This window comes from Hyla sarda, chromosome 4 (genome assembly GCF_029499605.1).
Source record: "Hyla sarda isolate aHylSar1 chromosome 4, aHylSar1.hap1, whole genome shotgun sequence".
NCBI lineage: Eukaryota > Metazoa > Chordata > Amphibia > Anura > Hylidae > Hyla > Hyla sarda.
The window spans coordinates 244891258-245035436 of NC_079192.1; the positions used below are offsets into that span (position 1 = coordinate 244891258).

The following is a 144179-nucleotide window of genomic DNA, read 5'->3' on the forward strand; positions in this document are numbered from 1 at the left end:
TAAGATGCCTGATCGCGGGAGTCCCGCTGCTGGGGACCCCCGGGATCATGCACGCGGCACCCCGTTTGTAATCAGTGCCTGAACTGTATAGCGATTGCCCTCTTGCATTCAGTCCCCGTGCCGTCGGGTAGAGGGGGCATCGCCTGTATCTCTGCACCTAAAAACGTTTATAGTGGGCCCCAATCTGGGAGGCTCCAGAGCTACCGAAAATTTGCCTTATTGGATTATCAACTTTTTTGCTATGTACTTTCATCTGGATTAATCCCGGCTCCTATAATATGACTTTACAGTATAACTAAACAGATACTGTTTGCACTGTCCCATTGCCCCACTTTCATTGTCTCATTGTCCAATTGTTGAAGTGCAATATCACTGTTTATATTTTATATTTTTAGTATTTTATACCATTGTAACCATTTATATCTAGTGACCAGTCTGAGGCAAGGGCCCTGCAGCAGACCTCACATCATTTTTCCAAATAAATGTCATTATTTTATGCTATTTTAGACACGTTTTCTTTTTTCTCTCTCTCTTTCTCCTAATTTTTGACCTTATATTTTTTACTCTGACCTAGCCTAGAAGGACTGCCTCCTCTTTTTACACTATTAGTACTCTAATCTGGTTTGGTTTACTTTGATTTAGGTATAGATTTTAAATAGAAGGGAAACACGACTTGGGTGTTTAGGGGTGTTGTCTTGCTGTATGACACCAATTCTCTTCAGATTCAGCTTACAGACAGATGTCCAGATATTTTGCTTTACGATTTCCTGGAATATTTCAGAATTCATTGTTTCATCAATGATAGCAAGCTGTCCTGGCCCGGAAACATCATAACATGCCCTTACCATGATACTACCACCCCCATGTTCCACAGAAGACATGAGGTTTTCCCTGAAATTCCCTGGGTGTGTCATTGTTTCTGACGTGTTTTCTATAAGCATCTCTTAAAAAACTCTAGGAAAAAATGTATGTGACAAATGCTATGAAAAACCCCTGAAATTCATGGCATCTTAAAAAAGTATTCAAAAACACAGAAAAAATTGTGAGTGAAAAGAAGCCTTCAAAGTTCTAAATTACATTTTTAAGTCCTTTAACAGAACCAGAATTTTCTTCATTTTCATTTTGACGTACGGCTTTTTTTAGTGTGTGTTTTAGAGACTTCTATTTTTGGACAACTTCTTCTCAAGTGGCTTTTATGACACTTGCCAAATGGGGAGGGGCAGCTCTATTGAACTGAGTAATAACTAAAGTTTAGAGCGGCCTCCAGATGTGGCTCATAGTAAGCATTAGCGTCCTTCAGATAAAGGACATTGCAGGAGAATAAACATTGCAACTCAACATCAGAAAGAATTAGAGGGTGAATCTCTCACATGGCCTGGCCTCACATGACAGGCATACTGAATTTTATTTATTCTCTTTTCAACCATCCGCCTAAAGTAAAGTTTTGTATCTTCATGCAGAACCCCTTCCTTACAGAAACAATGTAATAAAGGAAATCAGTAAAAAATAAATGGAATGGTGTTCTTTTGCCACATCAGCAGCATATAGAAATTGTGTGCAAGTCAGGGCCATAGCTTCCATTAGGCAAGTGAGACCACTGCCTCAGGCGTGCTGTTGCAAGGGGTGCAGTGGGCAGGGCTCAACTGGCCCTTGCTGCTGGACCCACTTGCACAGGAGCAGGGAGTCCTGCACACACTAAACATATAGCAAGCCCGAAGAAAACAATTGCCAGCAGGGGGAGCTCTGGTGTCCTCTCTATGATAATTTGTAGCTGCTGCAATGTTTCACTTTCTTCTCATATCAGTCACCTTACAGTACTACTATTACCCCCGAAAAGCACAAACACATGTGCACACTTACACATATTACCTATTACCAATTATTCACCAGTATAAGGTACACATAATACTGCCACACAAGGACCATTATACCACAAAGCAACTAAATATCCACTATATACAAACCAAAATTCCAAAACTATCTCCCCCCCCCCCCAAATAAAGTGACCATATAGAGGTAAATACCAGCTGTATACAATATCTGTATACCATGTAAGTGATTATATACAGGACCATATAGATGTATATACCAGCTGTATACAGATCTGTATACATGTAAGTGATTATATACAGGACCATATAGAGGTATATACCAGCTGTATACAGATATGCATACATGTAAGTGATTACAGTTACATTAAGGGACTCACAAGTAGATCTTTTCTGATGCATCGTCCTCTTTTCTTTTCTTCTCCATCCGGCTCAGACCGCCATGATGTCTTCTTTCAGCCAAAACTTCATCTCTTTAGCATCTATGGGACAAACATTATAGACTCTGCATTTTTCCAGTGCTCTCCATTGCCGATCCCCCCCCTTTGCCATTTCGATTCCCAACCCCCCCCTTTCTGTACCATTTCAATTCCCCCCTCTGATCCCTTCTGTGCCATTTCAATCCCCTCCCCCTTCTGATAGGGGAGGGGATGAAGTGGCACAGGAGATCAGAGAGGAGGGGGGGGGGTTGAGAATTGAGGTGGCCCTTCTGATCCCCCTGTGTCAATTTAATTACCCCCTCCTCCCCCCTGTGCCATTTCATTAACCTACCCCACCTTCCTCCCCCTGTGCAATTTTATAAACCCTCTACCCCCTTTGTCCCCCTGTGCCATTTCATCAACCTCCTGCCCCTCTCCTTCCCCTGTACCATTTTATTAACCCACCCGGACCATGATGTGGTAATATAAAAAAAAAATCTCGAGCAACAAAGTGCTGCTACTGAAAAATGCCGCCTGGGACCATGGCCCCACGGTTATGTTGGTGACCAGTGTACTACTACTTCTGCTCCTGTTAGTCACCAGTGTACTTCTACCACTCAGGGCTCAAGTCCTGCAGGAATGTGTGTGAACTAAGTTCGTGCCCTTTTTCTACAGCAGGATCACCATTCCCATTAGCATGAGTCCTGCAGGACCAGCTCTTGAGTGGAAATCTTGAGGTGAGTTCCCACACTTTTTTTCCCCCCAGGACTTGACTCCTGCTACTACTCCTATGAGTCTCTAGTATACTAATACTACTACTTCTCCTATCAGTCACCAGTATACTTCTCTTATGTCAGTCACCATTGTACCACTACTATTCCTATCAGTCATCAGCATACTTCTCTTATGTCAGTCACCAGTGTACCACTACTATTCCTATCAGTCATTAGTGTACTCTTACTACTACTCCTATCAGTGACTAGTATACTACTACTCCTATCAGTCACCAGTATACTACTTCTCTTATGTCAGTCACCAGTGTACTACTTTTATTCCTATCAATCACTAGTATACTACTACCCTTATACCATTCACAGTATACTACTAGGGTTGCCACCTTTCTTGCAAAAAAAATATCGGCCATTTTCCGCATAATTAATTATATATGCGGGAAATCACAGGAAGCTCCGCCCATGTCCCATCATGTACCAGCCCAGTAAGGGCAAATTAACCCCTCAATTGACCCCTGACCCCTGATCCCGCTGTGCCATTTTAATGCACCTCCCTGGTTCAGGGGGGGGGGAATCAATTAAAACGGCACAGGGGGATCAGGGGGGGGGAGTTAATTAAAATAGCACAGGAGATCAGACGGAGGCAATTGAAATGACTCAGGGGGAGCGGGGTGTCAATTAAAATAACAGAAGGGGGTGTCAATTAACATGGCACGGGTGGATCAGATGAGGAAATTGAAATAACACAGCGCCCCTGTGCCATTTCAACCCCCCACCCTGATCCTCCTGTACCATTTTAATTGACAGCCCCCATCCCCCTTCTGCCATATACTGTATCTGCTATATATCCCGGTTTGTCTCTCTTGTATACAGGCCCTGCAGTATATACCATATATCCCTGTATGTCTCTCGTGTATACAGGCCCTGCAGTTTATACCAAATATCCCTGTATTTCACTCCTGTATCCAGGCCCAGCAGTTGGGGGAGGCAGAGTCTCCAGCACAGAGGGGGGGTGAGCAGACACATCTCACCTCTTACATCTTCTCCTATCCTCCCCCTATGTAACCAGGACGCGGCTCTGTGCCAGCTCTCAGCTGGGGAGCCCGGGCTCTGTTGTAGCACCTAGTGTGAGCTGCAGGAACTGCGGTACCAGGCTCTGTAGACATATGCAGCGGACCACGGGTGCGGAGGAGGCTGAGGGGACAGGAGCTGTGCCACTTCAGGTCAGTACTTCATATTCCGCTCAATCTGCTGGGCTGGAGGCAGCAGGGCCGAGATGGTTGCACTAAGCTGTAGAAGCATCAAGAAGTGTTTGTTATCTGTGGGGTTTTACCTGGGTCTACCTGAGAACCTACTGCATATTCACTAATCAGCTAAGGCAGGTCATGCCTGGCCTGGACCCTCATCCTGGCATCGGGAAGCGTAATGTCTACTGTATCCTCCTTCTGTGCCTCTGCGTTGCACCGCGGGGCCGGCTGGCAGGGGGAAATTCGATCATTAACAGCTGGGGCTCCTTAATGTATATTTTTTACATGAATTTACTGATAGCAGGGTAGAAGCATTACTTGGGAAGCATTAGAGAAACTAATCCCACAATGGAGCTTCCTCAGGCATGAGGAAGGGGTGGTATTTGCGTAGATCCTTCCGAAACGTGTTGCTGTCCACATGCTATTATTTTATGTATATTTTATATGATTATTAAACTGGTCATTCCCAACCACAGACTTGTCCAGGACCAGTTTGTTATATGGAGGATCGAGGTAGATCATTGATCTGTGGGCCCTGAGAGAAACGGACGTGGAGGGGGTTCCAGTATATTATGCTTTGCCCCCCACAGTGTGGGGTAGCAACATATTTTAACCTATAGCAGAATAAGCAAGACAAAATCAGGGAGCACCTAACTAACACAATGTACAATGCAATGGAGGTCTATGGAATGAAACAGTACAAAAAATGGTGAAAAAATATGGTGGTGCCTGGACATCCAGAGTCACATAAAAGCAAATAAACAAAGAGAAAGAATCCGGCAACTCACCGCAACCAAAGGTGATTCAGCATGATGCTGCCGCCATGGATGTCCGGGATGGTGCGGGAAGCTCAGAGGCGACGAACCGGTAGGTTTCGTGCAATAGCACTTCTTCCAGCCTCAAGTGGCCTGAAGAAGTGCTATTGCACGAAACCTACTGGTTCGTTGCCTCTGAGCTTCCCGCACCATCCCAGACATCAATGGCGGCCGCATCACGCTGAATCACCTTTGGTGACGGTGAGTTGCCGGATTCTTTCTCTTTGTTTATATATTTTAACCTATGGTTCATGATTTTTTATTTCCTGTTCTGGTGCGCAAGTGTGCTATTTCCCAAGAAATCTTTGTGTTACATATTGTAGTACAGTCGTAGTAATAATAATAATAATCTAAAAAATAATCATGACCATTACTAATATGGTTATGATACAGTAGCCAATACATGTTAAGTTGCTGAATTAGAAATGTCTCATGGTTGTGTCTCACATAATAACACTGCTTCCAAATATAGGTCATTCTTTGTAAAGACGTTATATAGTAGAAAATAATAATGGCCAGTATTATCATTCTCTTTCATGTCAGGATCTTATTTTTTTTTTTACTTCAGAAGAACGCTGGTTATTCATGGCCAGGTTTCCTTTGAATCTGACCCATAAAAATATGAATTTCTGAAAGAGTTACTGAATATATCTGTATGATATTTCAATACTACAGTCCTAAAAGCCCAGATAAACATTGAGGTTTTATCCTGACATGAACACGTGTTTGGAGAACAGAAGGTTTCTTCCTTTGACGATTTCTTTTAAACCTGCACTTGCGGTGAAGACACGGCATGAACACGGCTGAGTACCATTGATTTAGGAGCTTTAACATATGATCGCTTCACTATTCCCACATTATTTTCTAGCCCCATATGATGTCTCATGCAGCGAAGATTTCCACGCTTAAAAAAGATTTAACATGAAATATGCTGTTCTAGTGTTGTGTGCTCAGCCAGCATCAAGGAAAATCAATGGGCAGCGCAGAGTCAATGCCGCGCTCGTTGTTTATGGAATATAAAAATACAATAGTATAAAAATAGAAACAGTCAAAAAAATTATATTGTAAAATATACAATGAATTGTAAATTGGATTTCTAAAAACATTTTTATATAAATATTTGGACATTTTCTATATTTATATACTGTATATGCATTTGTATATGGAATTAATATAAATAAACATAAATTTAAAAAAATCGCTATCAATTTTAGACCCTGGGTATCCTGTTGTCAAAAGCCTAGTGATAATAATAGTCATCTTATCAAATACACAGTGAGAATTTGTTTTACATAGTGTAGACAAAAAACGGATTTGTTGCGTGGGCAATGTCCTATTGGAAACAGCAGTGGGGTTTTAATCTCTTTGAATATGTACCAGCCATAGCATTAATACCACAGACAGATGAAGTAAATAACATTATCTAATGACAATGGCATCTGCCAAGGGGTGGGATATATAAGGCTGCAAGTGAACAGTAGGTTCTTTAAGTTGATGTTTTAGAAGCAGGAAAAAATTAGGATCTGAGTGAATTTATAAAGGGTTAAATTGTGATGGCTAAACAACTAGGTCAAAACAGTAGGTCTTGTGGGTAATTCCCGGTAGGCACTAGATGTACATTGTCTACCAAACAATTGGTGGACTGGCAATAGGCAACATTACAACCCCTTATGACAGCAGTATTCCCTAAAAGTAGAGCTTTCAGCAGGACAAGGCATATTGCCACACTATAAAACCATTCATAATTGGTTTAAAGAGAAAGACAATCAAAGCAAGAGAGGTCAATTTGTCAAAAAATATCAAAGTTTTAGATCTGAGGCGCTCTGGGCACCGAATGCTAAAAATAAGTGGGCAGAAGAGCGCACCTAAATCCCATGCCCATTTGTTTATACTCAGTAAAATTTGGCTATGATCGGAGGGCAGAGCAAGCAGTGTACATGCTATTATAAGTTTTCACAGTAATAGCTACCCTTTATTGGCTTTTAAAAATACATTGTCATATCATATAATGGCATGGAATGTTGCTATGATATGCTATCACTATTATTGGTGGGGCCGAGCTTTGGTTTAGTGCTGTATCTCCTTGAGTTTTCTCTGCAAAGTGGTGTTACTGACCACACTGCTGAGCAGGGAACTGCAGCACAGTCATCCACTTTACTCTCAAGATTGATGGGGGTACCACATGTTGGACCTATACCCATCCTTAAGTAATGACATATGTTAGTGGCAAAAATATATTCCGAAGAATACTACAGTATATTCACAGCAGGCCCATTAAGATTAAAGGGGTTATCAAGGAATAGAAAAACAGCTACTTTCTTTTAAACCTGCTCCCTGTTTGTCTCCAGGTTGGGTGTGGTTCTGCAGCTCAGTTTTATTGAAGTGAATGCAGCCAAGTTGTAATACCACACCCAATCTGGAGACAGACATGGAGCTGTTTCTGAAAGAAATTAGCTGTGTTTTTCTATTCCTGGATAACTCCTTTAATAGACTTATTCTTCTTGTACCTACATTCAGTCTGTTTTCCGAATCCCATTTTTTTTCTTCAGTATTTAATAACACAGTAGACTAAGCGTTTACAAAAAGAAACACAATGGTCCCTAAACATGCAATATTAATTGGTTCTGGGATGACTATTGCATGTTAAAACCAGTGTATAGTGAGTCTATAACTGGTAATTGGTTCTGAAGGGGAAATGATCATCTAAAGGGGCTGCTACAGTGACCTAAAGGGGACTGCTACAATTACCTAAATGGGGCTGCTACAGTGACCTAAAGTGGGCTGCGACTATTAACTAAAGGGGCAGCTTGGCTGACCTAAAGGATGCTGCTACTATTATTAAAGGTGGCTGCTACAGTGACCTAAAGGAGGCTGCTATCGTCTAAATGGGGCAGCATATATTATCTAAGGGGGTTGCTACAGTGAGCTAAAGGAGGCTGTTACTATTAGCTAAAGGGAGGCTGCTACTAATATCTTAAGGAGACTGCTACTATAACCTAAAGAGGGCTGCTACTATTACCCAAAGTATGCTGCTACTATTAACTAAAGGGGACTGCTAGTATAACATAAAGTAAGGCTGCTACTGCCTACAGGGGGCTAATATCTACACGGGGACCTATCTACTCAATACCCAAAAAGGAACAAGATATAACACCATAAAGGCACACACCTTTTTGAGTAGTAAAAATAACAATCTTTATTGGTAAGCAAAAATATTTACATGAATAGATATGACAAGCATGCATACTGTTAAAATCAATTAACAATTAAAGAAGAAGGGTTTAAAAGAACCCATCAAAAACCCTCCCCACAACCAGAGGGGTCAGAAAACCCCTCCACAAGAACACCTGTTCCCCCTATATAGCCAAAAGTTTCGGCCCCTCTACAGAACAAACATACATAATCATGCAACCTGGTATCGGCCTAAGCATACAAATATACAGGACTATAATAACAATATAAATGTCCCAATACTAATCCTACTGTAACCCCTGTGGAGTTGGCTGCATTATCTGAAATGTCCAGTAGATGGCAGATGGAGACCACAAATAAACTAGTATGCTCTTAATAAAGACTGGAGGTGTGATAACATGATTAGCAGCCTTTCATGAAAGATGATGCTGATTGGTGGAGACTTCAGTCACATGATTGTGACATCACACAGGTCCTGTGCCCTGAGGATTTGCTCAGACGACCACAAGCTTAGCCAGAGAAAAGACGTGCTTCTAGCTGTGAGAGACTGCACCACAGAGACAGCACCTAGCTGAGAGAACTTGCTTCACACAGGACCACACTAGCTGAGAGAGCCCTGCTGGCCGAGGCAAGCACTGAGTCCAGACATCTGGTGAATACAGTGAGAGGAGACTGCTGCTGGAATGACCTAGTTGATGGTGTTGTGAAGGTAAGCCTAAATCTTCTTCCCTGTTCCACTACAGGGCATCTGTCTCCTTACCTAAAGTAAAGACTCTGAGGTCCAGTGGTGAATATTACACAGTGCAGGCTGCTTCAGTGATGCTGCAGAGCAGGGCTTATAAGGGCCCCAACACTCCTATGTGCACCAACAGCCATTAGGGATGAAAATAAGGGGGTGGGCCGCAGATGTGCTAGTGGGTGGGTGAGCAAAATCCACATCTTATTCCTATCTGTGTTACATTATTTTATTATCCTATGTATGTTGTTCATTTGCTACTTATTACTGTATATAAAGTTAGTTCACATTAGGCTGTGTCAGTCTCATTGTACCAAGTATGTTCCCAGTGGGACCCCACATCCCTACCCCGGATTCTCCACTGGGTGGAGGCACTGCGGCAGACAGAGGCTCAGGATCCTCCTGCAGAGCATAGTAAGGTAGCTAGGGTAAGGGACCCCAGAGACACTAGGGGGCGCTCCCAAAAATCTGCTACATATGGAGGCACTGCTGAGATCGAATTGGGGTACAACCAGTGAGAATAAGTTAAGTCCCCATGCCACTTCCTCCTTTGCAACAGAGTGGGCCCAGCAATGGAATGTACCATTACAGCAAGCCATAGTATTATGCCAAGTACCACCCTGCTGTTAGATGAGCCATGTCATCTTGTGTATGGAAATCCGACTGGGAATAGAAATGGTGACTGTCAGGGATATCCTGCAAGATCCTGATGGCCAAACGTACATGTTAATATATTGTCATACAGATCTGAGAGACCATGAGAGGCCTATCAACATTCATTTGTATGGAGCCATAGATGAAGGATGTACCTTAGTGTATGCCCTCCCTGATAAGAAAGAGAGGGTCTCACCACAACAACCCTTTGGGTTAGGACCAAAAGACTATGATGCAGAAAAGCCCCTGACTCCCATCTCTGGAAAGGCCGGAGCCATTCCTAAACAAGGGGCCCGCCTCACTAGAGAACAGGGGATGATTACTCCTAAAACAGAGTCTTCCCCATCTCCAACATGACAAAAACAAGACAACCCTGTATTTAGTAGCACGTCTACAGGAAGTAGTGATGTATCTGACATACTACAAAAGCTCTCAGAGGCCATAGTGACAGCAAACCACACCCATAGTTACTGAAAACTAAAGGTGTTTTCCGGGAATCAGCCTGTCCCTCCAGGAGAAGAGCCTTTTGAGGTCTGGAAGGATAATGCTATGTAATTGTTGGAGGAATGGTCTTGTACTGATACCATAATGAAACAGCAGTTGGTGGAGAGTCTTCATTTTCCCGCTACAGACATTATAAGACTGTGCAAGGGAGTGAATGGACAAGCTACTGTGCAAGACTATCTGCAAGTTTTACAGGACGATTATGGAAAATCTGAAGATTTGGATGATTTGTTGGTTAAGTTCCTAACCACTAAGCAGAAGGAACATGAAAAAGCCACTGACTATATCAACTGTTTACAGCTGTCGCTGGGAAAGTTATTCCTTAAAGAAGTAGTCACCACCTCTGAGTTGGATGCTCGGCTATCTAAGCAAATTCAGAGAGGTGGTTTGACCAATAATCCAGTTATGATTCTGCTGAGAGCCAAGTTGGATGATACAGTTCTGCCCTATTCCACAGTAATAAAAACAGCTAGGAAATTGGAAGACCAGATGTGTCCACCTCCTCTACAGAAAGAGAAAGAGGATACAGAACTGTCAGCCCTTAGGAAGAAGGTGGCTGAATTGGAGCTTTTATGCAAGTCAGGGCATTTTCAGCAGGAGTGCCCTGTGAATTCCAAAGAGGTATATGTGGAAGTGCTGGCAACCGAGCTCGAGGAGACTCAAATGACCAGGTCTTACAAGCAAAGGAAGAACAGGCTTACACATAGTCTATCCATAGGGGCCAAGATTGGGCCTATATCCTTGATACATGTGCAAGTGGGAGGAAATCATGCTTCCACATTGCTAGATACAGGGTCTCAAGTCCCCATCATCTACAAAGACCTCTATGAACATTTGAAACACATTCCCATGGAACCTACAGGAGAGTTTCAGCTATGGGGCGTGGGGTCTCAAGCTCAACCCGTGGAGGGATGCATAAAAGTGACCATAACTATTCCCCAGTTAAACACCGGGAGGATTTTTCTTATGGAGCTGGAAGCTTTCATATGCCCTGAAGCCAAGAAAGTGTGCGCCCCAATAATCTGGGGTACTATTGCAAAGATGGTACAGGATGTATTCAGGGCCTACCTAACAGAAGTGGGAGATGTTTCCTTAGCCCGACTGATGGAGGTCAGCCCTGTCCTAGTTAAAGAGTGCCAACGACTAGTCCTTGAAATGAAACCAGGGTTGTGCCACTATTCAGGGACAGAACCTGTATTTGTGAAGCCCGGTGAGACCACAACCTTACGAGCCATAGCCTCAATGCACCGTGAAATGTTGGGGGGAACTGAACAATATCTTATCGAGTCTCTACCTGAAGAGGATCAGAAGAAGGGGTGGACTCTCATACCTGAGGTTAAAGATTGGTGCAAAAATTGGTGTCGGAGCTTTCGTGTGATGTACAGAACTTAACTCACACAGAAGTCCGGATTGATAGTCATCAGAAGATTGGTGTGATACATCTAGAAGATCAAGTTTCATCCATCATGTCTGTGCAGAACAGAAGGATCATGTGAAAGCACCGGAAGATTTTCATTTGGAAGATTCTCCTCTACCACAACAGTGGAAAGATAGCCTTCGTTCTAAACTAGCTAATCGAGAGGGAGTTTTCTCCAGATCAGAAAGTGTTCTAAGAGTGCCACCCATGCTATAAGACTTTCTGATCCTACTCTTTTCAGAGAAAGGTCAAGAAGAATGCCCCCTCGAGATTTGGAAGATGTCCAGGACATATTCCAACAGATGGAAGGAGCTGGCATCATCACAGAGTCCAGGAGTCCCTATGCTTCACCCATCATAGATGTGAGGAAAAAGAATGGTGCAGTTCGGCTATGAGTGGACTATCGTACTCTGAACAACAGGACTGTGCCTGATCAATACACCTTGCCCCGGATAGAGGATCTGCTGAACGCCCTATCTGGCAGCCAGTGATTCAGTGTGCTTGACCTGAGATCTGGGTATTATCAAGTACCCCTGAAGAAGGAGGATCAGGAGAAGACAGTTTTCATCTGTCCCTTGGGGTTCTTCCAGTTTACCAGAATGCCACAAGGAGTCATGAGATCTCCTGCTACCTTTCAGAGGCTGATGGAGAAAACTGTGGGGCATATGAATCCCAAAGAGTGTCTATTGTATCTGGACGACCTAATTGTGTTTCGGAAGACACCAGAGCAACACAAACAGAGGTTGTTGAAGGTGTTGGATCGACTTCAAGCAGAGGGCCTGAAGCTATCAGTGGACAAATGCTGGTTTGCCCAGAACTCTGTCACTTACGTAGGGCACATAGTCTCTGCTGAAGGATTAGCCACAGACCCAGCTAAGATTGAAGCAGTGTTGAATTGGGCAAGACCCAATAACATCAGCGAATTGCGGTCCTTCCTTGGTTTCTGTGGTTACTATGGAAGGTTTGTAAAAGACTACTTGAAGATTGCTCGAGAGTTACATGACCTGCTGAAGATTACCTCTGACGTAGGGGGTGCTAAGGCACCATGTCTTAAAGATCCCTTTGGAGAGAAATGAACTTCAGGATGTGAAGAGGCTTTTCTGACAATGAAGAAAAGACTTACAGAAGCTCCTGTCTTGGCATATGCAGACCCTGAGAAACCATATATCCTCCATGTGGATGTCAGTATGGAAGGCCTAGGGGGTGTATTGCACCAAATTTATCCAGAAGGATTAAGAGAAGAACTATCCAGTCCATAAGTTGGAATTTCTGACACTTAAGTGGGTCATCGTGGATAAGATGCATGACTATTTGTATGGAGCAACATTTGAAGTAAGGACTGATAACAATCCACTCACCTACATTCAGACCACAGCCAAGCTGGATGCCACAGGACATAAAGGGCTGGCTGCCTTGTCAAACTACAGTTTCAGCCCTAAATACAAGCCTGGCTCAAAGAATGTTAGTGCGGATGCCCTGTCCTGCAGGCCTGGACTCCCTCCTCACCAAAAAGAGGAATGGGAAGAGATCTCTGGACCGAGGGTGGGAACCTTTTGTCAAATGTATGTAGTGGCTGAGAGTCAAGAGGAATTTGCTGAACTAAGAGGGAAAGACTCTATAAGTCACTCCCCAGAAGCAGTGCCCGAGGTGTTCCATGCTTCAGTAATGCTTCAACTGTGGTCCAGCATAACCACAGAAGACAAGCACAGGACTGGTATATTGGGACAGTTCCCAGGGCAATGAAGAATAAGAATCCTAAATTGCTGACTTTTTTCCCTATGAGTGAGAGAGTTATACCAAAGAGAATGGATCCGACTACGCCTAAAAGATGGAGTCCTCTATAGGTTTGTGAAGTATCATGATCACCCTGGCAGAAAACAATTGGTACTACCACAGATAGCGTGATCTTTTCCCCACAAATGTCAAAACGCTGTGACTGTAGCCAAAGTCCTTTGGCAGAAGTATTTTATACACTATGGAATACCCAATCGGATGCACTCTGATCAAGGTAGAGACTTTGAGAGCAAGTTAATCAAGGAACTTGTCACGATTCGGCTTCCAGGTAGTGGATCCTCTGTGTCAGCGAGGGATTGGCGTGGACCGTGCTAGTGGACCGGTTCTAAGAGGCTACTGGTTTTCACCAGAGCCCGCCGCAAAGCGGGATGGTCTTGCTGCGGCAGTAGCAACCAGGTCGTATCCACTAGCAACGGCTCTACCTCGCTGACTGCTGAGAAGGCGTGGGACAGAAGGACTAGGCAGAGGCAAGGTCAGACGTAGCAGAAGGTCGGGGGCAGGCGGCAAGGTTCGTAGTCAGGATGGGTAGCAGAAGTTCAGGTACACAGGCTTTGGACACACTAAACGCTTTCACTGGCACAAGGCAACAAGATCCGGCAAGGGAGTGCATGGGAGGAGGTCAGATAAAGGCAGGGAGCAGGTGGAAGCCAATTAAGCTAATTGGGCCAGGCACCAATCATTGGTGCACTGGCCCTTTAAGTCTCAGAGAGCTGGCGCGCGCGCGCCCTAGAGAGCGGAGCCGCGCGCGCCAGCACATGACAGCAGGGGACCGGGACGGGTAAGTGACCTGGGATGCGATTCGCGAGCGGGCGCGTCCCGCTGTGCGAATCGCATCCCCAACGGCCATGACAGTGCAGCGCTCCCGGTCAGCGGGACTGACCGGAGCGCTGCAGGGAGAAAGACGCCGTGAGCGCTCCGGGGAGGAGCGGGGACCCGGAGCGCTAGGCGTAACAGTACCCCCCCCCTTAGGTCTCCCCTTCTCTTTGTCCGGTAACTGCCTCCCCTGGGATGAGGACACCGGGAAGGAATGGAGGGTTTCCTCAACGGCAGGCAGTACAGCAGGAGTGGGAATGGGGAGGGAGGGCAGAGGGCGAGGCCTGGCACGGGGCAGTGTGACACCAGGACGGGGGCCATGGGGAGGCACAGAGGCTTGCCTGACGGGACTGGGAGGGGGGGAGAGGCACTTCCTGTGGCAGGCAGAGTCCCAGTTCCTGATCTCCCCGGTGGTCCAATCAATGGTGGGGGAATGAAGCCGGAGCCAAGGCAGACCGAGGAGGACCTCAGAGGTACAGTTGGGGAGAATGAAGAACTCAATCCTCTCAAGGTGGGGTCCAATAGACATGAGGAGGGGCTCTGTGCGGTAACGCACGGTGCAGTCCAATCTGGCTCCGTTGACCGCGGAAATGTAGAGCGGCTTGACGAGACGGGTCACCGGGATGCTGAATTTATTAACAAACGACTCCAAAATAAAATTTCCAGAGGCACCGGAGTCCAAGCAGGCCACGGCTGAGAGGGAGGAGTTGGCTGAAGAAGAAATCCGCACGGGTACCGTGAGACGTGGAGGAGCAGACTTGGAACCAAGAGACGCCACACCCACGTGAGCTGGGTGCGTGCGTGCGTTTCCCAGGCGTGGAGGACGGATAGGGCAATCCACCAAGAAATGCTCGGTACTGGCACAGTAAAGACAGAGATTTTCTTCTCTACGGCGATTCCTCTCTTCCTGGGTCAGGCGAGACCGATCCACTTGCATGGCCTCCTCGGCGGGAGGCCCAGGCGAAGACTGCAAAGGATGCTGTGGGAGAGGTGCCCAGAGATCTAAGTCTTTTTCCTGGCGGAGCTCTTGGTGTCGCTCAGAAAAACGCATGTCAATGCGGGTAGCCAAATGGATGAGTTCTTGGAGGTTGGCAGGAATCTCTCGTGCGGCCAGCACATCCTTGATGCGACTGGATAGGCCTTTTTTAAAGGTCGCGCAGAGAGCCTCATTATTCCAGGATAGTTCAGAAGCAAAAGTACGGAATTGTATGGCGTACTCGCCAACGGAAGAATTACCCTGGACCAGGTTCAACAGGGCAGTCTCGGCAGAAGAAGCTCGGGCTGGCTCCTCGAAGACACTCCGGAGTTCAGCGAAGAAGGCCTGGACTGTGGCTGTGGCAGGATCATTGCGGTCCCAGAGCGGTGTGGCCCAAGACAAGGCCTTTCCTGAAAGAAGGCTTACTACGAACGCCACCTTAGACCGTTCTGAAGGAAACAAGTCCGACAACATCTCCATATGCAGGGAACACTGAGACAAAAATCCACAGCAGAGTTTAGAGTCCCCATCAAATTTGTCCGGCAGGGACAAGCGGAGGTTAGGAGCGGCCACTCGCTGCGGAGGAGGTGCAGGAGCTGGCGGAGGAGATGGTTGCTGCTGTAGCAGAGGCAGAAGTTGCTGTAACATGGCGGTCAACTGCGACAGTTGCTGTCCTTGTTGGGCAATCTGCTGCGATTGCTGAGCGACCACCGTGGGAAGATCAGCGAGACTTGGCAGCGGCACCTCAGCGGGATCCATGGCCGGATCTACTGTCACGATTCGGCTTCCAGGTAGTGGATCCTCTGTGTCAGCGAGGGATTGGCGTGGACCGTGCTAGTGGACCGGTTCTAAGAGGCTACTGGTTTTCACCAGAGCCCGCCGCAAAGCGGGATGGTCTTGCTGCGGCAGTAGCAACCAGGTCGTATCCACTAGCAACGGCTCTACCTCGCTGACTGCTGAGAAGGCGTGGGACAGAAGGACTAGGCAGAGGCAAGGTCAGACGTAGCAGAAGGTCGGGGGCAGGCGGCAAGGTTCGTAGTCAGGATGGGTAGCAGAAGTTCAGGTACACAGGCTTTGGACACACTAAACGCTTTCACTGGCACAAGGCAACAAGATCCGGCAAGGGAGTGCATGGGAGGAGGTCAGATAAAGGCAGGGAGCAGGTGGAAGCCAATTAAGCTAATTGGGCCAGGCACCAATCATTGGTGCACTGGCCCTTTAAGTCTCAGAGAGCTGGCGCGCGCGCGCCCTAGAGAGCGGAGCCGCGCGCGCCAGCACATGACAGCAGGGGACCGGGACGGGTAAGTGACCTGGGATGCGATTCGCGAGCGGGCGCGTCCCGCTGTGCGAATCGCATCCCCAACGGCCATGACAGTGCAGCGCTCCCGGTCAGCGGGACTGACCGGAGCGCTGCAGGGAGAAAGACGCCGTGAGCGCTCCGGGGAGGAGCGGGGACCCGGAGCGCTAGGCGTAACAGAACTGTTGGACATGTTACACATGCATAAGCCAGAACACCACCTTATCATCCGGAGGGTGATGCACAGCCAGAACAGTTCAATAGGACCCTTCTACACATGCTAGGGACTCTCAAGCAAGTTGAAAAGCGATCTTGGAGTAAGCATGAGGAAGTCATGGTCCACGTGTACAAGGCATGAATCTACAGGGTTTTCACCCTATTTCCTAATGTTCGGAAGAGAAGCCCGATTACCAATAGATGTTGGGTTGGGAGTGTCTGCTGATGGAACAGATTCAACCTCACACTTTCAATATGTGAGGAACCTGAACGGGGCTATGAGATGGCAACCCAAGCTGCAGCAAAAATGGAAGAACGGAACAAAAGAAGGTATGATGCTAAGGTGAGACATCGGGAGATTTGAGCAGAAGATAAAGTTTTTCTCTGGAATTTAGGAGTGCCTGGAAAACACAAACTGGCTGACAGATGGAAAGATACCCTGTTCGAAGTTGTGTCTAAACTGGAAGGACTGCCAGTGCACAACACCAAGGGCCCGGAGGTCCAAATAAAGGCTTGGTATAGAAATCCTCTGCTTCCAGTTGTGCATGCTAATGAAGAGGAAGAGAATAGTGAGGAACTGGAGGAAAACATAACAGAGAGTCCTGTAATTGGGGCAGAGGAGACCCTGGGAACCCCCAGTACAGAGGATCAGTGGGGGTCATCTCCTGCTGAGGAAACACAGCAATTGCCACCTTTAACTCCTGTGGTTTCACAAAGTCATGGAACCCCCTCCTGGGTCACGAAGTCCTCCAAGGTTGAACCCAGAAAGTCCCTGTTTTGTGCCTGGAACTTTACTTAGAGAACTCTCTAGTTCGAATGGCAGGAGCCGAAGTTCCACATTTGTGGTCCCGAGACCCTCTCCCATAGCGAGAACTGAGACACAGCACCAGAGTGTGGAAACCCCCTAGGGCCCTAGTTTATGATAATATAGGAGAGCCCAGTTATGCCCCACTGACCACTTTCCTACATGCACTAGCTGAAATGGTAAATGTTAGTCACTCTTTGCCCTAGATCAATAGCTAGCTAGGATGTTACTGTTCTAGTTGCACTGTATGTAGGATGTATATATGCTATACCTTGTTTATTTTAGTTAGCCTCCTGGCTAGGACTTGCCAGTGAAAGGCAAGTATTTTTCAAGGAGGAGCATGTAACCCCTGTGGAGTTGGCTGCATAATCTGAAATGTGGTGGATGGAGACCACAAATGAACTAGTATGCTGTTAATAAAGACTGGAGCTGTGATCACATGATTAGCAGCCTTTCATGAGAGATGATGCTGATTGGTGGAGACTTTGGTCACATGATTTTGACATCACACAGGTCCTGTACCCTCAGACGTCCACAAGCTTAGCCAGAGAAAAGATGTGCTTCTAGCTGTGAGAGACTGCACCACAGAGAAGCACCTAGCTGAGAGAACTTGCTTCACACAGGACCACACTAGCTGAGAGCCATGCTGGCAGAGACAAGAACTGAGTCCAGATGTCTTGTGAATACAGTGAGAGGAGACTGCTGCCGGACTGACCTAGTTAATGGTGTTGTGAGGGTAAGCCTAAAGCCTCTTCCCTGTTACACTACAGGGCATCTGTCTCCTTACTCAAAGTAAAGATTCTGAGGTCCAGTGGTGGATATTACACAGCGCAGGCTGCTTCAGTGACACTGCAGAGGAGTACTTATAAGGGCCCAACACTCCTATGTGCACCAACGGCCATTAGGGCGAAGATAAGGGGGTGGGCTGCAGGTGTGCTTGTGGGTGGGTGAGGAAAATCCACATTGCATTCCTATCTGTGTTACACTATTTTATTATCCTATGTATGTTGGTCATTTGCTACTTACTCTATAAAGTTATTTCACATTAGGCTGTGTCAGTCTCATTGTACCAAGTATGTTCCCAGTGGGACCCCACATCCCTACCCCGGATGATCCACTGGGTGGAGGCACTGCAGCAGACATGTACCCCGGCTCCCGGAGGTTCAGGAACCACCTGTCAGGTGTAGTGAGTGAGCTAGGGTAAGAGACCCCAGAGACACTAGGGGTGCTTCCAAAAACCCACTACACTACAATTGTAGTATTATGATATAATGGCCATGTGGCCTGAGCCCTTCTATTTTTCTAGAGTCCAAAAAAAAACTACCTCTCTTCCAGGTTTTTTTTTTTTTAGACATTAGACAGATAGAATGGCTTGGGCCTTATAGGGCTAGGGAACCACTGTATATGTTCGTGAAATAGACCAACAGGCTATGTTTGGTCAATTTAAAGGGGTATTCCAGGCCAAAACTTTTTTTCATATATCAACTGGCTCCGGAAAGTTAAACAGATTTGTAAATTACTTCTAGAAAAAAAATCTTAATCCTTCCAATAGTTATTAGCTTCTGAAGTTGAGTTGTTGTTTTCTGTCTACCTGCTCTCTGATGACTCACGTCCCGGGAGCTGTGCAGTTCCTATGGGGATATTCTCCCATCATGCACAGCTCCCGGGACGTGACATCATCATTGAATTGTTAGATAGAAAACTTCAGAAGCTGATAACTATTGGAAGGATTAGATTTTTTAATAGAAGTAATTTACAAATCTGTTTAACTTTCCGGAGCCAGTTGATATATATAAATAAAGGTTTTGCCTGGAATACCCCTTTAAGACAATGGGCTGACTGCCCATACATCGTTTTATACATGAAATACCTTAGTGCTGATATACCCATATACAAAGGTGCTGTATCCTGAAAATGAGATGTGAAAGGAGCCTAACATTGCCCTTAGCATATTTATTTTTATTTTATTTATTTTATTTATTTATATAGCGCCTACAGATTCTGCAGCACTTACAATTATGGGGTATAAACAAAGACAAGTATCAGACATAATAATACACAATAACTATTCAAACAAGAGGTGTGGGGATATGTTGGGGATATGTTGAGGCCAATTAGAGACTGTTATAGGCCTGTCTGAAGAGATGTGTTTGTAGGCCACATTTGAAACTATGGATGTTGTTGTTGAGTCTGAGGGATTGAGGGATAGCATTCCAGAGAATCGGTGCAGCACGAGTGAAGTCTTGGAGACAGGAGTGAGAAGTTCGGATTATAGAAGATGTTAGTGTGAGATCATTAGCAGATCGGAGAGAACGTGTAGGATGGTAGACAGAGATGAGAGAGGAGATGTAGGGAGTGCAGCATTGTGGAGGGCTTTGTGTGTGAGACTGAGTATTTTGTACTGTATTCTGGACTGAATTGGTAATCAGTGTAGTGACTGGCACAGGGAGGAGGCGTCGGTGTAGCGGCTGGAGAGGAAGATGAGTCTGACTGCTGCATTAAGGATGAACTGGAGAGGAGAGAGTTTGGAGAAAGGAAGGCCTATTAGTAAAGAGTTACAGTAGTCGAGGCGGGAGTGAATCAAAGCAATAATGAGAGTTTTAGCAGTTTCAGTAGTGAGAAACGGGCGGATTCTGGAAATGTTTTTGAGATGCAGGTGACAAGAACGTGAAAGAGACTGAATATGGGGAGTGAAAGACAGATCAGAGTCAAGTATAACTCCAAGACAGCGAGCCTGGTGCCCGGGAGTTATGGTAGTACCACATACCGAGATGGAAATGTCAGGGTTAGGTACAGTATCAGTTGATGGAGAAAAAACAAGAAGTTCTGTTTTAGAAAGATTTAGTTTCAGATATAAAGAGGACAGGATGTCTGAGACGGCAGAGAGACAGTCACTGGTATTTTGTAGGAGTGCAGGGGTGATGTAGGAGGAAGAGGTATAGAGTTGGGCGTCATTAGCATAGAGGTGGTACTGGAAACCAAATCTACTGATTGTTTTTCCAATGGGGGATGTGTAGAGTGCAAAGAGTAGAGGACCCAGGACCGATCCCTGGGGAACCCCGACAGCAAGGGGAAGAGGAGAAGAAGTAGAGCCAGAAAACGAGACGCTAAAGGAGCGGCCAGAGAGATAGGAGGAAAACAAGCATATTGGTGAAACACAATGCTGTTGTCTCCTAATGGCAGCAGAATACTAAGATCAGCTGAAAAGCCCCAGTATGACACTGCTAGAATAGCCTGATAATGACCTACTGTAGGTTTACTGTAACCAAAGTCACCATGTACCTCTATTTTGAAGATGTGGTGATATTGTAATTTAACAAATTGAATATTAAAATTCCTGTCTGCAGAATCTTTATTTCTGGGGATTAGTAAGATCTGTACTTTATTTATCTAGAAAGTACAAAATGTTTATACTAAAGAGAAAATATTTGAACTTTTGTAACATGTTTTGCCAAAATGTTTTCACGGTCCTCAGTTGTGCACCTGCTGCTTCTCAAATGAGAATGTCAGTCTGATGCTCCATGACTGACAGTGTTTAATGGAAGATAAGTCACTTCTAGGTCACAGCACTTTATTAACAAGACATGCCTGCTCTTTTTATACTTTAGTGAGCGATGTGATAGTGTTACTGGAAGTAGTATGGACAAGGGCCTACATACTCAAACATATAACTTGAAGCCTTTGGGCATAGGCCATTCCTGGTTGGATGAACAGGGTGGGAGGAATGCAAGGGATACAAGAAGAGAAAAAAAGGGGTGCTGAGTGGGTGCTTAGAAACTGCAGACAAGTGCTGTTATTCAGGCTCGGAATAACAGGATCTACCGGGCCAGGCAGATTCCTAGTGGGCCACCCAGATTGTAAGTTAGTGGGCCGCCCCAGCCTCCCCATTAATGACAGTGGCATTGAAGAAGAAGGTCAATATAGAAAGAAAACCAGCTCACCGCCTGTAGATGTTCTTAGTATAGAGAAACTTCAGATGGATATGGAAGCATGAAATGAAAGTCCAAGCCGCACACTTGGTGTGAATTGTCTCCAAAAAGTAAATGCAAAAAAAATGCAAAATATGCAAAAAGTGCCAAATTCCAGCTCCCAAAAAATTAAATTAAAATCCAAAATGTATTAAATCATATCAAAATGATATCCAAAATTAAGAGATGTTAAAAGTACCATATGGTTCTTAGTCATGGCACAATGAACTACCATGCGTGGGAAAAAGAGACACGCCTCACCAGTGACGGAGGTTCTGGGGTGTAACATTGCAATGATTGTTCCGGTGAACAGATAAAATAATCGTGAACATATAATGTAAATTATGTGTGTGTGTATATATATATTGTGACAGAGTGTCTGGAGAAGTAGTGGACGGGGTCTATGTGTGCCCGAGATTTCTCACTTATGTAATTTAAAGCAACCAGGGAAATGTTCAGCAGAGGTCTATGCAGACGTCTCTGCAATTTGGGTTTGTATAAAACCTGTGTGTTTTTAGGGCCTGTGTTGCTGGAGTGGGGAGAGAAGGGTGGGCCCCCACTCCATCCAGACAGTCCGGGTTTTGGGCTGTCAGGTAATCCCTCCTCAGGTGTGCTGGCCTGATATAAGGCTGAGAATGCAGACACATCTCTCTCTCAGCCTGGGAACAGGTTATCTGCATGGAGCCTGGAGAGCACTACAAGTGGGATGGACGTCGCTATATTGTTTGGTGCCCGGTATTAGGCCGGCACTTGGTTAGTGAGGTTTCCTGTTGTTAGTTAGAGCCGGACAGGCTTAGGATTTTGTTTTTATATTTTATGTTCTGCACCTCAACCTGTCAATAAAACTGGCTGAGGTCAGTTAAACGAATCCCCTGCTGTTTGGACTGCAATTTCTACAGTGTTCCTGCAAAACTGTGCCTGTCTACCCAGGAGACGTTACCTAATCCCTTACAAGTGGTGGAGGATGCGGGCACAGTAATTCTGGTGTAAGAAAGCCAAAAAACTGAACATTTAAAGGGCCAGAAACCTTTTTTTTTGTGCAGGGCACCAAAGACTATTTTTTTACCTCTGGGAAAATGGAGGATGTGGTTAAAGCTATGTTGCAAGCTGTTGCATCTCAACAGGAGGCTACCCGAGTGCAGCAGGAGGCTACCAGAGTACAGCAAAAGGCACTTGAGGAAACCAGCCACAGGCTGACGGCCCAAATTGAGGCTACTCAAGAGGCCCAAAGAAAAGACTGGGAGACCTTAACAGTTGTTGTGCAGCAACTAACCAGTGTCGCTGGACGAAATCCAGGTATGGCGGATGCCACTCATTCCTCCATAAGGGCTAGTCACTTTTTGCAAAAGATGACAACCACAGATGACGTGGAAGCCTACTTAACCACCTTCGAAAGGACTGCTGAGCGAGAGGGTTGGCCAAAGGTACAATGGGCAGGACTGTTGGCACCCTTCCTTTCAGGGGAACCCCAAAAGGCATATTTTGACCTGGAGAATCATGATGCTACGGACTATGATAAGCTAAAAAAGGAGATCCTTACACGTCTGGGAGTTACTCTTTCGGTCCGCGCACAGCGTGTGCACAACTGGGACTACAGCATGGATAAACCTCCACGTTCCCAAATGCACGACCTCATACACCTGATCAAGAAGTGGTTGCAGCCGGAGATCCTGACAGGTCCCCAGATGGTGGAGCGGGTTGTGATGGACCAGTACTTAAGGGCCCTCCCTGCTACGATGCGTAAGTGGGTGAGCCATGGTGACCCCAAGAATGCTGACCAGATGGTGGAGATGGTGGAGAGGTACACAGCCGCAGAGGAGCTACTGACCCTGCCACAGCGCCCCCTAGCCCCGCAGCGAAGATCTCCAGGACTACCTGGTAAGACTGTTCTAAGGGAAAAGGGGTCTGGCAGAGGTGAGATATCTGTGGGTGCAAGTGGAGAGACTGGAGGCCCAAGCTCTAGAAGCTGGCCAGCTGGGCCAGGGAGGTCTGTGGCCTATAAAAGACTTAATCGAGACTTAATAAAATGTTTCAGATGTCAAATGCCAGGTCATGTTGTTGCCAATTGCCAAATGTATGACGAACCAATGCAATGTGATGCCTCCTATATAAACAGCCGTTTATCACTGTATGCTCAGCTTGCGTATATGGCATATCCAAATACTGGGGGTGAGAAACAAATGTGTTTTATTACTGTGGAAGGTAAAGATGTGAGTGCATTGTTAGACTCAGGCAGTCTGGTTACCCTAGTAAAAAAGGACTTGATAAATCCCAGGAAATGGCAAGCGAAAACCATTGCAGTAACCTGCATACACGGAGACACCCATAATTATCACACTGCTGTGATAGATGTAAATACCCGGTTGGGGGCAGAAAAATTTATGGTTGGTTTAGTACCCAGATTAATGCATGATGTCATCATGGGGCAGGATTTCCCACATTTTAGCAGCTATGGGAATATAAACTTTCAAATGCCCGTCAGAAAGGGGATGACCTACCACCGGGTACCGAAGGGTGTGGGTATTTAAGAGGGACTTCTGTTGATGATGAATCATTTCCCTTCTCTGTCATGGTGGGGGAGTCTGAGGTCTCTGACCATAGTGATGGGTTAGAAGAGGGTCAGAGCAGTCCAGAGAGAGAAGACTCTGCTAATGACAATCTGCCAGACCTTGCAGTAAGGAAAGAGCATTTTGGTACTGAGCAGTTAAAAGATCCCACCCTTATTAGAGCCAGGGAAAATGTGAAGTCTATCGATGGTAAGCTGGTGGAACCTGACAGCAGACTTTGCTACCCCCATATGGCTGTGAAACACAACTTATTGTACCAGGTGGTAAAAAGGGGAGAGGATCTGGTGGAACAACTAGTGGTTCCTAAAGTGTACAGACGAACAGTACTAGATATGGCTCATGGTCACCTTATGGGGGGGCATTTGGGAGCTGAAAAGACTACAGACAGAGTCCTTCAAAGGTTCTTTTGGCCTGGGGTCCATAAAGATGTTAAAGATTATTGTGACACCTGTCCAGAGTGTCAAATTTCAGCTCCTAGGCCACACTATCGTAGTCCCCTGGTACCTCTACCAATCATTGAGATACCATTTGAGAGAATAGCCATGGATCTGGTGGGGCCTATTGTAAGATCTGCTCGAGGCCATCAACATATTCTCGTAATCATGGACTATGCTACTCGGTACCCTGAAGCTATACCCTTGCGTAATACGTCATCCAAGGCCATAGCTAAAGAGTTGGTACAGGTGTTCAGTCTTGTGGGTCTACCAAAAGAGATCCTAACAGATCAGGGTACCCCCTTTATGTCACGTATCATGAAGGAGTTATGTAAACTGGTCAAAGTGAAACAGTTGCGTACCTCTGTCTACCATCCACACACTGATGGACTGGTAGAGAGATTTAATAAAACTCTAAAAGCCATGCTTAAGAAAGTGGTGGACAAAGATGGGAAAAACTGGGATTTTCTTCTCCCCTACCTCATGTTTGCCATCCGTGAAGTACCTCAGTCATCCACGATCCACGAATCATTACAGAACCAGGGAAAAAGGTTAAGCTGCGACCCTACAGAATACCAGAGGCAAGAAGAGGGGTTATCTCTGAGGAGGTGAGGAAAATGTTGGAACTAGGGGTAATTGAATAGTCCCATAGCCAGTGGTCCAGTCCCATAGTTCTGATCCCCAAACCAGATGGCAGCTGGAGGTTTTGCAATGACTTCCGGAAGTTGAATTCCATATCTAAGTTTGATGCTTACCCAATGCCACGTGTTGATGAGCTCATTGACATGCTTGGAAATGCCAGGTATATAACCACTCTAGACTTAACCAAAGGATATTGGCAAATTCCCCTGACAAATGAGGCCAAAGAGAAAGCTGCCTTTGCCACTCCTGATGGGTTGTTCCATTATGTTGTCTTGCCATTTGGTTTGCATGGAGCATTGCATTAAGATATTAAGACCCCACAGACGGTACGCAGCAGCATATCTAGATGACATCGTCATCCAAAGTCCAGATTGGGAATCCCATCTACCTAGGGTGCAGGCGGTTATCAATTCACTGTGTGAGGCAGGCTTCACGGCCAATCCAAAAAAATGTGCCATTGGTCTTGAAGATGCTAAGTATCTAGGTTACACCATAGGCCGAGGCCTAGTAAAGCCCCAGTTAAATAAAATGGAAGCCATACAAAGATGGCCTCAACCGGTAAACAAGAAGCAAGTCCGTGCCTTCTTGGGTATTACAGGCTATTACCGGCGGTTTATACCAAATTTTGCTTTCCTTGCAGCCCCATTAACAGACCTGACAAAAGGAAAAGACTCTGTCATGATCAAGTGGTCACAAGAGGCTGAAAGATCATTTCAGACTCTAAAAACTCTCCTGTGCGGTCAGCCGGTGCTGATAACCCCAGACTTTAAGAAAGGGTTTGTCCTACTGACAGATGCATCTGAGGTTTTGTGGAGGTTCCACTTCATCATGCCTGATGAAGCGGAACCTACGCGAAACGCGTTGCATTATGGGAATAAAGTAGAAGTTTTACTCTCACCTTGGTTTCAAGCGCCTCTTTGACTCTGCCTATTTTGGAGGAAATTGGATTGGATCTCTAACTGTGCCCAGCCAGGCTTGAATGCCATCCTTGAGTATAGGGAGCATCATCACAACCTTTTTAAATGTCAATCAAAAATGGCTGAGCAGGAACAGGGAGCAAACATCCTGACTTCTATCTGCAACAATTCCTCCTACTTGACTTTATGCAGCTTAAATGTTATGGCTGATCAGTGTACAGTGGTCCCTCAAGTTACAATATTAATTGGTTCCAGGATGACCATTGTATGTTGAAACCATTGTATGTTGAGTCCATAACTCTATGGAAACCTGGTAATTGGTTCTGAAGCCACCAAAATGTCATAAAAAAATAGGAAAAAGTGAGGATTAAAGAAAAATAAGTAGATAACTAATACAGATAAAGCAAGTACTTACATAAAAAAGTAAGAAAGAGCTGCTGGAAGCTGTAATCACTGTCTATGTCAGTGTTTCTGTTACGCCGAGCGCTCCAGGTCCCCGCTCCTCCCCGGAGCGCTCGCAGTGTTCTCTTATTCACAGCGGCCCGGTCAGACCTGCTGACCGGGTGCGCTGCGATATTGCTCCCAGCCGGGATGCGATTTGCGATGCGGGACGCGCCCGCTCGCGATGCGCATCTCGGCTCCCGTACCTGACACGTTCCCCGTCTGTGTTGTCCCTTAGGGCGCGCGCGCGCCGGGTCTCTGCGATTTAAAGGGCCACTGCGCCACTGATTGGCGCAGCAGGCCTAATCAGTATCTTCACCCGTGCACTCCCTACTTATACCTCACTTCCCCTGCACTCCCTCGCCGGATCTTGTTGCCATTGTGCCAGTGAAAGCGTTTCCTTGTGTGTTCCTAGCCTGTGTTCCAGACCTCCTGCCATTGCCCCTGACTACGATCCTTGCTGCCTGCCCTGACCTTCTGCTACGTCCGACCTTGCTATTGTCTACTCCCTTGTACCGCGCTTATCTCAGCAGTCAGAGAGGTTGAGCCGTTGCCGGTGGATACGACCTGGTTGCTACCGCCGCTGCAAGACCATCCCGCTTTGCGGCGGGCTCTGGTGAATACCAGTAGCAACTTAGAACCGGTCCACCGACACGGTCCACGCCAATCCCTCTCTGGCACAGAGGATCCACCTCCAGCCAGCCGAATCGTGACAGTAGATCGGGCCATGGATCCCGCTGAGGTCCCGCTGCCAGTTGTCGCCGACCTCACCACGGTGGTCGCCCAACAGTCGCAACAGATAGCGCAACAAGGCCACCAGCTGTCTCAACTGACCGTGATGCTACAGCAGCTACTACCACAGCTTCAGCAATCATCTCCTGCACCTCCTCCGCAGCGAGTGGCCGCATCCAGCCTCCGATTATCTTTGCCGGATAAATTTGACGGGGACTCTAAGTTTTGCCGTAGTTTTCTTTCGCAAAGTTCCCTGCATTTGGAGATGATGTCGGACCAGTTTCCAACTGAAAGGTCAAAGGTGGCTTTCGTAGTCAGCCTTCTGTCTGGGAAAGCCCTGTCATGGGCCACACCGCTCTGGGACCGCAATGATCCTGTCACTGCCTCTGTACACTCCTTCTTCACGGAGATTCGAAGTGTCTTTGAGGAACCTGCCTGAGCCTCTTCTGCCGAGACTGCCCTGCTGAACCTGGTCCAGGGTAATTCTTCTGTTGGCGAGTACGCCATCCAATTCCGTACTCTCGCCTCCGAATTATTCTGGAATAACGAGGCCCTCTGCGCGACCTTTAAAAAAGGCATATCCAGTAACATTAAAGATGTGCTGACCGCACGAGAAATTCCTGATAACCTGCATGAACTTATTCATCTTGCTACCCGCATTGACATGCGTTTTTCCGAAAGGCGTCAGGAGCTCCGCCAGGATATGGACTTTGTTCGCACGAGGCGGTTTCTCTCCCCGGCTCCTCTCTCCTCCGGTCCTCTGCAATCCGTTCCTGTGCCTTCCGCCGTGGAGGCTATGCAAGTTGACCGGTCTGGCTTGACACCTCAAGAGAGGACACGACGCCGCATGGAGAACCTTTGCCTGTACTGTGCCGGTACCGAACATTTCTTGAAGGATTGTCCTATCCGTCCTCCTTGCCAGGAAAGACGCACGCTGACTCCGCACAAAGGTGAGACAGCTCTTGATGTGAACTCTGCTTCTCCACGTCTTACTGTGTCTGTGCGGATTTCTTCTTCTACCTTCTCCTTCTCAGCTATGGCCTTCTTGGATTCCGGATCTGCAGGAAATTTTATTTTGGCCTCTCTCATCAACAGGTTCAACATCACGGTGACCAGTCTCGCCAGACCCCTCTACATCAACTCTGTTAATAATGAAAGATTGGACTGTACCGTGCGTTACCGCACGGAACCTCTCTTAATGTGCATTGGACCCCATCACGAAAAAAATGAATTCTTGGTCCTCTCTAACTGCACTTCAGAAATTGTTCTTGGATTACCGTGGCTTCAACGCCATTCCTCAACCCTTGATTGGACCACAGGGGAAATCAAGAACTGGGGTACTTCTTGCCACAAGGACTGTCTTAAACCGGCTCCCTGTACTCACAGTCAAGACCCTGTGGTTCCCCCGGTATCTGGTCTTCCCAAGGCCTATCTGGATTATGCTGATGTTTTTTGCAAAAAACAAGCAGAGACTTTGCCTCCTCACAGGCCTTATGACTGTCCTATTGACCTCCTCCCGGGTACTACTCCACCCCGGGGCAGAATCTATCCTCTGTCTGCTCCGGAAACTCAAGCCATGTCGGAGTACATCCAAGAGAACTTAAAAAAGGGGTTTATCCGCAAGTCCTCCTCCCCTGCCGGAGCTGGATTTTTTTTTTGTTTCCAAAAAAGACGGCTCCCTACGCCCTTGCATTGATTACCGCGGACTTAATAAAATCACTGTAAAAAACCGCTACCCCTACCTCTTATCTCGGAACTCTTTGACCGCCTACGAGGCACTCACATCTTTACCAAGCTGGACTTAAGAGGTGCTTATAATCTCATCCGCATCAGGGAGGGGGACGAATGGAAGACTGCATTTAAAACAAGAGATGGACACTTTGAATATCTGGTTATGCCGTTTGGCCTTTGCAACGCCCCTGCCGTCTTCCAAGACTTTATAAATGAAATTTTTCGTGATCTTCTATATACCTGTGTTGTGGTTTACCTGGACGATATTCTGATTTTTTCTGCTAACCTAGAAGAACACCGCCAGCATGTCTGCATGGTTCTTCAGAGACTTCGGGACAATCAATTATATGCCAAAATGGAAAAATGTCTCTTTGAATGTCAGTCTCTTCCTTTCCTAGGATACATAGTCTCTGGCCAGGGACTACAAATGGACCCAGATAAACTATCTGCCGTATTGGATTGGCCACGCCCCTCCGGACTCCGTGCTATCCAACGTTTTTTGGGGTTCGCCAATTATTACAGACAATTTATTCCACACTTTTCCACTATTGTGGCTCCTATCGTGGCTCTAACCAAGAAAAACGCCAATCCTAAGTCCTAGTCTCCTCAAGCGGAAGACGCATTTAAACATCTCAAGTCTGCCTTTTCTTCTGCTCCCGTACTCTCCAAACCTGACCCATCTAAACCCTTCTTATTGGAGGTAGACGCCTCCTCGGTGGGAGCTGGAGCAGTTCTTCTACAAAAAAATTCTTCCGGGCATGCTGTTACTTGTGGGTTTTTTTCTAGGACCTTCTCCCCGGCGGAGAAAAACTACTCCATTGGTGATCGAGAATTACTGGCCATAAAATTGTCGCTTGAGGAATGGAGGCACCTGCTGGAGGGATCCAAATATCCAGTTATTATATACACTGATCACATGAATCTCTCTTATCTCCAGTCTGCCCAACGGCTGAACCCTCGCCAGGCTAGGTGGTCATTGTTCTTTGCCCATTTTAACTTTGAAATTCATTTTCGCCCTGCTGACAAGAACATTAGGGCCGATGCCCTCTCTCGTTCTTCAGATGCCTCTGAAGTGGAAGCCTCCCCGCAACACATCATTCCTCCGGACTGTCTGATCTCCACTTCTCCAGCTTCCATCAGGCAAACTCCTCCAGGGAAGACCTTCGTTTCTCCACGCCAGCGCCTCGGGATTCTCAAGTGGGGACACTCCTCCCACCTCGCAGGCCATGCTGGCATCAAAAAATCCATCCAACTCATCTCTCGATTTTATTGGTGGCCTACTCTGGAGACTGATGTTGTTGATTTTGTGCGGGCTTGTACTGTCTGTGCCCGGGATAAGACCCCTCGCCAGAAGCCTGCTGGTCTCCTTCATCCTCTGCCTGTTCCTGAACAACCTTGGTCACAGATTGGTATGGACTTTATAACTGACTTGCCTTTATCCCATGGCAACACAATTGTTTGGGTGGTCGTTGATTGATTCTCCAAGATGGCACATTTTATCCCTCTTCCAGGCCTTCCTTCGGCGCCTCAGTTGGCGAAGCAATTTTTTATACACATTTTTCACCTTCACGGGTTGCCCACGCATATCGTCTTGGATAGAGGCGTTCAATTTGTGTCTAAATTCTGGAGGGCCCTCTGTAAGCAGCTCAAGATCAAATTAAACTTCTCTTCTTCTTATCATCCCCAATCCCATGGGCAAGTAGAAAGAATTAATCAGGTCCTGGGTGACTATTTGCGACATTTTGTTTCCTCCCGCCAGGATGACTGGGCAGATCTTCTACCATGGGCCGAATTCTCGTAAAATTTCAGAGTCTCCGAATCCTCTGCTAAATCCCCATTCTTCGTGGTGTACGGCCGTCACCCTCTTCCTCCCCTTCCCACTCCCATGCCCTCTGGTTTGCCCGCTGTTGATGAAGTGACTCGAGACCTCTCCACCATATGGAAAGAAACCCCAAATTCTCTTTTACAGGCTTCATCCCGGATGAAAAAATATGCTGATAAGAAAAGAAGAATTCCCCCCATTTTTGCTCCCGGAGACAAGGTATGGCTCTCTCCGCTAAGTATGTCCGCTTTCGTGTCCCCAGTTATAAACTGAGACCACGTTATCTTGGTCCTTTCAAAGTCAAGTGCCAGATCAACCCTGTCTCTTACAAACTCCTTATTCCTCCTTCTCTCCGTATCCCCAATGCCTTCCATGTCTCTCTCCTTAAACCACTCACCCTTAACCGCTTCTCTCCCAAAGTTGTTTCTCCCACTCCAGTTTTCGGGTCATCTGACGTCTTTTCGGTGAAGGAGATTCTAGCATCCAAGACGGTCAGAGGTAAAAGATTCTTTTTGGTTGACTGGGAGAATTGCGGCCCAGAGGAGAGATCTTGGGAACCTGAGGACAACATCCTGGACAAAAGTCTTATCCTCAGGTTCTCAGGCTCCAAGAAGAGGGGGAGACCAAAGGGGGGGGGGGGGGGTACTGTTACGCCGAGCGCTCCGGGTCCCCGCTCCTCCCCGGAGCGCTTGCAGCGTTCTCTTATTCACAGCGCCCCGGTCACACCTGCTGACCGCGTGCGCTGCGATATTGCTCCCAGCCGGGATGCGATTCGCAATGCGGGACGCGCCCGCTCGCGATGCGCATCTCGGCTCCCGTACCTGACCCGTTCCCCGTCTGTGTTGTCCCGGCGCGCGCGGCCCTGCTCCTTAGGGCGCGCGCGCGCCGGGTCTCTGCGATTTAACGTACGTCAAGACACCCTGGTACTTAAGGACCCATGACGTATGCGTACGTCATGAAGAATTCCGCCCCCCGACACGCACCGGGCGGGGATCGGACCGGGATGCCTGCTGAAATCATTCAGCAGGCATCCCGTGCAAACGCCCAGGGGGGGAATTCACACTTGCGATTTGCACGATTCCGGGTCATTACGGGTCTATAGTGACCCGGTAACCCGGAATATAAGTGGGATCGCGGTTGTCTAAGACACCCACGATCCCCCTGATGGCATCGGAGTGAGGTGGCAGGGGTGCCAACCCTCCTATCCCTGCTATTGGTGGTCTAGACGCGACCACCAATAGCAGATCGGGGGCGGGGGGGTTAACTTTCGTTTTCCCCATCCTGCCCACCCACAATAGGCGGGGCAGGACGGTGAAATGACGGGGGCCGGCGCCGAACATCCACTTACCGATCCTGGCGGGCGACGGAGGCTGCGGGCGAAGGAGATCGGCGGGAAGCGATGACGTGCGGCTGGATCCGACAGAAGCCGGTGAGTTGCCTAGCAACATCTGGAGGGTACAGTTTGAGACCATTATACAGTAATCTCTAACTGTAGCTCTCCAGATGTTGCAAAAATACAACTCCCAGCATGCCCAGACAGCTGTTTGGGCATGCTGGGAGTTGTAGTTTTGCAACAGCTGGAGGGCTACAGTTTGAGACCACTATATAGTGGTCCCGAAACTGTAGCCCTTCAGATCTTGCAAAACTACAACTCCTAGCATGCCTAAACAACTGTTTGCTGTCAGGGCATGCTGGAATTTGTAGTTTTGCAACAGCTGGAGGACAACAGTTTGGAGATCAAAATTGTAGCCCTCCAGATGTTGCAAAACTGCAAATCCCAGCATGTCCAAACAGCTGTCTCGGCATGCTGGGATTTGTAGTTGCGTACCTACAACTATTGCATAACTACATCTCCCAGCATGCCCTTCGGCGATCAGTACATGCTGGGAGTTGTAGTTTTGCAACAGCTGGATGCAGACTGGTTGGAAAATACTGAGTTAGGTAACAGAAACTAACTGAAGGTTTTCCAACCAGTGTGTCTCCAGCTGTTGCAAAAGTACAACTCCCAGCATGCACAGTCTGTCAGTACATGCTGGGAGTACCTCTTGAAAAAGGGAAAACAAAAGGATCGTAGGGGTTGGTCGCAGAGTTTGTTATCCCACATAGGTAGGTTACACGTTGATTTTCATTGAGTATTTGGACATGCTGTCCCCACTATCACTGTATTTCAATATGCATTCCTAGACCTGGCTATATGTCAGCCCTAGGTTATATTAGATGCAAATTTCTATGTTTTATTATGCAGCACTTGTATGAATAGCCCACAGTGGGCAAATTATTTATTCCATATATTGTTATATATAGTGTGCGGACATTTTTATCCACTCATTTGCATGTACTTTCCTTACTCTGCGCCAGTTATTCTTGTGTTGGATTTCTATTGCAATACTTCATTTTTTTTCATTTATATGTTTTTTATGTAAAACATCTCAATAAAGATTTATATGTTTATACTTAAGGTGGTGTCATAACTCCAATATCTCTGTATACATATATTTATGAAGTTTCCCTGTCCTTGGCAGGATTAATACGCACTCCCCTATGGGTGTCACTGGGGCACATGGGAGTTTGTGGTGCATTTTTCTAGGACTTTGGTGTTCACATGCTGGGAGTTGTAGTTTTGAAACAGCTGGAGGTTTGCCCCCCTCCCCCCCACCCCCCATGTGAACGTACAGGGTACATTCACACGGGCATGCTTACAGTAAGTTTCCTGCTTCAAGTTTGAGCTGTGGCAAATTTGTGACCGCAGCGCAAACTCCTACCGGGAAACTCACCGTAACACGCCAGTGTGAATGTACCCTAAAAACACTACACTACACTAACACATAATAAAGGGTAAAACACTACATATACACCCCCGTACACTGTCTCCCCCCCCCAATAAAAATGAAAAACGTATTGTATGGCAGTGTCTCTAAAACGGAGCCTCCAGCTGTTGCAAAACAACAACTCCCAGCATTTCCGGACAGCCACTGACTGTCCAGGCATGCTGGGAGTTTTACAACAGCTGGAGGCACCCTGTTTGGGAATCACTGGCATAGAATACCCCTATGTCCACCCCTATGCAATCCCTAATTTAGTCCTCAAATGCGCATAGAGCTCTCTCACTTTGGAGCCCTGTCATATTTCAAGGAAACAGTTTAGGGCCACATATGGGGTATCTTCGTACTCGGGAGAAATTGCACTACAAATTTTGGGGGGCTTTTTCTCCTTTTACCCCTTATGAAAAGGAAAAGTTGGGGTCTACACCAGCTTGTTAGTGTAAAAAAAAAATAATTACACTAACATGCTGGTGTTGCCCCATACTTTTTATTTTCACAAGCGTTAAAAGGAAAAAAAGACCCCCAAAATTTGTAACGCAATTTCTCCTGAGTACAGAAATACCCCAAATGTGGGCGTAAAATGCTCTGTGGGCGCACAACAAGGCTCAGGAGTGAGAGCGCACCATGTACATAGGGATGGCCGATTTTACAGCGGTTCTGACATAAACGCAAAAAAAAAAATACCCACATGTGACCCCATTTTGGAAACTACACCCCTCACATAATGTAATAAGGGGTACAGTGAGCATTTATGCCCCACAGAGGTCTGGCAGATTTTTGGAACAGTGGTCCGTGAAAATGAAAAATGTAATTTTTCATTTGCACAGCCCACTGTTCCAAATATCTGTAAACGCCAATGGGGTGTAAATACTCACTGCACCCCTTATTAAATTATGTGAGGGGTGTAGTTTCCAAAATAGGGTCACATGTGGGGGGGTCCACTGTTCTGGCACCATGGGGGGCTTTGTAAACGCACATGGCCCCTGACTTCCATTCCAAACAATTTTTTTCCCAAAAGATCAATGGCGCTCCTTCTCTTCTGAGCATTGTAGTGCGCCTGCAGAGCACTTGATGTCCACACATGGGGTATTTCCATACTCATAAGAGATGGGGTTTAAAATTTTGGGGGGCATTTTGTCCTATTACCCCTTGTAAAAATTTAAAATTTGAGGGAAAACTAGCATTTTAGTGAAAAAAAAAATCATTTTCACATCCAACTTTAACGAAAAGTCGTCAAACACCTGTGGGGTGTTAAGGCTCACTGGTCCCCTTGTTATGTGCCTTGAGGAGTGTAGTTTCCAAAATAGTATGCCATGCGTTTTGTTTTTTTTTGCTGTTCTGGCACCATAGGGGCTTCCGAAATGTGACATGCTACCCAAAAACCGTTTCAGAAAAACTCACTCTTCAAAATCCCACTGTCGCTCCTTCCCTTTTGAGCCCTCTACTGCTCCTTCAATTTGCTGCTATTCCTGTGAAACACCTAAAGGGTTAACAAACCTTTTGAATGTCATTTTGAAGACTTTGAGGGGTGCAGTTTTTATAATGGGGTCATTTGTGTGGTATTTCTAATAAGAAGGCCCTTCAAATCCACTTCAAAACAGAACTGGTCCCTGAAAAATTTAGATTTAGAAAATTTTGTGAAAAATTGGAAAATTGCTGCTATACTTTGAAGCCCTCCGATGTCTTCCAAAAGTAAAAACATGTCAACTTTATGATGGGAACATAAAGTAGACATATTGTATATGTGAATCAATATATAATTTATTTGGAATATTCATTTTCCTTATAAGCAGAGAGCTTCAAAGTTAAAAAAAAATGCAACATTTTCAATTTTTTCATCAAATTTTTGAATTTTTCACCAAGAAATTATGCAAGTATCGACAAAATTTTACCACTAACATAAAGTAGAATATGTCACGAAAAAACAATCTCGGAATCACAATGAAAGGTAAAAGCATCCCAGAGTTATTAATGTTTAAAGTGACAGTGGTCAGATGTGCAAAAAATGGCCGTGTCCTACGGTGAAAATTGGCTGGGTCATTAAGGGGTTAAAGTGGTTGGATTTAGTTTGGTACTGAAAAGTCACATATACACATGTACACTAAACAGGTGTGGTGTATATGATGTATACAACCCCTTTAGTATCTAATCGGCTGTAGGGGTGCAGAGATAGCTTCATAAAAAGACATCATATGTTGGGTTTCCATAACAGATCTAAATACTGGGTCTTCAAGTGACACCTTTGTAGTCAGCCAATCATATGGCAACAATTCTGTGCTTAAAAGCAAGCAGACCGGGTCCAGAGGCTTAGTTGATGCCTAAATAAAAACTTGAATGGGAAACAGATGTGAATTCAGTGACTGTGGCCATGGAATAATTGTTGGTGCCAGACAGGGTTGTTTCAGTGTCTCAGAAACTGCTGATCACCCAGGATTTTCATGTACAACAGTCTGTGGAGTTTACAGGGAAACAAGAAAACAAGCAAAACATCCACTGACCTGAATTCTATCAGCAAGAATGCCTTGTTAATAGGAGCGGTCAGAGGAAAATGACTAGCCGGTATCAAGCTGACAGTAACGAAAACACCCAGCCAATATGTAGAGGAGCATTTCTGAAGGCAACGCTTCTCAAGTCTGGTCTGTGCTGGTCTGGGCTATATCACTGGAAAGTTTACACTTGGCTCTATTAATGTCAACTAAGACCAAGAAACTAAGGTTACAGTATAAAGAAGATAAAAAAGAAAACATGGAGAAAATCAATCCTTCTATGATAAATCGTTATTTCTGGTGTACCATATACGTCTGGCTAGCTCTCCCGTGTTCCCCTTATCCCAGCAATTGCTTTCCCATTTCTAAACTAGATCCCATCACTAGGCATTAAATATGTACAGTATCCTCGGTGCTCTGTTTCTACTTTGTCTTGTCTAAACATTGTCCCTTTCAGTTAAAGAGTTTTCCTATTACAATAAGTGATAGTATGTCACTAGCATATATATGTGGAACACATTCTTCTTATTCTGCATACCAGTTTATTAATACTTCATATGGTCTTGCTTCTTTCTAGAAACTCGAAGTCCCCCAGTTAAATATTAATATCATGTTGGGGGGAAAAAATTCACTACATCCAATGTAAACATTAATGACATGAACAAACTAGCGACTGCAATGTTTGACCCAGTTATCTTTAATAAGATTTTTAAAAGGGTACTCCATTGCCCCAGTGTTCGGAACTTTTTGTTCCAAACACTTGGAGCAGGCAGCGGGGGTCGTGATGTCACGGCCATGCCCCCTCAATGCAAGTCTATGGGAGTAACGTGGTAACGCCCCCTCCCATAGACTTGCATTGAGGGGGCGTGGTGTAACATCGCGAGGGGTGTGGCTGTGATGTCACAACCCCCGCCACTTGCTCCCAGCATTTTAAATGAATGCTGGGTGCCGCACAGGGATCGCGGGGGTCCCAGCTGCGGGACCCCAGTGATCAGACATATTATGTTATATCGAAGTACCCTTTTAAACTGGTTACTCCTTCTTTCACCTAGGGGCAAAAGATTCAGTTTGCTATTAAAGCCCTGTATCTAAATATCCAAGCTCAGGCAGAGTGACTTCAGGGCACTCTCTTGGCACCCAGGGCTAGAAGAACATACATTACCAGTTCCCATGGGTTATTTCCAGCCTAAACTACCCTAGCGTAAGATAGAAGAATTCACATTTCACTCTTCTTTTCATCAGTTGTTTAATTGACATTCATGTAGACCAGTATTCCCCAAGCAGTGCCTTGTGTGCCACTTGCGACTCTAAGGCTGCACAGGGCTCTAGCTGTTGGCAGGGGAAGTAATTTTTTTTTTTTTTGGGGGGGGGGGGGGGGGGGGGGGCTTATTAAATTACTTAAACTTTGTAGCAAGATACTCAAATGTGAATACAACCGTATGTTATATCACTACTGTGATCTTCACTACCGTATGTTATATCTGTCTACTGCATGGGTCAGGAATCTACATTCTAAGTTTATTCACAGCAACGTATTATAACAGTAATGTGATTTATAGTGTCAGGAGACCTTTCTGGTAGTAGAGATAGGATGCTTGGCTAAGAATGCATTAATCTCAGATTTTCATAACAGTTATTTGTAGTTTTAAAAGCCTCTTTTAAAGGAGCATTAAAAAGTTTCATCTCACAAAGTGAATAAAATGTCCTGTAGAACATTGCCATATATGTAGATGTTGCACTGAGTTTTCTCTTATCTTAAAAAAGCACTCCAGGATTTTTTTATTTTTTTTTTGCTTATATAGTGTAGCATAGGCTACTATTATTACAAGCTTTTTTTTTATATATGTATGGTGCTAACCTGTTTTAGCTGATGTGGCATGCGTGAGTTTTCATCCATACTGATATGTATTTCTCCACTGATTTTGTAATGCTGTCTACATTTCTCATAAATCCTCTGGCTTCGCAGAGGGAGGGGGTCAAGTCTCATCACTGTGTTTTCCCCACCTGTGAGCTATCTATCACCTGTCTAGACACCAGCAGCCTAAACTGTTTAGACTTATAAGTGGGTTAGTGTCAGTTGACACTTCATGCAATTTTTAAAAGTTTTCTTATTCAAAGGGTCATTTTTGGAGAAATATTACCATGTTGAGAAAGTGATTTGACAATTGAGGTGTTTTATGAAGATTTGAAGTCTTCAGGCTGAACATTTTTTGTGGTCTGAATTCTAGTTACAGGACTCTTACAGTAAAATCTATGGATGCAGCTGTGCTGGAAAAAACAGATGGCACTGTAGGACTATTGATGGTGAGTATGCATGATATGTGGTTTAAAAAAAACTGGAGTGCTTCTTTTACACTTGGAAGGTTATAAAACAAACCCTTTTGTTAACGTAACTCATCTACCTATCACAACATGACCATCAGGTAGCTGTCTGTGTACACTGTGAATTATTGAAGAGAAGCTCACATCCCATGGAACAAATAGTCCTGACATTTTTACATGACAGCATGTTTCCACACATTTATCAAATAACTTACTCTGAACATGTTAAACCTTTTATTGTGCACATCTATCCTTGTACATTGAATACATGCATTATCAGCAAGGGCCTTACAATGGAAGTAAAGAACTTACATGACATCAGAGCACATCACACACAATAGTCCGGGAGACACTTGTCATAGTGTATCTATGTAACAGAAGACATCCTTGTGTAACTTTGTACCCAATATGTTTATAAGGTAAAAATAATAATAATATCACTATTCATCTTCACTCACAGCTTGCTGTATGATATCATAGCACGTCCTAATGTGGTTCCCAAGGACTTCTGCAACTATTTTTATTTAGCCCTTGAGCCGAGGTTGGATAACCACAATTCTAGGATGTGTAAGGATGTATATATACACATCCATACTTTGTATTTATTCACACATTGCCTATATTGAAGTCTATATATACACTTTACTGTATGTATATTTATATTGCAAAACATACAGGATCTTGGTTTGAAGACTCAATAACTAGAGAAATTTTATCTGCACAATAAAATGTAGGAGACCTTCTCTTTGTTTTGCACTTGTCTTTCCATGTGAAACCCTTTGCGGACTGGAGTTTGTAAAATGTTGATGTATTTATGTGTAGACGCTGTGTATGCCTATAAAACAGCAGGCAACTGATACTGTGTAGTATACTTTCACCCTGTATAAGCACATAATGAAGTAATAGAGGACAATATAGCATAATCCAAGGCCTACATTGAAAAAGTAAATCCCTTTTGATGATACATACCAATCCAATCCAAATTAACACCTTACTTTTATTTATAAAATATCTTTAGTAAGCTCTTGCTAAGGAGCCAATGAGGAGTAGTGTTGCTCGCGAATATTCGCAATTCGAATATTATTCGCGAATATCGCATATTCGCGAATTCGCGAATTTCGCGAATATAGCGCTATATATTCGTAATTACGAATATTCGTTTTTTTTTTTTTTTTTTTTTTTCTTCACAGTACACATCACAGTGATCATCCCTCTCTGCTTCCAGCTTATGTGGTGTAAAGAAGGCTGTAATACTACTGTGTAAGACTGACGTGCGGAAATTCGCATATGCGAAAATTAGCACATGCTAATGTTCGCATATGCTAACTTTCGCATATGCGAATTTTCGTATGCGTTAATTTTGTATATGCAACTTTTCACATATGTTAATTTTCGCATACGCGAATATTCGCATATGCGAAAATAAAACGAGGGTATAACGAATATGCGAATATTCGCGAATATATGACGAATATTCGTCCATATATTCGCGAATATTCGCGAATTCGAATATGGCCTATGCCGCTCAACACTAATGAGGAGCAACTGATGGGATGTGCAAGTTATAAGCACAATGGAACCTACAATTCCATAGCATAAAAATTGAGAAACTGAAAAAGAAAGCTGCATTTATTAGATGGTGTATACTATTCTGTAAAGGTTTAATGGTTAAATAAAGTTTAGTTCTCCATAGCATGATAAAACCAACTACTGATGCATATAGAGAGAACAGGTCCTTGTTCATGAACTGGGGAGCAGCAGCCCTCAATGACCAATCAGATCTTAGATGCTATTGGCTCTGGTGATTAGGAATAATCTGTTGAATCGGATTAGTTGATGTGGGATACACCCATACTTTAGGTGTACATGACATTTGATAAATTGTGCCCATAACTTGCCTCAGCTAGCAACATAAAAGTATATACCATACTATCACTGACATGTACATTTTCAATGAATGGTATTTATATTGATAATCTTGTATAAGCAGGTAATGTTAAAGGATCTTCACATTTCTTAAAGCTACTCCTGCGTTTCACGGCTACCCTAATTTACTAACAATCATGCTGGTATTATAGGTGGCGATTTGTAGGCATATTATATCTAAAGACCCTTATACTATTAAAGTCATATATGTACATAAAGTTCACAAAACAGAAATATAATAAACAATTTATTGTAACCAGCAACTCAATTTTTCTATTTTCTATTTTAATTTATGTAAATTTTTGTATGTATTTGTTTAATTATTATGTATGTTATGTACTTGAAATGTCTGTCCTCAATTTCAATACTGTTCATACATTTGCTGAACTGTATAACCAATGAGATAAATGGATAGACAGCCATCTAAAATGGAAGCAGCATATATCATAGGCATTATAAAAAGGCACTTTATTTCCTGTATTTGTAGAATGTATAGTATAAGAGTAGTACAAAACTAATAGTGACTTTTCAGTAGACAGAGAAGGCACAAATATTTCTGTGCACGTGTATTAGTAAAGGCAACACTTAAACTTCATTGCAAATATAACATGACCAAGATTTGTTTTATGTACATTGTATTATATATTTATTTCACTTTATATTCCAAAATACTTGTTAAAATAGCAGAACATGTAACTGTGTTGAATGCAAGAGTGAATAAAAGCAAATATCTGCAATAACAAATCAGAAGGGTCCACTATAGTGTTCACATGTCAAGAAAAGTAGATGGTAAATGTTGGTTAGTGTTATCCTATGATACCAAAAGACAGGCTTTCAAATTTTCATAAATATTCTGCACCGTGAAATCATTTCTTAGGTTAGATTTTACAGTGTGTGATGGTCCTAGCAAAATATACAATTTTTATAAATGGCACAGAATCTCGCAATGCAAATTACAGAATATCTGCAGAAGACATCTCAGCGAAGGACTGTTCAGGCAGTAGTTGGATTGGCAGAAAAGAGTTAACATTTTGATACATTTCTTTCCTGTACATTAACAATTGACATAATAGATGACTGAAGCCAGTGTCATATTTATTGTAAAGGATACAGCCAATAACTAATAGTGACCTTATCATATAAAGTATGTTAAAGATAGAATGTGTATTTATCTGGATTATTTTCCCATAGCTGTTAAGTATTCACTTAAACACTTTAGCTTATGATTCTTTGGTTATGCTGAAAAAAAAGTTATCCGTAACCTTGTAAGACAATTCCATGTAATATTAGAGCCTTGACCAAGGTATAGCAGATCATGATAACTAGAAACAACTCAAAACGTGGGACAGAAATCATGAAAGAGCCCTCTCTAAAACAGTATACAGAATTGCGTAACAAAATATAGTTATTTACATTTGTTGCCTTTTCGGTATTTCTTCATTTGTCACTTATTTAGACTGCAGAATGTTTTCACCAAACATTACATTTACCATTAAACCAACTCTTTTGTAACATCATTCTGACTGTAACATGCAAGCATGTCATAATATATAAGTATAAAAGAAAAGAAAAAGTATATCACATTGAGCCGGCAAAATGACTCATATGGCTGATAACAGCTTCTTTAGACAAAAATCTTCTATGAGGATAACAACTTGCCCCAGGGCACACACTTTAGTGACTTTTTGATCTTATGTCAGTGCTCATAAAATGTTGCTGATTTTAAAACTCACACATAAATTCTGACTATAGGCACTTTATTGAGTGTCATTTATACTTCTTTGCGTAGAGAAATTTGAACAAAGCTGAATATCTTGCCCATGGCTTCAAACAATGGGTCACAGAACGTGTGGATGCAGATGGAGTAGATCCGGCTGATGCATTGAATCTCGATCAGGTAGCCCTTTATGCATGGCACAACAGCCCAGATATGCAGGAACGACAGAATGGCAAAGTAAATGCCCCAGATTAGTGACAATGGAATGCCAAAGATCGCAGACAGCAAGCGGTAGAACCAGTATTTTGTCACAGTGAAGGTGGTGAAGCTTGCTTTCCAGATGCCATCAAAACTGTGTGTTCCTTCGGGTTCAGCGATCACGTCTACAAAGTCAATCTAAATAATGAACAAAAACAAAGTATTACAAATAGAAACAAATGGAAAATCACAGAATACAGTATTAAAAGTAATAACGGATGCTTTACTCAAGTGCATGTGAATTAAAAAGGGAAACAACTTTGCAAAAAGTCTTAATCGTAAGTCTACTATTGTGTGTATTTCATCTACCTCCATTTGGCATATAATAGAAGAGGAGGTAACTCATAAATTCGGGATTGTACTATGCTAAGAATTAGCTTTTGCATCTATTATTTTGGTCAGTATTTTACATTAATACTTTTAAGCCAAAACCAGGAGCAGAACCTACACAAAGACAAGCCATAAATGGAACTCCAATGGTTGTAAACATACAATGAAAAGGTTTGGAGCTATATGGCAGAAATAATGTATCTTGTTCCAATAGGATCTTGTAGATAACTCCTTAATAAAACAAGTACATTTAGTCCTCTACATCAGCTTAAGACATCCTGTAACTATAACAATATTTGCTCTAGGAGACATGTTAATCGTAAAGTTTAGTCTTAGCGCCAGTAACACAACTCTGGCTTTCTTACAGGAAAGTAACATTTTATTTTATCTTAACAGATGAGTAAATACAATATCCGTTGATAATGTTAACACATCCAAACTATTCATATCAAGCTCACATTTTTTTCTCTAGTGAGAACTATTTCAAAGGTTACAGAAATGCCTATCAAAATTACACAGCAGAAAATCATTAAATTGCCATAATAATCTGCAAAGTTAGCTTCATCTGATATTAAATAAGTAAATCTATATTGCAAATAAAATTGCAAATAAGCCGCCGTTACACATGGGAACTACTTTCTCCAGCAAATGACTTTCCATCCAATTTTTCCGCTACATCTCTGATAGACCGCTCCAGAATTTACATATATATTTTTCTCCCATCAAATCCTTAGTTTGATAATATTTTTTATGATGAATTACAGAAATGAGTATCCTTCAGTTAGTTAACGAAGATGGTCTAAGGGCCTCACCTCAATCAGCATAGGTAGTAAGTCATATGTAATCAGAAGAAGGCGAAGCGTTTTGCCCATCAGCAATGCAAGGGATCTTACTAAAATTACTTAAGTTTGATGGAGAAACCGAACAGTATAAAACAAGCTGCTATATTGGTTAAGGGAGCTGTCATTTCCTCGGAATGACATCAAAGGGATTCTTAGATGAATTATTTCTCAGAATGGCTACTGATATTTTATTAGTAACAAAGTTTTACATTTTTCAATTTATTAAAAAAAAAATCCTAATAACATTCTGACATGCCAAGCCATCCGAAATGTCATCTGCATTTTAATATCCACTTATTGGAGTGGGGTAACTCAATTCCAAAAATAAATAAATAAAAACTTATATTTACTCTAGTAGTGATTTCCAAATTATCCACTCATCCCATCTGTTGTAAAAATTAGTTTAAATTTGGAGTAAGGCAATTTTCCCGGGATTATTCAAGGTTGACAAACACAATGACTCAAAAGACCACTCAAAACCATGCTTTATGTGTGGTGATATAGTACAGTCAACTGCTGCCAAATCAGAAATGTTCTCATCTGTCTACAGTAGATATTCGTGTAAGGCAATAAAAAATTGTAGATTATGCTAAAAAAAAAAAAAAAACTGCAATTGGCACCAAACTATATTTTATATATCTGCAGAACCTACATTTTGCTATTTAAGGTACAAAAGCTGAAAAGCCATCTTTTTCTTAACTTTTTTTTTTTAGACTAGAACTTTCCATAAAGGGGTTTTCTCTACATATACATTGATGTCACATCGCTGGAATGTGCCTTCACTTTCTGATCAGTGAGTGTTTGTCCTGGTGAGCCGAAGAATAAAGAGGAAGCAGGGTTGGTGAGGTGTGGCTTACCCTTCACAATTTTCCAATGACATGGTGGTGATCCAACCACCCACTCTGCAGCTCACATGAATGGGGATGGCTACAGTTCCCTGTATAGCAGATATAACTGTGAACACCATTGCGCTAAAAATTTTGCTGCATCTCCTGTATTCTCAGGATTGTTGGAGGTATCAAAGGTTCCCACCAATCCCAAACTGATGGCATTTTCTAGTGATATGTGACCTATATGATGGAAATAACCATATATGTGACAAATATTTTCTGGGAAAGTGATACAATATACATATGTATTCCTTATATAACTTTTTTTTCCATAAAAAAAAAAATATGTTTTATGCAGTTTGATATACCCAACAACACAAATATCTAAAATAGAATTAATAGGTATCAATTCACAGGCTATTGTTATTAACACTCATTAACACATTTTTTCTTTGTTTCCAGTGCAGTGCAGTGTGTGTATGTGTGTGTATGTATGTAAGTTCACACCACTATCACTGGTAACGGAGAACATAGAACTATCAGTAATACACAGTAATCACAATAATCTTTTATAAGTCCTACATACAAGAAGAGCAGATTTTTGAACTCTTTGGCCCAGATTTATCAATCTGCCTAAAACTAAAATTTTCTGGTTTTGCCCATAACACACCCCTACCCTTCAATTTCCTGGTTGAACTTGATGGACATATGTCTTTTTTCGACCGTACTAACTATGTAACTATGTAACTATGTAACCAATCACAGCTCAGCTTTCATATCTTAAAAGGTTCTGGTAAAATAAAAGCTTAGCCGTGATTGGTTGTTATGGGTAAAACTAGACAGTTCTGGATTCCGTCAGACATATACATCTGAGCCTATGATCTTGGACCACCACTATTGATAAAATAAAAAGCCTCTACAGAACACTAAAACTTCAAAAACTGCTTAGAGATTTTTATTACTGAAAACATGGTTTAACATTATAAACATACAGACGGGGAGATTTATCAAAACTTGCTTCTGATGAAGCAATCCGATTGGTTGTTATGGGCAAATGGGCAACTTTTTCTCTCCTCAGGATTTGTTAAATCTCCCCCAGTGGGATAGAACTTAAATAGGAGTTGGTTCAGAATGTTGTCACTTTATCATCAATAGAATCACAAAAAAAAAAAAAAAAAAGAAATACACAAAACTCCAAATGATATAAAACAATAAACATCTATATTATATAAAGCAAAAATCTATCAAAATAGCACAAAATCCACATATGAAAACTAGCTACTGTATACATGCATATACCTGTCTCAACTAGAGATGAGCGAATTTACAGTAAATTCGATTCGTCACAAACTTCTCGGCTCGGCAGTTGATGACTTTTCCTGCATAAATTAGTTCAGCTTTCAGGTGCTCCCATGGGCTGGAAAAGGTGGATACAGTCCTAGGAAACTCTTTCCTAGGACTGTTCACAGACACTTGTCCAGCTCACCAAAACCCCTCCAATGTGCACGGATCGGTGTCCAGCCAACACCCAATAGTGGAACAAAGAAGCAGTAGATCCAGCACTATTCTTTGCTGCTTTATTGTAACACAGCACTCGGATAAAATCAGCCAATACATCAAACGCGTTTCGAGCGCATGCGCTCTTTTTCGGTGATCACTGAAAAAGAGCGCATGCGCTCGAAACGCGTTTGATGTATTGGCTGATTTTATCCGAGTGCTGTGTTACAATAAAGCTGCAAAGAATAGTGCTGGATCTACTGCTTCTTCTTTCCTAGGACTGTATCCACTTTTTCCAGCCCACCGGAGTACCTGAAAGCTGAACTAATTCATGCAGGAAAGGTCATCAACTGCCGAGCCGAGAAGTTTGTGTAAATCGAATTTACTGTAAGTTCGCTCATCTCTAGTCTCAACCTACCAAGATATATACTTCTCAACCATGTCCTATTTGTTCATCACAAGACCAATGCTTACTCAATAATACGTACAAATCAAAAGCATAATACATTATAGCAATGCATATATCAAGCAGTGCAGCATAAAATCCCAATACATGTTTTGCCACCATTTTACTTTGGGGAGAATCATCAATACAATACAATTTGCCCTTTTCTGCTTTCTTTAGCTACCGTATATCTTTGCCTTGCACCGGGCAGTTGTACACTGATTAATACTGACTGATAAATTTAGGATGGGTATATCTGCATTAAGTAAGAAGAGGACAAAGGGGGAGATTTATCAAAATTAGTACAGAGGAAAAGTTGCTGAGTTGCCCATAGCAACCAATCAGATCGCTTCTTTGATTTTTCCAGAGGCATTTTCAGAAATGAAAGAAGCGATCTGATTGGTTGCTATGGGCAACTCAGCAACTTCTCCTCTGGACAGGTTTTGATAAATCTCTTCCAAAGTCCTGTATAAACTAAGTCTCTACTTTAATAAAACTTTACTATTGAAAAAAAAAAAACGGCAAAAATAAAGGAAATCTCTACAACTAAAGATATTACATTATGGCACAAACCCAGGAATTGTAATATGTGCAGCTAGTGATGAGGAAACAGAAGAAGACTTAGACATAGCCATACTGGGAGCCAACTGGGAGACAATAGCTGGCTGGTGATGAAACAAACCATAAAGCTATGGCTGTAGTAACCAATGATTTCCTCCCAGTCCTGTCTATATATGCACAAGTGAAAGCTTTGTTGTTCCTTGTCATATCTCATTCTAATCTCATTGTATGCAGACATAAAAGGAAGACCTGGCACAGCCTGTCCTGTCTTAGAATAAATCACTCAGCTGCAAGCATAGTTTATTAAAAATACCAAGGAACTTCACAAAGCTCTTTTCCTGTAAATCTGCCATTAACCGCCACAACTGGATGTAGATATGGGTATATTGGGTAGGAGTATCCTTGGTGATGGTTATGTCTTCTGATTGTCCGAAAGAATATCCCAAGAAAAGACACCGAACTACATATAAGTCTATATTTCTATTTGGCGGCTACACTGATCCAAAAATGTAACTTGTTGAGTGTGTGAACTGTGTTCACCCACATGACTATTCAAAAGTATAGTGAACCTTAATAATAATGACACTGGCTACTGTTCACCACAATATTCCAGAAGTGGCTGAGAACTTTTAAAGCATTACTGCAATTAGAAAAATCTTTTGACATGTTGCCCAAACATGACAAAAGTTTTGAATGCAGCGGATGTCACTCTTGAGATCCGCTGCAATGGCTAGTTATAAGCCAGGGAAGCGTGTGGCAGTGCGCACAATTCCCTGGCTGGCAGTTTTATGTATAAGTCTTGGTGTTACCCCACACTAACTGAGTGGTAGTGGGGAGAGCAGGGTGAGCTGGATTGCTTGTGTTTGAGAAATCAGCATGGTATTATACAGAGAAAAGGTCGGATTTGATTGACAGCCGATACATGCCTCTCGTTTTCCCTGGCTTATAACTAATGATCGCAGTGGGTCTCAGGACTGAGACCTGCTGCAAGCAATACTTTTGACATGTGTGGGCAATAGGTCAAAAGTTTTCTTTCTAATGACATTAATGACAATGACCCTTTAATAAATAAGTTGCAATTTGTGCCCATTGAAAGACAAAAAATAGTTCATCTAGAAAAGTTTCAGAAGACCTTCATACACAATGATTCTGCCAAATCACATTTCTCTAATACAATTACATAGACTTTGTATAAAATATTGTTATGTAGTCAATCAGAAATAAACCCTTTTTGTGTTTCTAAACATGCATAACAGTCAGTGTCACATAAATCTTTGCAAAAAGGAGCAAATGATGTGTGAAATATTTTCTCTTCATTATGATGTGAGTCCATCTGGTCAGTAACTAGGACAGAACATCAGTAAAATCCCTTCCCATAGTCCAGCAATGACTCTCCTATCCCATAATACTTCCCACTCACAGATCTGGCCTGAATCCCAAAAATAAATGCCAGGGCGTGGGAAAACTGTCAAGCCACCTTAACATCACCACGAGATGTATTCAGTTCAATAAATTCATAAATACTGTATGATAGCGGGGGTGATGGGGGCAGATTTTTTTACCCTAGGGGCAGATGGCATTAATCCCTTGGATTTATGGCACCAGGGCGTGATTTAGCCTATAACCACCAAAAGGTATACTGCTGGATCCTGGGCTAGGCACGGGGGGCAATAAAGACTCCGACCGCAAATTACGGACAACGGTAGCTTTACTGAGAGTAGACAGTTGGTAAAGTCTATATAGTTCAGCCAGGGCCCAAGTAGGTGACCAGTGACTCAGAGACCTTAGGGGCTTGCTGGGACTTGTAGTAGGACTGAACAATTGAATGCAGACCACGCTGACTTGACAGATGACAGCGACTGACTTGACTTGACTCATAAAGCTGTGACTTTAGCTTACTTGACTTGACGGTGGCTGCAGGACTGGACTTTGAGGTCTCCAACACTCTGGACACACACACTAGGCACGACTGCAATGGACCTCAGCTATAGCAGAAGAGCGGAGCTCAAAGAGAGCGAAGCTAGCTCCAACCAGGGCTTATATGGGGAGACTAGCAGGGAGCCCATAGGTCACCCCTGGGATCACCTGGTCACTGATACCTCTTGGGTAACAATCACATGACATAACTCTTAAAGATACAACACATTTTATAATACAATGCACTGCAGAACATATGTACAGGGGGGAAACAGGTGCAAGGGGGCCTGGGGACACTGAAGGAGGCTGTCTGACTGGGCAGCAAGGGTACGGGGTAACATCTCCCGTACTGGGCCACCACAACTGTTTAACAAGTGGAGATGAGATGATATATACGTGCTTACATTACTTCTCATTTGTTTCATCTTGTTTTAGTCTTGCAGCTCGCTGCTTGGTAAATGAAAAGACGTCCAGGGTCTAGTCAGTAATAGATTTAAAGGTCTGATGGTAAATGTCATATTAAGCAAACATTTAAATAAGAACTGGATCAGAATTAATATGGAAAAAAATCTTTCACTCCAAACTAGGATAAAGTTTATGCCAACTGTCCACAGCTTTGTCAGCCAGTGTACGCAAAGCAGAGCTCTTGCTTATAACAACTAAATGTTAGGACGTAAGATGGCCACTAGTGTGTTTGTTGAACTTGTAACTTGAATTTTCTCTACAACGTGTTTTTTGTTGGCCGCAGTTTATTATTGTCCTATTACTCCTAGGATAAGCTCTTTTCAGGTAGATCTTCCAAATTATGGAAATAAGAATAGCTGTTTTTATCTTTTTTCATTAAGGGCAGCATTATGTATAAATGGATTTAACTGTCTGGCTTGAGAAAAAAGATTCAACATAGTATGAAGTCCTTATTGTATACAGTGTATATTAAAGAAGAAGTCCAGTGGTAAGAAATGTATCCCTCATACGCAAGATTGGGGATAAATGTCTGATTGTAGGGGGTTCGACCGATGGGACCCTCTGTGATCTCCCGTACGGGGCCCCGGCTGAGCTGCTGTGTGTGGCGTTTCGCACACAGCAGGTCAGCTGATCCAAACACTCCCCCTCCATTCATCTCTATTGGAGAAAGAGAGAGACAGTGCATTCCTGTGTCTCCGCCTCTCCCATAGAGATGAATGGAGGGGGAATGTTTTGACCAGCTGACGTGTTGGGTACGAAACGCTCTCTAGCAGCTCAGAGCCGGGGCCTGCGGATAGGGGATACATTTCTTACCACTGGACTTCTTTAAATCTTCCGCTTTATATCTTGTTAAAATAATGTAGTTGGTTGGCCTTATTTTAGGCATGCCCGAATCATAGGCATATGTTTCTTACACTACAGTCAGTATTAAAGGACGGTTGGATTCATGTATGTGGCACCTGTGTTGAGACCCCCACTGAGCAAAACTTTTGACATGTCACAGACACATGTCAAAAGTTTTTTCTTAAATGGCTGGTACACTTTACGTTCTGTAAAGTAGATGCAATTTCTGGTGATTCGTATCTTGGCGGAATTAAATATCCATTTCCCCTTGGAGACAAGACATCTGAGAGAAAGCATCATCCACACACATGCAGTACAAGTTTATATGGGAATCTAGGCGAAAATTGGAGAATAAACTCAAAGTTTATTTAAAATGTTCATGTCTGGTCTTCACAGCAGGTGCATCCTTTAGAGGATGACAACACTTGATAACGGGTCCAAAAAGAAAGTGGGTTGTAGCACCTAATGGATGGTTACCAATGGATCCTGCACATAATATGTTATGGATTTCTCCATGATCATACAGAAAACATTGTTCTGTAAAGTTTTTATGACATGTTGAAAACATGTTGTAACATAATCCAGCTGACTTCATAGGTGCATTTTTCGATGCAGTCATAGGTATGTATCATTCTACCAGGACAGACAATGTGCTGTCAGTTCCCATTCGCTGCTGAAACCTTGTCTATTATCTGTGCCAAGTGTCAAATTCATTTCTTATCGTCTTCCATACAGAACAAAACTCTTTCACCTTAAGCTGTTATGGAATGTTCATCCTTTCTATTCTAGATGAGAAGTTTATCAGCAGAAAAATTCTTCCAATGCTTTCTTAAATAATATTTTCTTAGCAACAATATGAGGCAATATAAACAAATGAGCAATGAAAGGTTTACTGAAATGGATCCTTAAAACAGCTATGAGGTAAGCCCTCTGTAAATAACCAGAATAAGAGGTTTCTGAGACATGTTTCCAGAAGGGTCACAGCAACAAAAGGTAAGTCGTAAGGCAAGTGTATGAACCCTGTTCGAGGTAAGGCAAAAACTTAAATACTCACCAAACTTATGAAACTAAATATTTTCCCCATTAATGACAATGGAGACTTAAAGGGGTACTCCGCCCCTAGACATCTTATCCCCTATCCAAGAGAACTCCTTTAAAGGTGGATCAAAACTTTATCTTCCATTGTTTCTAAAATGTTAAATACTTTTCCTTCAAATAAATGATGTGCCAACTGGTGAATCATCTCAACCACAAATACTCATTTCTAGTCCCCTGTATTAGCATTTTGTTTTTTAATATCTTCATTAAAAGACAAGATCATTTTGGTAAAGAATCATGTAATACAGGTTATGAATAAGAATATGATCAGAATGATAAATAGTATGTTAGGACATAAAACTGCAAATAGTCATGTTTAGAAGCAACAACCGAGTCTCATTGTCAGCAAATAATAGAAGAGGGTAACTCATATACATAGCAGGCAGCACAGGGGGCTTGGGCTTATAACTGACTAGACCAAAATCTGCAAGAAGCACCATGAGGTAGGTCAAAAACTGACTGCTGCAATTCCTTCCTGAAGTGTCAACTTAAACAGATTTTGTGAAATTAATTAATAAGTATCTAATTGCAAACATATTTCCTCAAAGAGGGTCTGGTGCATGTTCAAAAATCTGCAGCTTTCTAGGTCCACATATATCCCCGATTGGTGTACTATATTGATCTTCTTGCTAGATCCATGTATAGCTCCTTTTCCTCTTAGCTTTCCATTAGTGCCATTATTTTTGAGCCTGAAATGCTAATTTAGGCATAGATAGTCAATAGGGTGGTCACCTCTGCTTGGATCTTAAAGGGGTATTCCAGGATTTTTTTATTTGACTATGCTACAGGGACTGTAAAGTTAGTGTAGTTCATAATATAGTGTCTTTACCTGTGTGTGACACTGATCTCACAATTCTTATGTGATTTTCACCCCAATATTTATTTTTAACAGCATACAAAATTACTGTTGTCTCAGATTTTTCCCAGGTTGCAGTGCGGCCGAGACCTGACTCACTAGTCAGCTGATGACAGGGAGCCTGTCTGCTTCAATGGGTGGAGTGATCGCTTGGTGGGAGATAGATAAATCTACAATTAATGCAACAGCTGTAGGCACCCTGATTGAAAACCACAGGTCTTTTGAATGGATGCAGCTCATTTATGTTTCAATGGGTGGGGTGGCTGATGTGTGGGAGGGAGGAAAAATTAATTATGGGATTTGTAGGCAAAAAAGGAAAACTCAAACAGGAAATACCAGTTCACAAAAAGCTAGCCACAGTGTTATGGTAATCTCACAACTGTCACGATGCCGGCTGGCAGGTAGTGGATCCTCTGTGCCAGAGAGGGATTGGCGTGGACCGTGCTAGTGGATCGGTTCTAAGTCACTACTGGTTTTCACCAGAGCCCGCCGCAAAGCGGGATGGTCTTGCTGCGGCGGTAGTGACCAGGTCGTATCCACTAGCAACGGCTCAACCTCTCTGACTGCTGAAGATAGGCGCGGTACAAGGGAGTAGACAGAAGCAAGGTCGGACGTAGCAGAAGGTCGGGGCAGGCAGCAAGGATCGTAGTCGGGGGCAACGGCAGGAACACAGGTCTGGAACACAGGCTAGGAACACACAAGGAAACGCTTTCACTGGCACAATGGCAACAAGATCCGGCGAGGGAGTGAAGGGGAAGTGAGGTATAAATAGGGAGTGCACAGGTGAACACACTAATTGGAACCACTGCGCCAATCAGCGGCGCAGTGGCCCTTTAAATCGCAGAGACCCGGCGCGCGCGCGCCCTAGGGAGCGGGGCCGCGCGCGCCGGGACAGGACAGACGGAGAGCGAGTCAGGTACGGGAGCCGGGATGCGCATCGCGAGCGGGCGCTACCCGCATCGCGAACCGCATCCCGGCTGGAGACGGTATCGCAGCGCACCGGGTCAGTGGAGCTGCCCGGAGCGCTGCGGTAGCGAGAGAGAAGCGAGCGCTCCGGGGAGGAGCGGGGACCCGGAGCGCTCGGCGTAACAGTACCCCCCCCCTTGGGTCTCCCCCTCTTCTTAGAGCCTGAGAACCTGAGGAGCAGACTTTTGTCTAGGATGTTGTCCTCAGGTTCCCAGGATCTCTCTTCAGGTCCACAGCCCTCCCAATCCACCAAAAAGAATTTTTTTCCTCTGACCGTCTTGGAGGCCAGTATCTCTTTCACTGAGAAGACGTCAGAAGAACCGGAGACAGGAGTGGGAGAAACTAATTTGGGAGAGAAACGGTTGATGATGAGTGGTTTAAGAAGAGAGACATGAAAGGCATTAGGAATACGGAGAGAAGGAGGAAGAAGAAGTTTGTAAGAGACAGGATTAATTTGGCACAAGACTTTGAAGGGACCAAGATAGCGTGGACCCAGTTTGTAACTGGGGACACGAAAGCGGACATATTTAGCGGAGAGCCATACCTTGTCTCCGGGAGCAAAAATGGGGGGAGCTCTTCTTTTCTTATCGGCAAACTTTTTCATACGAGATGAAGCCTGTAAAAGAGAATCTTGGGTCTCTTTCCATATGGTGGAAAGATCACGAGTCACTTCATCTACAGCGGGCAAACCAGAGGGCAAGGGAGTAGGGAGGGGGGGAAGAGGGTGACGGCCGTACACCACGAAAAATGGGGATTTGGAGGAAGATTCAGAGACTCTAAAGTTATACGAGAATTCGGCCCATGGTAGAAGATCTGCCCAATCATCCTGGCGGGAGGAAACAAAATGTCGTAAATAATCACCCAAGACCTGGTTAATTCTTTCTACTTGTCCATTGGATTGAGGATGATATGCAGAAGAAAAGTTTAATTTAATCTTGAGTTGTTTACAGAGAGCCCTCCAGAATTTTGACACGAATTGGACGCCTCTATCCGAGACGATCTGCGTGGGCAACCCGTGAAGACGAAAAATGTGTACAAAAAATTGTTTAGCCAACTGAGGCGCTGAAGGAAGACCAGGAAGAGGGATGAAATGTGCCATCTTGGAGAATCGATCAACGACCACCCAAACAACAGTGTTGCCACGGGATGGGGGTAGGTCTGTAATAAAATCCATACCAATCAGAGACCAAGGCTGTTCGGGGACAGGCAGAAGATGAAGAAAACCAGCGGGCTTCTGGCGAGGAGTCTTATCCCGAGCACAGACAGTGCAGGCTCGCACAAAGTCCACGACATCCGTCTCCAGAGTCGGCCACCAATAGAAGCGAGAGATGAGTTGCACAGATTTCTTGATGCCTGTATGACCTGCGAGATGGGAGGAGTGACCCCATTTGAGGATTCCGAGGCGTTGGCGTGGAGAGACGAAGGTTTTTCCTGGAGGAGTTTGCCTGATGGAGGCTGGAGAAGTGGAGATCAGGCAGTCAGGAGGAATGATGTGTTGCGGAAAGAGTTCAACTTCCGAGGCATCCGAGGAACGAGAGAGAGCATCGGCCCTAATGTTCTTATCGGCAGGCCGAAAGTGAATTTCAAAATTAAATCGGGCAAAGAACAGAGACCACCTGGCCTGGCGAGGATTCAGCCGTTGGGCAGACTGGAGATAGGAGAGGTTCTTGTGATCGGTGTAAATAATAACAGGAAATCTTGATCCCTCCAGCAGATGCCTCCATTCCTCAAGTGCTAATTTAATGGCTAGAAGCTCTCGATCCCCGATGGAGTAGTTCCTCTCCGCCGGAGAGAAGGTCCTAGAAAAAAAACCACAAGTAACAGCATGCCCGGAAGAATTTTTTTGTAGAAGGACCGCTCCAGCTCCAACAGAGGAGGCATCAACCTCCAATAGGAAGGGTTTAGATGGGTCAGGTCTGGAGAGCACGGGAGCCGAAGAAAAGGCAGACTTGAGCCGTTTAAAGGCGTCTTCCGCTTGAGGAGGCCAAGACTTGGGATTGGCATTTTTTTTGGTTAAAGCCACGATAGGGGCCACAACGGTAGAAAAATGTGGAATAAATTGCCTGTAATAATTGGCGAACCCCAAAAAACGTTGGATAGCACGGAGTCCGGAGGGGCGTGGCCAATCTAAGACGGCAGAGAGTTTGTCTGGATCCATTTGTAGTCCCTGGCCAGAGACCAAGTATCCTAGGAAAGGAAGAGATTGGCATTCAAACAGACATTTCTCTATCTTGGCATAAAGTTGATTGTCACGAAGTCTCTGAAGAACCATACGGACATGCTGGCGGTGTTCTTCTAGATTGGCAGAAAAAATCAGGATATCGTCCAGATATACAACAACACAGGAGTATAAGAGATCACGAAAAATTTCATTAACAAAGTCTTGGAAGACGGCAGGGGCGTTGCACAGGCCAAAGGGCATGACCAGATACTCAAAGTGTCCATCTCTAGTGTTAAATGCCGTTTTCCATTCATCCCCCTCTCTGATGCGGATGAGATTATAAGCACCTCTTAAGTCCAGTTTGGTAAAGATGTGGGCACCTTGGAGGCGATCAAAGAGTTCAGAGATGAGGGGTAGGGGGTAGCGGTTCTTTATCGTGATTTTATTAAGACCGCGGTAGTCAATGCAAGGACGTAGAGAGCCATCTTTTTTGGACACAAAGAAAAATCCGGCTCCGGCAGGAGAGGAGGATTTACGGATAAAGCCTTTTTTTAAATTTTCCTGGATGTACTCCGACATAGCAAGAGTCTCTGGGACGGACAGAGGATAGATTCTGCCCCGGGGTGGAGTAGTGCCCGGGAGGAGGTCAATAGGACAATCATAAGGCCTGTGAGGAGGTAGAGTCTCAGCTTGTTTTTTGCAAAAAACATCCGCAAAGTCCATATAGGCCTTAGGGAGACCGGTTACAGGGGGAACCACAGAGTCACGGCAAGGGGTACTGGGAACCGGTTTTAGGCAGTCCTTGAAACAAGAGGGCCCCCAACTCTTGATCTCCCCAGTGGACCAATCCAGGGTTGGGGAATGGAGTTGAAGCCAGGGTAGTCCAAGGAGGATTTCGGAAGTGCAATTGGGGAGGACCAAAAATTCAATCTTCTCGTGATGAGGTCCGATGCACATTAGAAGGGGCTCCGTGCGGAAACGTATGGTACAGTCCAATCTTTCATTGTTTACACAATTGATGTAGAGGGGTCTGGCGAGACTGGTCACTGGGATGTTGAACCTGTTGACGAGAGAGGCCAAAATAAAATTCCCTGCAGATCCGGAATCCAAGAAGGCCATAGTAGAGAAGGAGAAGGCAGAGGCAGATATCCGCACAGGCACAGTAAGACGTGGAGAAGCAGAGTAGACATCAAGGACTGTCTCACCTTTGTGCGGAGTCAGCGTACGTCTTTCCAGGCGGGGAGGACGGATAGGACAATCCTTCAGGAAGTGTTCGGTACTGGCACAGTACAGGCAGAGATTCTCCATGCGGCGTCGTGTCCTCTCTTGAGGTGTCAGGCGAGACCGGTCGACCTGCATAGCCTCCACGGCGGGAGGCACAGGAACGGATTGCAGGGGACCAGAGGATAGAGGAAAAACGTCTTGTGCGAACAAAGTCCATATCCTGGCGGAGCTCCTGACGCCTTTCGGAAAAACGCATGTCAATGCGAGTGGCAAGATGGATGAGTTCATGTAGGTTAGCAGGGATTTCTCGTGCGGCCAGAACATCTTTAATGTTGCTGGATAGGCCTTTTTTAAAGGTCGCGCAGAGGGCCTCATTATTCCAGGATAATTCTGAAGCAAGAGTACGGAATTGTACGGCGTACTCGCCAACGGAAGAATTACCCTGGACCAGGTTCAACAGGGCAGTCTCAGCAGAAGAGGCTCGGGCAGGTTCCTCAAAGACACTTCGAATTTCTGAGAAGAAGGAGTGTATAGAGGCAGTGACGGGGTCATTGCGGTCCCAGAGCGGTGTGGCCCATGACAGAGCTTTTCCAGACAGAAGGCTGACTACGAAAGCCACCTTAGACCTTTCAGTAGGGAACTGGTCCGACATCATCTCCAAGTGCAGGGAACATTGGGAAAGAAAGCCACGGCAGAATTTAGAGTCCCCGTCAAATTTATCCGGCAAGGATAGTCGTAGACCAGAAGCGGCCACTCGCTGCGGAGGAGGTGCAGGAGCTGGCGGAGGAGATGATTGCTGAAGCTGTGGTAGTAGCTGCTGTAGCATCACGGTCAGTTGAGACAGCTGTTGGCCTTGTTGCGCTATCTGTTGTGACTGCTGGGCGACCACCGTGGTGAGGTCGGCGACAACTGGCAGAGGAACTTCAGCGGGATCCATGGCCGGATCTACTGTCACGATGCCGGCTGGCAGGTAGTGGATCCTCTGTGCCAGAGAGGGATTGGCGTGGACCGTGCTAGTGGATCGGTTCTAAGTCACTACTGGTTTTCACCAGAGCCCGCCGCAAAGCGGGATGGTCTTGCTGCGGCGGTAGTGACCAGGTCGTATCCACTAGCAACGGCTCAACCTCTCTGACTGCTGAAGATAGGCGCGGTACAAGGGAGTAGACAGAAGCAAGGTCGGACGTAGCAGAAGGTCGGGGCAGGCAGCAAGGATCGTAGTCGGGGGCAACGGCAGGAGGTCTGGAACACAGGCTAGGAACACACAAGGAAACGCTTTCACTGGCACAATGGCAACAAGATCCGGCGAGGGAGTGAAGGGGAAGTGAGGTATAAATAGGGAGTGCACAGGTGAACACACTAATTGGAACCACTGCGCCAATCAGCGGCGCAGTGGCCCTTTAAATCGCAGAGACCCGGCGCGCGCGCGCCCTAGGGAGCGGGGCCGCGCGCGCCGGGACAGGACAGACGGAGAGCGAGTCAGGTACGGGAGCCGGGATGCGCATCGCGAGCGGGCGCTACCCGCATCGCGAACCGCATCCCGGCTGGAGACGGTATCGCAGCGCACCGGGTCAGTGGAGCTGCCCGGAGCGCTGCGGTAGCGAGAGAGAAGCGAGCGCTCCGGGGAGGAGCGGGGACCCGGAGCGCTCGGCGTAACAACAACATAGCCATTTAGCTCCAAGACAAGCGCAGATCCTTCCTAAGCATGTCCATTACTATCTGCTAGGTATGTACTAAAATCACCTTATGGTTGACAACCGCTTTAATGTCTGCACAATAAGCATACAGACTTTGAATTCTTAAATGGACATTGTCATTTAAAAAAATAAAATAAAACTACTTTTCATATGCGACATCAAACACTTTGAACAGTCAGCATTTGGGTGTCCAGACCCTGACTGATCAGTAGAATGAGTTAGTAGTTTGAGCTTAGTGCATTCTCTCCTGGCTCTATGTCATGTGACTGATGTCTCATAAGGTTCTCACATAGACATAGACACACAAAGAAGGAAGAGAAGCATTTGGCAGTGTGCTTCTCTCCCTGTTCTTTTGACTGATTTTTTATAAATGTGGTGGCCCAGTACATGAGTTGCTCTCCTGTACCTTTTTTGTCCTGTTCATTATATGTGCCATAATTTGTTGTGACCTATGTTATTTATTAATCTGTTTTAATGTTCATATGCCTTTAAATGTTGTTACCAAGTCCTGTGTAACCAGGAAAAATGTCAGTGACCAGGTGACTTGTGTGGTGACCTATAGGACCCCTCTAAATTTCTCCCTTATAAACTAAGGGAGGAGCTAGTTAGTTCTGTGATGTCTCAGTACGGGATATAGTCCTGTACAGTACTTAGGCCCTGTCAGGTTGCGTCCTTCTGTGTCCTAAGGGCTCTCCTGCAGTGTCTCCCCCATAGTAATATATATTATGTATAGTGTTATGTGTGATATGTATTAAGGACCTTTAAGGACCTTTGATTTAGTCACATGATAATGTGTTCACATGATGTGTTTGTTACCCAGAGAGCACCAGCTAACCAGGTGAACTGCAGCTTGACCTATGGGCTTCTGGCTCATCCCCCCTTTATAAGAGGGGCAGCCATTACAATCTCTCTCTTGAGCCTGAGGCACAGTAAAGACCAGACATCTCAGAGCTAGTGTCCGGCACATCTGGAGGCCTTAAGCCTACCTACAGCCACATCCCAGTTATTCAAGTCTTCTATGTCTGCTGTCACTACCTAGAGTCAAGTCATGTCTATAGTCAAGTCTATTATAATCGGCATGGCGGTCCTAAAGTCTGTTAAAGTCACTACAAGTCCCAGCAAGCTGCGAGGTCCTTCTGTGTTACTGGCCACCTCTCTGGGATCCTGGCCTAGCTGTAACTACTATTTCCATCTGTCTACCTCCGTAAAGCTACTGTTAAGCCTAACCTGGTCTTGGACTATTATTGCCCTGCCTAACCTTGGGATAGCGGTACTACCGTTCGGGTGGTTACCGGGAAAACCACGCCCTGGCGTCACAAACATTTAGGGGTTAATAACACCTTGCCCCTGGGCTACAACATCTGCCCCATCCACCTCACCATTGCACCCCGAGACACCACAGTTCAGTTCTGAGTCGAGTCTAAGCTGAGGAGCAGTACAGTCAAGACCTGAGAGTGTCTGGTGTTGTGAACAGACCCAATGCCTAACCACGCAGCCAGGCTTCCACCAACCAAGTGCCCCTTCAGGTGAACATAAAAGCCCAGTAAGCAGTCACAGGGGTGAAGTCTAGTCAGTCATAGTCAAGTCAGTCAAGTCTACTAAAGTCAGCGTGGGTCTGCATAATTCAGTCCAAGTCCACTACAAGTCCCAGCGAGCCCGCAAGTCTCCTTAAGTCACTGGTCAGCTCCTTGGGCCTAACTGAGCTATAAAGACTATTCCATCTGTCTGCCTCAGTAAAGCTGCTGTTGTTCTATAACTTTGCATCAGAGTGATTATTAGCCCCGCGCCTAGCCCAGGAACCAGCGGCCATACCTCAGGTTGTGTAGAGAATAACCACGCCTTGGTGTCACGAGCACAAGGGGCGAATGCCATCTACCCCTAGGGTAATAACATCTGCCCTTTCAACGCACCCCCACCAGATAAAGACATGTGAAATTTAACAGGGGTGACTGCATCCTGGACAGCCTATACAATAAACCTATGGACTAGTTTTGGCAGCTAATATGTCAATTGGAGGACACACTGTCAATGTCACCATTGTTAAAGGGGTACTCCAGTGATCTGAAACATCCCCTATCCTTTGGATAGGAGATACATTTTCTTAAACTGGACTATTCCTTTAACAGTAGTGACCACCCACTGACATTCTGTGCTCCAATTGACATGTCAATTGCATGTTATTTGGTGTAATTTGTGCCAGATCTGGTAAAGAAGTTGTGCACAGCACATTTTTTATTTATTAATTTCACCATGTTTATGCTATACGTGCAATGTTTTTTTAAACAGGCTCAGCCTAAAAAAAAGGAAAGGGGTTTAAATTAAGCCAAAATGAATAGTATGCCGATAACTAAAGCACATAAAGCGTGGTGCCGACAGTAGACAGTGTAAGCCCGAGTCACTGATAAAAATCTGGCACAACCTTAGACTGTTTAGTTTAAGTTTAAGATTTGGTCACTTCTTTTAATTTCCCCCCAATTCCGAGAGATTCATATTGTGTGGATGTGGGCAATGCATTTTAATGGCAAACTTTTTTTTTTTTTAACAAACTAGATCTCTGTGAACTCATTAGAATGGTGTGATTACACTAATTTGGGGACAGTTTCTCTCCTATTGATTCAGGTTTCAATTAGAAAAAAAACCTGTGCACTTGCCTGCAGCTGCCTAACAACTGTTTGGGAAAACTCGACTCACAGAGATGAGGCACTGCAGAAAATTGGAACAAGTAGGTGTAAGTAGAGAAAAAAATGGAAACTGAGTCATCTTAAAGGAAAATCAGGGCTGAAATACAGTCTGACATACATGAAGGACTTCTACAAGCACATGAGAAAAATACCCAAGAAGCTGTCAAAGCAAAGTGTTGTGAACAAATAGAACTTGTAATGCTAGCCACAGCCAAATAGGTCTATCTATCTATATCTATCTATATATATCTCATATCTATCTATCTATCTATATATATCTCATATCTATCTATCTATCTATATATATCTCATATCTATCTATCTATCTATATCTATCTATATCTATCTATATCTATCTATATATATCTCATATCTATCTATCTATCTATCTATATCTATCTCATATCTATCTATCTATCTATCTATCTCTCTATCTATCTCATATCTATCTCTCTATCTATCTCATATCTATCTATCTCCTATCTATCTATCTCCAATCTATCCATCTATCTATTCTCATGCTTGAGAAAGGCAGTGTGATACTGCCGAAACGTTGTATCTGGCTATGGGACATTAAACTGCACTTTATTTGAACACTACTCGGTGTGCTGCCTTATACCTGCATTGGATACCTACCTGTACAGTCTGCGACTGGGACTGTTAGAAACTTGGCTTGCACCCACTTGCTGTGTGACTACTCTGGCCGTGCTGTCTCCGCATCTCTTGTGTGCATATATATCTCATATCTATCTATATCTATCTCATATCTATCTATCTCATATCTATCTATCTATGTATCTCACATCTATCTATCTATGTATCTCACATCTATCTATCTCATATCTATCTATGTATCTCACATCTATCTATCTATCTCTCTATCTATCTATGTATCTCACATCTATCTATCTATCTATCTATCTATGTATCTCACATCTATCTATCTATCTCATATATATCTATGTATCTCACATCTATCTATCTATCTATCTCATATCTATCTATGTATCTCACATCTATCTATCTATCTCTCTATCTATCTATCTCTCCAATCTATCTATCTATCAATCTATCTCCCATCTATCTCCCTTCTATCTCTCTATCTCCTATATATCTATATATCTATCTCCTATCTATCTATCTATCTATCTATCTATCTCCCATCTATCTATCTATCTATCTATCTATCTGTCTATCAATCCATCAAACTGTATATGAAATGAGTCTTTAAATAATGATAAATAAACCACAAAAAAAACAGAGCAAACTGGGAAGATTTGAGTCTCAGCAGGGAATAGGCACAGCCTACTGCAATGTAGGAACCAATCCATACAGGTATGTTCACATGTGGTGGATATGCTTCAGATTTTCTGCTGATTTTTGTTGCAGATTTTGAATTCTCTATTGAAGTTATTTGCAACACATCTGCAGCAGATCTGCCACATTTGAACGTACCCTTAAGGCTCTATCAAATGGGGGATTTAATAGCAAACTCACAGCGGGTTTCCAGCTGCTAGTTGGGGGGCGTTTCACAGGCTGTCCGCAGCAGATTTTTTCGGTAGTAGAATTTTAACTGCAGAAAATCTGCCCCCGTGTCAACGAGCCTTAAAGGAGTACTCTTGTGCAGAGTATTCCTGCTCCAATGGTTCTGCAGAAAATCTGCAAATCTGCCCCAATTGCTCCAATTGCGAAATCCGATCCTGTGAATGGACTCTAAGAGTGTATTTACATGTACAGTATCTTGCACATTTTTGATGCTGCAGATTTTATACTGCAGGTTTTATGCTGCAGATTTCAATATAAACTAAATGATTGAACACAGCTTCAAATCTGCTGCATCAAATATGCGCAGGATACTGTATAAGTGAGTAAACTGTAAAGAAGTGGGCAGTGAGCATAAAATCATTGCTATGTACGGTGAGGTTATGTTCACATTGCAGAATGTCCGTGAGGAATTCCGCATGAATATTCCGCACAGACATTTTAATGGATTCTGCTGCACTGTTCACATGACAGAATTTCCTCGCCGGATGTTTCTGTCACGGAAATTCAGATTCCGCCATCCACAGAAAAAATTGTTAAGTCTATTTTTTCTGCAGATTCGACAAGGAAATTAATTGGCGTCTACAAACAGCGCATTTCCAAGCAGTCCTAGCATGTTCTGCTGGTGCTCCGCTGTCAGGGAAATATCCGCACAGAGATTTTCCGTGCGGACATTTTACCATGCGAACATAGCCTTAGAGAAACCTGTAGATACCATGTGATAAGATATTGTCATTTTATGTTATATTATTTATATGTAAATATCCTTCTTATTGGATTCATGTAACTATTAGATCACAGTGTTATCTGTTTATTAAAATATTTATAAGAAGAAGAACAACAAACGTTTACACTTTAATCCTTCAAAGCTCTTCTAATACATAAAAGAAAATACATAAAGAGTGTTCTACAGTAATGTTTGCCAGTATTGGAAAAGAATGGTCTGGACGCACAATCATTTCTCATGCCACGTAGCTGGGAGCAATTTAGAACTTCTGGAAGAGCATTATTCCGTTTTGTGGAAATCCTGAATCACTACAACAGTTGTTTAATTGAAAGCATCTTAAATGCACGTATTTCCAATGTAATCCTTCTCTGTGAAATCCCCATTCCACTGGCTGTAATGTATATTCACCATGTTATTTAACAAGGTATAGACTTCTATGATGGAAAGTAATAGGCATTCTGTCACTGGTTAGAATTAATGGAATCTTCTGCACACCTTCAAGGGTTTCTTTCTGTAGAATAGGCAAATATATTTCCATGCTAGTGGCCAGATTTGACTAGTATTTAAAGTTGCAATGAATTTCTATATGGGCACTTAAAGTTCCCATAGTTGTGCCTTAGCATCAGGCTATTATAATTTGATCCAGTTTCTTGGCCTTAGTTATGAAAATGACTTCCTATTTTAATATAGTATCAGAATATTTTGCAGCCGTGCATGTAGCTTGGCGTTGTCACCATTAAAGGGGTACTGCCGTGGAAAACTTTTTTTTTTAAATCAACTGGTGCCAGAAAGTTAAACAGATTTGTAAATGACTTCTATTAAAAAATCTTAATCCTTCCAGTACTTTTTAGGGGCTATATACTACAGAGGAAATGTCAGGACCACAGTGCTCTCTGCTGACCTCTGCTGTCCATTTTAGGAACTGTCCTAAGCAGCATATGTTTGCTATGGGGATTTTCTCCTGTTCTGGACAGTTCCTAAAATGGACAGCAGAGGTCAGCAGACAGCACTGTGGTCATGACATCAGAGAAATCTAAAAAGAAAAGCATTTCATCTGTAGTATATAGCCCCTAAAAAGTACTGGAAGGATTAAGATTTTTTAATAGAAGGGACTTATAAATCTGTATAACTTTCTGGCACCAGTTGATTTAAAAAAAAAAAAGTTATCCACGGGAGTACCCCTTTAACATCAGTCCCTGTTCCTAATAGGGCTTAGAATGTCAATTCTCTACCTAGGAAAACAAAATAGAAATACTTAAAAGAAGAACTCCAGGTTTTTGTTGTTTTTGCATACCAACCATGACTAATCCTACATCGCCATTGGTCCTATTCCAGCACAGCTGCATGGATATCATTTCTGTAACTACATCATGTGATCACAAATCTCACCCTCAAAAAATCATAGTGTAATGTGTCAGAGGAAGTGGTCAGTCCTGGGTGAACCACAGGATGTTATCATCTAATTCTCCTGGCATCTCCCACACCCCTTCCATTCCTAGCTCTTTCTGTATGCTACTGCTGCTATCGCTATGGGATTGTTGCACTTTTTACAGATTTTTTTAATGTGGTAAAACATGTAAAAAACTGCAGTAAAGAAGTCTTTACATGAGAACACAGCCTAAAGTCTTCATAAAACACCTCAAGTGCGATTAAAGATTACCCGTATATACTCGAGTATAAGCCGACCCGAATATAAGCCGAGGCCCCTAATTTCCCCCAAAAACCCAGGAAAAGTTATTGACTCGACTATAAGCCTAGGGTGAGAAATACATCATCCCCCCGTTATCATCCAGACCCCCGTCATTAACACCCCCGTCATCATCACCCTGTCATTATCACCCCCGTCATCATCACCCCCGTCATCATCACCCTGTCATCATCACCCCCGTTATCATCACCCTGTCATTATCACCCCGTCATCATCACCCTTTCATTATCACCCCCGTCATCATCACCCTTTCATTATCACCCCCGTCATCATCACCCTGTCATCATCACCCTGTCATTATCACCCCGTCATCATCACCCTGTCATCATCACCCTGTCATTATCACCCCGTCATCATCACCCTGTCATTATCACCCCCGTCATCATCACCCCGTCATCATCACCCTGTCATCATCACCCTCGTCATTATCACCCCCGTCATCATCACCCTGTCATCATCACCCCGTCATCATCACCCTGTCATCATCACCCCTGTCATCATCACCCCGTCATCATCACCCCGTCATTATCACCCCCGTCATTATCACCCCCGTCATTATCACCCCCGTCATCATCACCCCCGTCATCATCACCCCCGTCATCATCACCCTGTCATTATCACCCTTTCATTATCACCCTGTCATCATCCCCCCCTGTCATCATCCAGACCCCTGTCATCATCACTCCGTCATCATCCCCCCCTTCTTCATCACTGCCTGTCAATCCAGTGGTCTCCAACCTGCGGACCTCCAGATGTTGCAAAACTACAACTTCCAGCATGCCCAGACAGTCATCGGCTGTCCGGGCATGCTGGGAGTTGTAGTTTTGAAACATCTGGAGGTCCGCAGGTTGAAGACCACTGTGGCTTTCATCAACATCCAGACCCCCCTTTAGTTTTCTACTCACCTCCCCTCGGTGGGAAGGAAGGGTGAGCTGGTCCGGGCCATCTATGCTGCAGGGACCGTCCAATGGGGAGGGTTACTCGTTCCGGGCTGTCCATTTTCACCAGGAGGCCCTCTTCTCCGCTCCGGGCCGGCCCCGGACTAGTGACGTTGCCTTGACGATGACGCACAGGGACGTTCATGTGCAGGGATGTCTGCTGCGCACGTACGTCCCTGTGCATCGTCATCAAGGCAACGTCACTAGTCTGGGGCTGGCCCGGAGAGGAGAAGAGGGCCTCCTGGTGAAGATGGAGAAAAATCGTGCTGAAAACTCAGCTTATACTCGAGTATATACACGGTAAATTACTTTCTCCTCATGGCAATATTTCCCTAAAAAACACACTATGCATTACAAAAAAAAACGCATTAAAACTGCAAAAAAAACAGCAACCCAAATCTCAGCAGTTTAGGCTAGTCAGGTAATTAGGTTGGACCCATTAGGTGAAGTGCACCTCCCCTCTCTCTGCAAAGTCAAGAGGATTTATGGGAAATGTAGGCAGCATAAAAAAAAAATCTGTTCATAAAAAAGGTATTATTATGTCTAAAAACGCAAGAAACTCTAAATTATTCTCTAATATTAGTCTATGCTGCACTATATAAGATTTAAAAAAAAAGTGAAAGCAAAAACAATTCCCAGAGTGCTTCTTTAATGGACCATAGCTGGTGGATAGATAAACAGTTAATTTAAACATCCCCACACATCGTATAGTTTTAAATCATTATTTTCTTATAATCTATGGAACTGTGCTTTCCCCCCATCATAAGAAAATGGTTAAAGGGGTACTCCGGTGAAAAACTTTTTTTTTTGTTTTTTTTTAAAATCAACATTTTAGGAACTGTCCAGAGTAAAAGGAAATCCCCATAGCAAACATATGCTGTTCTGGACAGTTCCTAAAATGGACAGAGATGTCAGCAGAGAGCACTGTGCTCATGATGTCAGCATACAGCTCTGTGTTTCAAAAAGAAAAAAATTTCCGCTGTAGTATTCAGCAGCTAATAAGTACTGGATGGATTAAGATTTTTTAATAGAAGTAATTTACAAATCTGTTTAACTTTCTGGCACCAGTTGATTTAAAAAAAAAATAATTTTCACCGGAGTACCCCTTTAACATATTGGCAACCATAGTGATAGACTTCATGATATCACAATGTCAGTTTCCCGTGCAGAGGAAAGGTTGACCAGTTGCCTAATGCGACCTATCAGATTGCTTTTTTTTTTATTTTGAAAAAGGTGTCTAAAAAATGAAACAAGCCATCTTTTTTGCTTCATAGTTACCCTTCCATAACCATTGAGTGATGATAATGATGATGTGAAGTGCAGTCATAAAACATTATGGAAAATTCTACATTCTAGGAAAATAGGGGCATGTTTGACATATAGGAAAGTGTATTGACTGAAATCAGATACTATAGAAAGAAGAAGGATACAGGAATTTTAAACATTTTCTTTTTAATGAGGGAATATACCGCTTTATAGAATGTAATAAAGGTTAAAGGGGTATCCAGTTTGGAAAAATGAATGGTCTATGCCCCACATAGCAATTGAAAGGACACGAAACAGTAAAAAATGTAAAGGCTGTGGCACTCATACAAGCACCGCAGCTACTTTAAATAGCTGATCAATGGTGGTGTCAGATGTCGGACCCTCACTGATGTAAGATTGATGTCTAGGTGCGGAGTACCCCTTTAAGTCTTACTAACACTACTGTATAGTTGTGTGACTGGTATTTGTTGCCTATAACTAAATGATTTAGAGGAAACTCATGCAAACACGGGAAGAGCATACACACTCCATGCCGATGTGTCCTTCATCAGACATGAGCCCACAACCTCAGGCTGTAAGGCAACAGTACTGACCACCTAATGTGTAACAGGTGCTGAATAAATGAATGTGCTGTTTGGTCACTATGGACAACACCTCAGTTTTGTCTCCACTTATTTATAATGGTAAGGTTTACGGCTATAAACAGTGTTGATTCGGCGTCCAATGCTAAGGAGCAACTGACATTGCCTGTACATTAGCACTTTATGTGGCAGCCCTGTGTGTGCAGTGAGGTAGCCCTGTGTGTGCAGTGAAGTAGCCCTGTGTGTGATGATGGGAGAATATGCACATATTTCCCGCTGCATAGCGGATTTTGTGTAGCATGAAATACACTGCGTATACATTACATGTGATCCTACCATAAACACTGCAGTTTTTGTGCCAGTTGTTCATTCAGTTTTTTTGGGGCCAAAGCCAGAAGGGTATTCCAAAGGGCATACTTCTAGCTTTGGCTAATAAAAAAAAAAAAAAAAAAGCATCAAAAACTATTGTGTCATTTTCTAGAAGAACAGACTAAACCACTGTATTTACCAACCACTATTTAGCAGTATTCGCCTAATTTAAAAGTTTTATTCTTTATTAGGGACTTAAAGGGGTATTCCAGGAAAAAATAGTTTTTTTTTTTTTTTTTATATCAACTGGCTCCAGAAAGTTAAACAGATTTGTAAATGACTTCTATTAAAAAATCTTAATCCTTTCAATAATTATCAACTGCTGAAGTTGAGTTGTTGTTTTCTGTCTGGCAACAGTGTTCTCTGCTGATATCTCTGCTTGTCTTGGGAACTGCACAGAGAAGAAGAGGTTTGCTATGGGGATTTTCTTCTAAACTGGGCAGTTCCCGAGACACGTAATCAGAGAGCACTTAGACAGAAAAGAACAACTCAACTTCAGCAGCTCATAAGTAATGAAAGGATTAATATTTTTTAATAGAAGTAATTTACAAATCTGTTTAACTTTCTGGAGCCAGTTGCTATATATAAAAAAAAGTTTTTTCCTGGATAACCCCTTTAATCCAAAATAAAACTTACAAAAATTGCAAAAAATGCAAAAGCCTAACAAGACACACATTTAAAAACTGAGCTGATAAGAGCTGATAAGGTTGTTTCCAACCAAGCTGGTTGGTATATATTATGTCTGTGGCTACATCGTTTTTATATCAGTTCGTAGCCAGCATTGTTAGAATTGGAGCACTGTGCATCTACAGTTAAAGGGGTACTGCAGTGGAAAACATTTTTTTTTTTTTTTTAAATGAACTGCTGCCAGAAAGATTTGCAAATTACTTCTATTAAGATATCTTAATCCTTCTAGTACTTATCAGCTGCTGTATACTACAGAGGAAATTCTTTTCTTTTTGAATTTCTTTTCTGTCTGTCCACAGTGCTCTCTGCTGACACCTCTGTCCGTGTCATGAACTGTAAAGTACTGGAAGGAATAAAGGGGTAGTTCAGTGGTGAAAAACTTATCCCCTATCCTAAGGATAGGGGATAAGTTTGAGATCGCGGGGTGTCCGACCGCTGGGGCCCCCTGCGATCTCTCTGTATGGGGGCCAGGCTCTCCGGCTAGATAGCGGGTGTCGACCACCGCACAAAGCGGCGGCCGACATGCCCCCTCAATACATTGCTATGGCAGAGCCGGAGATTGCCTAAGGCAGTGCTCCGGCTCTGCCATAGAGTTGTATTGAGGGGGCGTGTCGCCCGGCGCTTCGTGCTGAGGTCGACACGCCCCCTTCTTACGGGCTGTCGGGGTTCCGTACAGGAGATCTCGGGGGGCCCCAGAAATCGGACCCACGCGATCTACAACTTATCCCCTATACTTAGGATAGGGGATAAGTTGTTCACCACTGGACTACTCCTTTAAGGATTAAGATTTTTTAATAGAAGTAATTTACAAATCTGTTTAACTTTCTGGAGCCAGTTGACTTAAAAAGACCTAACAAAAAATATTTTACACCGGAGTACCCCTTTAAAACCACAACCACAGCGCACCTAGACGACTGTGGCTTTATCAAGTGACTAAAGGACTATGGTAGAAAATGCTGTTTGCTGGGGTTTATAGGACCTCCTTCTACTGACCTCATTTATCAATCATCCATACAGAAACCTCCATTTAGTAAACAGAGGAAAACATCCAATAGTCACCGTCATCCTCTGTGGATTGATAATAGTTGCAACCTATCAGAAATCCTGTTTTCCCAATCTAATAGTATTTTGCCACTTACTTCTTTCTCATAGGATCTATCTCCTGCCGTCACTAATGACGTCCTGCGCAGAATGGATATGCGCCTCAGCTTACATTTTGAAGACACGCTGTGTGTAACATCAGCCTAGGTCAGGTTTTTCCAGGTCTATACAGTGATCCCTCAACTTACAATGGCCTCAACATACAATAGTTTCAACATATAATGGTCTTTTCTGGACCATTGTAACTTGAAACCAGACTCAACATACAATGCTATGGAATCTGTGAAACGTGTCATTGGCTGGAAGAACCGACCAATCAGAATGGATATTTCACTGGTAAAACCCCTGTATTCCTAAAGTGCAGGCACTGACTGGTGTCTGGTAGCGCCCCCTACAGTACAGGGAGATACTACATGTTCTGTACTCTTTACCTGTGCCAGGGTTAGCTGCTCCTTTGGACACCAGGTGAGGGCGACTCCATGTTACTTCTTTAGGACATTGCATGTTCTGTACAGGACCCTGAAGAAGCTCCTGTCCTCTACATAGACCAGTATTTTCCAAAGAGGGGGCCTCCAGCTGTTGCAAAACTACAACTCCCAGCATGCCCGGACAGCCGAAGGCTGTCCGGGCATGCTGGGAGTTGTAGTTTTGTAACAACTGGAGGTACCCTGGTTGGGAAACACTGAAATAGACAGTGATTTACAGCTCCCAGCAGATCTTTCTGTGTAAGGATTTGCTTTATCTATATTAGTTATTTATTACTTATTTTTCTTTAATCCTCACTTTTTCCTATTTTTTGATGACATTTTGTTGGCTTCAGAACCAATTATCAGGTTTCCATAGAGTTCTGGTCTCAACATACAATGGTTTCAACATACAATGGTCGTCCCGGAACCAATTCATATTGTAACTTGAGGGACCACCGTATTATTGACATTATTCCTTTATTTTTGTGCTACGAATTGTAAAATTTTATCATATAAAATGACAATGTATTTTGCAATTTTCCCTAAGGAATAAATATGATTAAACTTGTTTATTCTGCCAATAAATTTCAGCTTGGCAGTCGGCAGATGGAATCTAACATCAGAATGGCAGAGTGGGAAGCTGACAATACAGAATTCGGGGCCCATTGTCCTAGGCACAGGCATGTTTACTTATTTAGCAAATATTTCCCCTCAATGTCACACTTGTGTAACAGCTCACTTGGAAAGAATGTATGTAATGAACAATCCGTATAGCTGCTACCATTTGCCTGTGAATTAGAACAGTGAGCTGAGATGTATCAGGGGCCTGGGAGAGCTGTATACTTAGAGTGATTTTCACCTCCGCTACTGTCTGCAGGAAGGTGTAATAGTTCTTATCCACTTGAGAGGATTTCGTTACAGTTACTTGTGGGCTGAAAGACGTTTAGAGTAAATTTACACACAGTAGATTTGTTGCGGAAATAAAACAAAAAATCACTGTCTACACATGGTGAAATGATTAGCAAAATAAGACCATAAATAACAATAAAATACATCCGTATTTTTTAATCTAATATTGTGCACATTGAAAGTCTATGAAAAAGTGGCCGCCAGTGCGCACACTGGAACATTGGAATTACGGACATTTTTTAAAATGATATTCACTTTCCTATAGACTCTCATTGTGCACATAGGGGGAGATTTATCACAACCTGTGCAGAGGAAAAGTTGCCCAGTTGCCCATAGCAACCAATCAGCTCACTTCTTTCAGTTTTAACAAGGCCTCTGCAAAATGAAAGAAGCAATCTGATTGGTTGCTATAGGCAACTGGGCATTTTTTTCCTCTGCACAGGTTTTGATAAATCTCCCCCTATGTGCACAATGAGAGTCTATAGGAAAGTGAATATCATTTTAAAAAATGTCCGTAATTCCAATGTTCCAGTGTGCGCACTGGCGGCCACTTTTTCATAGACTTTCAATGTGCACAATATTAGATAAAAAATACGGATGTATTTTATTGATATTTTATGGTCGTATTTTGCTAATCATTTCACCATGTGTAGACACTGACTTTTTGTTTTATTTCCGCAACAAATCTACTGTGTGTAAATTTACTCCAAACGTCTAAACATTAAAAATGGTCATATTTAATTTCTATTTTTCCTATGTATTTTGCTATTCCTTTTACGATGTGTGAACATAGGCCTGTGCATAAGCATATTGCATGTAACTAGAAGATATGAAAGCTGAAATGTGATTGGCTGTTATGGGCCTAACCAGACTGTTTTGGGCACTGGCAGATTCAGAAATCTGGGCATTAAAGGGGTATTCTGGCTTTATACATCTTATCCCTTATCCAAAGGATAGGGGATAAAATGTATGATCGCAGGTAGAGATGAGCAATCTTACAGTAAATTCGATTGGTCACGAACTTCTCGGCTCGGCAGTTGATGACTTTTCCTGCATAAATTAGTTCAGCTTTCAGGTGCTCCGGTGGGCTGGAAAAGGTGGATACAGTCCTAGGAAAGAGTCTCCTAGGACTGTATCCACCTTTTCCAGCCCACGGGAGCACCTGAAAGCTGAACTAATTTAGGCAGGATAAGGCATCAACTGCCGAGCTGAGAAGTTTGTGACGAATCGAATTTACTGTAAGTTCGCTCATCTCTAATCGCAGGGGTCCCGCCACTGGGGACCCCCGAAATCTCAGTGCAGCCCCCTGGCATTCTGTGCTGGGTGCTACCTCCGAGACGGGGATGTGATGTCATGGCCATGCCCCTTAGTGATGTCACGCCTCGCCCCCTCTATTCATGTCTATGGGAGGGGGTGTGACAGCCCCCAGCAGCGGGACCCCTTTGGATAGGGGATAATATGTATAAAGCCAGGAATACCCCTTTTATCCTTTTAATAAAATATTTGACATTCAAATAATGATTCACAATTTTACACCCAAAACGTAATGATCCTAATCCTAAAAGGGACAGTGAGAGTTTTGCTTCCTTTTTTATATATTATTGTGTGTATGGAGAAGGCTGAGGTAAGCAGAACTTTTAGGACATGTTCAAATGTGCGGAATGTCTGCTGAAGAATTTGGACGGACATAATGCACAATACTTGATTGATTGATGGCAATGCAGGACAGTATTCTGCGGACAGATGTTGAATTTCTGCTGCGGAAAAACCCCATTGAAGACAATGGGAGGCTGCAGCACCGGAATCTCCACCTGCTTCTATAGTGTACAAGGGGCCTAACTGTTTTTCCTGTCAGGATTTATTTTGCTTTTTATTCAGAAATCCTGCTCCAAATCATATAAACATATCACTCTATCCATCATATCATATCCTGCTCTCTACCAACAGAGGGTCCTCAAGCAAAAAAAGATATGGGACCTTTGGGGGGGTTTTATCACAACCTGTGCAGAGGAAGAGTGGTGCAGTTGCCCATAGCAACCAATCAGATCGCTTCTTTCATTTTTTACAGGCTTCTTTCAAAATGAAAGAAGAAATCTGATTGGTTGCTATGGGCAACTGCACCACTCTTCTACACAGGTTTTGATAAATCTCTCGCTTTGATCCCACATAACTCAGTACAGAACTGTCTGTAGAAGGACTTCTGCAGAAGGACCATGCGGACATTGCCATCTCCATAGACAGCAATGCAGTTCCAGAAAAATTCCGTTCAAAGAATGAACACATCCATTCCTTGTACGGACGTTCTTTCCATTGCAGAATTTCACTGCGGTCCATTGTTTCTCATTGAAAACAATGGGGCTCTGCTGCAAGCGGAATTCTGCAGCTGAATAGCAAACCTTAGCAAATAACATCAGTCCTGGGAACTTTTTGGTGACATGGCAAATGTATTTGTATTCTCTCTACTGTATAAATAGGTGGAAGCTGCCTATATCAATTTATAAATATGGGTATCCATCGTCCTATCAGTAAAGATGATCTTTACATGATAAACATGTAAATAAACAGGGCCTAAATACAAAGCACATCTAGCAACTAAGACTAACGCCAATAGCAACTGGGTGACAGTTCCCCAAGAGATGCTGGTACAGGAGGGGTTTTATATTTTTTTGAAAATCTATAGACACCATTTACAGAATTTTTTGTATAGCTAAGATGGCATTCGCATACAACATTTTTTTATTTTTTAAAGATGCCACTGAAGTTTTTTTTTTAGCTAAAGCCAGGCGTGGATCCGGCATGAGAGAGAAGTATAAGTCCTTCCCTTATATTTCTCATTCCTTTGGACTTCATTCCCAACTTTGGCTCAGAAAACTACACCCCTCCATCCGACCAATATACATTGGTATACCTGTGTGTAACTGCATTGAAAAGCACTGTTAATTTAACTTTTCAATACAGAGGGATCCCACAGAAAAAGAAAGGTTAGTGTTATTTTGTTCTTAAAAAAAAAATAATCTTAAACAATTACAGAATACAACCCTAGCCCCCCCCCCCCCCCCCCCCCCCCCACCAACTGTAATGTAAAGCATTGCTCATAATGGTATATGGTGAGAAATATTGGTGGATAATTATCCTCTGAGGTAACATTTTTTGGATCCAAATGTCAGTGCTAACACCTGCAAATAGCACACATTATGTCATACTACGTCTTGCAAAACAATAAACTCATTATATCAGTGTTTGACAATAGACAATTGTCTTAATAATATGCCTAGCAACCAAAGAAACTCTTTCCTCGAATGGTATGATGCAGTATCCACAGTAGCGCTTCATTGGGGTGTGTTCACACAAACATAATGCACAGCAGGAAATCTGCAGCACATTTGCTGTACACCCATTGAAGTCAATGTGTAGCAACAAAATCCTGAAGCAGATGATGTACATGTGAATGTACCCTTAGGGTCTATTCACACGTACAGTATCCTGTCCATATTTCATGCACAGGATACTGTACCCTCACAGTGCATTTTATTATATTTCTAATAGCAAGTGGGCATCAGAATTGGACCATCAAGCAAAGGAAAGGTGGCCTGGTCTGATGAATTACGTGTTCTTTGAAAGTATATGGATGTGTGTGTGCATCACTTACCTGGCACCAGGAGGTATTATGGGAACAGTGTGTTCTGCTGTGAAACCTTTGGTTCTGGCAGTCATGTGGATGGTATTTTGACATTGTACATACACTTTGTTAAAGGGGTACTCCAGTGGAAAACTTTTTTTTATTAAATCAACTGGTGCTAGAAAGTTAAACAGATTTGTAAACTACTTCTATTAAAAAATCTTAATCCTTCTAGTACTTATTAGCTGCTGAATACTACAGAGGGAATTCTTTTCTTTTTGGAACACAGAGCTCTCTGCTGACATCATGACCACAGTGCTCTCTGCTGACATCTCTGTCCATTTTAAGAACTGTCCAGAGTAGAAGAAAATTCCCATAGCAAATGCTGCTCTGGACAGTTCCTAAAATGGACAGAGATGTCAGCAGAGAGCACTGTGCCTGTGATGTCAGCAGACAGCTCTGTGTTCCAAAAAGAAAATAATTTCCTCTGTAATATTCAGCAGCTAATAAGTACTGGAAGGATTAAGATTTTTTAATAGAAGTAATTTACTAATCTGTTTAACTTTCTGGCACCAGTTGATTTAAAAAAAAAAAAAGTTTTCCACTGGAGTACTCCTTTAAGGACCATGTTAACCCGTTCATTGCAGCAGAATGTTCTAATGGCAGAGGCCTCTTTCAGCAGGATAACATATCATGCCACACAGAACATAAAGGATCTGCTACTAACACCTTGATGCCAGATACCACAGCCTTCTTTTATTATAGGTCAATTCACTTTCACCTCATATTTTGTCATATCTTTCTCTAAGAAAATGCTTCAAAACTGCACATAATGTAAATTGACCTCAACCCACTGATAAGTCCCAGCTGCTGGCATCTAGCCAAGTAATTAGATGACCAGGTGCAGTGATGAGACCTCACAGTCTAGCCTTCTCAACGTCTGATGTACTAGATGTCTCTGGGTTAAAGGGGCACTCCGGCCCTGAGACATCTTTGGATAGGGGATTAGATGTCTCATCGCAGGGGTCCCGCCGCTGGGGACCCCTGCAATCTTGTATTCGCCACCCACCTGTTTGAGCTGCACACAGTATTGTGATGTCACGACTCCACCCCCGTGTGACGTCACACCCCCCGCTATGCAAATCTATGGTAGGGGGCGTGACACCCCCTCCCATAGACTTGCATAGCAGGGGCGGGGGGTGACATCACACGGAGGCATAGTCGTGACGTCACAATACCCCGGTCCTTTTGGTCTCCCCCCGGCTGTTTGCGAGTTGGCATCATGGCGTGCAGCTCAACAGGTGGGTGGCGAATGCAAGATTGCGGGGGTCCCCAGCGGTCCGCAGGTTGAAAACCACTGGTATAGGAAGTTGTACTCACCTGTCCCCGCCGCTCCGGCGTGTGCAGCAATGGCGTGTGCAGCAATGTGATGACGTTGATGGAGAGCGCCGACGATGCAGGGGATCCCAAAGAGGACGCGCCGGAACCCCAGAGGACAGGTAAGTGATCGTCAGCGGACCACACGGGGCACCGTAAACGGCTAGCCGATGGTAGCTGAAGCAGTCTGCGCTGCCGGATAGCCGTTTATGTGATGGCCCCGACATAAAAAAGCATCGTATGTTGATGCTGCCTCTGAGAGGCCATCGCATGTTGAAATTATCGTATGTCGGGGACATCGTAGGTCGAGGGGTCACTGTATTACTATCTAGCACCAACTTTATTATTAGGCCTCAAAGTCTTCCATATATGTTATATGAGAACAATGTAAAGTTCCCTGTCCTAACAGATCGATATACAATCTAGTCATTCGTCACAGAATGGGTGGGATTGCTCAGATTAGTGGTGCTATTGTAAGCAGAGATTTGATTTGGCTGTAATGACCCCAGTGGCCAATATCTAGAATGGCAGTTTTCCTATGTGAAGAATGCTTATTAAAAACAGGAAAAAAGGGAAAGGCTTGTTCAACACCTTTTTCCCTTAATATATTAAGATTTTGAAGCCAAAACAACATTGTCTTCCTGTTCAGTGGGATCATATGGGAGGGACACTAAACCCCTGGATATTGGCACATACTTCATGTCCAGGGAAATGTTCAGAGATGAAATGCGTGCCGACACCTGGATTACCGCATGGCTGACTGTCCAAGTCCAAGCTCAGAAAGGATATATATATATATATATATATATATATATATATATATATATATATATAGGCACATCCATGTCAAATGGACAGATCTGAGCTTTTATGCAGGGTATGTGCCAACCCCAGCAATAAAAAAAAGACCTAAATGCAGAAAAACAAGTTTCACATGACTAAAATTGGGAACGAAGCCTTCTAAACCAAATATTTACTGCCAGTAACTGGCTACAATAAGAGTTTCTTCTACTTCATACATAGCGGCAGAATGTGTCCTCTGGGTGGGGAGCTGTCACTAAATGGAGAGAAATGTTCCTCTCCTGATAAACATGGGTTATGGAGAAACATCCTGGGAATCGTGCGGTATTATAAAGATCATATTTCAAGCAAGTGATGTAGTACACATCAGTCTGGAACTTGTAGTTCTATATCTAGCTGCCGAAGTTCAAAGTGGGAGTAGTAGTAGTAGATGCATGTGCACTTTCTATGCAGGACAGTAGAATGCGTCGCTCTTATGAGTAAAAATAGTACAAACATTTACAGACAGCCTTATACACTATAACAGTGGTCTTCAACCTGCGGACCTCCAGATGTTGCAAAACTACAACTCCCGGCATGCCCGGACAGCCAACGGCTGTCCGGGCATGCCGGGAGTTGTAGTTTTGCAACATCTGGAGGTCCGCCGGTTGAAGATCACTGCACTATAAAGATAAAGTTCTGCAATTGCTAACACAGCCTCAGTGATCTAAGCAGACTGTTGTGATACACATTGCTATGCGGATTTTATCTAATATATAATGTAGATGGAAGGATATAATAGAAAGTAATGTTCTTTTTAACTTTAGCATATTATAGTATATTTCACATAGTAGTCATATATAGGTCTTACCATTGCAAAATCATCCCAATACATAAATATTTACTGTATATATAGTATATACACACAGGCACGCACACACATGTATACTGAAGGACCTGTCAGTCAAAGTGACAGTCCCAGCCCACCCACCTTCACCACTTCGTCGTTCAGGTGCTTGGGGTCTCTGTTCACCAGGTTGATCTCCTTGGTGAGGACATCGTTCTCGTTGACAGTGTCATCCGCCATGACCTTGTTGTTGGGCTTGTAGATGTTGCCTTGGTCTCGGATGATGGGAGTAGTGTACAGGACACCCTGGAGTGTGTCAAAGCAGCGATGGGAGAGGGAGACAAGAGGTAGAAAAGAAAAGAAGAGACTTTTAACAAATGGATAGCATAGATGGGAGGAAGCAGCCACTTGTCAGTAAGAGCAGAGAAACATCTACAGCACTGTTACTAGTAAGGCTTGGTATATAAGAGATTCCATGAACAACACCACACCCCTCTGTACCAGAGCACCGTCTCTCTCCAGCAGGGGTCATCACATCAGGACTATTCCTCATTCCTCGGGGATTCCGACCCCCCCCCCCCCCTACCCCTCCCAAAAAGGCAATCCCTGCCTGTCACACCCTCACAGTTTCCATGTGAAGCAGGAATTCATACACATTTCAGCTATTAACCTTTGTATTCCCCCAGGAAAAGTGGACGGCTTGTGTGTTACAAAGACAAGTGATTCACTGAGGAAAACAGTGGATCTCATCCCTTTTATATATTTTTTTTGTTATACATATTAAAACCCTAGTAACTTCAGACATGTTTCAGATCACAGGTACATGATCATAGCTGTCATTGACACAATTGGGCATTAGTTAGGCTTTGTTCACACTATCATTTCTAAGTGATGCCACAACACTCAGTTTAGCTCTCACGTGACAGATACCTCCAGTGCCTGACAGACCCCAATACTTTACAATAGGGTCCATCCATCAGGTGGGCTTGTGGTTATTTCTGTCATTTTGAGAGGCAGAATAGCGCAACGTGCCGAAACTGCTGACGGAAGTCCCAATAGAAGATAGTAACAGTTCCTAAGGTTGAAAAAAAACCAGTCCATCAAGTTCAACCTATAACCCTAATAAGTCCCTATTGAGTTGAGTTGATCCAGAGGAAGGCTAAAAAAAAAAAAAACTCATACTAGAGGTAAAAATTCCTTCCCGACTCCAATAGAGATGAGCGAATTTACAGTAAATTCGATTCGTCACGAACATCTCGGCTCGGCAGTTGATGACTTTTCCTGCATAAATTAGTTCAGCTTTCAGGTGCTCCCGTGGGCTGGAAAAGGTGGATACAGTCCTAGGAGACTCTTTCCTAGGACTGTATCCACCTTTTCCAGCCCAACGGAGCACCTGAAAGCTGAACTAATTTATGCAGGATAAGTCATCAACTGCTGAGCCGAGAAGTTCGTGACAAATCGAATTTACTGTAAATTCGCTCATCTCGAGACTCCAATATAGCATTCAGAATAAATCCCTGGATCAACCTTCTGTCTCTATAAATCTAGGGCTCTGTTCAGATTAAGATATCAATGTGAACAGAGCCCTAGGCTCTAGTGATATCTGTGTCAGAGGCTCTGTTCAAATTCATTGATTTCATAAGATTCAGAAAGATAAATAGCTCAGCATACAGTGCTATTCTTGCTGCCAAAATATTCAACATCACAACACGAACCTAACCATAAGTTAATGAGGTCCTTCAGAGCCTTACACAGCAAGCTAATAACCCCCAGTACAGTAACACCATATATGCTTCCAGTAGAAAATGTCTCCCAGTTGCACAATGCACATATAATTTGCAATAAAAAAAAAATCAGAGCGAGGACTATACATGTAGGAACAATATTATGTGATTCAACCCATTTTTGGATTTGGTTTTTATTGAAAGCATTTTAGGAAGCAGAGGCTTTCAGTGCTCTGTGTTCTTCTTGGTAGATCAACCCTGTCACATCCTTGGACAGATAAAGAAACTACCATCTTGCATGATAATAATAATCCTTTATATACGGTATGTAGTGCACACAGATTCTGAAGCGCTGTATACTCAAATCGGCCTAAAATACAACACATGCTGTCTGTTAGTCACACTGTGTACAAACCTCATTGGCTGCTCATACGCGGGAAAAACCCATAGGCCATCTGCGGGCATAGCCTGTGTGTCAATTAAAGCAGAACACCTGGCTCTCCCCAAGCACGAGTGGTGCCCAACACTCCCCCTCCATGCATCTCTATGGTTGTGCCTGACAAGTGCTGTATTTCCTGCCATAGAGATGCATGGAAGGGGCGTGTCAGACACTGCTCTATGTGGTGGTCAACACAGCTTAGTGCATGGAATGGTGACCACTTCGTGCACGGGAAGAGCTGGGGTCCCAGTAGTCGGACCCCCCACGATCAGACACTTATCCCTTATCTTGTGGATAGGGGATAAGTTGATAAATGGCCACTGTGACCAACTTTTTTTTCCCTATATGTTGTAGTACTTATGTACTACAACATATCTCTAATATAGTTTAATTATTTTTTTTTATTAAAATGTTTTAATTTACATTTGAAAACCGGCCACTAAGGGTCTCCCTCCTAGTGGCTGGCTGCAGCCTGGCGTGACGTCATCCCTGAATTCGGACCGATGCCGGCCTGTCAATCAGACAGGCGGGAGCGAGCGCTGAGAACAGATGCTTCCCTGCTCCCTGCCCTCGCACGCCGGCCCCGCCTCCCAGCATCCCATCGCTGCTGCTGGTATCCACCTCACAACGGACTGTCCTGCACTTTGGTATGGGGGAGAGCGGGTTGCGCAGTGGGGTTCGGGTAGCTGTGTTCGTGGGTGGGTGATGGGGTCGTTTGGGTTTCGGGTTGCGCCGCGGCCATGGAAAGATATTGTTTTTAACACAGGGTGCCTCCATCTGTTTCACCACTACAACTCCCAGCATGCCCTGACAGCCAATAGATGTCAGGGCAAGCTGGGAGTTGTAGTGGTGAAACAACTGGAGGCACCCTATGTAGAACTAAGGGTGGAAGTCGGACCCCCCAGCAGGCATCAGTGACATCGCGCCTGCTGGGAAAGTCTGCCTGGTAATGAGCACACTACCAGGCAGACAAAAAGGCCTTTTTAATATAGTAAAAAAAAAAATTAAAGGCAGGGAGGTGGTTAGGGATAGATGGGCAATAGGCAGGGACAGAAAGAAAAAAAAAGGATGGTGGGAGCTACTCTTTAAGTACCGGAGTTCCCCTATAGGAACAGAGAGAGGCCTTGTGGCCCATGGGCACTGCGGACCCCCTGGCCCCCTGGGATAAGTGTCTGATCATGGGGGGTCCGACTACTGGGACCCTAGCTCTTCCTGTGCACGAAGTGGTCACCATTCCATGCAGAACACAAGAAAAAAAAAATTTTGGAACAGACTATAGCCACATTACATAATAAGTTATGGTTAGCATAGGGACACTAACCCCAGCTAAATGGTGCAGACCGTTTTATAGGGTTCAGTTACATCACAGATGCCCTTTAAGTAATATTTATAGAAAATTGGAAATGACTTTAGTTAGTTGAGCAACTCTATATGTACACACAAGCCTTTGTAGATAATTTCTGCCATGTCTCCATGGTGTGCTTCACAAATATTTACTACAAAAAACAAGTGAAATGACAATGATCTACTGACAGATGTATTTGTTGTCCTTGTAAGAAGACATTTTAGGCTGTAAAAGGCTGTTTGTAGTTGAGACATGAACATTTCCTGTAGCGCACGGCACAGCAAGGCCATTTCCTTTTGAGAGAATAGGAAGATGTCCCTAATGCTTTAAGGAAAATACACACAGAAATATATAAACCTTTATGAGAGCCTAGAGATTTACAGTATCTCCCATAAGGGAGTACACCCCTCACTTCTTTGTAAGGCTTAAAGGGATACTTTGGTGGAAAATCTTTTTTTTAAACCAACTGGTGCCAAAAAGTTGAACAGATTTGTAAATTACTTCTATTAAAAAATCTTAATCCTTCCAATACTTATTACCTGCTGAATACTACAGAGGAAATTCTTTTCTTTTTGGATTTCTTTTCTGTCTGTCCACAGTGCTCTCTGCTGACACCTCTGTCCACCTCTGTAAATCCACCACATTTTCTGTGGAAACCTTCATAAATATGTAGGGTTTTTGTGAAAATGTCAGGAACTCGCCCCTTTTCTGTGACCACGCACCCTTTCCCAACAGACACACTCCTTTTTCGGGTTTTCTCAGTAAAATGGAGAGTTGGTCGGGTTTCTCATTTCTGGCGCAGACAGAATTCTGGCACAATGCACCAGATTCTGGCGCACAACCCGACAAAACATGTCGGGTTGACAATAGTAAATTGTGTTGAGTTACTTTAAGGTAGCACATCATTAAATACTGTTATGCAGGCAGTTCTCTCCCTTTGGAGAGAAGACTGCTCTGAGAATGGAGGGGGGATTACCCTGAAGTTATGTATGAATAGATATGTAAGCTCATAAGTTTATCCCATTTCTTGGCAAATTTGGCAAAATGCAGAGAAGCAGACCCCTCCTAATTTGGGACCCCATGAGATCTGTGTGTTTCACAGATATACCAGTCATCAGCTTGACTTGTGGTGGTTCACTACCATGCATGTGAATACGAATTTTATTTTGTACGCCAGGAATACTTAATAGGACATTCTTCTCTATTGGTACATTCATGTACGGGATCTGCTGCAGAATTGATGTTGTGTTCAGTCATTGTATTTGGAACTTTGTTTCATGTAATGTTATATTGTGGCCCTGTGCTAAAAAAAAAAAAAAAAAATATATGGAAATTCAAGTCACCCCCCCATGATTTTGCACTCAGTGGGGGTGATTTATCAAAACCTTCTTTTATTTTTTAAAAGGCCTCTGAAAATTAAAAAAAAAGCCATCTGATTGGTTACTATGGTCTACTAGCAGAGGTGTAACTTGTAGCTTCTGGGCCCCGATGCAAAATCTGCAACAGGGCCCCATGTAACAATTATAATACTGGTCCCTAATGGGCAGACGTGCTTTGGGGCCCCTTTAAACACCAGGGCCCCAGTACGACTTCTACCTCTGCACCCCTTGTAGCTATGCCCGTGGCAACTAGTCAACTTTTCCTCTACACAGGTTTTTATAAAATCTTCCCCAATATCCTCATAATAACAAAGTGAAAACAGAATGTTAGTCATTTTTGCAAACTGATTAAAAATGAAAAATAAAAATTTTGCAGGGACATGACCTTGTGGTAAAAATGTTCCCCATCATTCTGCACTTAATATCCAATAAAATGAATGTGAAAACAAAATGCTAGTCATTTTTGCACATTAATAGAAAAAAATTCTCAAGGGCAGAAGTATTTAGACTCTTTGCTATGACACTTGAAATGTAGTTGACGGGGGTGGGGGTGGGGGGCATTTCTCTTGATCATCTCTGAGATGTTTCTACACCTTGGTTGGAGTCACTTGTGGTAAATTCAGCTGATTGGACACAATTGGGAAATACACATTACTGTCTATATAAGGTCTCACAGCTGCCAATGTATATCAGAACAAAAATCATATCATGAAGTGGAAAGAACTGCCTGTAGAGCCCAGAGACAGGATTGTGTAGAGGCACAGATCTGGAGAAGGGTACAACAACATTTCTGATGCACCGCAAATTCCCACAAGCACAGTGGCCAATATAATTCTTAAATTGAACAAGTTTGAAAAAACATTTGCTGGCCTCCCCACCAAACTAAGAAAAAGGAGGAGAAGGGCCTTGGTAAGAGAGGTGACCTAGAACCCAATGGTCACTCTAGGTGAGCTCAAAAGATCCTGAGTACAGATGGCAGAAATGTCCAGGAGGTCAACCATCGATGCAGCATTCTGGCAATCTGGGCTTGATGGCATAGTGGGGAGAAAGAATCTGCTCCTTAGTAAAAGACACATGAAAGCCTAAAGGACTCTCCGACTGTGAGAAACAAGATTCTCAGGTCTGATGAAACCAAGATTGGCCTCAATTGTAAACATCATGTCTGGAGAAAGCCAGGCGCTGCTCATCCTTTGCCCAATACCACCCGTGCAGGAAATTATGGTGGTGACAGCATCATGCTGTGGGGATTACTTTTAAGTTTCTGACACAGGGAAACTGTTCAGGGTTGAGGGAAAGCTGAATGGAGCAAAGAATTCTTAATAAAAACCTGGCCCAGACAGGGCCAAAGTTTCACCCTTCACCAAGGCAATGACAGTCCGCACACAGCCAAGACAACACAGGAGTGGCTTAGGGACAACTCTATAAATGTCCTTGAGTGATCCATTGCTATTGATTGCTATTGATTTAAACAGTTAAATGACCAGGGGATCTCTGATGTCAGTCATCAGCTACCTGGCTACTGAGTTATAGTGGCGGGGTGTGAGGTGCAGGGCAGATGTTGTTACCCTAGGGGCAGATGGCATTAACTCCTTGTATTTGTGATGCCAGGGCATAGTTCAGCCTATAACCACCCAAAGGTATACTGCTGGATCCTACACTTGGCATGGGGGGAATAAAGACTCCGACCCCAAGTTACGGACAACGGTAGCTTTACTGAGAGTAGACAGTTGGTAAAGTCTATACAGTTTAGCCAGGGCCCAAGGAGGTGACCAGTGACTCAGAGACCTTAAGGGCTTGCTGGGACTTGTAGTAGGACTAGACAATGTGGTGCAGGCCACGTTGCTTGACAACTTGACAGAGACTGACTTGACTGATGACAGACAATGCTGCAGGTTTAGCTGACTTGCACTTGAGTGTAGCTGCAGGACTTGACTTGAGGCCTCCAATACTTTGGACACACTCTAGACTTGACTACCTCAGCAAAGACTTGGTGCAAAAAGAGAAAGAGGCTAGCTTCTCGCAGGCTTTTATGGGGGAGTTTAGCAGGGAGCGCAAAGGTCACTCTTGGGGTCACCTGGTCACTGGTACCTCCTGGTTAACAATCACACGGTATAACTCTTAATGTGATAACACATTTTATACAGTACAACATATTTACAATGGGGAAACTGATGCAGGGGGTCCTGTGGACACTGAAGGATGCTACAGAGGAAATTGTTTTCTTTTTGGAATACTCTCTGATGACATCACAAACACACTGCTCTCTGCTGATGTTATTATAATAATAATAAGTCTTTATTTATTTCCTTAGTGGGATTTGAACCCAAGGCCCCAGCACTGCAAGGCAGCAATGCTAACCACTAAGCCACCCTTAATATACATCTGCTATGTAGAGAGATGTCAGATGACAGAGATGTCAGCAGAGAGCACTGTGGTCGTGATGTCATCAGTGTTCCAAAGAGAAAGGAATTTCTTCTGAAGCATTCAGCAGCTAATGAGTACTGGAAGGATTAAGATTTTTTAGTAGAAGTAATTTACAAATATGTTTAACTTTCTGGCACCAGTTGATTTAAAAAAGAAAAAAAAATAGTTTTTCCACCAGAGTACCCCTTTAACCCCTTAAAGACCAGGCCATTTTACACCTTAGGACCAGATCGTTTTTCGCACATCTGACCACTTTAAACATTAATAACTTTAATTAATCACTTTAAACATTCATAAGTTTAAACATTAATAACTCTGGAATGCTTTTAGTTATCATTCTGATTCTGAGATTGTTTTTTCGTGACATATTCTACTTTAACATAGTGGTAAAATTGTGTGGTAACTTGCATCCTTTCTTGGTGAAAAATCCCAAAATTTTATGAAAAATGTGAAAATTTTGCATTTTTCTAACTTTGAAGCTCTCTGTTTGTAAGGAAAATGGATATTCCAAAAAAAAAATTTTTTATTCACATTTCCAATATGTCTACTTTATGTTTGCATCATAAAATTGACGAGTTTTTATTTTTGGAAGACACCAGAGGGCTTCAAAGTTCAGCAGCAATTTTCCAATTTTTCACAATATTTTGAAACTCGCTTTTTTTCAGGGACCAGTTCCGGTTTGAAGTGGATTTGAAGGGTCTTCATATTAGAAATACCCCCCAAATGACCCCATTATAAAAACTACACCCCCCAAAGTATTCAAAATGACATTCAGTAAGTATTTTAACCCTTTAGGTGTTTCACAGCAATAGCAGCAAAGTGAAGGAGAAAATTCACAATCTTCATTTTTTACACTCGCATGTTCTTGTAAACCCAATTTTTGCATTTTTATAAGGGGTAAAAGGAGAAAATGTATACTTGTGTTTGTAGCCCAATTTCTCTCAAGTAAGGACATACCTCATATGTCTATGTAAAGCGTTCGTCGGGCGCAGTAGAGGGCTCAGAAGGGAAGGAGCAACAAGGGGATTTTGGAGAGTACGTTTTTCAGAAATGGTTTTTGGGGGGCATGTTGCATTTAGGAAGCCCCTATGGTGCCAGAACAGCAAATAAAACCACATGGCATACCATTTTGGAAACTAGACCCCTTGGGGAATGTAACAAGGAATAAAGTGAGCCTTAATACCCCACAGGTGTTTCACGACTTGTGCATATGTAAAAAAAAAAAAAAAATTTTCACAAAAATGTGTGTTTCTCCCCAAATCTCACATTTTTGCAAGGGTTAATAGCAGAAAATACCCTCCAAAATGTGTAACCCCATCTCTTCTGAGTATGGAGGTACCCCATAAGTTGGCCTGAAGTGCACTACGGGCGAACTACAATGCTCAGAAGAGAAGAAGTGATATTTGGCTTTTTGAGAGCAAATTTTGCTCGGGGGGCATGTCGCATTTAAGAAGCCCCTATGGTGCCAGAACAGCAAAAAAAAAAACACATGGCATACCATTTTGGAAACTAGACCCCTTGAGGAACGTAACAAGGAATAAAGTGAGCCTTAATACCCCACAGGGGTTTCACGGCTTTTGCATATGTAAAAAAAAAATTTGTTTTTTTTTTTCACTAAAATGTGTGTTTCCCCCCAAATTTCACATTTTTGCAAGGGTTAATAGCAGAAAATACCCTCCAAAATGTGTAACCCCATCTCTTCTGAATATGGAGGTACCCCATAAATTGACCTGAAGTGCACTACGGGCGAACTACAATGCTCAGAAGAGGAGGAGCACCATTGAGCTTTTGGAAAGAGAATTCGTTTGGAATGGTAGTCAGGGGCCATGTGCATTTACAAAGCCCCCATGGTGCCAGAACAGTGGACCTCCCCACATGTGACCCTATTTTGGAAACTACACCCCTCACAGAATTTAATAAGTGGTGCAGTGAGCAGTTACACCCCACTGGCGTTTGACAGATCTTTGGAACAGTGGGCTGTGCAAATGGAAAATAAAATTTTTCATTTTCACGGATCACTGTTCCAAAAATCTGTCAGACACCTGTGGGGCGTAAATGCTCACTGTACCCCTTATTACATTACATGAGGGGTGTAGTTTCCAAAATGAGGTCACATATGGGGGGGTCCATTGTTCTGGTACCATGGGGGCTTTGTTAACACAAGTGGCCTTCAATTCCGGACAAATTTTCTCTTCAAAATCCCAATGGCGCTCCTTCTCTTCTGAGCATTGTAGTGCACCGATAGAGCACTTTACATCCACATATGGGGTATGTTCTTACTCAGAAGATATGGGGTTACAAATTTTGGGGGGATTTTTTTTTTATTTTCCCTTGTGAAAATGAAAAATTTAGGGTGACACCAGCATTTTAGTGAAAAACAAAATGTTTTTTCATTTTCCCATCCAACTTTAATGAAAATTTGTGGGGTGTTCAGGCTCACTATACCCCTTGTTACGTTCCGTGAGGGGTGTCGTTTCCAAAATGGGGTCACATGTGGGTATTTTTTGGGGGGGTTTATGTCAGAACCGCTGTAAAATCAGCCACCCCTGTGCAAATCACCAATTTAGGCCTCAAATGTACATGGTGCACTCTCACTCCTGAGCCTTGTTGTGCGTCCACAGAGCATTTTACGCCCACATATGGGGTATTTCCGTACTCAGGAGAAATTGCGTTACAAATTTTGGGGGGTCTTTTTTTCCTTTTACCTCCCGTGAAAATAAAAAGTACAACACCAGCATGTTAGTGTAAAAAATATTTTTTTTTTTACACTAACAGGCTGGTGTAGACCCCAACTTTTCTTTTTCATAAGGGGTAAAAGGAAAAAAAGCCCCCAAAATTAGTATTGCAATTTCTCCCGAGTACGGAGATACCCCATATGTGGCCCTAAACTGTTTCCTTGAAATACGACAGGGCTCTGAAGTGACAGAGCGCCATGCGCATTTGAGGACTAAATTAGGGATTGCACAGGGGTGGACATAGGGGTATTCTACGCCAGTGATTCCCAAACAGGATGCCTCCAGCTGTTGCTAAACTCCCAGCATGCCTGGACAGTCAGTGGCTGTACGGAAATGCTGTGAGTTGTTGTTTTGCAACAGCTGGAGGCTCTGTTTTGGAAACACTGCCGTACAATACTTTTTTTTTTTTATTGGGGGGATAGTGTAAAGGGGGTGTATATGTAGTGTTTTACCCTTTATTATGTGTTAGTGTAGTGTAGTGTTTTTAGGGTACGTTCACACTGGCGGAGTTTTACAGTGAATTTACCGCTAGGAGTTTGCGCTGCGGCAAAAAAATTGCCACAGCTCATACTTGAAGCAGAAAACTTACTGTAAACCCACCAGTGTGAATGTACCCTGTACGTTCGCATAGGGGGGGCAAACCTCCAGCTGTTTCAAAACTACAACTCACAGCATGTACTGACAGACCGTGCATGCTGGGAGTTGTACTTTTGCCACAGCTGGAGGCACACTGGTTGGAAAACCTTCAGTTAGGTTCTGTTACCTAACTCAGTATTTTCCAACCAGTCTGCCTCCAGCTGTTGCAAAACTTCAACTCCCAGCATGTACTGATCGCCGAAAGGCATGCTGGGAGATGTAGTTATGCAACAGCTGGAGGTACACAACTACAACTCCCAGCATGCAGAGACAGCTGTTTGCTGTTTAGGCATGCTGAGAGTTGCAGTTTTGCAACATCTGGAGAGCTATAGTTTAGAGACCACTGCACAGTGGTCTCCAAACTGTGGACCTCCAGATGTTGCAAAACTACAACTCCCAGCATGCCCAGACAGCAAACTGCTGTGTGGGCATGCTAGGAGTTGTAGTTTTGCAAGATCTGGAGGTGCACAGTATAGAGATCACTGTGTAGTGGTCTCAAACTGTAGACCTCCAGCTGTTGCAAAACTGCAACTCCCAGCAAGCCTAAACAGCTCTCTGGGCATGCTGGGAGTTGTAGTTTTGCAACATCTGGAGGGTTACAGTTTAGAGACCACTATAGTGGTCTCAGACTGTAGCCCTCCAGATGTTGCTAAGTAACTAACTGGCTTCCGTCGGATCCAGGGAGCTGCGTCGCCGCCCTCTTCTTCCGCAGATCGTTGCCCGCTGCCGCCGCTGATCGTCGCCCGCTGCCGTTGCCGATGGGTAAGTGGATCTTCGGCGCCGGTCCCTGTCTGTTTCCCCATCCTGCCCCGCCTATTGTGGGTGGGCAGAACGGTGAAACCGAAAGTAAACCCCTCGCGTCTAGACCACCAATAGCAGAGATAGGAGGGGTGGCACCTCTGCCACCTCACTTCTATCGCTAGAGGGGGATCGTGGGTGTCTAGGACATCCGTGATCCCCTTTATTTTCCGGGTGACCGGGTCACTATAGACCCGGAATAGCTGCAAATCGCAAGTGTGAATTCACTTGCGATTTGCGCCGATCGCTGACATGGGGGGGGTCTGATGACCCCCCTGGGCATTTGCACGGGGTGCCTGCTGATAGATGTCAGCAGTCACCCCGGCCCGGTCCCCGCCCGGCGCACGGCGGGGACCGAAATTCCCACGGACGTACAGGTACGCCCTTGGTCCTTAAGTACCAGGGAGCAAAGGCGTACCTGTACGCCCTTGGTCCTTAAGGGGTTAAGGACCTGAGTCACATGACCCACAGGTCCTTAAGCCTTACTGCACAGGAAGAAAAGAAGCAAGAGGTGTGTGTGTATGTGTGTGTGGTCACTATTCTGCTGTTACACCATGTCTTATCCTCCAGTCACTTCAAGAGCTGAAATCATTATTCTGCTGTTACATCATGTCTTATCCTCCAGTCACTTCAAGAGCTGCACTCATTATTCTGTTGTTCCACCATGCCTTATCCTTTAGAAAACTCAAAAGCTGCATTCCTACTCTGTTGTTACACCTCCAGCGCCACAGCCACAATTCTGCTCTTACATCATATATTATCCTCCTGTAACCTCCGGAGCTGCAGCCACTATTCTGCTGTTTCATCATGTCTTATTCTCCTGTCACTTCCAGAGCTGCAGCAACTATTTTACTGTTACCTCATGTCTTATCCTCCAAAGCTGCACTCACTATTCTGCTTTTACACCATGCCTTACCCTCTTGTCACCTCCAGAGCTGCAGCCACTATTCTGCTGTTACATAATACTGGCCCTCATTTACTTTTGCAAACCCGAAATATTTTGTCTGGTTGTGCGCCAGATTCGGTTGCATTGGGCCAGAAATTCTGTCTCCGCCAGATTTTGCACCAGAACTTGCTCCAGAATTGAAAAAAGCCCCACTAACTCTCCATTTTGCTTAGAAAAAGGGGGTGGCTGCTGGGAAAGGGGGCGTGGTCTCCTAAAAGGGGCGTGTTCCCGACATTTTCACAAAAACCTAACATATTTACTAAGGTTTCCACATAACGTGGTGAATTTGAGCTGAGGAAAACCAGACAGATCAGAGCATGTGTAAAAAAAGCAAAGTGTAGGGAAAGTGGAAAATGTAGGGAAAGCTTAGTAAATACCCGGAAAATAAATTGTAGGGAGTTAAAACCCACAAAGAAACCTACACTCCACTCTTAGTAAATAAGGGCCAATGTCTTATCCTCCTGTCACCACCAGAGCTGCAGCCACTATTCTGATGTAACATCATGCCCTGTCCTCCTATCACCTCCAGAGCTACACTCACTATTCTGTTGTTATATTATGCTTTATCCTATTCACCTCCAAAGCTGCAGTTACTATTATGCTGTTACATCGTGTCTTATCCTCCAGTCAACTCCATAGCTGCACTCACTGTGGTGGCCCAGTACAGGAGTTGCATCCCTATACCCTTGCTGGCCTGTCAGGCAACCTCCATACAGTGTCCCCTGGGCCCCCTTGCACCTGTTCCCCTTGTTCCTGTACTTCTATGCCTATGTCATGCTGTGTATTGTATATAAAATGTGTTATAGCTTTAAGAACAGTTGACGTGAGATTAACCTGTTGTCATGTGATTGTAACCCAGGGAGGTATCAGTGACCATGTGACCTAAGGGTGACCTATCAGACCCCTCAAAGTCTCCCTCATATAAGCCCTGGATGGAGCCTCTGCTCTTATTTTATGCTTAGCTGAGTTGCAGCAAGGTCAAGTCCTAGGTGTGTGTCTGGAGTCCAGAGGAGGTCTAAAGTCAGACAAGCATTCTCAAGTCCATTGCCCCACAGGTCAAGTCAAAGCCTGGTAAGCTACAGAAGGGGTGAAGTCAGTCATAGTCTTTCATTGTCAAGTCAGTCCAAGTCATCCTGTCTCAAGTCAGCGTGGCCTGCATCCAAATTGTCCAAGTCCACTATAAGTCCCAGCAAGCCCTAAGGTCTCTAAAGTCACTGGTCACCTCTGTGGGCCTAGCCAAGCTGTATAGACTGTTACACCTGTCTGACTCAGTAAAGCTGCCGTTGCTCCGTAACTTTGCCTCAAAGTCATTATTTGCCCCTGTGCCTAGCCCAGGATCCAGCGGTATTCCTTCGGATGGTGTAGAGGATAAACCATGCCCTGGCATCATGAACACAAAGGGTTAATTCCATCTGCCCTCATCACACCCTCACCACACTCACTATTCTACTTTTGCATCATATCTTACATGTTACCTCCAGAGCTGCATTTACTATTCTGCTGTCTTATTCTGCAAGCATCTCCAGAGCTGCACTGGCTGTCTGGGGTAATAGTAGTGTGACTGCTTTATTAACACTCCTATCGCTCTCAGACAGGGGTCGGGGGCTGTCCTCCTCAGGTGCCACCCGCTGGGGGGCGATGCCAACTTACAATGCACAGCTTTGTAACTTACAGGTTGTAAGTCTCACTGTACCATATAGGGCCATCACACCAATGCACACTTGCAGCCTGTACTCACTGCTGTGCTGCCTACTTTTTTTCCCTTTTTTTTTTGGGGGGGGGGGGGGGGCAGCGCAGCCTAACTTCGGGTATTGGAGGTAGCCTTCCTCTCTAGTGTCTGAAGCCTGGCTGTGTTGACTCCACCTCCAGCGTAAGTGAGGGGAGAATTTTTACAGTGTACCTGTCCTAGAGACATGTCAAGAGTTTTTATATAGCTCAAAGGGGACCGAATAGAAACAAGGGGCTCTAAGTGAAGTTTTTCAGATATTAGGATGCAATTGTAATGGAAAAATGACTACAAGTTTTGATATGTCAGGGTCCTAGGGGGAGATTTATGAAAACTTGAGCAAAGGAAAAGTTGCCCAGTTGCCCATAGCAACCAATCAGTTTGCTTCGTTCATTTTGCAGAGGCCTTTTTAAAAATAAAAGAAGTGAGTTGATTGGTTGCTAGGGGCAACTTTTTCTCTGGACAGGTTTTGATAAATCTTCCCCAAACCTTTAGAATGAGCAGGAGAAAAGCGTGGCTGACCGAGACAATCCCATTGACTTACATTGTAAGCTCTTCTTGCAGCTAGTCACAGACTGACCAATCAAAACTTTTGACACGTCTTTACAACAAGTCAAAAGTTTTTTAAAGGGACAGTGCCCATTTAATGCTACATCATGGTTAAACGTTTAGAACTATGAAAACGCACTTAAAGGTTCCAACACTTTTGTTTTCTAGGAAAAATAGGCACAAACAAATTACAGGAAATAAAGATAAAAAATGACCCTAATGTAAAGGAGCAATATTTTGTATGCTATATTATGTGACAAGAATTATTTCTGTGAAAGGCTGTGCAGGCATACTAGGTCTTGTAGTTTTGCAACATCTGGAGGTTCGCAGTTTGGAGACCACTGCCTTACATCTTGTAATACAGCCCTTGTATTCCCAATTTGCTGATTGATATGGAGGATTCCAAGCACAGAGAAATATTCATTCCTATTATGTGCATGAGTACAGTAGTCCTTCATGAGGACCATCTCCTTCTGCCACCAGCCACTGCCTGGAAGCTGTCTGCCTATACTGTTTATAGGAGGGGTTTATTTGAAAGCATAAAAACAATAAAAAAACAGATTTTTTATTGTTTTTATGCTTCCAAATAAACCACTCCAGTGTTTTGAAATATCTCTGGTCTGGCCTCCATCTTTTACTTGATACAGCAGCGCCACTTCAAGGGTCGTTTTCTCTCCACCTTCATCCGCTTGCAGCAGGATTTGATCCCTTCTTCTCCTGGGATCCTGGGCATAGAAGCTGTTCCTCCTCCTATTGGTCGCCCACTGTGGTGGGTTATATGCAAATTTCCTATTCCCTCCAGGTGAGCGGCCACTACCTAAGGGCCATTCAAGTCTGTTCTCCCTACCTTATTCCCTAAAGAGTTTAAGTGGTAATATACGAGACGCCTCCGCCAGTCTCTTTTTTTCTTTTATTTACAGGTATACTGTACATAGACAGACAGTTGTCAGCATGGCTCAGCATGGTGCTCTTTCTCCTTTATATCAGGAGATGCCATGACCCGGATTCGAACCAGGTCACTGCATCTCCTCCTTTATATTAGGAGAACAGCATAACATCATGTAAGTGACACCATACATCATGTATGTGCCTCAAACTGACCCTTAAGCAGGTACTGGGGTTAAATAGTCTCTATAAAAACAATGCACAATGGTGCAGCATTAAATATTTAGTAAACTGGGTGTCATACATCTATGGCCACAATTCCTTCAGGAAAGAGGTACAGGGAGGGTCCCAAATGAGTCTGAAAGAGGGATCCAATTTCTTCCACTTGTGAAATGGATAGTTTGTATAATAAATGTATAATATGTAGATTGATTTATTCATAATTTGGGGTTACTGATTTTTCTATTCCAATATACAAAACCTAAAGCATCAAATGCAGTCAAAATAAATGTAAGCACAGTGGCCACTGCTGTAAAACAGCATTGTGTAAACAAAACCAGGAACTACCAAACAAGAAATAAAGAGTCGTTTGAAGTAAAAAAAAAAATGGCCTCACAGGCAGGCACAGAAAGGTGTATATACAAGTAAACACAAGTGCAGTGTAAATAGTCCACATATAAAGTGTCAAGTGCATCTAATGCAAAGTACATGAAAGAACAATCACTGCAATATTGAAAAAAACACAAATACATGTACCTAGGTAAGTTAAAATCAAACTGTGAGACCCATAGTGATGACACTCCAATGTCGTTTCCGTACAAAGACCTCCTTCAGGGAGTGACATCATCCCAGATCCCCCACTTATAAATGGCAGTGTTGCCCCACGAATGTGCCACCCATGTGCTTGCACGTGATAACCCCATTATGGTGCACAAATGCTGTGTCTGACATCCAGTATGAGCCCCCCAGAATCAACCGCATCATGTGGTCGCACCCTGTGATGAAATATACACTTATAATTAGAGCACTCTATACGTGGGAGAGATGTAGTCCATAAATATACAAGGTTACAGAATTTAATGTGTTTGCGATTTTTTTGCCTCACACTTTTTACATGGGTGCTTGATATAATACCTAACTCTTTTGTACTTCCTAATAACTCTATGTTTACAGGATATGTCAATTCTCTGTAAATGTTTTATTCTTTTGCAGATCCTCTTTTCATGTTTTCACAAGTAGAAAATTCTTGGCAGATTAGCCACCATTGGCAGACACCCTCTTCAGTTTAAGACATGGCTTTAGGTTATAAAAAACAGTGACAGTTACCAGAATGAGGGAATAACAGGAAATACAAGGTACCTCTTATTACCTGCACACATAGATACTAATGTGGTGACCCACGGGTGTATGGCGGGACCATGGGTGTAGCGGTGTGAGTGGTGAGATCAGATAGTATTAACCCAGGGGGAAAGGTGTTGTTAACCCCTAGTGTTTGTGACACCAGTGTGGTTTTAGGGTTCCGGAACAACACACGCCTCCGTACCTCCGCTATCCACAACCAGTTATGGTCAAACGGAGGCTTTACTGAGTATAAGACAGATGGAATTATCTTCACAGCTAAGGCCAGATTCCCAGAGAGGTGGCCAGGACCCAGAAGGTTCTCGCAGCTTGCTGGACCAATATACTTGTAATTAACTTGACTCGAGACTGGACTTGACTTGACTATATGCAGGACTTGACTAGTTTCAGTGACAGCAGACATAGACTTGAGACTTACTGGAATAGCTGTAGCTTTTGGGGTCTTCCAGATGCTGATCACTTGCACTGAGATCTCTGGTGTTAACTGTTCCTCAGCAAAGATCATAAGAGAGAGAGAATTGTAATGTGCGCCCCTTTATATAGTGGAAGGCTGGACTAAAGCCCATTGGTCAAGCTGCGGGTCATAGGTTAAGTTGGTGCTCGCTGGGAAAACATGTGACAACAAATCATGTGACTGCATAACATAACATGTGACAGACTTACACAGGTCCTTGAGACATCCCACAGGTCCTTTGTACTACCTACACATAAGGATACTGTCTAGGCATTAAAGTGATATACACAACATTATGGAACAACAGGGAGAGACCTTGCAGGGGAGCACCCAGGTCACTGAGGGTCTCAACCTGACAGGACCTAAGGTTAGTACAGGACCATGTCCTGTACTGGGACATCACACTAAAAGAGCTTATATAGTTTGGTATATACAGTAAAATCTCCCTTAGTGGACACCTCCCAATAAGGGACACCTCCCAATAGCGGACAGTTTTTTATTCCCCAGCAGAGTCCCATAAGACTTAATATATTTGCACCCTCCGAATAGGGGACATTCCCAATAGTGGATGCGGACACAATAGGGGACAATACACTCCCAATAGGGGACAACCAAGCTTATGTGCCGGCCCTACCTTGTACACAGATCCGCCATCAGGGGGTACAGTCAATACCCCAGTAAGGGCCCCAAGTCCCCGCTGCACCCCCTGCAGAAGCCCCAGCACAGAAGCAGAAGATCGATGTTTAAACAGTGGTCTCCTGCTTCTGTACATCTGCCAGATACATACCCCCCCCCTTCCCCCGTGCCACTTTATTCCCCTGTGTCAAATCATACCCTCCTTTATTGGGGGTATGGGGGAATGAAATGGCATGATCAAGGGGATCAAAGGGAAATGATGTAACACAGGGGGTAAGGGGGGGATAATTTGGCACAAGGCACAGGGGGAATAAGATAGCACAGGGCACAAAAGGGGGCATGCAACGGGGGAGGGAGATAAGGGGAGATTAAACGGCACTGGGAGATTCTGCTGTAATATTGCTTTTTATAATATATTATAGGTAGTTACACTCTGCAGTGAGTACAGTACAGTATTCAGACATTTAAAAGGAATTTTGAGTCTTTTTCCCAATAGGGGACATCTCTCAATAGCAAAAACTTTTTTATTCCCCCTGATTGTCCGCTATTGGGAGATTCTACTGTAATAAGAATGTTTATGAACGTAGCATACTTATGGGAGGAAGTGCATGTGATGGGCAGGGCGTGCCAGGGGGTGCCAACAATCTACTTTGCCCTGACTACAATATTTAGATACAGGGCAAAGGCAGAAAATTGAAACTTGCTGTGGATTTGGTAAACATTATCCCCTACTGTGTACCTTGTTTCACAATTTTTAAGCATGTTTGTTCATAGTTTTTGATATAGATAAAGATTAATGAATCAATTGGGAAACAACTGAATTTGTTCTAAATTGTACACAAAAGTGCTGATTTATCCAAATCTGAATTATTGGGGATTTGCTTTAAGGTGAAGACCCTGTTTCTGCACTAACTTAGCAACAAGGCATTCTTCAGGTAAGTGGTAAATAACTTCTGGGGTCTTGAAATTCCATAGTGTCAATGGCACAGCAGAATCCCATTGAAAGCAATAAGAGGCTGCTGCTCTGTATTTTTAGCAGTGAAACTCCAGAGTGGAATTTCGCTCAGAAAATATGTAGTGTAAATAGGCCCTAGATACTAACAGGACTGAGAATTCTGCCTCACTGCTTAGTAGTGTTGAGCGGCATAGGCCATATTCGAATTCGCGAATATTCGCGAATATATGGACGAATTTTCGTCATATATTCGCGAATATTCGCATATTCGTTATATTCTCGTTTTATTTTCGCATATGCGAAATTTCGCGTATGCGAAAATTAACATATGTGAAAATTAGCATACAAGAAATTCGCATACCCGGAAATTCGCATATGCGAAAATTAGCATACACTAATATTCGCATATGCGAATTTTCGCACGCCAGTCTCACACAGTAGTATTAGAGCCTTCTTTACACCACACAAGCTGGTAGCAGAGAGGGGTGATCACTGTGATGTGTACTGTGAAGAAAAAAAAAAATTTAATAAAAAAAAAAATGAAAATTCGTAATTACGAATATATAGCGCTATATTCGCGAAATTCGCGAATTCGCGAATATGCGATATTCGCGAATAATATTCGAATTGCGAATATTCGCGAGCAACACTACTGCTTAGTTAGAAGTTTCCATGGCACCATAGTGTAGAGCAGTGGTCTCCAACCTGTGGACCTCTAGATGTTGCAAAACTACAACTCCCAGCATGCGGCTGTCCGGGCATGCTGGGAGTTGTAGTTTTGCAACATCTGGAGGTCCGCAGGTTGGAGACCACTGGTTTAGAGCATTGCTGCTTACTGCAAGAGAGCAGGGAATGTCAAAATGACCGGAGTCTATACTCTTTGCAGCACTTCTTATTTTTCTTTGGCTTTAGAGCTACATATGAGCCAGAGATTGAGGTCAGCTATAAGTTATGTTTGGTCCCCATGATACAGGTGGCTTTCCGTGGGATCACATCAGTGAGTTTCCACTCACTGTCTATGCTCCTGTACCTCATGGTGGCGGTTAGGTGGCGGAATTCCCTCCAGTTCTATTCTATAGTAAGCATTATGCATCAGTGCTTACTGTTCTTAGACAAAGGTAAATTGTAATGTTATGCGTTAGCACTTACACTCACTAGCATGGGGCTCCGCATCTGGCTAAGTGTGCGTTGAATAACCAGGAGGCATACACTTCAGTGCTTTCAATAACCAGGAGGCATACCTCCTGCTCAATAAGTATTTTCCATGGTGCCCTAGTGTAGAGTGCCATGGAAACTAAGTAGAGAAGCAGGGACTCCTGTCATTTGGACAGAAGTCCTGTCTCCTGTAGAGTAAGCAGCATCAGTTATAGTTACCTAGTTAGTACGGTCGAAAAAAGACATATGTCCATCAAGTTCAACCAGGGAATTGAAGGGTAGGGGTGTGGCGCGATATTGGGGAAGGGAAGGGATTTTAAATTTCTTCACAAGCATTAATGTTATTTTGTTTCAGGAATGTATCTAATCCTCTTTTAAATCTGTTATTTTTTCCTGCTGTTACCAGTTCCTGAGGTAGACTGTTCCATAAGTTCACAGTTCTCATGGTAAAGAAGGCGTGTCGCCCCTTGAGACTAAACTTTTTCTTCTCCAGACGGAGGGAGTGCCCCCTCGTCCTTTGGGGGGGTTTAACCTGGAACAGTTTTTCTCCATATTTTTTGTATGGGCCATTAATATACTCTTCTCAAGACTAAACAATTGTAACTCCTTTAATCGCTCCTCATAGCTAAGATGTTCCATGCCCCATATTAGTTTAGTCGCGCGTCTCTGCACCCTTTCCAGCTCCACAGTGTCCCTTTTATGGACAGGTGACCAAAACTGTTGGTCACCTGTTATGCATTACTGCTTACTGTTTGTCCAAGTTTGTGAAGTTAAGGGTTGATGCTCTGCATTGCCACTTAATGCCTTCTCTCTGGGCTGGGCACTTTGCACTCAGTTCGAATTGGCTGTCAAATTCAAAACAAATTCAACACCTGATTCGAGCTAAATCTGCTAGAAAGAATCTTGGAAGGTTTGTTCATCCCTAGCTATGTAGGTAGAACATCTATCGCCACAAGTTCCTATTCTGCAAGCAGACAAAATCTTCCTTTTGAGCCTGTTATTGTAGGTACAAGTCCATATTCAGTACATTGGTCTTGCCGAAAGGTACGTTGGGGGAGATTTATCAAAATCGTCCAGAGAAAAAGTTGCTGAGTTGCCCATAGCAACCAATCAGATCGCTTCTTTCATTTCTCAGAGGCCTTTTCAAAAATGAAAGAAGCAATCTGATTGGTTGCAATGGGCAACGCAGCAACTTTTCCTCTAGACAGGTTTTGATACATCTCCCCCATTATGTCTACAGTAAATGTCCTATGGCAATGTAATAATAAAGGTAGGATTGGATACCATTCGTTCTGTATTCTTTATAGGTATACTAAGGAGTGATCTTTGATCTTATACAGCAGTGGTCTCCAACCTGCGGACCTCCAGATGTTGCAAAACTACAACTCCCAGCATGCCGGACAGCCTTGGCTGTCCGGCATGTTGGGAGTTGTAGTTTTGCAACATCTGGAGGTCCGCAGGTTGAAGACCACTGTTATATAGCATTCTATAATAAAGGCCACTGACCCCCCCCAAAAAAAACTTTGCTTAGAGGTGTTTCAGTGATTTATAGGGAGCCTGTATTAATCTTGAGTAGTTTAAGATCAGGTATCTTCTTACATGTTTTTTGACATATGACAAGCAAATTTTATCTAGATTTTCTCACGGTAGTGTTGGGTGATGCCTGCAGGTAATGAGGCATTTTTAACTGACAGTTCCTTTTTAAAGTACAACATATAGGAGTCATGGTAACTAGATGGATTTGCATTACTATGTATATTTCCAATACACAGTTTTTTTGTGAAAAATATTATGTAAATTCCACTAACAGCTGTGGCTTTTTCCGAAGCTACAGAGCTGACCTTTGTGTAATAATTAGTGTTGCTCGCGAATATTCGCAATGGGAATTTTATTTGCGAATATTGCATATTCGCGAATATAGCACTATATATTCGCAATTACGAATAATTTTTTTTTCACAGTACACATCACAGGGATAATCCCTCTCTGCTTCCAGCTTGTGTGGTGTAAAGAAGGCTCTAATACTACTGTGTGAGACTGGCGTGCGAATTTTCGGATATGCGAAACTTTGCGTATGCTAATTTTCGCATATGCGAACTTTCGCATATGTATATTTTCGCATATGCGAAAATAAAAAGCAAATATTATGATTATGCGAATTTAGCGAATATATGATGAATATTCGTCCATATATTCGCGAAATATCGCGAATTTGAATATGGCCTATGCCGCTCAACACTAGTAATAATCCTTGTCCTGTGGAAGGATTGACATAAAAGTGCAAAGGTCTTGACCGGTTACTTGAAACAGTGTTGATACTTTATAAGCTACATGTGGTTGACTTAACCATTCCTCAACAAATTCCCCCACATTCCATCCGTAACCTGCAGTTCATATTTAGTGTAACACCTTGCCATACTAAGGCATTGGAATTCCTTCAAATAGCATTACGAAGAAACACAAGAATTCATCATCAAGGTGAGAAAAGAATTCATGGTATCCATATCCTTCTCCACAGGAAAACTATTCCCACTGGTGAGGTGGGAAAGGAAGTACAAGAAACAATAAATGTACAAAAGCGAGTTTCCCAAACAGCCAGATGTCAGTCATTGTTGTCTTCAATTCTTATTTACATATCTGCAATGAGATATAGATATTCGCTTATGATTTTGATAGCAGAGATGCTGTACGGGTTTCAGGGTCAAGCTAGTTCATCAGGGGACTATAATGTCATCCAGTGAGACAAGGTATGGAGGAGATCATTGGGCCCAGCCACAATGGATTGTCATGAAGCAACCAAATGATAACATTACCTGCAACTGGGGGTCAACAACTTATTGGGATACTTTCAACTTTCATCTTTTAGAGATTAAGTGGGTTGTTTATATAAAACAAAGAATAGAGTTTCTGAAGTAAATACAAGTAGACATGTTCTTTTATTTTATACAGCTGGGTGATGGACCCTTAGAATAATTTATTTGGTGGGCTCAAGGTACTTCAGTCTGACACTGGTTGACACAGAGGAACACCCATACACATGTGCAAGGTGGCAGTAATAGGGCAATAGATATACAGTACTTCCATGTACCCCAATATCTAAGGGTGCATTCACACCACGTTTTGCACATCCGGGTGCCGGATCCGGCGGGGGGAGGGGCAAACCGGGCGCTCCTGTACCCCGGCCGGATCAGCCCGTGACTCCATTTACTTTAATGATCCAACCGGAGTCAAACGGTGACTCCGGTCAGCTCAGTTTTGACCCGTGTGCGGTTTCCTGGCCGGACCAAAAACCGTAATATACTACGGTTTTAGGTCCGGTCCAAAACCGCATACGGGTCAAAACTGAGCCGACCGCAGTCACCGTTTGACTCCGGTTGGATCATTAAAGTAAATGGAGTCACGGGCTGATCCGGCCGGGGTACGGGAGCGCCCGGTTTGCCCCTCGCCCTGCCGGATCCAGCCCCCGTATGCACAAAACGTGGTGTGAATGCCCCCTAAGTTGGTTTTCCCAGTTTTATCACAGAATTCTTTTGGACATTCCTATTTGGTCCCCCGACCAGGTTTTCTGTGCCTATGGGTTATGTGTACTGTAAGTATTGTATATATAAGCTAACCTGTTTTCAGCTTTATTTAAAATAGAAAATAACTTCAGTATTTTCTAAACAATCTCTGCTATATTTTATAAAGATTAATTGAGTCAAAATGAAACCAATGCAAAGCACAGAAAGTACTCCAGTATTACCTAAATACATTTTTATCATGTAAATACTGTGTAAAGTAACCTTTTTGCAATGTACAGTACAGTATCTTATGGCTAGCACCAAGAGAGACCACTGTTAGCTTTGCAACTATCTGCCCAAGGGGCATGAGGTGAGTGACCCCCAGTATAGCATGTCCTCTTTATAGTTTCTGTATCTATAATGGAAAGTGACTACATATGTACTCAATGCTTACTAAGGAGGGTAGAGCGTATTTCCAAGGTCATCTAGGACTACCTTTTCTGGATTATGTATGCTGTCTGGTACTGTTGGTACTGTTCATATAGTGTCTCGCCCCCCATACTGAGGTGTGTAGGGTCAGGCTTTCTCTTATAACACATTGGTAACTGTAATATTAAGCAATCTCCCTAGACTGGTGGTCTCAAACTGTGGCCCTCCGGATGTTGCAAAACTTCAACTCCCAGCATGCTGCAGCCAACTGCTGTCCGAGTATGCTGGGAGTTGAAGTTTTGCAACATCTGGATGGCCACAGTTTTAGACCCCTGGCCTAGACTTTACTAAGGCAATAGGGCACTAGAGGTCAAAGATCAGTTCTTTGGGGACCATCACTACAGGTGTTTATGGATGAGAATGAGCTCAATAGACTTTTATGTGCACGTAACCCATAATCAGTGGGGGAGATTTATCAAAATTGCTGAGTTGCCCATAGCAACCAATCAGATTGCTTCTTTCATTTCAGAAAAGACCTCTGAAAAAGGAAAGAAGTGATCTGATTGGTTGCTATGGGCAACTCAGCAACTTTTCCTCTGGACAGGTTCTGATAAATCTCCCCCAATGTTTGGGTGGTTGTGATTACTATGTATACATTCAAGAACATATCAGAAGAAGAACACCTTAACTCTATACATGGATCAAATCGCTACAGACATTGGGGGAGATTTATCAAAAACTGTCCAGAGGAAAAGTTGCCCAATTGCCCATAGAAACCAATCAGATCACTTCTTTCATTTTGCAGAGGCCTTGTTAAAAATGAAAGCGGCGATCTGATTGGTTGCTATGGGCAACTGGGCAACTTTTCCTCTAGACAGGTTTTGATATATCTCCCCTATTGTCCCCCAGCTACAGCTGTTCAATAAACAGTATATGGACTTTTTATCAAACTGTTACATATTATACACACTGCAAAGAAGTGTAAATACCGGCACCGCCAGATATAACAGATACACCGCTGCACTTGATTTTAAGGATTTCTGCACCTGTGTTCATGTACTACCCCTTAGTGCAATATTCAGTAGTGCTCACGTGTCAAACAGTTCATGCAGATAAATCGACTTCAGAAGATATGACGGAAAACGGAGAACATACCATGTTAAAGATCACTTCATTCCTTTATTACTTCAAATCGGGGTGTGCGGTAAGAGGATAGGGAGGGTGGACGGGTGCTTTGGGGGAACCTGGGGCAACGGTCCTTATCACGCTAGAATGCGCTTCATCAGGTCCTGAGGGGGTGTGCGGTAAGAGGGTAGGGAGGGTGCTTCGGGGGAACCTCGGGCAACGGTCCTTATCACGCTAGAATGCGCTTCATCAGGCCCTCAGGGCCTGATGAAGCGCATTCTAGCGTGATAAGGACCGTTGCCCGAGGTTCCCCCGAAGCACCCTCCCTACCCTCTTACCGCACACCCCCTCAGGACCTGATGAAGCGCATTCTAGCGTGATAAGGACCGTTGCCCCAGGTTCCCCCGAAGCACCCTCCCTACCCTCTTACCGCACACCCCCTCAGGGCCTGATGAAGCGCATTCTAGCGTGATAAGGACCGTTGCCCGAGGTTCCCCTGAAGCACCCTCTCTACCCTCTTACCGCACACCCCCTCAGGGCCTGATGAAGCGCATTCTAGCGTGATAAGGACCGTTGCCCGAGGTTCCCCCGAAGCACCCTCCCTACCCTCTTACCGCACACCCCGATTGGAAGCAATAAAGGAATGAAGTGATCTTCAACATGGTATGTGCTCCGTTTTTTCTTCATATCTTCTGAAGTCGATTTATTGCATATTATCTTTCATGAAGAAGGCAAGTTTTTACATAAACATTTGGGTTGGCATGCATAACCATGTGCCTTTAAGTCATGCAAGAAAAATGACTAACCAGAGGCATTGGGAGGATGTATTAAAACCTCGCCCATAGATGGTAGGATTTTATTCTTGCAGTGTGAATGTAATCTAGTGAGCGTCATACAATGCTAGTCCACGATTCATGAACGAAAACGTAATTATATGCACATAATGCACAGAGAGAATATTTAACCGTTCCAGATTCATCTCACTTGTAGCAATGAACTTAAACCACCTCAATCTTCAATCTTTAGGGAGAGGCTAAACTACTGTGTTACTGCTATCAAATTGGAAGAAACACGTTGCTGCTGAAACCCTGTAATTTGCTTTTCTTAGAAAACTTGGCTTATTAGTTTTCTGTTTGAGGTTGCTCTTAGCATATAGTCTGTTACATAGATCTGACTTCTCTATGAGGATCCCAGCACACCTATGTAAAATGACTGTTTTTCCCAGACTCCTTTTCATTATACCAATAGGTACAAGAATGCCAAGCTGGTATTATGCAGAATAAATACTCAGTGAAGAGGCCAAACTTGCATTCCATTCTCTACTCCCCCAAGCAAAGTTATTATTACTTAAATATATTTTCAAGGCGGTAACAACCCTGTGTCAGGCATATCAGCTAAAAATGATCCAGCACAGGGCAGTACCACCTAGAAAACCCCAAACTTTCATTGCATAGCCCTGATAATCTGCACATGCTTTCTTGTTATCATCTGCCTCGTAGATCATTTTCCTTTTATTAAGTGACAGGTGCAGAAAAATGAAAAGATCCCAAGAGCAGTACAAAGAAGGTGGCTATTACATTAACTCCCAGTAGCTGCCAAGCCAAAGAAAACACACCATTGCCACATGCACCGAGCGGTCCTACCTCTTCGTTTATGTATTTGCCACCAGACATGCTGTCCGTCACTTGCCAGGAGCTCTGATTCAGATTTCAGTGAGGTATGATTTAAGGGAGGAAGATCCTGCATTGTGTAAAGGCACAGCTAGAAAGGAGGGGAAGGAGGTGGCTGAGAGCATGATTATTTCTGGCCCACGTCCAATGTTTGTTCTGCTTGGTTTTGGCTTAGATGACAGCCATGTTCAACTCAGACACATCCCTAGGGCTCATGAAACACCAGAAAAAGAAAAAAGGTGCTGGGAGCCACAAAAAGTTTCCCTCCTCAGGAAAACTCTGCCATATACTGCACATACACTTTGGCTGATCTGGCTGACATACTACATGTTTCATCATCTAAACAGAACAGTTGCTATTGTCCATTCAGGGTGTTTCAGGGACACTGTAATCGTAAAGATGGGATTTACAAAGAGCAAAGGTGTAAATCCCCCTCCCACTGGATAACCTCTTTAAAGAGGTACTCCGGCGCTTAGACATCTTATCCCCTATCCAAAGGATAGGGGATAAGATGCCTGATTGCGGGGGTCCCACCGCTGGGGACCCCCATGATCTTGCATGCCGCACCCCATTAATATCAGTCCCCGGAGCGTGTTCGCTCCGGGTCTGATTACCGTCGATCACGGGGACTGAGCGTTGTGACGTCACGGCCCCACCCCCATGTGACGTTATGGCTCCGCCCCTCAATGCAAACCTATGGGAGGGGGTGTGACAACTGTTTGGTAGGGGATAAGATGTCTAAGCGTCGGAGCACCCCTTTAAGTGAAAGATGATCTACAAGGGGGTTTCGCACACAACCATCTCTAGGGTTTACAGACAATGGTTAGAAAAAGAAAAAAAATATCCAGTGAGCAGCGGTTTTATGAAGGTAATGTCAGAGGAGAATGGGCAGACTGGTTTGAGATGACAGAAAGGCAACAGTAACTCAAATAAGCACTCATAACAACCAAGAGTAGCATCTCTGAATACTCAACATGTTAAACCTTGCCGCAGATAGGCTACAGCAGCTGAAGACCACACCAGGTTCTACTCCTGTTAGATAAGAACAGGAAACAATTCACACCGGCCCAACAAAATTGGACAATGGAAGAGTGGAAGAACATTGCCTGGTCAGATGAGTCTCGATTCCAGCTGCGACATTAAGATGGCAGGATAAGAATTTGGCGTAAACGACATGAAAGCATGGATGCATCCTGCATTGTATCAACAGTTTAGAATAGTGGTGGTGTAAAGGTATGGGGCACATTTTCTTGTCACACTTTGGTACCTTAGTACCAATTTAGCATCATTTAAATGTGACTGCCTACCTGAGTATTGTTGCCGACCATGTCCATTCCTTTATGACCACAGTGTACCCATCTTCTACTTTCAGCAGGATAATGCAACATGTCACAAAGTTCACATCATCTCATACTGGTTTCTTGAACATGACAATAAGGTCAGTGTACTCCAATGGCCTCCACAGTCACCAGATCTTAATCCAATAGAGCACCTTTAGGGAATGTGGCAGAACAGGGGATTCGGATTATGGATGTGCAGATGGAAAATCATCATCATGTCCATATGGATCAAAATCTCTGAGGAATGTTGTAGAAATTATACTACTAACACCAAAAAGAGAACCGTACCACAACAACGAGAAAGTAATAAGATTTAAAAGATAAACTTTATTGATGCAACACAATGAAGAAATAAAAATAAAATTAAAACAAAGAAGTAGAAACAATATACAAGCACCAGTAAACATACAAAGATATAGGGCTATGGTAGGACCCAAGTACATCAGAATATGCAAATACAATAAGAAAATGCCAAAATAACAGGTAAGGTACATGAATGATACCTCCCAGAAGTACAAAATTAAGGATGCCAGACCATACCTACACCTGAACCCCAACGATTGTTTCGCTGTTATGACGCCCCCTGAAGAAGTGGCATAACAGTGAAACGATCGTTGGGGTTCAGGTGTAGGTATGGTCTGGCACCCTTAATTTTGTACTTCTGAGAGGTATCATTCATGTACCTTACCTGTTATTTTGGCATTTTCTTATTGTATTTGCATATTCTGATGTACTTGGGTCCTACCATAGCCCTATATCTTTGTATGTTTACTGGTGCTTGTTTATTGTTTCTACTTCTTTGTTTTAATTTTCTTTTTATTTCTTCATTGTGTTGCATCAATAAAGTTTATCTTTTAAATCTTATTACTTTCTTGTTGTCGTGGTACGGTTCTCTTTTTGGTGTTAGAGGTTTAAATACGTACCCTTACCTACTATATATGTAGGGCTATATATCTTTGGTGATAGAAAGTATACTACGTAGAGTAAAGGCAGTTCTGTAGGTAAAAGGGGGTCCAACCTGGTACTTGAAAAGTGTACCTAATATAGTGGTTGTACACTCACTGGACACTTTGGCAAAGAAAGGGTTAGTTTAGTCTATAAGGCAAAAATTCTAATATCATTGTAACTCCACACATGGAAAATTCTTGAAATCATAGCAACTACTGCTAAGCATTCCCATAAACAGAAAGAGTTTCCATGAAAACATTTTCCAGTATTCCTCTTTTCCTAGGATTGTCCATGAGTATTACTTATACTATGCATTGCTAGGAATCCCTTACTATATAGAAGACTTCAGAAACCTGTGCAATGTATTCCTTACCCAGCTAATCTTTTCATGTAACTTGAGATATAAATGCCTTTCTCTGTACACAAGTTTGGATGCTACTTCCAAGAAAAATTGAATGAGGTAGTTATATAGTACAGTGGACCCTCAAGTTACAATATTAATTGGTTCTGGGACAACCATTGTATGTTGAAACCATTGTATGTTGAGACCAGAACTCTATGGAAACCTGGTAATTGGTTCTAAAGGCACCAAAATGTCATCCAAAAATAGGAAAAAGTGAGGATTAAAGAAAAAATAAGTAGATAACTAATAAAGATATAGCAAGTCCTTACATATAAAAGTAATAAAGATCTGCTGGGAGCTGTAAATCACTGTCTATGTCAGTGTTTCCCAAGCAGGGAGCCTCCAGCTGTTGCAAAACTACAACTCCCAGCATGCCCGGACAGCCTTTGGCTGTCCGGGCATGCTGGGAGTTGTAGTTTTGCAACAGCTGGGGGCACCCTGCTTGGGAAGCACTGGTCTATGTAGAGGACAGGAACTTCTTCGGGGTCCTGTACAGAGCACGCAATGTCCTAAAAAAAAAGTAACATGGAGCTGTCCTACTGGGTGTTCAAAGGAGCAGCTAACCCTGGCCCAAAGAGTAGTACAGAACATGTAGTACCACCCTGTACTGTAGGGGGCGCTACCAGACACCAGTCAGTGCATACGCTTCAGTAATACAGGAGTTTTACCAGTGAATGCCCATTCTGATTGGTCAGTTCATTGACACGTTTCACAGATCTGGACTGTCTGTACATTGTATGTTGAGTCTGGTTTCAACTTACAATGATCCAGAAAAGACAATTGTATGTTGAAACTATTGTATGTTGAGGCCATTGTAAGTTGAGGGATCACTGTATATTATTATGGTTTAACTGAGCATGAGAAATTATAACACACTCTCTATTTTACAAGGCAAAAAACTAATCCAGATCAGTCTTGGCAGCTCTTCAACAATTGGCCATTTTTTTTTTTTGGGAACGGTTTGATAATGTGCTCTAAAAATAGTCACTTTTCACTAAGTACAGATGTTGAATTGATTCTTACCAAAAAAGGCAGAGGGATAAAAGATTGTAAAACAGCGAGATTTATTATGCTTGTGGTCTGTGCAGAGCTTAACGTTACTGTACTACTATGTGACTATACGGGCTGAGCTAAACACTTGGTTCAGGAGACTTAAGGGTTTGGTCACCTGTTGCTGTACTAAGAACCCCATCAGTTCCTATATGCAGCATATTATTGTATTGTTGCACATTGACATCAGTTTGGCTTTTAAATGCTTTATGTCACTTTTCTTAGATTTTGCCCATTTTTCAATTCCACCAATAACCATGATGGGATATGGTTTGTGAACAGACTGTTTTCTTTTCCATAGAGCTTGTCCCAAATATTCACCTCTGTGAAACACTAGGCATCATATACGTCATATGTTGGCCATACAATCAGCTATACTATCTGTCTTCCATATGTCTGACACAAGTATTCTCGCACATGCTTTCAATGATTTTCTCATATTAGCTGCCATGGCACCATAACAGAACTGTTAGACACAACAAGAACACATTTTTGGATGATTTTTGTAATGTTAATATATTTCATTCTATTTTTACCACAATATTAAAAATAGTGTATACCGTATATACTCGAGTATAAGCTGACCCGAATATAAGCCGAGGCCCCTAATTTTACCCCAAAAACCCAGGAAAAGTTATTGACTCGACTATAAGCCCCCCACCCCTTTTGTTTTGTACTCACCTCCCCTCGGCGGGAAGTTAGGGTGAGCTGGTCCAGGCCATCTATGCTGCAGGGACCGTCCGGAGGGGAGGATTAGTCATTGCGGGCTGTCCATTTTAACCAGGGGGGCCTCTTCTCCGCGCTTCGGGCCTGGCCCAGGACTAGTGACGTTGCGCATGAACGTCTCTGTGTGTCGTCGTCAAGGCAATGTCACTAGTCCAGGCCCGAAGCGCGGAGAAGAGGCCCCTCCGGTGAAAATGGACAGCCCGCAATGACTAATCCTCGCCTCCGGACGGTCCCTGCAGCATAGATGGCCTGGACCAGCTCACCCTAACTTCCCTCCAAGGGGAGGTGAGTAAAAAACAAAAGGGGGGGGGGGCTGGATGATGACGAAGGCCGCAGTGGTCTTCAACCTGCGGACCTCCAGAGGTTTCAAAACTACAACTCCCAGCATGCCCGGACAGCCGATGGCTGTCCGGGCATGCGGGGAGTTGTAGTTTTGCAACATCTGAAGGTCCGCAGGTTAAAGACCACTGATGAAGTGATTGACAGGTGGAGAGTTCACTCGAGTATAAGCCGAGGGGGGAGTTTTCAGCACGAAAAATCGTGCTAAAAAACTCGGCTTATACTCGAGTATATACATTAGGTTGAAGAGAAACTTTACATATAATAAGTAATTCTTCTGATATTATTTCCAAGTATAAAAACACACATTTTCTGTATGGCTATGTCCTACCATTTTGCTCTAATGTGTTTAGTGTATTCAGAAAACACAGGGCAGGTACAGAGTGTAAGTGCTATCCTTTCTCATGACAGATCATTTTTTGGGGATCTTAAAACCCCTAACTGGATTTTGCAATGTTTTGGGTGCAGATACTCAATCAATACTTTATATAACTAATATAATTTTTTAAAGCTATCGAAAAGGAAAAGAAGAGAGGCTGCCCATAGCCCTCAAGGTTAGCATTCAGAATCCAGGTCTCATTTCTTATAATCACAATATGGAGCGTTCTCCAGGAATTTACTTTTGACTGTTTAAATGAGCACTGTCATTTGCAAAAACATTTTATATAATGTGAATAAAAACATTATATGTATGTTTGTAATAAAGAAAATGTGTAGCTGTCTTGCAGCTATTGCCTGTGTGTGTCTCAGCTTGGACAAAATACCGGACGGGTGGGTCCGACAAGCAGGGCTCTGCACATGCTCCCAGCTTCTCAATCAGCCTGCTGTGTGAGCCAGGGGCATGTCACAGAGCCTCAGCACAGAGCAGCCATTTTTCAACTCTGAGTAAGGGAGGAATTTCCCACATGAGATGCGAGAGAAAGCCAGAACCCCCTCCCCCCCTCCTTCTTCAGTGAACTGCAGTGTGGGCAACATAATCAAGCCTGCAGCATTTTATTTTATTTTTTATCTTGTGACAGGTACACTTTAACAATACATTTATAATGGAGGAGGACCTCAAGTACACATTTTGCCACTGTTTTTCAATGCTTCTAGAACATCTTGGTAAAAAGAATAAGAATTTTATTTCTTAAATTAATGGGCTATTCCACCCATAGACATCTTATCCCCTGGGTTTCCGGGACTGGAGAAGTGATGTCATGCCATGCTCCCTCGTGACGTCGCGCCACGTCCCCTCCATTCATGTGTATGGGAGGGGGTGTGACGGCACAGAATGCCAGATGCTGCACAGAGATCGCAGGGGGGTCCCAGCGGCAGGACCTCCGCGATCAGACATCTAAGGGTATAAGATGTCTATGGGTAGAATACACCTTTAAAAGGACAACTGTAGTGGAACACTTTTATATATGCCCGTGCCCGGGCCTCAAAAATAATGGAGCTCTGGCAGGCTTCTTACATGACAGTGGGCTCAGCCTATCACAGGCCGGGACATCGCTGCGGCCAGTGATACGCCGATGGCTCTGCGGCGTCCCCGTCCCCAGGAAGTGGAATGAGGTCAGCACTGCCGGACCGTGAGGCCTGTGCCGGACCAACGGGGGCTCGCAGGAAGGTATGTATGAGTTTATTTTGTTTATTTTTTAGGCCCGGGCATATATATAAGTGTTCCACTACAGTTGTCCTTTAAGGCTTGTGACTAAAGCTAGCTATGGGCCACAACATATTTGGGCATTGCATTTAAGTTTAGGCTGGGAAATTCTCTTGATGTATACATTTACATGCTTTAGCATGCTATCATAAGCCAAGCGTATGCTAAAAGGCAATTCTTTAGGCACACTTATCAGATATGAAATACAGTTGGGGCATAGGTTTTAAAGGGGTTATTTAGGAATAGAAAAACAGAGAAAATTTATTTTAAAAACCCCAGGTTGGGTGCAGTATTACAATTTGGCTCCATTCACTTCAATAGAACTGAGCTGCAGAACCACACTCAAAGTGGAGACAGACGGGGGTGGGGGGGAGGTGGGCGGTTTTCTGACAGAAATTAGCTCTGTTTTTCTATTCCTGGATAACCCCTTTAAAGTCAGAATGGTTGCCCTCTAAATACAGAAACTGGTAACCATGTGAACCTAGCATTGGGCAACAAGAAGAGCAATATGTAGAAAGTGGCTTCACTGCACAGCATTGATCTGCACAACAAGGTTATGAACACAAACCTTTACCAACCTACATTGGCACACTTCAAAAAAAAAAAAAAAAACTGAATTTTAAGGCATTTTTAATTAAAATGTTTACGTTGCCCTGTGTGTAATGGATGCCCTAAAGAAATTTTGTTGAATCTGCATTGAAATCAACATAACGCAATTTGGATAGGGTGACATGTCAGATTTTTCTTTCCTATAGCTAACTGATCAAACACAAGTGATGATTTTAGCAATATTTAAGGCTTTCTACGATGTCCATCAGGCTATGCTCTCAATAAGATATTTTGTTGCATCAGTTTTGTTTTCCTTTGTTCTTCTGTTTTGTTAAGCATCTAGTCCAGCTTCCAAAAACTGACTGGTGGGAATGAGATCTTACAAATATGCTCCATATACACCTTTCCCCATCCTCTTTATTTATCTTGCTGACCTTGCAGTCTGACTCCCATCCAATCATACACTCATGCTTGTTAGGCCAGTGTACAATGACAGTATTTCTTTGTATCTGTAAGCCAAAACCTGGAGTGGGTTCACATCTCTCCATTTTAGTTTTTGTTTTGTGTATATTTCTCCTGTATAGATTTTAGAATCTTATATGATAAAGGTGCATATAGTGCAACAGACAAACATAAAACCAACAATTTTTTTTTTACAATATTCTGTGGAAGGGTAGGATTTTGAAAAACCAATGGAAAAAGAACATAATTAACCTTTGCCTACAGGACTAGAAATGTGGCCATTTCACTTTCCTCATTTTGTTCTCTCTTTACAAAAATATTTGGGTGTGGCGATGAGCTGGAAAATGTTTTTTGCATCTGTAGATCAGTAGGTGAACCTATTGGCTGATAACATTGTTGTCTTAAAGTGCTTGAGGGTGGGGGGAATATTTGACATGCTAGGAATGGAAACACAGTTTAAGATAAAACATGTTATTCTTCAATTATCCCTAACATTGTAGAATGCCCGATTTGATGAGTTTGTTTGGAAACCTTGGATTTTTCCACTGATAGGACTGGTCAGAATACATTTATCAGTGATGGTCAGCCTGCTAGGACACCCACACATCCTGAGAATAGGCTGGTCTTAGTCATTAAAGGGGTACTCCACTGGAAAACATTTTCTTTTAAATCAATTGGTGCCAGAAAGACCCTACAGATCAACAACTCATAGTGGTGAAGGTACCAAGACTGAAAGTTATGGATAGGGGATAACTAGCTAATATGTGAGGGTCCAATCACTGATACATAGAATGAAGGTCAATAACTGGACCGGCAGTGGGCAGGCCTCTATTCATTCTCTATGGGGCTTCTGAACATTCACAATTGACATCTTATCCCTGGGGATGTCATGAGGGGGCGGAGCCCTGATGTCACAATGCCCCAGCATCTGTATTGCCCCTTATCAGCCACGGAGCGATCTTCGCTTCGTGCAGCTAATGAACGGGGGTGCTGCAGGAGAGATCACGTGGGTCCACAGCAGCAGGACCCCCGCGATCAGACATATTATCCCCTATCCTTTAGATAGGGGATAAGATGTCTAGGGGCAGAGTACCCCTATAACTTCTTATATTACGGGTATGATTTCTGATGGGAGAACTACCTGTGTGTTACTCTACAAGTGCTTTTTTCCATGTTTGTAGGTTAATGTATGATTTTTCCCTTAGAGGAGAGATTTAGATGTTTACTTATAATTACGGCAGATTTTTATACAATAGCATGCTCTTACATGTTACAAGATTGTGTTGGTATGCACATGTTCAAACATTTAGCACAATAGGGTAATTGAGGAGAGACCAAGATGCTTTTCAGGACTGGAAACCTTGCACCACATAACAGCAACCACATACACACACATTCAACCTAATATACTATATACCTCTGATGTATGCCACTGTAGAGGCAAATGTCAGGGTCCCATAGTAAAATAAAATCTACACTGCTGGAATGCCTCTAAGGCTCACTGTATTAGAAACCACAGTCTGCTGCATTACTCTTTACTTACTACCCCAGTGGGGAACAATGGGACTGTTCTTTGGCCACTGTTGGGTTAACAGAGTCCTATGGATACATTTAATTTGTGCTTTTTAACTTGTCCTAGGGACATGTCAAAAGTTTTTATCGGTCAGACCACCACCGATCACTAGAACAAGCAAGGAAGAAATACACAGCGTTGGGTGTCACAGCTTTGTATGTATGGGACCAGCATGGTCCTATAGCCTTACATTACAAGATTGCCATGGTCATGTGACAAACAGCTGGGAGAGAGTATGCTAAGCGTGCACTTCTCCCAGCTCATTCTACTATTCGGTTAGGGTCTGAACACTGACTTTTGCTCAGTTTTTATGACACATCAAATGTTTTCCCATAATCAGTGCCCATTTAATGTATCCTTATAAATGTTCTAAATATAGGGCTAAATGTGACACAATTAGGGAGATTTGTCAAAATGTATCATAACCTGTGCAGAGGAAGAGTGGTGCAGTTGCCCATAGCAACCAATTACTTCTTTCATTTTAAGAAAGGCCTCTGAAAAATATAAGGGATTTGATTGGTTGCCATGGGTAACTGATCAACTTTTTCTCTGCATGGGGTTTGATAAATCTCCCCATATGTGCTCAGAGCTTTTCTAGGAAAGCTGCCCCATTTGTTGGTTAGTAATATAGGGCTGTGAAGGTATACTGTGGGATACCTATATACTGTATTCCAAAAGAATGTCCTTTATAATGGGGAGCAATATAAGGAATGAAGAACACACACTGGTAAAATGACAGAAAAGCATACAAATGAGATACTGAACTCCGAGAATACTATAAACATTATCTTTCAATATATTTATTTAAAATATACAAGCAATTGTTTCAGTGCATTCACTTAATATACATGAAAATATATTTGTCCTGATTAATGTACATAAAAACAGTGTCCTTGGCAAATCAATATGCAAAGCATAGAGGAATAAGTGATTCTGTCATATAAAGCTGAGCTAACAAATAAGGTATTAAATATCTTGTATCAATCTGCTGCCTCTATATACAAAGATGCTGCATAAAAGGATTAAATATGGGCACCATTTATGCACATCTAGGGTCAATTAGATGTTGTCTGCTGTAAAGGCTGGTTCTTGTGGTCAAAATTTCACATGATATCTGGACACTCCTTCCTGGACACTCCTTCTGGACACTTTATCTGTCACCAGTGTCACCTGCACTAACCTGTCGGTACTGACAGGTAGTGCAGGTGACACTGATGACAATGTACTTACCTTGTCCCGTTCCGTGCAGGGGATCTCCGGTAATCTCCTCCGTTAACTTCAGCTCCGGGCCGGCTTGGGGCATGGACGGAGCTTAGTGACTTCACCGCTGCTGTTCTCTAGCAGTGGGACCCAGCAGAGGTGACGTCACTAAGCTCCGCCCATGCCCCAAACCGCTGCTGCTCTCGGCTGGCTCTCGCTGCTGGAGAACAGCAGCGGTGACGTCACTAAGCTCCGCCTGTGCCCCAAGCCTGGCCGGAGCTGAAGTTATCGAAGGAGATTACTGGAGATCCCCTGCACGGAATGGGACAAGGTAAGTACAGATTTCCTTTAAGGGGTACAAAAGCATTTAATATCTATTAGATGGAAAGGAAATACATGTTAGTTTAGTGGGAGTCTGCCTGCTGGGACCCCAGCTTATACCCTAGAAAGGGGCAGTGTGAATAGACTATCCAAGTCAAAGACTTGTATACTGTAGATCACAATAGGGTTGTCCATTTAGGAAAAAATTATTTTAGTGAATGTTTACCTACCAGGCAGCCCCTTGGTAAAGGGCTCTATTACATTAAGCCAAAAGTGGAGACAAGATGGGCAGTATATAGGCATGACATCATGTATGAAAACATTGGGAGGGGAAATAAACTGGGCGTGTGCTTAATTCTACAGAAGGAACCCTATTGTGTTTTATTGGTTTTTAGCGGCATGTCTCAGCCGTGTGTGTCTTATACAAAAAATGCTCTGGCACAGTGCTGTGTAATAAACACTTCTTGTACAACCTTCTTTCATATGGCATTGATTTACTGTTGTTCCAGTAGGGTGCTGTGTGTGTTCTGCACATATATGGTAGACAGACTGACTAAGACACGCATTTGTGGTTCTGGAATGTACACATGGAAGCATTATTGGGTATCCTTCACCATGAAAATGCCATGTGGCAACATGTTATAGAGCAGGAAGAGCTAAGCAGATAGACATGTAAATGTAGGAAGTACTCCAACGAATAGCATAATTCAGCGTAAAAGATAGATACAGTTAACTAGGAGTCCAGTAGGTGGTCTCCATCAGTGACTGACAGTCTTCCCTGTGTAAGCAGGACCGCCCACTGGACTGCTGAGCCCAGCATGAGCAGGGATTTAAAGGGAATCTATCACAAGGTTAGCCCATGCATCTGCTGTTATATATTTTAACCACAATTTGGAATCATTAAACCATTAGATTTTATCTGGTGAGTGCCACTCCTTCTATACTACCCACTGTTCCATACTAACCTGGCAGCTCCATTGCTATGTGGGCCTAGAGTGTTACTGCGCACGTGCGGGATTTTGGAGGAAATTACATTTATCCCCTAAACAGCACCACGTATGGAAAAAACTAAAGTACCATTGTGATCAGTCTTTCCAGAGCTATTATTGCAGGTTAGTACTGGCTAGCCTGCTGATATATTCCCTTTAAAGTAAGCAATGATCAGTTAATACTAAATCTATCTATATTCAAATTTAAATCTGCTGAGCAACCCCTGTCTATAACATGATACTGGCCCATCAGACTGCATTTTCAACATCAGGTTTGCTTTTCCATATTTGTTCAGTGTACTGAAGGATAAACCGTATTTTTCACCAGGTCCTTTCATATATATTCTTAGCTTCATTACTAAAATGGCTGATCTACTCGTACGCTGACTGATGAAAAGCAGCGCCCCATACTTGCAAATATAGGGGCTACAAAGCTGTCTGTAATACCGTTCCATATGGTTTGTACAGAAGGTAATATCATCATACAGGTTCTCACAAACGGCATCACAATCCTAAAAAATAAATAAAAAAAAATACAAATTACATATTGGAAATGATTAAGCATCAAGTATAGCCACAATGCAGAATGGTGCAGAAAACTGATCTGTTTAGGGCAGTATTTTCCAAAAAATGTGCCTTTAGCTGTTGCAAAACTACAACTCCCAGCATGTCTGGATAGCCTTTGGCTGTCCAGGCATGCTGGGGGTTGCTGAAGACCACAGTTTGATAAACACAGTACATTACATAGGTGAACCCATGAACACTAAACCGTTTTTATTGCTTCACTCCAATGGTAAAAAGGAGGACACGAAGAATATGAACAGAAGCTAAAGCAGTTCTTCAAAACATATCCATTTTTGGATAACTCTCTGTGACTGATAGTATTACATGTGAGCCTGCCCCCACTGGATGAAATGTGTGCCCGGTACTGCATACAGATTCAGTTACCCGCTCCTGGTTCTGTGTACTGAGCCCAGACAATTAACAACTTTGTGCCCAAGGCTTATGGCATAAATCAATTACTTCTTAACTGGAACGTGATCCCTTTCAGGTTCAGATATAGGTCAAAAGGAAAGTGCCTCAACCATAAGAAGTCTAAACCAATTCTGGGAGTACTCCAATGCACAGCCTGACTAACAATGCCACTGCCTACACGTCTGGATACGCAGGGCAGTGTGAATGTCCCCTTGGAGGCTAATAGCAAATTGGAATGTACCGTAATTTTCGTCATATAAGACGCACCCAATTTTAAAGGATAAAAATCTAGAAAATAAAGATTCGGAACCAAATACAATGTAAAGTACAGGACAGTGATCTTCAACCTGCGGACCTTCAGCTGTTGCAAAACTACAACTCCCAGCATGCCCAGACAGCCGTTGGCTGTCCGGGCATGCTGGGAGTTGTAGTTTTGCAACATCTGGAGGTCCACAGGTTGAAGACCACTTGTATAGGAGGTAGTACTCACGTTTCCAAGTAGAAAGAGATTGTCCAGCACTGTAAGCACGATGCAAAAGATGATTTATTGTAAAATCTCACAGCAAACAGCAACAGGGATCATGAAGTGACGCGTTTCAGCGACCTTAGTCGTACCCTGTCCCCACCGCTCCGGACCCGTCACTGCTCGTCACCGTTGCCCTGGATGTCGGCCTCCATCGCTGTCGCCGCGTCCCCGGGCTTTCCCCGTCACTCCGGAACGCCTATGCTGCCCGGTATCTTCAGTCTCCGTCGCCGCCACGTGACGACGTGATGACGACGAAGGAGAGCGCCGGCCATGCAGGGGATCCCGGCACGGAGCAGACTCTGAGGAGGTGATGTCCTGTATTAGACGCGGGTCCCAGCCGTTGATGGCCGCAGGGACCGCCGCGTTAGGACAGGGTTTTAATGTGTATTTGCCGTATAAGACGCACCAACTTTTCCCCCCCAGTTTTGGGGAAGAAAAAGTGCATCCTATATGGCAAAAAATACAGTAGCTGATCCCACTCAGTTGAGTGGCTTGTTGGGGTATGTTCACATGGCAGAATGTCCGTGTGAAATTTCGCATGAATATTCCGCACAGACATTCCGCAGCATCGAGTCCCATCGATTGCACTGTTCACACAGCAGATGTTTCTGGTGCGGAAATTCAGATTTCGGCTTCTGCAGAAAGAATAGTTAAGTCTATTCTACGTGCGGATTAGCAAGGAAAAGCATCCGATCAGTCCTAGCACCCGCCGGTTAGTCTAATGTGTGGAATCTCTGCACCGAACGTTCCGCACATTTTCCGCTCATGTGTACTCAGCCTTAGGGTTATCTGGCACACAGCAGATTAGATGCAGAACTTCCTGTGACTGTTCTAAAGCTATGTTCACATGGTTATTTCCATGTGGAATGTCCACCTGGAAAATACTGGTGGACATTCCGCACATATGATAGTTTCAGCGGGCGCTAGGACCACTCAGAAATGCATCTCATAGACGGCAATGCACTTCCGAGAGGAATCCGCAGAAAGAAAATACATCAGTATTCTTTCTGCAGACACCAGAATCTGGATTTCCGCCATGTGCACAGTGCATCAAAATCCAATAAATCAATGGGACTTTGCTGCAACGGAATTTACGAGTGAAATATTCCCACAGAGTTTCACTTGGAAATTGCGCCATGTGAACATAGCCTATATGAGCTTTGAAGAAATTTGTGTACATGCTGATGGATAAACCACATTCAGAATTTTTTTTTTCAGGGATGAATCTGTTGCATGTAAATATATCCTATAAGGAGTAGCTGTCAAAATTTCGAAAGAGGTGGTCATTTTTTTTAAACATATTTGTCTGATGACTGATGCACTTATCCCCTATTTACTGGGTCCCAGAGGTCGGATAAGTTGAGTTTCCTAGAGAGGCACCAGGGAGCAGAGAAAACCTGGCGATGTTGTCTGCTCATCTCTGCCCCACCTTCTCAGTAGGTTATTGCGTGGATTTAATAAGGTATCTTTTGTGGACAAGCGAGATGCTCACATTCATTATAATCCCATAGAGTGCCAGACAACACGTCATCAAAATGCCATGGATCTCAATTCAGAATAACTAGGGATATCTCAAGATTAAAATGTATCACCTATTCACAGGATGACAAGTGACAAGTAGCTGACAGTGGGGTCCAGGGGGCTGGGACACCCAACAATCATGGGAATGAGGGCCCCATGTCCTTACAGTTAATTGAACAGCAGCACGCATACCCACACAGCATAGTTCTCCAGACATCCGACACCTGTTCTACTAGAAGACCAATGTAAATGTGCAATACAATAACTGCTTATGTGCGAACTGTAATGGTAGAGATCTGCCCACCGCCCACACCCTGCCTATAACAGTAGGGATCCGCTCACCTCCCCCATCCTGCCTATAACAGTAGGGATCCGCTCACCTCCCACATCCTGCCTATAACAGTAGGGATCCGCTCACCTCCCACACCCTGCCTATAACAGTAGGGATCTGCTCACCTCCCACACCCTGCCTATAACAGTAGGGATCCGCTCACCTCCCACACCCTGCCTATAACAGTAGGGATCTGCCCACACCCTGCCTATAACAGTAGGGATCCGCTCACCTCCCCCATCCTGACTATAACAGTAGGGATCCGCTCACCTCCCACATCCTGTCTATAACAGTAGGGATCTGCTCACCTCCCACACCCTGCCTATAACAGTAGGGATCTACCCATCCCTCACACCCTGCCTATAACAGTAGGGATCTACCCATCCCTCACACCCTGCCTATAACAGTAGGGATCCGCTCACCTCCCACACCCTGCCTGTAACAGTAGGGATCTACCCATCCCTCACACCCTGCCTATAACAGTAGGGATCTACCCATCCCTCACACCCTGCCTATAACAGTAGGGATCTACCCATCCCTCACACCCTGCCTATAACAGTAGGGAACCGCTTACCTCCCACACCCTGCCTATAACAGTAGGGATCTGCTCACCTCCCACACCCTGCCTATAACAGTAGGGATCCGCTCACCTCCCACACCCTGCCTATAACAGTAGGGATCTGCCCACACCCTGTCTATAACAGTAGGGATCCGCTCACCTCCCCCATCCTGACTATAACAGTAGGGATACGCTCACCTCCCACATCCTGCCTATAACAGTAGGGATCTGCTCACCTCCCACACCCTGCCTATAACAGTAGGGATCTACCCATCCCTCACACCCTGCCTATAACAGTAGGGATCTACCCATCCCTCACACCCTGCCTATAACAGTAGGGATCCGCTCACCTCCCACACCCTGCCTGTAACAGTAGGGATCTACCCATCCCTCACACCCTGCCTATAACAGTAGGGATCTACCCATCCCTCACACCCTGCCTATAACAGTAGGGATCTACCCATCCCTCACACCCTGCCTATAACAGTAGGGATCTGCCGATTCCTCACACAATGATTATAACATTAGGGATCTGTCTATCCCTCATATCCTGATTATACCTGTAGGGATCTGCCCATCCCTCACACCCTGCCTATAAGGCTAGGTTCACACTACGGAATCTCTGGGCAGAATTTCTGCCGGAGATTTAGCCGGTGGCACTATGACCGCACGCACTGCATTGCCGTCCCCATAGATGGCAATGCATTTCTGGGTAGATCCTAGTGCTGCCGGCTTGATCTCCAGCAGAAATTCTGCCCAGAAATTCCACAGTCTGAACCTAGCCTAACAGTAGGGATCTGTCTATCCCTCACATCCTGCCTATAACAGTAGGGATCTACCCATCACTCACATCCTGCCTATAACAGTAGGGATCTGCCCATCACTCACATCCTGCCTATAACAGTAGGGATCTACCCATCACTCACATCCTGCCTATAACAGTAGGGATCTGCCCATCACTCACATCCTGCCTATAACAGTAGGGATCTACCCATCACTCACATCCTGCCTATAACAGTAGGGATCTGTCTATCCTCACATCCTGCCTATAACAGTAGGGATCTGCCATCACTCACATCCTGCCTATAACAGTAGGGATCTGTCTATCCCTCACATCCTGCCTATAACAGTAGGGATCTACCCATCACTCACATCCTGCCTATAACAGTAGGGATCTGTCTATCCCCACATTCTGCCTATAACAGTAGGGATCTGCCATCACTCACATCCTGCCTATAACAGTAGGGATCTACCCATCACTCACATCATACCTATAACAGTAGGGATCTACCCATCACTCACATCATACCTATAACAGTAGGATCTGTCTATCCTCACATCCTGCCTATAACAGTAGGGATCTGCCCATCCCTCAAAGACTGCTCATAACAGTAGGGATCTGCCCATCCCTTACACAGACCTATAAAAGTAGGAATTTGCCCATCTTTCACACCCTGCCTTTACCAGTAGGGATCTGCTTATCCCTTGCATCCCTGCTGATCGCCATCCCTTCTGTTACGATGCATTCACATCACGTTTTGTCCCAACGGCTGCCAGATCCAGCTGGGAAATTACAAAACCGGCCACTCCCGTATCCTAGTCGGACCAGCGCTGAATCTCCGGCTTTGCGACCGGACTTAAAACCGGGGTAAACTACGATTTTATGTCCAGTCACAAAACTGGATACAGGGCAAAAATGAGCCGATCACAGTCACTATCTGACTCCGGTCGGTTCATTTAAATGAATGAGATTCGGTGCCGGTCTGACTGGGATACGGGAGTGGCCGGTTTTGTAAATTCCCAGCCGGATCGGCAGCCGTAGAGACAAAGCGTGATGTGAATGCAGCCTTAGACTGATACATTCCTATGTGCTAAACAAAATATTTTAAATTGTAAACTGTTCTATTTCCAATAAGCTCCAAACACTGGAGAGTGCTTCCTTTACTACTCCATAGCCCTGTATAAAAATAAGGCTGGGTTTACATTCTGTTTTTGTTTACATTAAACATATATATTTTAAACACTTTAATACAATTGACATGTTAACTGAGGCTAAAAAACTGATTTTGCTGTAAGGCTGTTTTCACACTATAAAATGTATCCGTTTCAAAGATCCGTTACAAGTTCCGTTATAAAAAACCTGAAAATCATCTGTTAAACGGACGTTACAAAATCCCATTATAGTCTGTGAGATTTTTACATTATCCGTTTTTAGCCTGTTATCGCCCGTTATTAAAGGAGAACTCCAGAATATAAAAATTGTCCCCCATACTGCCGGCAGTAAAAAATAAAGATGTACATACCTTCCTCCGCTCCCCCGGGGCCTCTGGTAACCGGTTTCGGTCTCTGCCGGGATCCTCTTCCTGGTTGCTGGTGGTCGCTAATCATACTGCGTTCAGCCAATCACCAGCCGCAGTGAAGTCCCGACTCGGCTGGCGATAGGCTGAGCGCAGTGTGACGTTTTCGGCCCCGGCAGCAGGTGCCGGTGTAGTGAAGAATTGTGTGTCCTGAAGCGTTCTCACACAGCCGCACAGCCTATCCCCAGCCGAGCCACACTGCAGCTGGTGATTGGCTGAGCGCAGTATGATTCTCCGGCAACCAGGAAGAGGATCGCAGCGGAGACCGGAGACGGTTACCGGAGGCCCCGGGGGAGCGGAGGAAGGTATGTACATCTTTATTTTTTTTACTGCCGGCAGTATGGGCCACAATTTTTATATTCTGGAGTTCTCCTTAATAACGGCCGTTATTTTATAGCGGAAGATTGTAACGGGAGAAATAGTGCATGCAATATTTCTTCAGTTCATTCACCCATCACAAAATAACGGCCGTTATTAATAACGGGCTATAACGGGTTAAAAAACGGATAATGTAAAAATCCCATAGACTAATGGGATTTTCTAATGGCCGTTTAACGGACGATTTTCATTCTTTTCAACTTCTAACGGATCTTTGAAACGGATATATTTTATACTGTGAAAGCACCCTTAGGCTAAGCTTCTACTTGGTTTTTTTTCTGGCAGTTTTTGGATATCGGCCACCGCAGTTTTTGAGCCAAAGCCAGAAGTGTACTCAAAAGGAATAGGACATATAAAGGAAGGACTTACACTTCTCCTCCCTTATGGATCCACTTCTGACTTTGGCTCAAAAACTGCAGTGGCAGATATCCAAAAACTGCCAGAAAAAAAAACAAGTGGAAACTTAGCCTTAGGCCCCGTTCACACTACAGAATCTCCGCTCGCTGAATTCCGCATGCGGAGATTCCGCCTGGCGGCCGCAGCTTCGGCGCTAGGGCCGCGGGGCACTGACCCGTCACCATTGACGGCTATGCAGTGCATGCGGAATCTGCGCAAAGAATGAACATGTTCTTTCTTTGCGCGGAACAATTTCAGCGGCGGAATTGTCTCGCGGAGACTCATTCACACTAATGTTAAGTTAACACTGCGAAATTCCGCGAGAATTCCGTAGTGTGAACACAGCCTTAGGGTGCGTTCACACGGAGTAATTCAAGAGGAATTTACTCTGCCCATTGACTTTAATGTTTTTTCCGCTGTCCTGTTCACACTGCGGAAATTCTGCTAGCAGAATTCCGACGCTGAATTCCGTTCCGCTTGAAGAAAGAACATGTTCATTCTTCAAGCGGAATCCACTAGCAGAAATCAATTGAAAAAAATTTTTTTGCCCAACATCGTTTTCGTGCGGAATTTGTGCGGAATTTACGCGGAAATGGCTGAAAAACCCTTCACTTCTTTCTACCCCATTTCTGCGCGCAATTCCGTGCGAATTCCGCGCAAATTTCACGCGAAAAGAAAATTCTTTTTTCGGCACGTAAATTTTTCAGCGTGAATTCCTCTGAATTTGCTCAGTGTGAACGCACCCTTAGCCATACAGCAGAAAAATTGGTAAAAATAAAAAAAGAATTTGTATTTATATTTTTGGCATATAAAATAGTGTTGTTGACTACATTTTTGTATACAGTAAAATGAAATATACCAAAATGGAACGGAAACAAAAACACGGCTGGAAAATCTCTAAAAATCACATATAGCTACAGCAGTGTTTCCCAATCAGTTGTCCTCCAGCTGTTGCAAAACTACAATTCCCAGCATGCCCGGACAGCCTTCGGCTGTCCGGGCATGCTGGGAGTTGTAGTTTTGCAACAGCTGGAGGCACACTGGTTGGGAAACACTGATCTATAGATTAGTGGATGGGTAGAGGGGCATCATCCAGCAACAGATGGGGGGTGACGGGCTCCTCACATAATAGTACTGTCACGTGATTTCAGATGGTTCACCACGACGTCCCATTGGCACAGGATTACTATTTGGCATTGGTATTTCTCAGCACTGTACAAGAATAAATTGCTTACCAGATGTGCAGGCAGCTGAGGATGGCGAAGAGTAGTCCTATGATGAAGGCCAGTGGGATGGCGAGAAACACGGTGAGCACCTTGTAGATGAGGTATTTACTGACCTCAAACAGGGCAGTGCTGCAGATCCACACTTTATCGAAGCTGTGAGTGGTGTCGGGCTCTGCGATCACATCCTCAAAGGACAGCTGTAATGGAAGGGAACACACACCAGGTTGACAGCTGCTCTATTAAAGGGCCAGTACACACCCTGGCATGGCCTCCTGCCACTCTGGCACCAAAAACATAAAAACTATTCACACAGATATTGGTTCGGGTACATTCACAAGACGATCTTTTCTCATCTGTCCAACGTACTGTTAAAACGGATGGCAAAAAAAAAAAATCGCATCTGTAACACATTTTTTACGAGTATTTGAGATAAGAAAAATTTAAATATATATATATATATATATATATATATATATATACGTTTTCATGTTTCGGAATCATTTTAGACTGTTTCACTATGGCGCATGTGTAAAAAAAACTAAAAAACTAAAAAAAAAAAGCCTGTAGGATTAAATGGATCACGAGGTAAAATGATATGATTCAATACGATTTACATAGTAATGTTAAAAAAACAGATCCGATTTAAATACGACAAAATAAATAAATATATATATTTTTCATAAAATCGGATTTTCTGATAAAAATAAAATAAATTATATATATATATATATATATATATATATATATATATAAAAATCAACCAGAAAACGATTTGTCAATAGAAGTCAATGAATACATCTGGATCAGTGTTTCCCCAAACAGGGTGCCTCCAGCTGGTGCAAAACTACAACTCCCAGCATGCCCGGACAGCCAAAGGCTGTCCGGGCATGCTGGGAGTTGTAGTTTTGTATCAGCTTAGGGCATTCCGGTCTAGACATACGATTCTATAGGATTTTAAAGAATAAAATCGTATTACTAGATATAACAGTACGATTTGGGCATGCTGTCACTTGTAGTTCAACACAGATCCCGGTGTGATATACAATGCAGAGAAGACCATATACATAACTGTCAGAACTTTCCTGTAGAGTGCTCCTGACACCGGACATGTCGCGATAAGTTTACACAGTGGCCCAGTCGCCTCTGCTATGTGTGGCATTACCTTCAGGTGGCTGTTCAGACCGTGCGGGTCCCGGTCCGGGGGGCTTTCATAGGTTTTCTCGGTGAGCATGGGGGCAGAGGAGCGGTTGAACTCGTCCTCGTCCATGAAGATGCGGGCATCGGCTTTCTCCTTCTCCAGCCCCATGATTCCTCCACGACTTGTCCTTCCTGGATGCTGCGGCTGCTCGGCCCCGGTGCGGGCTCAGTAGTCGGTGCTCCCCGGGACACGCCCCAGCAGCCGGCGGAGATGAGCGGGGAGGGCTGGGCTGGGAGCGGGGCATGTGCTGTGTGGTATATGTGTGTGCCAGGCTGTATACGTCACAGGTAAGGGTATATAGGAGTGTATGGTATCTCATACCTCACAGCATAGTTGTATCCAGATGCATATTAGTGTCCGGTTTATGAGGTAGTCATGTATCTGTATGGTGCTAGTAAGGGCTTGTTCACACCATAGTGTGTGTAATACGCCTCCCCCCAACATGTGAGGCAATGTTTCCCAACGAGGGTGCCTCCAGATGTTGCAAAACTACAACTCCCAGCATACCCGGACAGCTTCCATTTCCATTTGCCTCCAAATATTACCTAAAGACAGTGTTTCCCAGCCAGGGCGCCTCCAGCTGTTGCAAAACTACAACTCCCAGCATGCCCGGACAGCCGCCATTTCCAATTGTCTCTAAATATTACCTAAAGGCAGTGTTTCCCAACCAGGGCGCCTCTAGCTGTTGCAAGACTACAACTCCCAGCATGCCCAGACAACCACTCATTCCTTTTGCCTCCAAATATTACCTAAAGGCAGTGTTTCCCAACCAGGGCGCCTCCAGCTGTTGCAAGACTACAACTCCCAGCATGCCCAGACAACCACTCATTCCTTTTGCCTCCAAATATTACCTAAAGGCAGTGTTTCCCAACCAGGGCGCCTCCAGCTGTTGCAAAACTACAACTCCCAGCATGCCCGGACAGCCGCCATTTCGGTTTGCCTCTAAATATTACCTAAAGGCAGTGTTTCCCAAACAAGGTGCCTCCAGCTGTTGCAAAACTACAACTCCCAGCATGCCCGGACAGCCACCATTTCTATGTTCCTCTAAATATTACCTAAAGGCAGTGTTTCCCAACCAGGGTGCCTCCAGCTGTTGCAAATCTACAACTCTCAGCGTGCCGGGACAGCCGCCATTTCCATTTGCCTCTAAATTTTATCTAAAGGCAGTGTTTCCCAACCAGGGTGCCTCCAGCTGTTGCAAAACTACAACTCCCAGCATGCCAGGACAGCCTTCAGCTTTCCGGGCATGCTGGGAGTTGTAGTTTTGCAACAGCTGGAGGCGCCCTGGTTGGGATACACTGCCTAGAGGTGTCATGTTCTTTTGGTGCTGTACTACAGAGATATTCTCCCCAGAAGCATCTCAGTGCCGTATGTAGCAGCATATGCAGGACCTGGACCTGGAAAGAGATGTATATATTTGCATACATTTTATGTTAGAAAAACATATATTTCTTAAATATATATACCAACAATACGAAACTATTTGCAAAGTTGTTGTTTTTTTGCCCATATCCTGCACATTCACCATCACTACTCCTACAGTGCCATTTGTTTCATCCCAGCACAGCTGCATCTATGTATTTTATTGCTCTAACGTGATCATGTGATCACCAGTTTAACTCAATAAAAATTCAGTACTCAAAAGGTTTATTCAGCATTTTTCTAAAATTCATTACCTGCTGGGCGTGGGAAACAATTGAAAAAAAGTCTATACTTACCTAGCTCTAATCCCCTGCAGCTCCTGTTCAGCTTCATCCAGTCAGCCGACCTTCTGTCTTCTTCCTGCCTCAAGGACCTGCCCCCTTAGCCAGTCCCTAGCCGCAGTGGTGTCCCCTCTTAACCAGTGAGTCGGCAGGTCCTGCACCAAACACCTGTCTTGGAAGCAGGAAGAAGACAGATGATTGGTAAACTGGACAGAGCTGAACGGGAGATGCAGAGGATTGAGGCTAGGTAAGTATAATTATATTTTCCGTTTTTTTCCAGCCTCAGCAGGTTATGAATTATAGCAAATGTGTCAAAAGTAAGTCAAGTCCTGGGACATAAGCTACTATTTCCCCTCCTAGCAACTCACAGACTCCTCCACACCCAGATCTATATGCTGCTGCTATCTTTATGAGTTAAGGTTCTTGAGGCTGTATTCACACATTGCATGTCATACTGCATTTGTTAAGGCATTTTGGAAAAATTGCAGCAAAAAGAGTCAAAATCCAATGAAAATGTGAACAATGTAGAATTGACAATACAACCTAAAGACGTCAAATCTCCATAAGACACCTCAGTTGTGATTATAGGTCAAATCACTTTCACCTCATGGCAATTTTTACAGAACTACTTTGGTGATGAATTTATATCCAAATGGATCTCAACCCATGCCTGCAACATCAGCTACAACAGGTATACACAAGAATATCTACATTATTCTCTAATAAATATCTATATGGCACTGAGCTCATAATAAAAGATCTATTGGAAGCTGATACATTGGTAAGTGCCCTTGTACTTTCTACATTTCTATTTGGATGTTACATTGTCACTCGTGCCACCCTGGAGAGGGGGGTTGTCCGAAGTTGGTGGCAGCCGCCATAGATAAAAAAAATTAAAAAAAAAGATAATCCTGTCCCCAGCCACCATCATCTAATAAAGTGACCCCCTAGGCCGTGGCCTTGTTGACCTAGGTAGAGATAAAGGGATGCACTTGGGTAGTTTACATAAGAGTTTCTGCGTATTTGCTGGATGGAATGGCATCAATCTCTACGCTATTCTATAAAGTGGGATCTAATTTAAAATATAGATGTACCATAACTTTGGAGCTAATAATGGATGCCATCTGTCGTGCATACATCAAAGGTATACATCAGGGATTACAAATATACTGGGCACTGCAAAACACAGCATGAAAATGTATTTGAAGGTTAAAGTAAATCTGTCACTACAATTCCCCACACTAACCAGCAGTACTGGCTGGTAGTGCGGGTGACACTGAATTTAACTATACCTTTTGTGTCTGGATCTGTCGCTGCATTCCGGAGATATCTTTATTTTATTGAATATGCAAATGAGTAGTCTGGGGCATGGGCGGAGCTACGATCCCAGCCTCGGGCACAGTGATGTCAGCGCTGTTCAGCGCTCGGCCCGGCTTATTAATATTAACTTCGTTCCCTGCTCTGTCTTAGTGCCTACAGCACAATGCAAAACTACAACTCCCAGTATGCCTGGCTGTCTGGGCATAATGGGAGTTGTAGTTTTGCATTGTGCAGTAGGCACTAAGACAGAGCAGGGAACAAAGTCAATATTAAGAAGCCGGACCGAGCGCTGAACAGCGCTGACATCACTGTGCCCGAGGCTGGGATCGTAGCTCCGCCCATGCCCCAGACTGCTTATCTACATATTCAGTAAAATAAAGATATCTCCGGAATGCAGCGATAGATCCGGACACAAAAGGTATTGTTTTAATTAGTGTCACCCGCACTACCAGCCAGTACTGCTGGTTAGTGTGGGGGAATGTAGTGACAGATTTCCTTTAATATATTGTCAGCACGCCTGTGTATAGGTGATAACTCATATTAGTGGGCCAACCCCATAAACATCACTATAGGCTGCCTTTACACAACAAATACAGGCCAACCGTCATGAATAATGCAACGCACTGACAATCATTTCTGGAAGGTCCTTTCCTAAAGGGGGGGGCCTAAACCTCACACTTACCCGTTATTGGACTCCTCATCTAAGAAATCTCTCTATTAGCACTATCACAAATAAAGAAGTGCCCCCCATTCCTTTGCTTAGAGGAGGCACATGCATCTGCCAGAGCTGGGCAATATCTTCTACTCTGTGCCCCACAGAAAAATCTAAACCAATAGCACAGACAGAAAATACCCTCAGAGGAAGTAAGGAGGGGGGGGGGGGGAATAAATATTTTTTATAATAAATCAAGACACCCCTATGTTCTCCCAGGGTCTAGGTATAGGACCATATATTGTCTGCTAATACAGTAAAAATTAGCAAAAACCTAGAAAAGAACGCTGTAGCAGACGAAAATAATGACAAATATTCCTTTATTAATTAAAAATAAAAAATTCAGAGGAATGGCTACTGACAAAAAGACGACTCCTGGCAAGGTTATATAAAGATGCTAATATGGCAATGCCGTATATTACATGTAGTGGTGGATATTGCATACACAAACAATGCACACCCTCTATGTTGTGTAATTATACAATACAATGAGACAAAGTGTTATAGTAGCAAAATATAGCAGCAATAGTAAAGTGCAGTGCACATAAACAATATAGTATATAGAAGGTATACACATGCAAATATGCAGAGGTACACACTAACACAATGCCCACATGTGACAGAGCAACAGGTAGCGTAGCCAGGAGACGTCACCCCTACAATCGTTTCGGACAACGTCCTTCTTCCGGAAGAAGGACGTTTTATATGCTGCTACTGATGACAATTAAAGACCTTTTGTATTATGGTTGTTTAAAAATTTTGAATAGGGGTCCCAGTACCTAATGGGACACTAAGCAGTCCTGCAGCACAGGCTTGTCCATGAGTTATGGACAAGAGTACTCATGGACAAGGCTGCATGAGCAGACACACCAATCACCTCCCACCTCCACAAGGAGGGACACGCCCCTTCCCCTGAGAGGATTTCTAACACCATGAGCCAATGAAAAGAGGGATTTTTATGATAAATATAGGTGTTATGGGCATATGCAATGAAATTCTATTTCCAAAATAATATCCCAGACTGCTTAGCAACCCTGAAAATTTATGATGTATGTACAATAAGGCAATGACCAGGGGAGAACTAATCTGAATGAGCAAATACTACAAGGGAAGCAAACAACAAATGATTTCAATCCTAAAACCGGCATGTCGTCTTATAACTGACAAACCACCTTCACTCAGAAAGGAGTATTCTAGTATAAAAATCCATATGTTGCCTGGGCTGCTGTAACAATGAAAAAAAAGTGATTCTTACCCTGGTCCCACGCAGCTCCCATTGTAACTATTGCTGGTCCCCCGTTGCTTGTCTCTTCTTTCTGCTTCTAAGACGAGATATCTCAGCATGAGCTGCTTGCTCAACCAATCACTGACTTTGCCGGTTTGCCATCTCAGACAGTGAGCGGTGTGCCATTTTTCCTGAGCGGGCATGACCTCCTGCGATAACTCGGCTTGGCAGAAGGGGACCAGAAGGAACTGCGGGGGACCACGGTAGGCAAAAATTACTTTTTTTCCCCATTCAGCAGCATTATATCATTTTTCTAAAATACTGAAATATCCCTTTAATGAACTTAGTGCAAAAAAAGGCAACAACGAGGTGTAAGAAGTGATGAAACTTAATAAATAAATACAGTACATTTGCAGCAAACAAGTGCTTTATATAATGTAAATAGATTAATGCAAATTCTTTGTATACCTGCTTAAAGGGGTTATCCAGGAAAAAAACTTTTTTTTATATATCAACTGGCTCCAGAAAGTTAAACAGATTTGTAAATTACTTATATTAAAAAATCTTAATCCTTTCAGTACTTATGAGCTTCTGAAGTTAAGGTTGTTCTTTTCTGTCTAAGTGCTCTCTGATGACACCTGTCTTGGGAACCGCCCAGTTTAGAAACAAATCCCCATAGCAAACCTCTTCTCAACTGGGCGGTTCCCGAGACACGTGTCATCAGAGAGCACTTAGACAGAAAAGAACAACCTTAACTTCAGAAGCTCATAAGTACTGAAAGGATTAAGATTTTTTAATAGAAGTAATTTACAAATCCGTTTAACATTCTGGAACCAGTTGATATATAAAAAAAAGTTTTTTTCTGAATAACCCCTTTAACAAAGACAACACTCGCTAATATTTGTGACATAATCTTTCATTGATGAAACCAATCGTAAATGATCCGGTAGCTGCTTAGCATTAGATATTGGCTATTAAGCTAATTTAGTAAAAATATATTTTGTATTTTGATATTTATAGTAAACTAGCTGAGTACCCAGCGTTGCCTGGTTTTTCCTTCCTAATTCTTGTCGGGGAGGAAAATCAACAAAGGAGGAAGCTTTTGACTTCATATCCCATCTTCATATATTGTTGTCATATCCCAACCCCATATCCCGTCCTCATTTCCAGTCCTCATATTCCTTCCTCATATCCCATCCTCAAATCCTGTCCTCATATCCCAACCTCATATCCTGACCTCATATCCCGATCTCATATCCAGAGCTCATATCCCGTCCTCATCCCGACCTCATCTCGACGTCATATCCCATCCTTATGTCCCATCCTCATATCCCAACATCATATCCCAATCTCATATCCCATCCTCATATCTCATCCTCATATCCCGACCTCATATCCCATCCTCATATGCCATCCCCCTATCCCAACCTCATATCTCATCCTCATATCCCATCCTCATATCCCATCCTCATATCTTGTCCTTATGTCCCATCCTTATATTCCGACCTCATATCCCATCCTCATGTCCCATCCTCATATTCCGTCCTCATATCCCGTCCTTATATCCCGTCCTTATGTCCCATCCTCATATCCCATCCTCATGTCCCGTCCTTATGTCCAATCCTCATATCCCGACCTCATATCACATCCTCATATCCCGTCCTCAGGTGGGACTGATTTGTAATGAAGATATTGTAAGCTGAAAATAGAAGGGGATATGGCTTTGTGGGACTGGGCGTGATTTGCAAGCCAGACCGATGCACATAAAGGGTAGAGAATAAAAGGTGTGGGGCTTAAACAGTGGGCATGTCTTTGTGAGATGGGGTGTGGCTTGCAAGCCGGACTGACACATTCATCAGGATATGCAGAGCGAAGCTTGTGGAGGAAGGTACTGAAAGTCCCATATGTTTGCATAGGACTTGAAACAAAAACCCATCTTTTATATAAGGGTGTAGGTAAGGGTTAATAATATGTGTACCAAGTGTTATTGAAATATTTCCTGCCGTACGGAAGTTATGCGGGAACATACATTTCCCATAGATTTGAATGGGACTTTAAACAAAAACCCTGACCCTCACAAATGGGGGTAGTTAAGGGTTAAATTAACTATCCTATATTTTTAGTGGACATATAAGTAACGTGACCAAGTATTATCGAAATATCTCCAGCCGTTTGGAAGTTATGCAGTAACAATTATTAGGCTGGAGGGGGAGATCCAGTAACAATGGTCCTCGCCTACCCTGGTAACGTCATGCTGTTGCTGCTTGGTTGGTATCCGGCTGATACTGATTATGTTTTTTAATTTTATATAAATAAAAAAAAGTGTGTGGTTCCCCCATTTTTCCATTATCAGCCAGATACCAACCAAGCAGCAACAGTCTGACGTTACTAGGGTGGGCGAGGACCTGGCCCTCCCCAGCCTAAATAACGCTGGCCTGTTACCACCCAGAAGCGCCATTTTTGATGCTCTGGGCCTGTTGGTACCGGCTCTTCCCAGCGCCCCTGTGGCGGTGGGTACAGGGGAGCAATAATTGGGGCTTAGCACTAACTGATTTTGAGGCTAATGCTAAGCCCCAGCTTAGTAGTGGATTCTGTCTACAACACGGCTTCCACTACTAAGCCTGAAAATTCAATTATAAAAAACAACACACTGAAAAAAATGTTTTATTAAAAAAAAAACAACACTCCCCCACAGCCATCGTTAACCCTTTTATTGACATTTAAAAAAACGCTGTTCATCATCGCAATCCGGTGAATCTGATATAGTCCTCCGCATTCACGTATCTAAAATAAGAAGAAGACAAATACAATAAAACTACAACCATTTCTGTGATTTCTACACTATTAAAAAGCTGGTGTGAAATTTACAAAACTGATGTGAACAGTGTAAACCGCGGCACAAAGCTCTATGAAAAGGTGGTCAATACTTTTTGTGCCAGCTTTGTGAGCAGTGTACAGCGGGAAAACGCCACAGCTCTGTGAAGTGTGAGGTAGAGAAGGAGTGTACGGGAGAGCAAGGGGGGGGGGGGGCGTTTCTATATTTGCACAAAATTTATCAAAGGATGGGCACAACTTTTGTAAATCTTTAGCAAGAGTGTAAATTAGACAAGCAGTGTAAAGGGTTAGATCTGTGTCTACAATAGACACCTAATGATTGAGTTTTATATATATACAGTAGATAAGTCCAGTGCTTATAATGTTGAGGCCTCTTTCTTGTGCCAGCTTGAGTCCAGAACATTATGTTTGTAAGTGCGAGTGGAAACCTCTGTGGGTGTGGAGCAATAATCTGTAATAAAGGAAGTATTGAATTGCCTACAAAATGTTACAATAAACATGTTTATTGTGAACACTAAACCGTTTGTATGCTTAAAATATGAAAATCCAAGTTTCCAAAACATTGCTGTTCATAGTTATAACAGTTTTTTTTTTTAACAGAATAGCAATATAATATGATACACAGAGTAGCATGCTACATTTTTTTCCAGACAGACTCTTACATCCTTGTGTCTCTTAAAAATCGGAAACACACAGAGATACATTATGGGTGTACAACACAGGTCCGTAACATGACCATGCATGTGTACCCTCAAAGTTTCCTAGACGTTATTTACTTTCAATTAAGATAGATGGTATTGGTCCACACTACTGTAAACTGTTGAAAGAGATAAGTGCTCGGCACTGGAGGTATGGCTGCCTATGTCACAGATTCAGTATCGGGGACTCTGTACTGTATGCTACTAGGAGGTGCTATATGCTTGGTGCATAGATACAAATGCAATGTATAAAGAGAAAAAACTTTCAGCACAGCAGTCACCCTTTAGTTGGAAGAAGAACAAGGAAAGTGAGCTCACCTCAGGTAGGCTCTCTTTCCTTATTCTTTTTCCAAGATCCACTGTACTGACATGTATACCTGAATAAACTAAACTTTGTTTGGCAACCAAAGGGTGACTGCTGTGCTGAAAGTTTTTTTCTCTTTACACATTGGTCCATACTACTGTATATAAAGTAAAGGAAATGGCCTAATGATATGGCTTTTTACCGTTAACTGTTAGTGATATTGTTTTAAGACTATTAAAGGAAAACTGTCACTGTCACAGCTACTGGTGGATCGTGCGGGAGACGCTGATTAAAATGAGCCCTACCTTGCCTGGATCCGCCCAGCCATTCACCCGCAATTGTAGTTTTATTCTCAGTGTATATCTTGCTGTAACTGGCACGGGCGGGGCTTCTGCACTGACGTCAGCGCCGCTTATGAATATTCATCCCCCCTCCCTCCAGCTCTCCCTCTCTTCGCCGCTCCTAACTGGAGGGAGGGGGGATGAATATTCATAAGCGGCGCTGGCGTCAGTGCAGATAGTGCGGGAGAAAACAAGTGACAGTTTTCCTTTAAGAAGTTCTAGTAATGCTATCCACTGTGCCACTAGTGCATCATAGCTTTTAGAGTTCCCATCAGTTAGAGAGCCACTGATGTAGACTTTATGCTCATCTGAACAATGTTCTCTTAAAGCAAATGTGTCAGTAGTTTCATGTAGGCCAAACCTTGAACAGCATTAAACATAGACCAGTATCGTAGTGAACTGATTTACTCTGAATGGCTGTGCCGTAATCATGGATAGAACTTGGGCCAGGAATATGGCTCTGAGTCATTGTGGTGGTCCCTGGTCCTGACTGACTGATCTTTCCCATTAGTAATTCTTTTTCCAGGAGTGAAATATTGATGGCCTTCCCTTGGCACCATGTACAGCTGTATATCCGGATGAGCCTCTGTGACAATGAAAAATGCCTTTCTCATTCTACCTGGTGAATTATTGGGCAGACTAGATGTGCCAAATGGTTCTTATCTGCCGACATATTCTATGGCCGGCATTTATCATTGTAGGTGTAAGGGAAGCATTTTTCTACACCTTTTTTGTGATCTGGTAATGTGTAGGAGCACCACATTTATTATATGGTCACAGAGCATTTGATAAATTTTGTGCAGGTCACATCTTCTGAAATTTCTCTTTTCACATACATCGAAAAGCTAAGCTAAGTCTGGGCTGGTGTAGTTTTAGAGACTTTTCAATGGCTTTGTGGCTTTTTTTGAGCCTTTTCACAAAAAGTCGCAGTTCATAAAACCGTTCCATATCAGGTGTATTGCCAAAATCAGTGGATTACAACTCAAAATCAGCAGAAATGTGTAAGCCAAAAAGGTGCAAATAAACCCTGCTTGCACTTTTTTGCGCCTTTTCTAGACACAATGATAAATGTCGGCCAATGTTTCTATGTAATTCCCAAAGCCTAAACATTGAGGGGGCAAGGATTTTTCTGATATCCTTGTAGTGATCATCCTTGTAGTGATCATCACAATTCATTTTGTCCAAATATGCACATTCTGAACATCAGCTTCATCAAATATAACTGTAGAAATGATCATCTATTAAAAGTGATCACTTTGGTCAGGTATATTGTAAACCCAGCATTAGGCTATGCTCAGACATTAAGGCCTTTAATGCAGTTTTTAGTATTATGATTGAAATCACAAGGAAGAATGTCAGCAAAACTATGGTAAACCATGACCCATAAGGAAATTGGATTTCATAACATCTCATCACAAGTGTAATATCTAGTGGTTGAGGTGACATACTATGACAGCATATTTGAAAAACTGCAGAAGAAAGTAATAAAGCATCATATAAAAGTTTTATCCAACTACCAAGATTCCTAGCTATCAGCAGATTGTGCAGAAGTTCCTGTCTACTGATTTTCAATGTCCATAATACATGGACAACTCAAGTCTGCCAGAGGCTGCTGCTCGATACAGTGACCCCTCGACCTACGATGGCCCCGACATACGATAATTTCAACATGCGATGGCCTCTCAGAGGCCATCGCATGTTGAAGGCAGCATCAACATACAATGCTTTTTTATGTCGGGGCCATCGCATAAACAGCTATCGGGCAGCGCTGACTGCTTCAGCTGCCGCCAGATAGCCGTTAACGGTGCCCCGTGTGGTCCGCTGACGATCACTCACCTGTCCTCGAGGCGTCCTCTTCGGGATCCTCTGCATCGTCTTCGCTCTCCATCGACGTCATCACGTTGCTGCGCACATTGTAGACCACTGTCCTATGCTTTACATTGCACGGATCCCTCAACACGTATGTTGAGGGACCACTGTATTTGCTGTAGGTTTCTAAGGTAGTTGTGAGTGAGATTAGAGATTAGAGGCCTGCAATGGGATTGGAATCCTGCGGGACCTGGGATAAAACTTGCAGGCAGTTGTTAGTCTTGAACGGGCGATCACAGACATGAAACATGAAACAGCCCACTAAAGGTTCTTAGCCCAGGTGTATAATGAAATGGCTCCAGGGAGGTAATTAACCCCTTTACTCTTTAGCCTGTTTTGACCTTAATGACCAAGGCAAATTTTCAAAATCTGACATATGTCCACATATTTGGTAATAACTTTGGAACACTTTCACCTATGAAAGCGATTCTGAGATAGTTTTTTTGTGACATATTGTGCTTTACATTAATGGTAAATTTTGATTGATATATTAAGCGTTTTTTGTAAATAGAAAAAAATATTTAGCAAAAAAAATGTGCATTTTTTCTAGTTTTTACATTTTCTGCTCGTGCGATATAGTCATGCCGTGCCAAATTAATGATTAATTCACATCTACAATATGTCTACTTTATGTTTCCATCATTTGGTAAACATTCTTTTACTTTTTTACAATGTTAGAAGGTTTATATTTTTCTAGAAAATAGCAAAATATGATTTTTCAGGGACCAGTTCAGTTCTGAAGTGGAATGGAGGGGCCTGTATGTTAGATACCCCCATAAATTACCCCATTTTATAAACTGCACCCCTTAACCCCTTAACGACGCAGGACGTATATTTACGTCCTGCGCCGGCTCCCTCGATATGAAGCGGGATCGCGCCGCGATCCTGCATCATATCGCTTCGGTCCCGGAGCTCATCAACGGGCGGGACCCGCGGCTAATACCACACATCGCCGATCGCGGCGATGTGCGGTATTAACCCTTTAGAAGCGGCGGTCAAAGCTGACCACCGCTTCTAAAGTGAAACTGAAAGTATCCCGGCTGCTCAGTCGGGCTGTTCGGGACCGCCGCGGTGAAATCGCGGCATCCCGAACAGCTGATCGGACACCGGGAGGGCCCTTACCTGCCTCCTTGGTGTCCGATCGACGAATGACTGCTCCGTGCCTGAGATCCAGGCAGGAGCAGTCAAGCGCCGATAATGCTGATCACAGGCGTGTTAATACACGCCAGTGATCAGCATAGGAGATCAGTGTGTGCAGTGTTATAGGTCCCTATGGGACCTATAACACTGCAAAAAAAATGTAAAAAAAAAGTGTTAATAAAGGTCATTTAACCCCTTCCCTAATAAAAGTTTGAATCACCCCCCTTTTCCCATAAAAAAAATAAAACAGTGTAAAAAAAAAAAATAAATAAACATATGTGGTATCGCCACGTGTGTAAATGTCCAAACTATAAAAATATATCATTAATTAAACCGCATGGTCAATGGCGTACGTGCAAACAAAATCCAAAGTCCAAAAAAGCGTATTTTGGTCACTTTTTATACCATTAAAAAAATGAATAAAAAGTGATCAAAAAGTCCGATCAAAACAAAAATCATACCGATAAAAACTTCAGATCACGGCGCAAAAAATGAGTCCTCATACCGCCCTGTATATGGAAAAATAAAAAAGTTATAGGGGTCAGAAGATGACATTTTTAAACGTATAAATTTTCCTGCATGTAGTTATGATTTTTTCCAGAAGTGCGACAAAATCAAACCTATATAAGTAGGGTATCATTTTAACCGTATGGACCTACAGAATGATGTTAAGGTGTAATTTTTACCGAAATATGCACTGCGTAGAAACGGAAGCCCCCAAAAGTTACAAAATGGCGGTTTTTTTTTTCGATTTTGTCGCACAATGATTTTTTTTTCCGTTTTGCCGTGAATTTTTGGATAAAATGACTAATGTCACTGCAAAGTAGAATTGGCGACGCAAAAAATAAGCCATAATATGGATTTTTAGGTGGAAAATTGAAAGGGTTATGATTTTTAAAAGGTAAGGAGGAAAAAACGAAAGTGCAAAAACGGTAAAAAAAACCTGAGTCCTTAAGGGATAAAAGTTGTCAGAATGACATTAAAGAAATGTATAAACCCTTTAGGTGTTTCACAGAAATAAAAGCAAAGTGGAGGCGGAATTTAAAATTACATTTTTTTTGCAGATTTTTCATTTTAATTCATTTTTCTCTGTAACATAGTAGGTGTTGAGAAAGAAATACAACTCCAGATTTATTCCCCGAATACTGACATACTTAGAAATATCCCATATGTGGCCTTTATGCGCTACGTGTCTCTCACACAGGCCTCAGACATGAAGGCGTGCTGTGTGGATTTTGGGGCCTCCTTTTAGTTTAGGATATTTTGTTGGCATCATATAAAATTACAGGGGCCTTGGGGTGCAAAAATATTTTTGGGAGATAAGTTAACACTTTCATTGGTACCATTCTGGGGTACATGTGACACTGATCGTTTTTCATTAAATTTTTTATGAGGTGGTAAATATAGAAAAAAATCTATTCTGCAGTTGTTTTTTATAAAAAAAATTTAGGTCGTTCGTCATGCGGGATAAGTGACATGTTAATGTTACACTGCAGTTGATATACGATTAAGGCGATACAAATTTTACATACTTTTTTTTATATTTTAGTTCATTTATGGCATAAAAACTATTTAATTTTTTTAAAATCATGTTTGTAAGTCCCCATATTCTTTTATTTTTTATTTAATTTTTTCCAAATTTTATTTTTCACACTTTTTATTATTTCACTTTTTTTCACTCTTTTTTTTAAATTATTATTATATACATAATTCAATGGAGTACACATCTGTACTCCATTGAATTATGCCTATGTCTGTCAGTACTGACAGGCATAGGATAGATCAGTTATTGACTGATCGCTCATGTTGCCATGACAACAGAGGCCAGTGTCACTTTGCAGAGCGCTGATCGGTCACAGAAGGAGCTCCCTCCCTCTGTAACAATAATGGACGCTGTGGTCACAGAGACAAAAGCATCTACAGGGTTACAGTTTATTTCCATTAAGTACATGTATGTGATGATGCGGGAAGTCATCCCTAATCATCACTTAGATGTTCCTGATTTTGCGTAAAGTGGTTAAAAGACACAGCGGGGTGTGGAAATGGCACAGGGCATGATTGGGTGAAAAAATGTCACAGTGTGGTGATAAAGTAGCAAAGAGGGTGATGAAATGGCAGAGGGGGTGATGAAATGGCACAGAGGGTGTGATAACATGCACAAGCTATAAAAGCTATGACAGAATGTTTGTGGGAGCAGGCAGAATTGGACACGAATGAGTGGGTGGGAATTGACACATGTTGTCGGAGCAGGCAGTAATGCTCAGAAATTCAGTAGGCAGGAGCGGGATTAAGAAAACAGTCCCGCACAAGAGATAACTCTCACTATAATGCCCATAGGGGCAAATAGACAGGACCACATATAACCCTGTACAGCTCTACAGAATCAACCCTAGATCACCATGGTCACTATATGGTGATAAATGCATCAATGATTAGTTTGATTTCAATTCCCTTTTGTTTAGCACATTGCAATTGGAAATATGATCACTTGAGCATAAACTAACTACCATATAATTCTATGGGAAGATGGTGTAATAAGATAAAGTACAGAGTGGAACATTTTTCAGTGGCACAGAACAGAACTTACAGTGATACAGTACAGATATCCAATATACATAGCATTACTTCAATGGCTTACTTTATAAATGAAATGTGAATTTCTATGTGTGCCTTCACAAATCTGAAAATTCATTAGTGTAGAGATATTTAGGCAATATCTAGCTTTTCCCTAGCATTTCAAATTATAATTTTTTTTATTGAAAGTTAAAATTTTTCCAACATAACATAAAATTTTAAATAAAGCAAAATTACACCAAATTACTTATCCCTATCCTTCCCACACCCAACCCACGCCCATCCAGAGGGGGGGAGAAAAAAAAAAAGGAAACAATTCTAGAGGTACCATTTCTTCTAAATTTCTACTGTTCGAATATGTTTTTTCTTTGAGAGACCACTATTCATTAGCTCGTATCTCATCACTTTATTTACCAAGTTAACCCAAGTAAAAAATGTTTGACTTTTTTACGACATCCAGACCTGAAGGATGATGATCTTTGCGCAATGAAGAGGTTTTAACAACAAACTTCCACCCAACCCCTCAGCTTGATTAACAAATAGAATAATCTCTTCAAAGGAAAAAGAAAAGCCTTCCAAAATAATATCCTTCTCTTTTAATAAATTGCCTACTTTCTGTCAATATTTCTGAACCCTCTGACAGGACCATATAATATGGGAAAAATTTGCTCCTGACATCCTACACCGTGGGCACTCGGAGACAGTTCGGAGATTGCATTTAAATAATTTTTCCGGGGTAAAGTACAAATTATGAAGGCATTTATATTGAGAAATTTTAAAGTTTATGTTTATTGAAACCTTTTGAACATTACTAATTGCTATATTCCAAGCTTCAGTCCCCAAAATCAAAACCTTCTTTTCGCCATTTCTGTTTGATATTCCATCTCTCCGTTTTCCTGATTTCTTCCCTTAGACTTAAAAGGGTACTCCGGTACCACAGTTTTATGGTTATCTAGCGTGCTTGTAGTGAGTTGAGCACTTTTGTAATTCACATGTAATACATCTGTCCACAGCATATCTGTTTTTTACTGACCTCTTTTTTATGAAGGAAGTTCAGTCGTTTTTCTGGTTGCTTTTGACTGTTGTCCACACCTGTCCACGGCCATGTTTGTTCACTGTTGTAGACAAGACGTCAGAGCTGCAGGCGTTGCTGTTTTTTTTTCTTCTGCAATGGTTTTGCCCCTTTTCCACACCCCTGTAATGAATATTCATTGAATTGTTGAGGTAGGATGGATGTCTCCTCCCGCTGTCAGCCTGCCCTGCGCCCAGCTTGAATACCCCCCACGGCAGTCCCCACATCAGGGAATGAATGAATTACCAGCCACAGCACTGTCTCCACATCAGGGAACTAGTCATGTGTGACCCGCGGGCGCTGCTCAGCTTCCTGATAACTCCCCCTCCCTAAGCAATGTCCCCGCAAGGGTTAACTGTGAGCCGCAGCAGCCCTGTACATTCTCCCCACGTCAGGGAACGAATGAATTGTGAGCACTGGCGCAGGGCTTCTGATCTGTAATAATGAATGTGACATATTCCTGTGCCCGGGGCTGCAAAAATAAACAAAATAAACCTTGACTTACCTTCCTACGTTCCCCCATTGCTACAGGTAACGGCTTTGCGGTCCTCTGCTGCGGTTCTCTGCTGAGAGCCGTCAGGGATGTCCCGCCTCTGCCGGTGATAGGCTGAACGCACTGCCATGTAAGGAGCAGGCGGCAGCCCCGGGCACGGGAATATGTCACATTCATTATTACAGATCAGAAGACCTGCGCATGCACTCACAATTCATTCATTCCCCAATGTGGGGAGAATGTACAGGGCTGCTGCGGCTCTCAGTTAAAGGGGTACTCCGGTGAAAAACTTTTTTTTTTTAAATCAACTGGTGCCAGAAAGTTAAACAGATTTGTAAATTACTTCCTTCCTGTACTTATTAGCTGCTGAATACTACTGCAGAAATTCTTTTCTTTTTTAAACACAGAGCTGTCTGCTGACATCATGAGCACAGTGCTCTCTGCTGACATCTCTGTCCATTTTAGGAACTGTCCAGAACAGCATATGTTTGCTATGGGGATTTCCTTTTACTCTGGACAGTTCCTAAAATGGACAGAGATGTCAGCAGAGAGCACAAACGGAAAAGAATTTCCACTATAGTATTCAGCAACTAATAAGTACAGGAAGGATTAAGATTTTTTAATAGAAGTAATTTACAAATCTGTTTAACTTTCTGGCACCAGTTGATTTAAAAAATAAAAAAAAGTTTTTCACCGGAGTACCCCTTTAACCTGTCCAGGACCCAGGGCGTAAACTTATGCCCTGGCGTTTTTCCGGTCCCTGCCGCGCGCTGGGCAGAGATCGGAAGTGGATGCCTGCTGAAATGCTTCAGCAGGCATCCAGGGCAAACGCTGAGGGGGGCCATGTAGGCCCCCCATGTCGGCGATCGCCGCAAATCGCAAGGGAAATCGCCCTTGCGATCTGCGGCGATACCGGGCTGATCGGGTCTCTGGGACCCGACCGTCCGGTAATTTTGCATGATCCCGGCTGTCACAGACAGCCAGGACCATGCTAAAGTATAGGAGCGAGGTGGCAACCCTGCCACCTCCTCCTATCCCCTGTGATCCATCGGTTAGTTAACCTACCAATCGCAGGGGGGGGCGGTTACTTCCTCCCGCCCTGCCCAGCCCCTGAAAGTCCGGAGACGCAGCGGGGGATGGGGGAGTGCTGGGGACCGGCCCCGGTACTTACCTCGTCCCTGAAGACCCGGATCCCGGCAATGAAGAAGGCGGCGGCGACAGGTGAGTTCCTTTTCAGCCGCGGTCGGGCCCTTTACAGCAATGCATGTCGCCGTAAAGCGACATGCATTGCTGTAATGGGACCCTGTATACTACAACTCCCAGCATGCCCAGACAGCCCTTGGCATCTGGACATGCTGGGAGTTGCAGTTTTGCAACATCTGGAGGTCCACAGTTTGGAGACCACTGTGCCCTTCCAGATGTTGCAAAACTACACATCCTCAGCATGCCCTTACTGTCCAGGCATGCTGGGAGTTGTAGTTCTGTAACATCTGGCCCTTCAGATGTTGCAGAACTACAACTCCCAGCATGTCTGGACAGTTTTGGCATACTGGGAGTTGTAGTTTTGCAACATCTGGAAGGGCACAGATTGGGAACCACTGTATTAGTGGTCTGCAAACTGTAGTCCTCCAGATGTTGCAAAACTACAACTCCAAGCATGCTGGGAGTTGTAGTTCGGCAACATCTGTCTTCAAAGATGTTGCCGAACTACTACTTCCAGCGCCTGAGAATGTTTGGGAGTAGTGGTTTTGCAACAACTGTAGGCACACTGGTTGGGAAACATTGTCTGTTTCCTAACTCAGTGTTTCCCAACCAGTGTGCCTCCAGCTGTTGCAAAACTATAACTACCAGCATGCACTGATAGACTGTACATGCTGGGAGTTGTAGTTTTGCAACAGCTGGAGGTCCCCCCCTGTGAATTTACAGGGTACATTCACATGGGCAGGGGGCTTACAGTGAGTATCAGGCTGCAAGTTTGCGATGCAGCAAATCTTGCGCGGCAGCTCAAACTCGCAGCGGGAAACTCGCTGTAATCCCCCGCCCGTGTGACTGTACCCTAAAAACACTACACTACCACAAAATAAAATAAAAAGTAAAAAAACACTACATGTACACATACCCCTACACAGACCCCCTCCCCTTCCTAATAAAAAAAAAAGAAAAACGTCTGCTATGTCAATGTTTACAAAATGGAGCCTCCAGCTGTTGCAAAACAACAACTCCCAGTATTGTCGGACAGCCATTGACTGTCTAAGCATGCTGGGAGTTTTGCAACAGCTGTAGGCACCCTGTTTGGGAATCACTGGCGTAGAATACCCCTATATCCACCCATATGCAAATCCCTAATTCAGGCCTCAAATGTGCATGGCGCTCTCTCACTTCGGAGCCCTGTCGTATTTCAAGGCAACAGTTTAGGGCCACATATGGGGTATCGCTGTACTCAGGAGAAATTGC

At 43.5% G+C, this 144179-nt stretch overlaps 2 protein-coding genes across 4 annotated transcripts; both read right to left on the reverse strand.

The window, feature by feature from the left end:
* Nucleotides 1–39846: 39846 nt before the first annotated feature.
* CAV1 (caveolin 1) lies at nt 39847–104546 on the reverse strand. Of its 3 annotated transcripts, none has more exons than XM_056573855.1 (3): nt 104401–104546; nt 77703–77864; nt 39847–42368 (listed from the first exon to the last, which is right to left on the reverse strand). In XM_056573855.1, exons 1-3 carry the CDS (start codon nt 104428–104430, stop codon nt 42027–42029), a joined length of 534 nt encoding a protein of 177 aa, XP_056429830.1. In that variant the 5' UTR covers nt 104431–104546; the 3' UTR covers nt 39847–42026. The 3 variants fall into 3 exon arrangements, with proteins under 3 accessions (XP_056429830.1, XP_056429832.1, XP_056429829.1); XM_056573857.1 differs by lacking the exon at nt 104401–104546 and adding an exon at nt 102788–102935; XM_056573854.1 differs by lacking the exon at nt 104401–104546 and adding an exon at nt 94922–95038.
* A 9689-nt stretch (nt 104547–114235) lies between these two features.
* Nucleotides 114236–125740, reverse strand: CAV2 (caveolin 2). The gene is made up of 3 exons (XM_056569368.1): nt 125404–125740; nt 124251–124438; nt 114236–116484 (listed from the first exon to the last, which is right to left on the reverse strand). The coding sequence occupies exons 1-3, from the start codon at nt 125545–125547 to the stop codon at nt 116331–116333; spliced, it is 486 nt and encodes a 161-aa protein (XP_056425343.1). The 5' UTR covers nt 125548–125740; the 3' UTR covers nt 114236–116330.
* Between the last annotated feature and the right edge of the window lie 18439 nt (nt 125741–144179).

Excerpts from the sequence above, each read along its gene's own strand:
- CAV1 (XM_056573854.1), bottom strand. The coding sequence starts at position 95,008 with ATGATCTTTGCTGAGGAACAGTTAACACCAGAGATCTCAGTGCAAGTG. Across the intron at positions 77,865-94,921 it reads CAAAAGCTACAGCTATTCCA|GGTGTCCTGTACACTACTCC; the intron begins GTAAGTCTCAAG and ends GACACACTCCAG. Across the intron at positions 42,369-77,702 it reads TGAACGACGAAGTGGTGAAG|ATTGACTTTGTAGACGTGAT; the intron begins GTGGGTGGGCTG and ends TTCATTATTTAG.
- CAV2 (XM_056569368.1), bottom strand. The coding sequence starts at position 125,547 with ATGGGGCTGGAGAAGGAGAAAGCCGATGCCCGCATCTTCATGGACGAG. Across the intron at positions 124,439-125,403 it reads GTCTGAACAGCCACCTGAAG|CTGTCCTTTGAGGATGTGAT; the intron begins GTAATGCCACAC and ends CTTCCATTACAG. Across the intron at positions 116,485-124,250 it reads CTCAGCTGCCTGCACATCTG|GATTGTGATGCCGTTTGTGA; the intron begins GTAAGCAATTTA and ends TTTATTTTTTAG.